This window comes from Zootoca vivipara, chromosome 15 (genome assembly GCF_965207765.1).
Source record: "Zootoca vivipara chromosome 15, rZooViv2.hap1.1, whole genome shotgun sequence".
Taxonomy (NCBI): Eukaryota; Metazoa; Chordata; class Lepidosauria; order Squamata; family Lacertidae; genus Zootoca; species Zootoca vivipara.
In genome coordinates this window covers 21,589,873-21,724,821 of record NC_142598.1, presented here as the reverse complement: position 1 = coordinate 21,724,821, position 134,949 = coordinate 21,589,873, and the positions used below count along the sequence as shown (strand labels likewise).

Below are 134,949 nucleotides of genomic sequence, written 5' to 3'. Positions count from 1 at the left end.
TTGATTCCTCATCTCAGAGCAGTCCCCATTCAACAGGCCACATGCCTCATGGAGGAAAACGAAGGCCCAGATTTTCAAAATGCTGATTATTTACTGTATTTATTGCTGAAAGAATATCAGCCTCCCTTTTGCCATTTGGATGTGTTGTTTTAGGCTCAAGCAACTGTGGTTGTGCTTCTGTGCCTTTGGGCATGTTTGAGAGTTGCATTGCGGTGCCTCAGTTGTTGATTTTAAGTGTTTACTTGATTGTGTCGTATTATTTTGTTAAGCTGCCCTGTGGCTGGTCACTTACAGAACACAGAGTGATTCATAACTGAAATAAATGAATATATCTTGCTGGAAATTGTGGCAGATTGCTATATTTCAACCCCATTTCCCACTAGCTGCTTAAATAGGACATGTTATTAGGGAAAATTGTGTGTGTGTTTAGTAATGCTGTAGCAATAGTCCTAGGAATATTAACGGTAGTTGCGGGGGGAGCAATCAAATAGTTAAAAGACATTTTCTTCCCCAAACAGTTTTTGATTTGAGGTTCTATTGAAATGAGGCTGCATTTTAATGTTGTATTTAATCTTGTTTTAAAGCTGTATTTTAATCAATTGTTTTATATCCGGTGTTAGCTGCCCTGAGCCCGGTCTTGGCTGGGGAGGGCGGGGTATAAATATAATTTATTATTATTATTATTATTATTATTATTATTATTAATAAAACCCAGGGCACATTTTGTTCACTGCAGAGCTGGATGGTGTAGGCTTAAATTACAGGAGTTTTCATCTGAACATTAGGAGAAATTCTTTGATAATAGGAGCAGTTCTGGCAATTGAAACAGTTATCGTATTTATGCGAATCTAACGCTCCATCAAATCAAATGTGGACCTCAAATTTCAAAACCTTGAAACAAAAAAGTATTTGCTATGTCAGCACTGTTTTTCAAGCTTGTAATCAAATCTAATGTACACCCTAAATTTGGCTAAGAAAGTTCCGCATTACATTCGAGTAAGTACAATACTTAGAGGAGTGGTGGTAGGTGTAATAAACGGGACCTGATATAGTTGTACCTTGGTTTTTAAAACAGCTTAGTTTTTGAATGTTTTGGCTCCTGAATGCCGCAAACCCAGAAGTGTCTGTTCCAGTTTGCAAACTATTTTTGGAAGTCTAATGTCCTACGGGGCTTCCACGGCTTCCGATTGCAATCAGAAGCCGTGCTGTGGTTTCCGAACGTTTTGGAAGTCGAACAGTCCTCCGGAACAGATTCCGTTCGACTTCCAAGGTACGGCTGTAGTTGCAAAGGAAGTGCAGTTACAATTAACATCACTAGGTGGCGCTGATGATACTAGAGTTACATAAGACTAGACTGAGGTACAAAAAACCAAGTACAGTACAGTATTCTTTTTTATTCAGCAGTCTGAGTGTGTGTCTTCTCCTTCATATGTAGTGCCCAGGGCACTGGCTCCTGGGGGCCCTGGCACTGTGTCCCTCTGGGCTAGTCCCCCTCAATGTTCAGAGGCCCCTGCTCACAGAAGATCTCCAAGCTGAGGTTGGAGGGCCAACTGTTGAGGATGTTGTAGCTCCAAGGCGGGGATCCCAAACTGTGGTCCGTGGATCACCAATGGTCTGCATGTTTCATTCGGGTGGCCCATGTCATGTCAGCATTAAATTGTATTTTTAATTGCATTTCTATTGCTGCTTTTATTTCTTACGTACTACATTTTTAATGTATTACAATATGAATTCAGCAAGCGCCAATTGTAATAAAACAGAATGCAGTCTGTAAGAAGCAATAAAACACAATGATCGTACAGCATCCAGCACACTATATTGAAATTGCCCCAATGGCAGGGAAACCATTGAGTGCTCCACCAAAACCTCCAGCAATTTTCAAGTGGTCCATTGGTGGGAAGCCCATTGATGGGAAGCCATTACCGAAAATGCCTGTTCTCATGTTGCCACCCTCCGGACCTCATGTGGTATAAGCAAGTGTCCCTGTTTTCCAGGGACGGTCCCGGATTTACAGAAGCCACCCCGCTCTCTGATTGGATCCTGGAATGTCCCGCTTTCCCTTAGGGCATCCCTATTTTCATCAGAGAAATGTCGGAGGGTATGGAGTCATGTGACCACCAAGCCAAGGGGGTAAGTAACTATATAGCCTTTACAAGACATCTGAAGGCAGCCCTGTATAGGGATGTTTTTAAATGTTTAATGTTCTATTATGTTTTTATATATGTTGAAAGCTGCTCAGAGTGTCTGGGGTAACATTATTACTATTATGATGGTGGAATAGGACGTCCCTATTTTCACTGGAGAAATGTTGGAGGGTATGATATTATTTATAAGAAAATCTTGGTGGAGAGTGTGTCAATACTGCATGTGAGAGTACAGTATTTGTACCTGCAACTTCAGGCTTCTTCAGCAGGGTGCACTCTAAACGAGGAACGTGAATGCAACGAAGAGCAATGTTCTCCGCAAAGGCATAGAAACCAAGTCAAAGGAAGGAGGATTCAGAAGGCAGCAGCGAGGCAAGATTACATGGCAACCCTGTGGCCGATTTGTGCTTTGCTTTGGCTTGCCATAGGCATTTCATGTAAGTAGAGCAGCTCTTCCCATCTGTGTTGACTATTTGCATTTGAGTTAAGCTAGCAATATGTGGCTTTGAGCGTATAACAATTGGGGGGGGGGCATTGTCGAGGCACCCAACTGAGATGGTGTAGTTTAAAAGGTGGTGCAGAAGTCTGTGGTTCATGCTCCTCGGGTCTGGGATGGCAAAATCTGTGGCCCTCCAGCGTTTGAAACATGGGAATTGGAATAAGAGTCAATTTCTACTTTCACCAGGAAATGTCTGTTGCAACAGCTCAAGATATCAGCAGTTTGTGCTGTCAATCTTGATGTTCTTGGACTCCCAGCTTCTATCACCCCGGCTGGCATGGCCAATTGTAAGAAATGATGGGGCTGTAGCCTAGAGGCACAGGTTAGCCATCCCTGCATTAGGTGACCTGCAGCAAATGACTTTGCCTCTCTCAGTCCTCGGGGATAATAGCCCAGACCTCCCTTAGAAAGTGATTCATACAGATTGCTGAGATAATGGTATGTGAACCACTTCAAATACCGTATCGGCAGTACCGTTTGGAAAGTCAACTTCACATGATGTGATTTGCTAGGAAAAGTCTTTCCTCTGCTGCATGCGTCGGTCTAAGCAAGTCAGCCTGGTTAGAGTGTGGTGCTGATCATACCAAGGTTGCAGGTTCAATCCCTGTATGGGACAGCTGCACATTCCTGCATTGCACGGGGTTGGACTAGATGATCCTCAGGGTCCCTCTACAATTCTATGATTCTGTGAAGTGTGGTGATAGCATGCCAACATCACGTAGCCCTTAGTGGCACTCTGTCCGGTTGTGGACACCTCATACTGACTTAGGCCAACCTGCATGGTGGAGGCATTCAAACCGCACTCCCTGCCCCCAGGATTGCAGAACCAGGTTGGCAACTGCAGAAGATAAAGGAATGTGCACATCTGTTTTAAGACAAATCACCAATACAGATCACTTTTATTGAATCCCTCGTGGGAGGAAGAACTCAGCAAACCTCCCTATGCCTTGTGTGCGAAACGAAGGTGATTGATAACATTGATTGAATCAATCAGCATTGCTCACTTTGTTTCTCTGTGAATTGGGGAAATTTCAAAACAAAGTGGAGAGAGAGACAGATGGCAGTTTCTAAAAAGGAGGAAATGCGAGATTGTGATGTTTGTGCTCATTACTTTTGCTTCTGCTATGTATATCTGGTCGAAGCAAATTTCTGAAGCAGTGTACAAATTGGCAAAAACCTCTTTTGCCTGAAAACCGTAAAAACTCCAAGGTCCATCGAGGCCAGCACCCTAACTGGAATTTGCCTAATGAGTCGCATTTAATGGGAGCCCTCTGCAAGGATTTCCACCTGTGCAATGGGGCTTTGCACCCCTGCGTCCCCTGGAATTGACTGGGGGTGGGGGTGTCACAAGAAACTCCAGAACAGCATGTGGTTGGAACATAGCTGCCAAGTCTCCCGTATTCCCCGGGAAACCCCCGTTTTTCCAGCTGTTCCCAGCTGAAAAAATGGATTTTTTGTTTCCCCCCGGTTTATTCTGGCGTGGCGGCCATTTTGGAACTGGGCGGAGCATGCTCAGAAGCGACTTTTGATGCTGTTCTGCCCAGTTCCAAAATGGCTGCAGTGCGACTTCTGGCGCAGCGGCCATTTTGGAACTGGGCAGAGCAGCATCAAAAGTCGCTTCTGAGCATGCCCCGCCCAGTTCCAAAATGGCGGCAGCGCTACTTCCGGTCTGCTACTTCCGGTCCGGTCCCTTATTTCTCCGACAGGAACTTGGCAGGTATGGGTTGGAAGGGGGAAAGTGCCATTGCCCCCCCCCCATTTCCAGCAGGGACCAACAAGATCCTACAGGAAAATCCCAATGATGGCACACAAACAACGAACCTCCCTGGTTGAGGAGTAGATATGCTAACCCTGAACATGGAGGGTCCATTTTATTATCATGGTTATTATAGCAATGTTATAACTGGGGCTGGGGTGGAGGGGAAGGTGGGCACACACCCAGCCAACATTGACTATCATGCCACCTGATCTATTGCCTCTCTCTAGCCCTTGGGACATTATAGGGCATTGGGTAGGTTGTTTGTCATTCTGGGGAAAGCAGTCCTTTGTTCTTTCATACAAAGTCAAGGTGTCATGGAAAGGGGGCAGTCCTCTAAAGCAGGTTTGGGCAGACTTCAGACCTAGATGTTTTCTTACAAGAATCTCATAGTTCACCAACAGGACCCAAGCAAAAGAAACCTGCTTCCTGAATTAAGGAATACCAGAACTAGTCCTTCTACAACACAAAGATCAACTCCTAGTTACCCTCTCCCCAGCTTTGTTAATTTCAGCAGCGTAATGTAGGTGCCTGGGTGCTGCTGTTATTGATAAACCTACCCGTATATTCCGACGTATAAGACAACTGGACGTATAAGACGACCCCCAACTTTTCCAGTTAAAATATAGAGTTTGGGATATACTCGCCATATAAGAAATACGACCCTGCGTATAAGACGACCCCCGACTTAGAAAAGATTTTCCTGGGTTAAAAAGTATCATAGAATCATAGAGTTGGAAGAGACCATGAGGGCCATCCAGTCCAACCCCCTGCCAAGCAGGAAACACCATCAAAGCATTCTTGACATATGCCTGTCAAGCCTCCGCTTAAAGACCTCCAAAGAAGGAGACTCCACCACACTCCTTGGTAGCAAATTCTGTCAGGAAGTTCTTCCTAATGTTTAGGTGGAATCTTCTTTCTTGTAGCTTGAATCCATTGCTCCGTGTCCGCTTCTCTGGAACAGCAGAAAACAACCTTTCTCCCTCCTCTATATGACATCCTTTTATATATTTGAACATGACTATCATATCACCCCTTAACCTTCTCTTCTCCAGGCTAAACATACCCAGCTCCCTCAGCCGTTCCTCATGAGGCATCGTTTTCAGGCCTTTGACCATTTTGGTTGCCTTCTTCTGGATAAGTAGTCTTATATGCAGGAATATACAGTATGTAGACTCTGAAAACCTTGTGTCATCTACCGAAAATCACCCAGCGATCCAGCAGTAGAACCCAATCTGCCTTTGCCCATCCTACATCAAGCATCAAGCAATACCTCTCTGTATATCACACCATAGATTTATTTAGTGGGAGATATTCCAGACGGGCTTTCCTGTTTGCTGATGAGCTAAAAGCCCACAATCGTAATTGACTTTGAAGATACTGGCTGCTTGTATGAGAAAACCTAGTTATAATGAATGGTAATAATTATGGCAACCGTCCATTCCCCCCCCCACTAAATTCAAGGGCAAAGTTCCAGTTGATTTTCCTGCTGGTAGACTGCATTCTCTTGAGCAGAGGGCTAAAGTTTTATAATGTGCTCTGCTATAAACATTATAGTTCCGTACGCTTTTTAATTATTTGAGGGACATAAAGCATGAACTATGAATGCAGAATGGCAAGCAATTAATTGTTAAACAAAACCGGAATGGAGGATCTGTGAGCAATTAATCGTGAACAATATATTGCCATGTGAAAATGTTAATTAGTTTTTCAAACACTGGAGGAGGGTGGTGCTTTAAGTTATGTGTGGTGGTGGTGGGACGTGTAGGAATGTGTTTTCTTGGGCATGCCTCTTGCTGATGAAATGTCACTGGAAATGAAAAATCAAAGCTAGCAAGGGTTCCTTATGTGAAACATCCTACGGATATTCTCAACTACAACTCCCATCGCCCTTGACCATTTGCCATGCCGTCAGGAGCGGATGGGAGCTTCAACAATATCTGGAGAACACCACATTGGCTACCCATAACATAGACACGCAGCAATAATAAAATATTCTTAACTGTACTAAGAGTTTCCCTGCTTTCTTTGGTGGATCGTAGGTGTTTCTTCTCCAACCATTGTTCAGACACCAGAGTCGGTGATACAGCGGCCAAACAGCAAGGTATCTCTTAATTGCAACGTAAATGGGGCACCCAACCCCAATATCTACTGGTACAGGCAAATTCTCGAAGGGCGGATTCAGCTGCTTGCCTATTCTGTTGCCGTGGGATCCTCATATGCCGAGGGCCCAGACCATATCGAAGGATCAAGACTTGAAGACACCAAGTTCTTCCTGAGCATCAAAAACCTCATGGCCAATGACACTGGGATATATTATTGTGCCTGGAGCCGACACACTGTGCAAAGTGAATATAACACCTCTACAAAAACCCTCCTCCTTGCTTGTGGCTCCGTCTGCTCCCACACCGCAGGGAAGTGGAGAAAAGGTGTCTCCTTTGGGGCCTCAAGTTCCTTCCTGTTGAAATCACAAGGAACAGGGCCCACATTACATGCTTCCTGAAAACCGCGGCTCAGCTGAACAATGCACAACGTGACGAATTCGTGGGGTGCCTGAACACACACCCCTTCTAATTTCTGGATGCCAGAGACTGGGTTTAGCATGGTGTAATACAGACCAAACCAGTCTTCCCGTGAGTCGTCAAGCAATAAGAGACAGGGTGATGATCCATGAAGGAAGCCATCAACAAAGGACTGACTCTGCGACAGATGCAGAGGAGTGAAGCAGCACTCGGGTGAACAACACGTGAAAACAGCTGCTGCAGATATAATAATAATAATAATAATAATAATAATAATAATTTATTTATATCCTGCCCATCTGGCTGGGTTTCCCCAGGCACTCTGGGTGGCTTCCAACAAAGATTAAAAATACATTAAAACATGCATTATGTGTACAGTGGTACCTCGGGTTACAAACGCTTCAGGTTACAAATGCTTCAGGTTACAGACTCCGCTAAACCCAGAAATAGTACCTCGGGTTAAGAACTTTGCTTCAGGACGAGAACAGAAATTGTGCTCTGGCGGCTCTGCAGCAGTGGGAGGCCCCGTTAGCTAAAGTGGTGCTTCAGGTTAATAACAGTTTCAGGTTAAGAACGGACCTCCGGAACAAATTAAGTTCTTAACCAGAGGTACCACTGTATATATGTTATGCGTTCAAAACAATATATCCGTCAAAACCCACTAGATGGCACCCTGTCCCTTTACACTATTGACAAAGGGCTGCTGGAAGTTATTTTTGTGGCCATAAACCCACCTGGAATGTCACCCCCCAAGCAGAGATGGAAAGTGATCCCTTGCAGCAACAATTTGGGATTTCTAAACAGAACACTTATGTGAGTAGCAGCTTGTATCAGCTAAGACTTTACCTGTCAGTTTAGGGAGAAGTTATAAGCTAGCTAGCTCAGCTTCAGCCTCCCACCTTTATTATCTTTCCTGCATTGGAAAAGTATTGATATCCCTCACAGGGTTGTGGTAAGGAACACCAGGGTGGAGGCTGGGAGTGGCAACCGCATCTGCATCTTCTAAAGGATCTACATTGGCTCCCAGTACGTTTCTGAGCACAATTCAAAGGGTTGGTGCTGACCTTTAAAGCCCTAAACAGCTTTGGTCATGCATACCTAAAGAAGCGTCTCCACCCCCATCATTCAGGTTACAGGGAACCAGGCAGAGGGCCTTGTCTTAAGAGCTGTGGACTCGTAATCTGGGGAACTGGGTTCGCGTCTCCGCTCCTCCACATGCGCTTCTCTGAAGTCTCTCAGCCCCACTCACCTCACAGAGTGTTTGTTGTGGAGGAGGAAGGGATAGGAGATTGTGAGCCGCTTTGAGACTCCTTCGGGTAGTGATAAAGCAGGATATCAAATCCAAACTACTACTCTTCTTCTTCTTCTTCTTCTTCTTCTTCTTCTTCTTCTTCTTCTTCTTCTTCTTCTTCTTCTTCTTCTTCTTCTTCTTCTTCTTCTTCTTCTTCTTCTTCTTCTTCTTCTTCTTCTTCTTCTCAGTAGTTGTGCCTGCTGTGGAACACCCTCCCACCTGATGTCAAGGAAATAAACAACTATCTGGCTTTTAGAAGACATCTGAAGGAAACCCAGTACAAGGAAGATTTCAATGTTTGATGTTTTAATTTGTTGGAAGCTGCACAAAGTGGCTGGGGTAACCCAGTCAGGTGGGCAGCGTGTTATTATTTTTAATTGAACACCTTTTCTCCTACCTCCTTTATTTATTTATTTATTTTAAAAACACACACTGCTTTTCACGTGTAAATAGATCCCAAAGAGGTTCACAATATACACATAACCTTTAAAAATAATAAATGGCAACAGCTACAACATCCAGATAGCCATATGGTTTCAACAACTGCAGCAGCAGGAACCCAAACAGAACTCAAATATGTGTCATTGGGAAATGCCAAGCTAAAAATAATGATGTTTGGGCATCAAACATTGCTGCACACAGGGAGCTCAGTTCACAGCCACAACATACATTTAAAGCACATTTCACAAAGGCTCTCCTTTGTATTAATCGCAACCATGTGTTCCCTGCCAGAGGCATCCATGTGCCCCCTTTCCTTCCTTGACATCAGTTGTGCCTGTTGTTGTGTCACTGCAGTGGCAATACCAAAAAGAAAAAAGAAATTGGGTGGGGGCACAAGAAGGGGCAAGGCACATGGAGTGGGGGGTAAACTTTGTCCCACAAATTAGATTACAATGAAATGAAAAAGCAGACCCTCCAAGTGTCCCTATTTTCCAGGGACAGTCCCAGATTTAAAGAAGCCAACCCGATTTCTGATTTGATCCTGGAATTTCCCGCTTTTCCTTAAAGGTAAAGGGACACCTGACCATTAGGTCCAGTCGTAACCGACTCTGGGGTTGCGGCGCTCATATCGCATTATTGGCCGAGGGAGCCGCCATACAGCTTCCAGGTCATGTGGCCAGCATGACAAAGCCACTTCTGGCAAACCAGAGCGGCGCACGGAAATGCCATTTGCCTTCCTGCTGTAGCGATACCTATTTATCTGCTTGCACTTTGACATGCTTTCGAACTGCTAGGTTGGCAGGAGCAGGGACCGAGCAACGGGAGCTCACCCCGTTGTGGGGATTCGAACCGCCAACCTTCTGATCGGCAAGCCCTAGGCTCTGTGGTTTAGCACAGTGCCACCTGCGTCCCTATTCACCCATGTCCCTATTTTCATTGGAGAACTGTTGAAGGGTCCAACCCCTGACCCAGATGGGGTATAAATAAAAATTATTATTATTATTATTATTATTATTAGTATTATTATTATTATTAATGAGGGAGGGTATGAGATCAACAAGGTAAGAGTGATATCCAGGAAAACTATGCTGCAGAGCACACCAGGCCATGTGTTGTTGATCTTCAGACACTCACCCTGGAAGAACAAAACTTTGAAAGGGAAACTTCCACTTTTACAATGCTCACATACACACCATACATTTAAATCATGTGGCTCCTACTGCCCCAGCAATCCTGGGAATTGTAGTTTATTAAGGGTGCTGGGGAATTATAGCTACGTTGGGTGTAGACTACAGTTCCCAATAGTCTTTGGGGGAAAGCCATGTGTTTTAAATATATGGTGTGGATATTTGGAGAAGTTGACATGAGATCACCCTTTGCCCATAAGAAACCAAATGTACTTCCACTGTTATACTGTGTTCATTTGTACTCTGTATTCAGTAGCCTTTGCTTCTAAGGTCCAGACAAATCACTAGGTTCTAAGGCACTGTCAAAAGAAGGCTCCCCAGGGCAACAGCTCAGCTGTCTCTCTCTCTTCTCTGTCACAATAAAAAACTGAATTAAAAAGGAAATGGTGTGAAGACATGCTGAGGACACATTATTCTCACAGTAAGAGTCATCTAGGCTACTCAGTAGCCTTCAGAAAGGAAAGGAAAGAGAGGACTCGATGTTGCTGAATCCAGCGTGCTCATTTGTTATAGAGGCACGTTTGTGTCAGCAGGGGAGAGGTATCAAAACACGTCAGGAGTCGTGCACAACAAATACCCACTAAACTTTCCATTTGAAATGTGGCACACACTGACCACAACCGGTGCACCTGCAACAGCTTTGGGCTAAGAGAGGAGATGGATTGTGTGATAGCGCCAGGCCCTGTGGGTGGGACAACATGTGCTATTTCTAACCATGGCAGGAAAAGTGCCCGATCACCTAAGCCCCACGCTGCAACGAAACCTGCCTTGTGGTAACCACTGCTTGAGAGAAACTGCCGCACAAGCAAATGTCAAGCCACATCCTGTTGTGTGCATGAATGCCTTGCTTGCTTATTTTCTTAAAGGAGACGTTTGCTAAGCAAATGACCCAATTTCTACAGGCCCGTCTAAAACAGTGTTTCCCAACCTTGGGTCTCCAGCTGTCTTTGGACTACAATTCCCATCATCCCTGACTAGCTAGTCTTGCTAGCTAGGGATGATGGTAGTTGTAGTCCAAAAAGAGCTGAAGATCCAACATTGGGAAACAGTGGTCACTCTAAAACATTCTTGTTGCATAGCAAATGCTCATGATGCACCCCAGTCTGGTGCACCTAGGTGACTTTAAAAGCACGTTGGGCACAAGCGACATGCACCTTGGAGAAGAGAGAACTTTGGCGGGTGCAGCTTGTCATTCGGGGGCAAGGATTTTCCACCTTTAATAGTTAGCAAAACGTTGCATTCACCCAACACTCTTGGTTTCATGATGTCATAATGCCTTTAGTCAAAAGCATTAAATCTATATTTAACTAAAACAACCCTTGTCCTCCCTGCTAGCAAGAAGTCACAAGAAAACCCATAGCCTCTCTTTAGAGAAAGACATTCACAACATGACCTTCGTTTGGATCTGAACTATTTTGACGCAACAGTTTACGAAATGAAACACAGGAGTCTAGGCAGAAAGGATTCAGTGACTTTACTAAAAAGATTATCATGTTGGCTGCTGCTCGATCTCTGCACAGGAGTGATTCATAAGGCTGTACTGCTCATCTCTCTCTCCTTGGAAATCAATAGTACCGTAGTTTAAGGTTGGAAGTCTAAAGCATATGTATTTCCATGTAAATACCGGTACATTGGAGTGAAAGCCAAGGAACTCTGGGGAAAATGTGCTGTGGCCTTACTAAAATAAAGCAGTGTTTCTCAACCTTTTTTGGGCCACGGCACACTTGTTCCGTGAAAAAAATCACGAGGCACACCACCATTAAAAAAGTTAAAAAATTTAACTCTGTGACGCCCTATATTATAAATATGACTGTAAGAAACACTTGCCAAATATTGCTTTCCGGCGGGTCAGTGTTGTTCATTGGCAGCCGCCAGGCTCGTTTGCACTGAGCTTTGGGAAAGAGGAGGAGAAATATTGCTTTCCGGCGGGTCAGTGCTGGCTATTGGTGGCCGCCAGGCACATGACAATGCAAATCGCCCTTCTCGTCGCCGCACGTCGCGGCACACCAGCCAGCGTCTCGCGGCACACTAGTGTGCCGCGGAACAGCGATTGAGAAACGCTGAAATAAAGCATTCATTTTTTAAAAAAAATGTTTTTATTGAAAAGTTTCGACATAAAATACAATAAGAATCAAGCTAGCCTACAGAACAAGAATATTTAAAAGCCAAAAGATAAAAAGCATGAGGGAAAAAGAAAAAAAAAAATATCTATAAGGCCATTTTCCATATTTATATCATGTCTATATTGTCATTTGGCCTTAGAAAGCACTGCTAATAACAAGGCCAGTGGAAGTGATGATATTCCAGCTGAACTATTTAAAATTTTAAAAGATGATGCTATTAAGGTGCTACACCCAATATGCCAGCAAGTTTGGAAAACTCAGCAATGGCCAGAGGATTGGAGAAGATCAGTCTACATCCCAATTCCAAAGAAGGGCAGTGCCAAAGAATGCTCCAACTACCGCACAATTGCCCTCATTTCACACGCTAGCAAGGTTATGCTTAAAATTCTACAAGGCAGGCTTAGGCAGTATGTGGACCGAGAACTCCCAGAAGTGCAAGCTGGATTTCGAAAGGGCAGAGGAACCAGAGACCAAATAGCAAACATGCGCTGGATTATGGAGAAAGCTAGAGAGTTCCAGAAAAACGTCTACTTCTGCTTCATTGACTATGCAAAAGCCTTTGACTGTGTCGACCACAGCAAACTATGGCAAGTTCTTAAAGAAATGGGAGTGCCTGATCACCTCATCTGTCTCCTGAGAAATCTCTATGTGGGACAAGAAGCTACAGTTAGAACTGGATATGGAACAACGGATTGGTTCAAAATTGGGAAAGGAGTACGACAAGGTTGTATATTGTCTCCCTGCTTATTTAACTTATATGCAGAATTCATCATGCGAAAGGCTGGACTAGATGAATCCCAAGCAGGAATTAAGATTGCCGGAAGAAATATCAACAACCTCAGATATGCAGATGACACAACCTTGATGGCAGAAAGTGAGGAGGAATTAAAGAACCTTTTAATGAGGGTGAAAGAGGAGAGCGCAAAATATGGTCTGAAGCTCAACATCAAAAAAACCAAGATCATGGCCACTGGTCCCATCACCTCCTGGCAAATAGAAGGGGAAGAAATGGAGGCAGTGAGAGATTTTACTTTCTTGGGCTCCTTGATCACTGCAGATGGTGACAGCAGTCACGAAATTAAAAGACGCCTGCTTCTTGGGAGAAAAGCAATGACAAACCTAGACAGCATCTTAAAAAGCAGAGACATCACCTTGCCGACAAAGGTCCGTATAGTTAAAGCTATGGTTTTCCCAGTAGTGATGTATGGAAGTGAGAGCTGGACCATAAAGAAGGCTGATCGCCGAAGAATTGATGCTTTTGAATTATGGTGCTGGAGGAGACTCTTGAGAGTCCCATGGACTGCTAGAAGATCAAACCTATCCATTCTTAAGGAAATCAGCCCTGAGTGCTCCCTGGAAGGACAGATCGTGAAGCTGAGGCTCCAATACTTTGGCCACCTCATGAGAAGAGAAGAATCCTTGGAAAAGACCCTGATGTTGGGAAAGATTGAGGGCACTAGGAGAAGGGGACGACAGAGGACAAGATGGTTGGACAGTGTTCTCGAAGCTACGAACATGAGTTTGACCAAACTACGGGAGGCAGTGGAAGACAGGAGTGCCTGGCGTGCTATGGTCCATGGGGTCACGAAGAGTCGGACACGACTAAACGACTAAACAACAACAACATTGTCATTTATCCCTATGCAGAGAGAACAAAATAAAAAAATCCTTCTAGTAGCACCTTAGAGACCAACTAAGTTTGTCATAGGTACGAGCTTTCGTGTGCATGCACACTTCTTCAGATACACTGAAACAGAAGCCACCAGACCCTTATGTATAGGAGTTTACCACTCCTATCAGCCAATCACCCATTCCCACCACCCTTCTGAGTAATACCCCTCCCCAGCTTTTGACTATACATAAGGGTCTGGTGACTTCCGTTTCAGTGTATCTGAAGAAGTGTGCATGCACACGAAAGCTCATACCTATGTCAAACTTAGTTGGTCTCTAAGGTGCTACTGGAAGGATTTTTTAAATTTTGTTTTGACTACGTCAGACCAACACGGCTACCTACCTGCAACCTATGCAGAGAGGTAGACCTTCCCATCTTCTACATGGGAGGCTGCTTTTTCTCCCAGCCTCTCACCCTGGGAGATCTTTTCTACCCTACAGGGACACACACACCCTTCCAACTGTCCCCTGCCTATGTGTGTCCTCCTCAGTCCAAGGAAAGGACTTCTTCCCCCCACCCCCCAAAAAGCTTTTTATAAATGTTTCCAATACAAAACAATAAAGCATTTAAGGGAACCAAAGAGAGATTATTTACTGACTGACCCTACGCAACTGTTTTTGTTTTAAGAAAATGCTACTTTGGACTTCCGAGGTTGAGCGTATCCATCTTCCCTTCTCTCTTCATGGAGTTCACTCAGCTTAGGGTAGATGATGAATAGAATAGATGACCCCGGGCAAAATGTTCCTATGGTGCCAACTGTCATGGAACAGGAAAAAAGAACAGAGCAGATTGTTACTTCTGGGCTAAATGCACCAGAATAATGAAAGATCGGTGTGTGTGTGTGTGTGTGTGTGTGTGTGTGTGTGTGTGTGTGTATTTTCACAGTGTGGTTTTCCGCAGGGAAAAGCAGCAGAACAAGAAGAAGAAGTATGGATTAGCCTGTGGTGTTCAAAGGCTAAACAGAGTGAATTCCGTGCTGGGTCACAGCAGAAGAATCCGTATGTCACATTTTCAAAAGAAATTGGTGGGCCCAGGGCGGAAAGAATCAATGTGGTACTTTACCTTTTTCCTTAGTTTTAATCCCATCACAAAGGCTCCGTACAAGGTGCTCTTGAAAACGAGAAGAATATACACCAGTTTCCCGAGATTGGCTTCCGTGAGATACGACTCTAAAAATCAAGGGTGGGGAAAGAAATGTGAATGGTCACAAGGTCACCTACTGCCTCAGACGGTGGAGGTAGAACATGGCCATTATCACTACAATTCCCATCAACCTTGACTACTAGTCCTGCTAGCTGTGGATGGTGGGAATTGTAGTCCAAAAACAGCTGGAGGCCCAAGTTTGGGAAACCCTGGTCAAAAGTCATCCAAGCTGGTAGCCATCACCACATCTTGTGGCAGCAAATTCCACAGTTTAACTCCTCCCCACACAATATATATAAAGGTAAAAATAAAGGGACCCCTGACCGTTAGGTCCAGTCGTGACCGACTCTGGGGTTGCGGCGCTCATCTCGCGTTATTGGCCGAGGGAACCGGCGTACAGCTTCCAGGTCATGTGGCCAGCATGACAAAGCCACTTCTGGCGAAACAGAGCAGCACACGGAAACACCATTTACCTTCCCACTGTAGCGGTACCTATTTATCTACTTGCACTTTGACATGCTTTCAAACTGCTAGGTTGGCAGGAGCTGGGACAGAGCAACGGGAGCTCACCCCATCGCAGGGATTCGAACCGCCGACCTTCTGATCGGCAAGCCCTAGGCTCTGTGGTTTAACCCACAGCGCCACCCGCGTCCCTATTATATAGATTTGTACGAATAGTACCTAATAAACCACACACCCCCTAAGAAATATTCCATACTACAATGGATTTTTATACATGATTTTCCCTAATTGAGGCATTTTTGGGTGCCCTTTCCCATAAGGTATGCTTCCTTTGTGTGTGCCTTTTTTGGATGGAGAACATCAACATAAAATTCAGAAAAGTGTGACAGCTGCATTTCTGTTTGCGTGCTGGTTCAGGAAAATCTTCCTTGAGTTTGAGATGATCTTGGGCACTTAAAGGAATCTGGGAAGTACCCATTCTAGGGCTGTTCAGTCTAGAGCTACCTGACTCACAACCATATGTTTCGCTTGTTTATGGAAGCAATCAAATATAAGGGGGCAGAAATTTAGATAAAGTTCAGATAAAGCTTGGCCAGCTTCAAGGAAAGTCATTCATAGGAGTGGGAACCAATGGATAACTGCTCATGTCTGTGCACCAGCTTATATTCAGACAGCACAAATTCCAGGGTTACATATTAAAACAGCACACAAGGCTCTGCATGAAGTAAGCAACCAACCCGGAGAACAATTATTGGCTATTCCTATTCGTGGAGCTTTGGACTGGAGGAACGGAGGTTATTAGATGAACAGATCTGTCAATGGGCAAAGAAACATGGATCAAAATGCAAACATCTCCCTATCCACAGTTGCTGCGCTAATATTGTACCCCATCCAGGATCAGGGTCAAAACCGAGGGTTCCGACTGGGGTCGAAGCCTTCTGAAAAGGACTTGGGAGCAGGTGCTTTCTTGCAGCTTCTAGGGCCATTTTGGAAACAGCAGGGGAGGTCTACGGAGGTCAGCTTGGAACATCCCCAAGCCTTGCTACACCTGTCTTCCCTGTTTATTCCTGAAGAATGGGGCTATTATTATTCTCTTGCGGTGCTGGAGGCCATGCAACGAGAGCTACAAGCAATCAACAGTTGCCCCTAGGACTTTGCTTCATCTGCTCTGAGACTTATGCTGGGGGTTGGGGTAGCAATATTGCGTTCCCTTCACCATATTGGAAGCCCAGGAAGATGACACACCTGTATGGGTGCCCTGGAGGCTATCAGTAGGTGAGATGAGGTTTATCATGGACTGGTTGCGCCAAAATGTTTTGGAGCAGAATCAAGAGGTCCCCCTGCTGCCCAGTCACACTGAACTCAGAAGTAATCAAACCTACACAGGTATCCTCCTGTCTTCATGTACAGATCGTCATCCTCCCTATACAGGAAGTTGTATACACTGAAGTCAACGGGACTTAATTCTGACCATGTTTATTGCAAGGGCTGTTAGGTAGGAGACCAGATATCAGTTGGCAGAAGGACTGGTAGGGCATCTGATACATAGCTCCCAAGGTTCAAACCTTGGCATCTCTAGGTAGGGCTGCGAGAAACCTTTGCAGAAATCCTGTACAGTTGCTGCCAGCCAGTGCTGACAAACTGAGCTAGATGAGTCAATGGCCTGGCTCGGTATAAGGGAGGTATCTTGTGTTTTTATTTCCAACGAAATTCAAGCACTGAAACCACAAGGTAATTTTGGCTTACCTCTTGCAGCCTTGCTGCCGCCACCACAATCTGAAAGCGGAAGGGGGAGAAGACACATTAGCTATCCTTAAAGCTGGAAAAACTGAGACAGGGAAAGTGACAGGTGGGTTGGTGGGGTGGGGTAACATTTCCAAAGCAAGGTTTAAAAACTCAATTGTGCATGTACTTCTCCTGAATGTCCCCAGAGGTTGTGTGTAAAAAAAGAAGGGAGGGGAAAATAATGAGCAATATATTAATAGCAAAATGATCTTTGCCAAAAAGAAGAAGAAGCAGGAATAGACTGTTCCTTGCATATTGGCATCAGAAGATTTGGCTAGGTGCGAAAAGCGCCACAATTTCTCGTGCGCATTTAGGGAAACTACATGCTATTTGGAAATCTATAGACAAGCTTCCATTGAGGATCAGTTTGTAGAATAAGACAAATGCAATGAAAGGCGTTCACCAACAGAAGTTTGACTATGATAGAACACATTACAGTGGAACCTCGGTTTATGAACACCCTGGTTTACGAATTTTCGGTTTACGAACGCCGCGGACCCATCTGGAACGGATTAATTCACTTTCCATTACTTTCAATGGGAAAGTTCACTTCAGTTTATGAACGCTTCAGTTTATGAACAGACTTCCGGAACCAATTACACCCATGCTTCGGGTTAAGTACGCTTCAGGTTGAGTATTCCGCGGACCCGTCTGGAACGGATTAATTCACTTTCCATTACTTTCAATGGGAAAGTTCGCTTCAGTTTAAGTACTCTGTGGACCACCTGGAACAGATTAATCCACTTTCCATTAGTTTCAATGGGAAAGTTTGCTTCAGTTTATGAACGCTTCAGTTTATGAACAGACTTCCGGAACCAATTGTGTTCATAAACCGAGGTACCACTGTACTAGGAAAATGTATTAGAGATGAGGAATGGTTTGTAGTCAATTGGATCTGGGAGCGTTTTGCCCATGTAAATAAAACTTTTTAAAAAAATGTGTATAGTGCTGTGTATAGCACTGTATAGTGCTGTGTATAGGACTGTGTATAGTGCAAAACTATGGGAAACATAGAGAACGTGGTGGCTTATGGTAGATTTCACCTTCCTGAGAATCTGAGCTCCCTAGTCTTTAGGGCAGTCTTTGCTAACCTGCTTTTCACTTACCTGCACCATTTATGTCATCCTCATAGTCTGTGGATCCTTCTGTACCGTGGAAACTGACTCTGCACACAAACTTATTATCTGAATTCTGCCACTCTTCCTTGGTGATTCTTAAACGACTGGTCATTGAATAGCGCTCCATGCTGTTGTCATATACTGGGTCTTCTGTCTTTACCCCAGCTGTTCTCGTCTTGTTATTCACGGTCCAGCTCAGGGCGACATGATCTGGGTAGAAATCGGTGACTAAACACACAATAGTGGCTTTCTCCTTTTCGTCAACCTCCTGCTTGGGTGGGGCAAATACGGTCACTTGAGGGGGGCTGACATCTTGGTCAGGTCCTGGAAGAGAAAGGAACAAACACATGATATAGAGAGATGATATACCTCCTTGACCTTGGGTTGGCTAGGCTATTTTGCCACTTGATGACATCACTTTCAACTTGCATGCATGAATGGGCTGTTGTGGATTTCACTTCCCCCTTGATGTCGCCTGAAACTAGGGATGTGCAAATCGGTCCCCCAGTTCTCCCATTTTTCCAATCTTATGTTAACTTTTCCACATTTCGGCATCCGCTTGCGATTTATTTTAAAGCAAGCGTCAAAAATTCCAACTCTAAATAGACACATGTGTGCGCATTTTTGCCTGCTACACAAATCTTTTCCTTAATAGAATGCATGGTTGTATGTTGTTTTTTATGCACACTTTGGCTGGAGAGCTGCATTGCAAAATTCGGAGAAGGGCAAATTTCGAAAGGTGTCTGTGTTTCAGTTCTCATATTGTTTCAGAAAGGGCAAAGTAGGTAGAATTGCCTTCAAAGGCAAGCTGCATAGAATTTGTCGCCCAACTCTATGAAACGCAGCACTTTTTAATGGTGTGAGTTCACAAAGTCAGCTGCTAATCATGTGTGTTGAGGAATCAAGTAATGAGAGGATCAAGAGGTAGGGACTGGGGGTGAAATTCAATGAAGTTTGCATTTAAAGGCGAACCTACCAAATTCACACTTTCTGAAACATGATGTGAATTAAAACACACATCAGCCTTCAAAACCCACACTTCTCTGAATTCTGCAATGCAGTTCTTCAGCCTGGTGATCTGTGCAAAAATACTAACGTAAAGTGTGCATGGAAATGCATATATTATATCATATTCACCAGAGTTTGGGTTTACTGCAGCTTCCTGTCGAGTGCCCGTTCGTGGCTAACCATAATGTGTGAAATGGCTCTTACAATCTTCCTGCATACAAGACTTGTGTATAAATCCCGAGCCAGGGCTTATATTGAATTCTGCGCCCACCTGCTGTACAAGGAGGCCACAAATATTGATTCTTAATTCTTGTTGGGAGATCAGTGCCTGCTTTGAACATGTAGAGCATACATTATGGATAGAGATTGGCCCTATTCTTCGAAAGGGGGAATTATGGCCACACAAACTTTGTTCCATCTAGAGCAGGCATCCCCAAACTGCGGCCCTCCAGATGTTTTGGCCTACAACTCCCATGATCTCTAGCTAACAGGACCAGTGGTCGGGGAAGATGGGAACTGTAGTCCAAAACATCTGGAGGGCCGAAGTTTGGGGATGCCTGCTCTAAATGATGAGTGAGCGTTAATGCTTTGTTTTCCGTTTCAGGTTGGATGGCTTAAATCTTTCAAACAAAACGACTAGATCCTACCATTATGGTTATGGCTGCAATAATGCTACCCACACCAATGCCAAGATTGAGCAGACCATCCAAGTTAAAAAGCAACAATGCAATGCAATGCTATGTGGAGCGGACAACTCCTTTGCACCAATTCTCTTCACAAGCTTGTGTGTGTGTGTGTGTGTGTGTGTGTGTGTGTGTGTGTGCGTGTGCGCGCGCCCATGTGGACCTAGTCATAACCCTGCCCATTTTAAAGACCAATTTTGCTAATATTAAAAAGCTTCATATATTATTGAAGGGAGGAGAACAGAGCTCCTATTTGTGTGAGGGAAAATATTTCACAGAATGGTTTCAGAGTTTCCAAAATTCCCAGTTTTGCCATTTTTGAGCCATAAAAATAATTGTATGCGGGGGGCGGGGGTGGAGATAAGAAATACTTGACTTTAGTCCACATTTACTCCATTTTTCTTGCTCCTGAGAACATTGTGAAACAAGAATTTCCTCCTCCCTCCCCCCTGCTCATAATTGCCTCTGTTGAAACAGAACCTGCGAACGTTTGAAACAAGCTTTTAAAACCCAGCAAATTGCATAAGATGCAAAAGTTAGATGAGCACGCACATCACAAACGCCAGCCCCTCTTTCAAACTACTTACTGGTGCTCTGAAAATAAGCAGGTGCTCTAATCAGTCTCCAGCTAGATTCATGTGCCTATGCATGGCTACTAAGAAATTCACCTTCTTTCAGTAGGACTTGAAATGGGACACAGAATATTAGTATAAAGTCCAAACCTTATACCCCTGTCCTCTACACATGCAAACAGGCAAATGTTCCACCAGAACCACCAACTTACAGCCAAGACCATACCTAAGACAGTGAGTCTGGTTCCACGTCCAAAATGAAGTTGATTTGCAGAGCACACAGGTACAAGGCACTACGAAAATCATTTGTCTTCTTCTCTAGGCAGCAAGCCTGTGCTTTTTTCCCCTGGGGGGACGCAGACCCCTAAACATTTTGTGAATCTTTGTACTTTTGTCCATTTACTGTATTTTCCCCCAATTTGAACTATAAAATTGAGTCAAAATGAGAGTACCCCTAAACTTTTTTTAAAGGAAAAAAAGCACTGCACCAAACTATCTTTTAGATATATCTTTGCCATGCAAGTTCACACTCAAAACTGCATTTCTACAGCAGACTATTTGGGTTCTACTTAAATATGTTTTGGATAGCTGGAGAACTGGAAAAAGGGGGAGACAAGTGGAGACGCCAGGACCCCACCTGACCTCTTAAGTGGGGAGGGGGCACCTATTGGTCCCCTGAATTGTCAACTCTGGAGGAGTGGGTATTAAGTGAGATGGTGGTTAAAGGCAAACCTACCAAACGTTCTGAAAGAAGATGTGAACCAAAGCACAACCATCCTTTGAATTTTGAGCTTCCCCGAATTTCGAAATGCATTTCTCTCTTTTTAATTAAGCATCAAACTATATCTAATACACATTTCCTCTATTCCGTTTATTGTCATTCTCAATCTGCTGCCCATCATTCAAATTCTGCCAGCCAGCCACTTCATTTTACTATAGTTCTTTCTCAAATGTTCCATAGATGGGTTACCAGTCTTCAGTTTTAAAAAGTGGGTGACATTGGTCCCCCTCTCTTGCTTCCCAGTTCTCTAGCTGAGTAATATATACAAAAAGGCTAGGATAACATGTGCATAAAATGCACATATTAGTGAAAGCTAATCTACAAACATGCATTATAGTGGGCAAACTTGCTTTGCGAAAATATATATATTAATATTACAATTCTGGTGAATTTTCATGAGGGTTTTTTAAAAAAGAAAGAAACTGATATGGGAACCTGAACTTAAGTGTAAAAATGGCAAATGGAGAGAAACAAAAATGGATATATTCTCCTATCCCTAGTTGTGGTTGTGAGAATTGCCACACCAGCAGTCCTTTTTAGGGCTGATCTGTATGTACCACCACCCCTTCCAGGTGTCAAAAGGATTTTCAGTGAAAACAAGTAGTTCTGGAGGAGGTAAAGTTTCAGGGTCAACAAATTCTGTAGTCCTTTGACCTACCTCTTAGGTAGCCAACGTAGGGTTGCCAGACTCAATAGAAGACAGGACTTCTGTGCCTTTAATTGCCCTGCTCTCTTTTGAGTCTGGAAACCTTAAAGAGAAACCAGCAGACCCTTTGTTTAATTTCCAAGCAGAAGTCCTGTCCTCTTTTGAGTCTGGCAACCCTATGAACGTGTGTCTGGGGTATACCACTTTTAGACTTTTAGACTGGGGGTGAGGGGCTCTCATCACTAAAGCCTGCTCTAGTGAAGGTGGAAACACATTTGTCAGACAGAAATTGGGGCTACAAGAACTCTAAAACCTGAAACACGAAAAGTTTCAAGTCAAAGAAATTCAGTCGCGTGAGCCCCCACCTGCAATATGAAATAGGGCAACCCTATATACTTCTAGGGTTGCCAGACTCAATAGAGGGCAGGACTTCTGTGCCTTTAATTGCCCTGCTCTCTTTTGAGTCTGGAAACCTTAATTTCCAAGCAAAGGGTCTGCTGGTTTCTCTTTAAGGTTTCCAGACTCAAAAGAGAGCAGGGCAATTAAAGGCACAGAAGTCCTGTCCTCTATTGAGTCTGGCAATCCTATTTCTCAGGTTCAAATCCATGCAATCCCTGGTTCAAATCCCACATCAGCCATGAACTCATGGGTGCTCTTAAACTATAAGCTATAATAATTTTGATTCTGTTGTTATTCTCACATGGGATCTTTTTCCTGAATGGGTTTGTATAGTACTTTGAACTGTAGCCACCATGCATTTTGCTATTTTCGTTCCCCTGTGCTCCCCGCCTGCTGCCTCCCTGGTTCCTTTTAAGAGTAGATATTCTGCCACTCAACCTGGAGATCTTAGAGATGCCAGCGTTTTACTTTCGCACACAATCTGGCCAGAGCTGAGTGGCCCCTTTAAGATTCAGCCGAAGAGTTAAGCCTGTCCTTCCTACTGAAATCAATGGGACCAGTTAAAGGAACTGGGTGCTAATTATATAGTTTTACATGCCTTGCAACCTCCGGCAAGTTTCTTGCCTACCGTTCCAGCCACCGAGCGAACCCAAAATGACAGCCAACCCCAACATTCATTTAAAGGCTCCCACTCATCCTCAAAAGCATTAGTGTTTCTGACTACAATCCCTCAGCAACTCCCCCCAAAAGTGTGCTTTAAATCTCACCTATTTAAATATTACGATGCAAAACAAAAAACAAAAACCTTTGCCCAAATCATTTATGGCTTTCCAAGTCCCTGCATTCTGTAGATTAGTTCAGCTGAGGTTTGCATCAATTGCACAGGGACATTTTTAATTTATTTGCTTCTGCTTTCTCTCGTTCTGCCAACCCTGTGGCAAGACTTCCTTGCACCCACCGTTCATGTGTTTCTTACCTAGTACAGTGAGCCGCGTTCCTTGTCCGAAATGCAGCTTTTCAGCAGAACACGGCATCACGTTCCTGTAGGCAAACCTTTACTAAAGAGCTAAAGGCACCTGGCCTCCCAACATCACGCAGGTGAGGACAGGGAGAGGTTTGTGTGTTTGTCATGCCTGTTCCCACTCCTGAGCTGCCTCCCCTGTTTCCCACATCTTAAGGCTCCAGCTTTGCCTGCTGGAATTTGTTTTACAGAGTCTGGTGAAGCCAGACGTGCTAATAAACTGAGGTTGGAACTAGTTCGGTGGAGTTTCCCAAAGTGCTTGGAATTGACCACCTGGGACAGAGGGGCTTTGCAGAGGGTGAAAAAAGACCTAGACGTCAAAAGGTGATCAAAAGGAGCCTAGGTTGTGGGAAAGAATGTGGAGTTTCACTTCTAAAACAATTCTTTCTTTACTTTGTTTCACTTACACTTATGGGAATTCGGTTTGGGGACAATGGAAACTTTATACGCTCCTCAAGGGCTCAATAAACAGAGATTTGGGAAATCCCGGAGGAAGCACAAGACACACACACACCTTTCCATTTTCTCTGGTAGTGTTAAGATGATGAGAACCAACAAATGATAGGCAGTGTTCTCTAGTGGTTAGAATGCCCATCTTGGAATCAGCCATGAAACTCATTTGGGGGGGCCTTGGCTCAGACGCTCTCTCGCTCTCTCCCTCTAGTCTACCTCACAAGGCTGTTGTGGGGAGAAAATGGAGGAGGGCAAGCAATGAGAGAGGACTAGAGATGCTGCCTCGAGTGCCTTGCAGAAAGAGAGGAGGGGTGGAAATAAAATAATCAGACGATGCCATTGCCCAGAATTGTCACTCCTGTAAAATTTACCATACGAAACGTTAAATGTGAGCAGATATCTGAAGTGCTTTTGCAGCCCTTAAAATGAGCCACTATTTTAATTCCACTCCCCACATTGCAAACTCCTTCTGCTTACCTAAAACAGTCAGCCGAGTTCCTTGGCCGAAGATCAGCGGGTAATTGTAGCACAGTGTGAAACCGTTATCACCAAAGAGGGAATATCTCTCCTCAAAGACCACCACCTGCGCAGGCTACCGCTTTGCCCTTAACTTTTTAATTTGGCTGCCTGCTGTTGGGAAAAGCCTCTGTTCTAACAAACATCTGCAAGTCACAGGTTCCCCAAACTTGCTCCACAGCTTCCCAGATACTCCTGGAACATAGGAAGTTGCCTTGCCCTAGATTAGACTATGTATCATCCAGACAGACTAGTATTGTCTAGGCTTTCCCAACCTTCTGCCCTCCAGATGTTTGGGACTACAGCTCCCATCATGCCTACTGGACATGCTGGCCAGGGTGAATAGCTGCTAGAGTGTAGAACATCTGGATGGCACCAGGTTGAGAGACAGCTGTCCTGGTATATACACTAGCATGGCCAAATGTAACCCACGAACCAGGTGATCGCAGGTATGGGCAGCCACAGCTCCCTTCTTTCCAGTGCTTGTATTTCTAAATACCATGATCATGCTATTTACTCCTAATGTATTATATCAATGATTGCCTTGTTTATGTAGATGAGGAGGGCTTCTGCAAAATGTGCAGATTCTGATCATATTCATCCTCTGTGGTTTGGAGTAGATGGCAGAGCATGAGGCTCTTAATTTCAGGGTCATGGGTTCGAGCCCCACATTGGGCAAAAAGATTCCTGCATTGCAGGGGGTGGACTAGATGACCCTCATGGGTCCTTCCTACTCTATGTTTCTATGACACATCAGCCCAGCTAACACATTTCTATTTCCTGCTTCTGTCTCTGTCTTCTCTCCCCCTGGACTTTAAGAGATTTGCCTTTTACTCTCTCCTTCTTTGTCAGCTTCTCAAATTGAATGTGCAATGGATCGCCTGTGGCTACCTTTGAGCCCTCAGTACATTTTTGGGCAAACCAATTCCTAATTTTTTGTTTGTTTGTTTGTTTAACAAAGCTCTCTTCTCTGTCTGGGACAGCTATGGAGTCAGTGTTTGGAGCCAAATTGCTTGTTAGAAGGAGGCGGCTTCCAACCCGTCAGCCAATTTGTGCCGTGCAATAATATATCTAGTTTTGTTAAGATAGCAACGTGGAACTCGAAGGAACGTTAGATTGACCCCTTTTCAGTACAGAAGTTCGTGAGAAGGTTCATTTCCTTACCTAAAACAGTCAGCTTGGTCCCTGCTCCAAAGTGCAACGGATCAGTGTTTGCACAGCCAACTAGCTCATGAAATAACCCCACTTTGATTGCCCACAAGGTAATCCTCTGTCTGCTACAGTTGGAAAGCTGCTCTGTCAGAGTTCCTCCTCTCTGCCACTACTTCATAACTTACCCAGTGCTGATAAGACATGAAAAGAAATGAGGCTTTCTGTTGGAAGGCAGAGACATTTGTTTCCTCCTGACCTGTCACAGAAATTAATTGCAGAGCACACTTTATCTAAGGCATCTGTTTCTTGTCAACATCTCCCCCTCTGCCCTTTAATTCCTTGGAGGCTCCGGGACAACGATAGATGAGCTGATGGAGTCACCTGCATGCTCTCTGAGCATGAAATCTGCTACTGCATTAGGATTGTGATTATTTGCATGTGTGTGAATGGGACTTTAAGGACCTAACACCCCCAGACAGAATTTTCATACCGTTTCATTCCATCCCATAGAATGCTCCCACGGCTTCGCACGCAATACCTCTCGGTGAAGTTATCTCACAAATTCAGGGCCAAGGTTGATGAGATATCAGCAGAGATCCATGAAATGGGTCACCACTGATTCCTTCTAGGGCGGCCACATGTCTATTTTGAGGGCTGTTTGAGGACAGTCTTGTGTCTGAAGGTATCTTATATCTGAGGGCTGTCCAATGATGCAAACTTATTTATAAATTTGCATCTATACATATAAAATTCCAAGCAAGTTTGCATCCTCTTTTCGTCATCCCTTCGGGCAATGGATCTGACCACCCAAAGTCTCTATAAAGCAGGGAGAGGTGGGTGTAGATATGGTATAAAGCTGCTGTTGGACTACAACTCCCATCATCCCTAGCTAGCAGGACCTGTGGTCAGGGATGATGGGAATTGTAGTCCAAAACAGCTGGAAAATTTAGGAACCCCGGATATAAAGCATGGTTTGGCAGTCAGGAATGAAAACTTCCATCCAGAGCTTTCCCCCACACTTTCATTTTGTCTCTGAAATCACTTCTCTCCAGGAACATCTCTCCCAGTGGAGCTTCATGAATGGAAATAATTTCTTTCGGGGGGAGGGTGACCAGCTGGAGAGAAGCAGTTTCATGGAGAGAGCATGGACAAAGGAAGGATTCAAGCCCCCCCTTTCTTTAAACCTCCCCCAGCTTTATAGAAAAATCAGCACAACTTGGGGTGGGGAACATTTAGCCCTCCAAATGTTGCCAGACTACAAATCCCATCATTTCTGACCACTGTCCAAGCTCGCTGGTGCCAATGGGAACTGTAGTTCAACAATTTCCCTCGCTTTATCACATCCAACCTTCAGTAATCAGGTGCTAAGACACCAATGACGCACAGATGTGGAGAGTTATTCCTTGCAGAGAATGAAAAGACCTCCCTTGGATGGAGGTCTATTTAGCCAGTCTGTTCCTGCACTGAAATGGTTCGTTGGAGACTTGCCACAGACATTTTGCTTCAAACAGCCTTGGAATGTAAGAGTTCCTCCTCAGGCAAAACACCTGTGGAGTTTTGAAGGGAGCCAAATAGGTGTGAATAAGATTAGCTGAAACTCTTTCTCTCCTTCCAACCTAAGTAGTCCCCAAACTTCTCCTGGAGCAAAATTGCCAGTGAATTTGGAGATTGCTCCTAAGGCAAAAACATCTAGTGCTTCTCAGGGGAATCCAAAATAAGTCTTGATTACTAACAAATTTTCTTGGTAGGTGTGCTGATTCACAACATCCCCATTTCATTTTAGGGAACAGTTTAAAAAGGACCCACAACCCAGACCCCCATTGCTTTTACAAACCTCTGTCACAATTAGCCAATTCCAATACAAAAATGAAACAATTCACCATAGACTTTCTTACCAAGTACTGTGAGTCGAGTGCCCTTCCCAAAGTAAGCTTCAGAGTACACAGTGACAAAATCATCACCTAAAAATAATGGCGTTTTCTAACATAGATGCTGCCTCTCTCTCCTTTTTCTGACCTGCCTGGCTCAACAAATGCCAGCCAAAAAATGAACGAGGGGTGGGAAGGCCCATCCTAAGCTCTTCAGGCACAACTGTGCTTCCTGACCATGACCCTTGCAGAATGAAATTGCAACCTCTCTGTTCACGTATGTCCAGGATTTTCATTGCTTGATTCAGATTAAGATGCCTCTTCCTTCCTACTCCCATTTTTAGGTTCAATCCTGAGAATATCAATATCTCACTTGGTAGATCATGAGACTCTTAATCTCAGGGTCATAGGTTCAAGCCCTACCTTGGGTAAAAAAAATTCCTGCATTGCAGGGGGTTGGACTAGATGACCCACAGGGTCCCTTCCAACTCTACAATTCTATAACTCTGCTTATTTTCTGCATTTGGGAGAGGGGCACACTTTTAGCTTCTTACTAATTGGGATACAGTTGTAGTCTTGGGACAGAGCTCATTAGGATGTTTTCCAAAACAAACATAACTCTTCTCTTGAGCAGGGGATTTTAATTGGGCTTGCACACAGAAAACCTTTCCTGGAGACAGTTTTCCTTACTAGTTTTAACTAACGAACAGAATAAAAAACTCACCTAGAACCGTCAGCCTGGTTCCTTGGCCAAAGTTCAGTGGGGTGTTTGACACAGTGTTAAACAGAGTAACAAGAATAAATTCCCCAGAGAAGTTATCTCTGGTTAAGACAGGGTGATTTAAGAGCTCACAAGTGACTTATCTCATACGGCAAAGATAAAAACAAAACCATGTCAACGGTGTTTTCAGAAAATGATGGGACTTCTTATCTTTAGGTGGGTAAAAAACTCCAGAATACTTCTCTCTACCCTGCCCTGTCTCCAGACCCATTTCATCTCATAGAATTTCACCTTGACCTCCCTCTGTTTCTCCAAGATAACTATGGAAGAAGTGGGAAAGATATCTAGCAAGCTTACCCATGGATCAACCAAGTCCCAGAGGGGCATCTGCATCTTAGGTTTTACTGTAGCAAAAACCAGTCTCGTGGTGGCACTTTAAAGACTAATAGATTTATGGTGTCTCATGTGCCTTCATGGATCAGAGCCTGCCTCCGGCAGATGCACAAAAAGTTATCTTCAGTTGGGAGATTTAAGATGTGTGGCCAAGAAGCAAAGGTCAGCTGTAGGGAAAGGTGCCAGACAATACTTTTTCTGTGGCATGTCCCTTTGGCTCCACTCTGCAAACTTTCTTGGTTCCCCTATATATACACCTGCATTTAATTGCACTGCAGTCTGTACCAAGAAAGTCACAGGACTCTTGGTTGCTTGTAAACACCTGTTTGTTCTATTTATATTTTAAGCCAAGGCAGTCCACAACACCTATTTTATGTATAATGTTGTTTGCCCAATAGTGGTCTAGGAAGAGGGGGTGTCTTCAGACCAAAAGGGTCTAAACTACACACAAACACACACTTCCAAATAATTGTGCCTTAGTGAGGTTGCTAAGCAATATTCCCTATCCCTGGCAGAACTGCAGTTCCCAGGAATGAGGGAATGATTATTACATATTTCAAGTTATGGTTGAAGAAGTACTTACCTAAAACAGTGAGTCGAGTCCCTTTCCCAAAATACAGGATATCGTTGGAACACTGTGTTACCAGGCTTGGTAATGCCCATACCTTGCCTCATAAAGTGTTTTGAGAGCAGGGTCTCCAGAATGATACTCCCTCAGGGACAGATTCCTAAAACGAGAAAGAGGGTCACTGTGAGAGAAGACATGATTTAATAAGAGTGAATTCAAACAACTTCTCGTCACAACAACTCGACCACTTAAAAACCTACCTTAAAAACTTGCGGGGGCATTAATTGTGCAGAGAGGTGATTATCGAAATCCACCCTGAACGAGCAACTTAATGGAAGTACAGTAGTGAGGATTTTATCCTTTTTTTTGAGCAGATTATAGACTTAGTCAGCCCCATCTTTCACGAGAAATCCAATAAACAGAAGGTCTCTGTGGGTTCTCCTACCCCAGGGTTCTTCAACTGATGGAGCATGATTCAGAACTGGAATTCATGCCAGCAACAGCAACTGGGTCACTCCAGTGGTACCAAACGCCACCTTCTTTTTGTAATTGTTTTTAAGGGGAAAGAGGCATAGCGAATGAGAATGATGTTTGGAGAGAAGGGAAAAGGACTGCGGGAAAGAGTAAGGCACCTAACATCTTTTGGGCCACTTGTGGGTTAGGAAAGTGGGACAAAAATTCTAGAAATAATAATAATAAAATGAACGAATGAATAAAATATGTGGCCAAATATTAAAAGCGGTTCTTCGATTGGAAATAATGGTGGCTCCCAAGTCTGAAAAGGCTGTAAAGTTCTGCATTGTTATATCTGCTGTGAAACCCTGGCTAGAGCCCATTTGTTAAGCAAGGGAGGGTTTTTGTAAAGGCCTCTCGGAGAAATGAATCATCGTGAGCCCCCTGTCCCCACAATGATTTACTCTCATACAGTAATGGCTCCTCCCTGAGTTCCACCACAGACACCAACAGCCAAATGAAGGTTTCAGCCAAGTCAGGGAACAGTGGTAGAGCTGGTGGGAACCGTCAAAGGCATGTAACCAGACGCAGAGTTTCCTTAGGGGGAAGCCACAGTGACCCGTGTTTCCTCTTCTTCTCCTTATTGCTATGCCAGCTGCCATATATAGTTTATATGGTCTTCAGGGGCGTGTGATGAGTGATGAACTAGAGGTAGAGTTTATCTGCCTGCCTTCCTGTTCAGAAAAAAATGAGCTTTTAATTCTAAAGAAAAATTTTACCAGAGAAAGGCTAAAGGATACACTTATGATGTGTAGTGCCGTGGGTCAGAATGCAACTGAGGACTCTCCAGCTCAAATTTTACCTCATGGGCAAAATGGAAATAATAATCCTAGCCAACCCAACAGACAGGTACCCAATCCTTCCAATAAGGATTCCTGAGGGAGCTCTTTAAAGAAGCCAAACACCCAAATTGTTATTAAATGCTCAGCGACGCATGTATACCTGGGTGGAAAATATTTCTTCTATGTGAGATGATTAAAAAATGCAACAATTCTCTCTTAAACCACTTTTATTTAAGGTGGCATCTTATTTCCTATTAGCCAATCCAATCTGATTCTCCGCTTCATGGGGGAGGAGCTAAAATCTTGCACAAGCTCCCTCCTGATTTGTTTTGCTCACATGACTATACCACTTGCGTGAATATATATAATAGCACATGAGTGAACGTCATACAGAGCTACATTTCCTGCTGTCAATGAGTAGAAGTTTGAGGAAGGTAATCTTTTTCTGAGGAGGGGGCATGATCCAATATTTTCTATTCATAGTGTGAGTTCTCCAAAGAGTAAAGGCAGTTGTTATATTCTTAGAGCACTAAGGTTGAGTAAGTTTTGACTAAGTGCCCCAATTACATTCCTTTATAGCATTCCCTTCATAGCAGGGAAGCCTGCTATGAAGGCTGTTGATTGGCTAGTATTTGTGATGTCATCTAGCTGTGTTTGACCAGTCTACGGAAACATTTTATAATTGTTCTGGAAATGATTTCATTTTTAATAAGATGAGAGAGAAACACACATGTCTCACAAAAATATTAAAGGATGATAGGAAAGGACTGATTTGTGAACCAGTGAGCTCACCCTTTTCTTTTTCTTAGCATTTTTAAAGTTTACAATATTTCAATGATAAAGTTTCCAGATAATAACTTTACAATAAACTGAAAACAACATATGGCTGCACATTGTCATTGTTTTGAAATAAGTCAAGAAGAACACTCATTTCTCCATGAATTTACTGGGTAGATTTATTGCATTCTCTCATACGGTAGTAGGCTAATCTGATCATTATCACCACAGACTAAATCTTTTCAATCCATACATAAATAGTAAGAGGTGAGCTTTCCCCCTGGTTTTTTGCAATTACTGTTTATTGCTGCAGTGATCAAATTAGTTACAACCTTAATATTATTATTACTTACGACATATTTTAAGAAGCAAAGGGGGAAGGAAAGCCCCCACAAAATTTGCAAATGAAAGCAAATTCCTAACATTTACGAAATGAAGTTGATATAGAATCCGGATTCTATATCTTTATAGATATAGATATCTACCTTCTTTAGGGCAGTGAGCGCAGTTCCCCTGGACAGGGCACCGGACCAAGGAGGTGCAAAATCCATAATTGAGAAGATCCATAATTGAGAAGATCCATTTTGGAGCACCAAATTTTGACCTTGCACAGAGCACCATAGGGATGCGGGTGACGCTGTGGTCTAAACCACAGTCTAGGGCTTGCCGATCGGAAGGTCAGCGGTTCGAATCCCAGCGAGCTCCCATTGTTCGGTCTCTGCTCCTGCCAACCTAGCAGTTCGAAAGCACATCAAAGTGCAAGTAGATAAATAGGTAGCACTCCGGCCGGAAGGTAAACGGCGTTTCCATGCACTGCTCTGGTTCGCCAGAAGCGGCTTAGTCATGCTGGACACATGACCCAGAAAAACTGTATGCGGACAAACGCCGGCTCCCTCGGCCAGTAAAGCGAGATGAGCGCCGCAACCCCAGAGTTGTCCGCCACTGGACTTAACCGTCAGGGGTCGCTTTACCTTTTTACAAAGCACCATATTACGAAAGGTTACCAAAATCTGCTCCTGGAGGCAACTGGCTGAGCCGAATATTCCTGAGGGCCAAACAGAGAGGCCTGAAGGGATACATTCAATCCTGAGTTCTCACCCCCACCCTGTAGGACTGTTTTTGTGGGGAGCAGCTGAAGGTTTGCAGCATTGTGCTGCTCCAGAGGAACAGAAGTACCTGGCAGTATCCTCAGGTCTCAGCTCGCTTATTTGCAGGGAGCAGTGCTTTTTATCCTCGCTTCCCATCCTGAATCGCCCGCCTTTAAACCTGTCTTCCAAAGTGGGCTCCGGAGTCCCTCTAACCAGGATGCCAATGAATTCCAGCTCCCCTCCTGCTGCTGGCTGCCGATACCAGTACATCCAGCTGTGGTCTATGTCAATCTGGTGGCAATTCATTTTGGCCGTGTCTCCAAGCTGCTTTGCTTCCCACCGGGGAGTCTGGGAGAGAAACCAGCGCTGTTCTCCATTGCAAAGAACTGTCAGGAGGCAAGGAAAGGATGCAATCAGAAAGGCTGTAGGTTGTATCCGGTGTCCTGGTGATCAGGAACACGAGCTACTCAACAGCCAAGAAAACAGAACTTATCCGTAAAAAATGGCCATCCATGACTTGGCCTCTCTCTTTCAACCTCTGTTTTCTAAGAAGGGAGAAATGAGAGACAAAGATGGTTTGAAAGAGGGGTCGCTGCCTGGGGTCTTCCCACTCATCCCACTCTTCTAGTCAGGCTTTTGTGGATTTTAGTCGTTTAAAATGCCTGCCAAACTTATTTGATCAGAAGTGACAGTGGGGCAGAAAGAAATTATCTGTCTACCATGGGGCAAATGCCTCTCCCACCACTTTCACATTTTAAAAGCAGTCTTTCACCAGCCTAATTCTTTTCTTTCTTTCTTTCTTTCTTTCTTTCTTTCTTTCTTTCTTTCTTTCTTTCTTTCTTTCTTTCTTTCTTTCTTTCTCTCTCTCTCTCTCTCCCCCGCCCGCTTCTCCCTCTTACAAAGAGCCACGAAGAGCCACGAAAGGATCAGGAGCAGGTGAGACATCATTTGATCTGCACACAGAACTGAGCTCGAATGATGAAAGAGGTGAACTCTTGGCAAAGACCGTGAAGGAACTTATGTCAGTTGATTCGCACTTCCTATGCCCACCCTTTTCAAAGTGGCCGACGATAGCTCGAGATACGTCAAGTCCTTCTTAGTTTATTAATTATCTCTTTGGACTCCGCTGCTTGAGAGTAAGCCTTGCGCTGTGCAGCCATAGGCAGGTGTTCATGGCTGGCACTGGAAATCTCTCACACACACAACCAAAACACACACACACACACACACACACACACACACACACACAACCCAGGGGCCATTTCATGTGTGCCAAGTAGGGTCAGTGGAACGCCACAGCCCAACCGCTGACCTAACATGTGGCCTGGCTTGCCCTTGTGCTGGATTTCTGTCCTCTGTAAGTGACACTCCAAAAATTAGAAGCATTCAGTGTGCAAACACCCCATTTCCCATGAATCAGGCCATCTTGGTTCACTCCCAGCAATCATTCTTAAGAGCCCAAGTAGATGGATGAAATGTTAAAGGGGAAGTACCACAACAAAGCCTATGTCCTGTTGTGGGGTTTTGTATGTAGAATCTTAGCTGCCAAGTATCCTGTTTTTCGCGGGAAACCCCCGGATTTTAATCCGTTTCCCACTGTTCTCCCGAATGGAGAAAAATCCCGGAAATCCCCTGGATTTCCTACCTGCCAGGGAGCCTCCATTTTGGGTGCCGCTCTTCCCATGTGTGGGCGCTGGAAATCGGGCAGAGCGGCACCGGAAGTCGCTTCTACGCATGCCCGGCGGCCATCTTGGTGGTGGCCACATGGTGGCAGCCATCACCAAGATGGCCGCCGGGCATGCGTAGAAGCGACTTCCGGTGCCGCTCTGCCCGATTTCCAGCACCCACACATGGGAAGAGCAGCCCCAGAAGTTATTTCTACGTAACTTCCACGTAACTTCTGGTGCCGCGCCACTGCTGATCCCGCATTTTTCAGCGGGAGACTTGGCAGGTATCTGTAGAATCTGTGGGTTGGATTCAGACTTATAGCACAATCCTATTGCGCCCCCTCCCTCCGAGCAAATGATGGCTTGTGATGTTAGGATGGCACCAGTGGCAGAGCTAGCTGCTTGGGCACCTGGAGCGATGCACATGCTGTGTACCCAGGGGGTGGGGCGAGCTGCACAGTGGGGGATCGGGGCAACGATCGGCACCTATTGATTGATGGACTGAATTTATTTGCAAACATTTTTCAACACATTATTAGAGCCATGCTCCCATCTGCATCGTTTCTACCAGTCTGGCTTATTTCAAGAGGGTTTATTTCTCTTGAATAGTCAAAGGCTTCTGTGCATACTGCCACCTGCTGTCATGCTGAGCCATGCAATTCATATGAACATTGATTTGTTTTATTCATTTCATAACATTTATATTGTTGTAATTGATTGGGGGAGGGGTGGGAAGCCTCAAAGCGATTTGCAAAACATTGTCATCCTTATTTAAAGCTCAGGAGGAATTTTAAAACATTACTCTTCATAGATCCTGACAACCTTGATATCCCAGGTCAGATCAGGGCCACTCCAAGGTGCAGGGTCGGGCCCTGGATCGGGGCCCCACGCGCAGCCCTGGTATTTTCGACATTTTAAGAAATGTTTCTGTTCTTTAAAAGGAAAGTCAAAACAAAAGTGGAGAGAGGAGCACAATAAATGTTTAAATGAACAAATCCGTGTGCTGGTTTAGAAATACAGTGGTACCTCTACTTACGGATTTAATGCGTTCCGAACGCACATTTGTAAGTCGAAAAAAGGTGTAAGTCGAATCCCATAGGAATGCATTGGGAGAAAAAATTCGTAAGTTGAAGCAACCCTATCTAAAAATTCGTAAGTAGAAAAAAATCCTATCTAAACCGCATCCAAGATGGCGGACGGAGCTCCGTTCGTAAGTAGAAACATTCGTAAGTAGAGTTATTCATAAGTAGAGGTACCGCTGCAAAATTGGCAGGCAGCCCACCTAAAGCCTGGGCAAGGACTGAATCTGTGATTGTTTCATGGGCCAACCTAGCAGATCTGTAAACTCCACTTTGAACCCAGAGGGAAGCCTAGTTTTAGGGCTGCCATATTTCAAAAAGTAAAATTCCTGACACCCACGAACTGTCAGGCCTTTTTCTTTTTTTTAAGGAAGACCCCATTTTTATTATTTTTACTTTTTTGCCATACACCCGGGTTTTCCCTGAGGTTTTGCCAACTCGGCAAAATTACCCCCTGGCGCCATTTTTACACCAGGACATGTCAGGGTTTTTCCTGACGTATGGCAAGCCTATCTAGTTTACTTCTCTAAAGTGGGAGGAGGTTACACAGCCACTCCTGATTTGCATGGACATTTTTTGTATTTACCCATGAAAGCTTTAGTGTTTCTCATGGGGGGAAATCCCTAAAGCTTCCAGCAGAGGGAAGCCTCCAGCTGTAATCGGTTTGAAGCAGGGGACAAGAGTTATTGCAGGATATTCTTTCACATAGATCTGATACCTTAACTAAATCCACATACAACAGGGAATGAGAACCAACAAATTGTCTGATTCTGCACATGGTATCCATCAAAGGCTGATGCAGAATTTCTGTCTTCCCAAGATGGAAGACGGACAAGCAGGCTTCAGACTGAAGGATCTTGGTCTAAGGTTCCTCCACTGTATACCCTCCAGCATTTCTCTGATGAAAATAGGGACATCTTCTTAAAAATTATTATTATTACAGTGGTACCCTGGTTCTCGAACATCTCCGTTGACGAACATTTCGGAACCCGAACGCCAAAAACCCGGAAATAAATGCTTCCGTTTTTGAACGCACCTCAGAAGTCAAATGGCTTCCACTGCATGTTTTTCAATTTTCTCAATTGAATTTGCAGGCAGCCCTTTGCGCCTCGGTTTTCGAATGTTTCGGAAGTCGAAACGCATTATGTTTGAGAACCGAGGTACCACTGTATTATTATTACTATGTTTTATTATTTATACCCCACTCATCTGGCTTGTTTGCCCCAGCCACTCTGGGAAGCTTCCAACATTTGTAAAAACATAATGTTTAATGAACATTAAAAAAACCTTGCCTATACAGGGCTGTTCTCAGATGGCTTGGGAATGGCATAACTCCATACCCACCAACATTTATCTGATGAAAACAGGGGGAAAGCAGGACATTCCGGGATCAAATCAGAAACCGGGACAGCTTCTGTAAATATGGGATTATCCCTGGAAAATAGGGACACCTGGTGAGTTTGCCACTGCTGAGAAAAAAAAGGAAGCACTACGGAATTTAAATTTGATATTTGCATTGCAGCATGGTGATGTTATTGTGCATAAGTCACTGGAAATTCATATTCTTTTCCTGTTGGATATTTGTTTGTTTATTTTGTTAGTTGTTTTATCTTGTCCAGGGCGACTCAAAGCAACCTGCAACCAGCCAACCAACCAACCAAAAAACAATAACCCATTAAAACAAAAAGGGAAGATAAAAACTTATTTTTTTTATCCACTTCTAAAAGGCCAGGATTCCCCTGGAAAACTAAATGTGTGCACAGTGTGACCCTAATGCTGTTTCTAACATATTAACATTTTTAACGTGCTTTTCTTTTCCTTCTATTTTTTTAAAAGGCAGTTCTTTTGTAATTGAATGTTCGTTGTAAGCCGTCCTGGTAGGAATCACCATAAATAAACAAATGCCCTTTATGAATATGTTAGAAAGACGTGGAAATACGAAAGCGAAAAGTCCCATGATAAAACTCTGTCGCACAGATATGCCCCTTGATTGGAGTGTGCTGAAAAGAAAACAACCACGAACCAGGATAGGTTTAGTAATCTGTATTCATTTATTTCCTTGGGATTCTTTTTTTAATATTATTATTAAGACGAATTACATGAGAAGCAAAGGGTGCTAGTATGTTGCAACTAGAGGAGGAATTGCTGTCTTAGTTAGCAGCAATGGTTTCCTGGATCCAGTCAATATAGTTGCAGACCTTGGTGTAGACTCCGGGGTAGCCAGAGAGAGCACAGCCCATTCCCCATGAAACGATGCCCTGGAGCTCGCCATTGCACACCACGGGGCCACCGGAATCCCCCTGCGAGACAAAAGAGGTTGCAAGTAAAATGTGTTGTGCATGCAGCCAAAGTCATGTTGCTTTTCCTTGTACGACAGCAAAAATATCCATTAAAGTCTTGTTTTCCCTTAAATTCTGGAAATCTCTTTTCTCCATGTCTCTACTCCAGTTGTGGGGCTTCTGCTGCCAGCCCACAAGAACAGAAGGGTAGCACCAACCAGAGTTCTCCCGTTCTCACAGTAAAATGGTCACACTAAGCAAGTGCCCAGAAAACATGGCAATGTTGAAATATGTGCTCCACAGAAAGCGATGAGCCAAATTGTCAGTTTTGGTTCCTGATTTTTCCAGACTTAAGTTTACTTCTCCACATCTCCACCTAAGATTTTGTGTGTGTTTTTTTAAAAGTCCTCGGGATAATTTATCAGCATTTTTGCATGAATTTCTCTGAATATGCACATTTTTATATGCAATGCTGGCTAATATACAGATTTTTGCAAAGCAATTTCCTGTAATACACTACATTTTTTGAAACGTTATTTTCACCAATATATGCATTTTTAGATACACTTTACCCTAGCGCGTATGTATTTTTTGTATATGTGACTTGCTTAAAGAACCGTGTGAATTTAGGGGAGAGCTGTGCTTTGGTTTGTGTATTGTTTTAAAAAGTGTAGATTATGTAGGTTTGCCTTCACAGGGGAACTGAACTGAATTTCTACCCCTTCCAGTCCTTATGCTGCAGCATAGTTGCTTTACAGTGTGAATTCAGCCTCTGAGGAAGCAAGCCGTGATTCTTGCTTTGAGATGCTGATTTCGCCTTTAGACACAGTGTGCAACCTGATCCTTAGCTAATATCCCCACCACCACCACAGAAAATGGTAAATGGTGTGGAAGCAGCATTCACACAAAGTGTATTATGCAAACTTGGGTGTAGCCTAACCCCCCTCATCAGGTAAAACAGTAGAAATGCTTAACTAACTGACCAATGACATCGGTTCTGCCCTCCCCTAACAAAAGGCCTGTTGTCCCTCCCCCTCCAAACAAAAATCCTGGCTATATCCAGGCATGCAAAGTTCAAGCTTTGCTTCCACTCAGGACCGACATCTTACAGTATACCGGTAACTATTTGTGGCCACTGCCAAAGAAAGCTGAGCGGTCATTTTTGTGTGGTTAATTATTTTCAAGGGTTCAGAGCTCCTCATTTAATAATGCAACTAAAGGTGAATCGTCTCACCTGGCAGGAATCTTTGCCGCCCTCCAAGTACCCGACACAGATCATGTTGTCAGTGATTTGCCCTGGATAAGCATCTCGGCACTCGGCATCAGTGAGGATGGGAGCATTCAAGCACTGGAGAAGGTCAGGGTAGTTGACTGGAAAGGAAAACGAAAAGGGGTGTAACTAAGACAATAATCCAGGAATGTTGGGGACATAAATGCTGTCTATCTTTGTGGGCCTCTAGCCTTATGTAAAAAGGCATGAGGGCTTCACTGATCAGCTCACAAGATATCAAAATTGCTGAGGTGCTTACATTTCATTTCATTTACAGTGGTCCCTCGACTTACGAATTATTCGACATCCGTAGGTTTCGACTTACGAACGGGACAAATGGCCGCACGCTTACGAATTTTTCTACATCTGAATGGAAACCGTTGGCAGCTTTAAATATGCTTTTTTTTTACTTACAAATTTTTACATGCGGTTTGTTCGACTTTCGAAAACCCCTAGAGCCGACCCTGGTTATTTCTGAATCGAGCTACTAATCACAGCTAAAGGCCTTCTAAGTGTATTTGAATGAACACACTTGGAAGTTTCTAAATCAGGCATCCCCAAACTGCGGCCCTCCAGATGTTTTGGCCTACAACTCCCATGATCCCTAGCTAAGAGGACCAGTGGTCAGGGAAGATGGGAATTGTAGTCCACAACATCTGGAGGGCCGAAGTTTGGGGATGCCTGGTCTAAATGATCAGGTGCCTTGCTTGACCAGGATTCCTGATTTCATTGCTTCTGAGCTTACGAAGTCAAATATGCTTAGAAACCCCCTTCAGACATTCCCATTCCATATGGGAAGGTTGAAGGTGGAGCACACAGGGGGGGGGGGATGCTGGGGCGGAAGTAGACCTGGTGTGTGCACATCTGCTATGTCTGAGGTGAAATGAACAGCACCGCCTAATGCTCCCTAGCCCACCAGAGTGCCAGCATATGGACGTTCTCCTTTCATATGCTTGCAGGACTTAGGTTGGAGTCAAAGTACATTTTAAACTGGCCCATGCGTTGAGACTGGGGGTACCCTTCTAGGGGTCCCATCTATGGGTGTGGCCCCCTTTGCGGTGACATACTGCAGGGTCTTTTCTGTGATGGCACCTTGGTTGCGAAACTCTCTTCCATTGGAGCCGCAATTGTCCCTCTGTCTCTGACATCTTTCCTATCTGCCCCATCAGACCTTTGGGGATCAATGAGAAAGTGGGCTGTTTTGTTCGCTGTGAAATTAGGAACTGCTGAGATGGGAACCTCGGTAGAAAGGTAGTAAGTAAAGTAAGTAAGTAAGTAAATAAATGCCAATGGGTTGACTAAATCATGTTCATACTCACCTCCGCTGCTAAGAGTGTTGCCCCACCCTGAGATCAAGCATTCAGTTCCGGCAGCTGCGCATGCACTAGGCAAGGTGATGGGGGTGATGCGTGAGGAAATAACGGCTTTGGAGCTCAGCTTGATGAGCATGATGTCGTTATCCAGGAGCCAAGAGTTGTACTTTGGATGGCGAATGACTTTTTCGGAGTTGATGAACTGCTCGCCTCCTTCCACCTGCATAATGTCGTGTTCTCCAAGCCTCACTTCTATGCGGCTGCAAAATCAAGAGTTGACAGGGTGCTGAGCGCACCGTGCGGTGTCTGACCTGTCAGGGGCTGGACTGAGGAGGAATGGTGGGGGCCGCTCCCCCCTCCCCCGTTCTCCTGAGCCTTCCCAAGAACAGGAGAACAGTATAGATTTAGAACAGTGGTTTGCAGAAGGGCATAGTTCAGAGGCTGCAGAGGGGGAAAGCTGGGAAATATTGGGAGAAGAACAGCAGGAAGAAGCAGAATTGGGGGAGAGACAGCTGACAGATTCAGTGTCTATGGAAAACATTCCTGACCCCCCTCCCCACAGGACTAGGCGGGCATTGTGAGTATTAGAACAGAAAGCTCAGAGGCAGAAAGCTCAGATCAGGCATCCCCAAACTTCAGCCCTCCAGATGTTTTGGACTACAATTCCCATCTTCCCCGACCACTGGTCCTGTTAGCTAGGGATCATGGGAGTTGTAGGCCCAATCATCTGGAGGGCCGCAGTTTGGGGATGCCTGGCTCAGATCAACCACCATAGGGATGACGTAGGATAGGAGAGAAGGAGGGGGTTGGACTTTACTCGGAGCAACACCATTATTTAATAGAAACTGCATTCCTTTGTCTCTCTATGTGAATACTGAATGAATAAATTCTAATAATAATAATAGTAATATATTTATATCATTCCATTAATTGTTGTTGTTGTTGCTATACTGTATATTTATTTATACCCCACACCTTTTTACCTGACATAAAAATATGCATTGCCTAAAAACACAGAAAAACATATAATAAAAAACCAATTAAACATACATCGATAGAGATCTATTAAAACCATACAAATTATTACAATAAAAAACAGCAAGGTACCAGCCCATTCATTAAAATGACTATAAGCCTTTCTGCTGTCCCCGGAAGTTTGGAAAAAATAAAATAAAATAAAATTGCACATTAGATTCAAGATTTCATGTAAACCAGTTAGAAGGTTTACTACAATAAAATGACTGAGCTCTGGCACTTCTTTTTCCTGAAAAATAGCACTGAAGTGGTAAATAAATTATGTAAATAAATAATGGAAACAATTCCAGTGGACTTCTAAGTACACAACACAATTTAGCGAAAGGTGTGAGATTTAAGCCAGAGAAACTTCTTCTTTGTGGCTGGATTCTCGTGCTCAGATCTCAGAGCCCTCTTTAAGTGCAGAGAGGAATGCTTGTTTGTTTGTTTGTTTGTTTGTTAAATTTATATCCTGCCCGTTCCCCAAAGGGACCCAGGGAGGCACTGGGTACCGTAACACAATGTTTGACAGATTACAAGAAGTCTCTGGATTGGATGGGTCTAGTATAAATATTAGAAATCATGCCTTTTGCCTTTCCTGGATCAATAGAAGACTTTCTTCATTCTACACCTCAGGATCTAGTTCAGCACATTGTCCTGGGAGACCCACCTGGAATGTGCTTTCAAAATCTATATTCAGATGCAGCTACCAATGGCTCCATCGTGGCAATAGGCTGTGGTGTTGCTTGGTTACATAAAAACGAGAGGGATCTACTCTGAACAATCTGGAACCCTTGAACCCCATACTGGTTCTTACGATTCCTAAACTCCAGCTCCACCGAAATGTTGCGATCTTGTGGGTTTGCAGTACAAACATGGCAATGGAGAAAGGAAACTCACGATTTGTAGCAATGAGCAGCTGAGACAACCCATTGGTCATTGATGAGGGAACCCCCGCAGAAGTGGTACCCAGAATTCAGGGATACTTGGTAGGGGACAGAGTTCCTCTCACAAGTGTATCCTCCCACAATCTTGTCGTCATCATCAAAGGGGCGAGCAGCTGACAAAAACAGGGGAAATCAGAATGAGCAAGGACTGCAAAGTAATTTGGATTCTTCAGAAAGCAAAACAAAACCCGAATTAGGCACAGTTTCTTATTGATAACATGACCTGGTTTTGAAGTTAAGGTTAAGAAGGGAGAGGCAGTTGCTCGATCCCTTGAGTTTCGTGTGGTCACATCTCAGGAATATCTGTATATTTTTGGTTCTTAGGGATGTGCAAATCAGTTTTACATATGTTCACCTATAGGACTGCTCTGTCCTGTTTCCATACAAATCTGTATTTAAAAGACACTGCATGAACATATAAACATATATCTTTTATAAATGCACATTTTTTAATCTCTTCTCAGTTTCTGTATTTTCTGTATACTGTACCTCGACCTAGTATACCTGAAGGAGCATCTCCACCCCCATCGTTCAACCCAGACACTGAGGTCCAGCACCGAGGGCCTTCTGGCGGTTCCCTCACTGAGAGAAGGGAGGTTACAGGGAACCAGGCAGAGGGCCTTCTCGGTAGTGGCACCCACCCTGTGGAACGCCCTCCCATCAGATGTCAAGGAAATAAACAACTATCTGACTTTTAGAAGACATCTGAAGGCAGCCCTGTTTAGGGAAGTTTTTAATGTTTGAAGTTTTATTCTGTTTTTATGTTCTGTTGAAAGCCACTCAGGGTGGCTGGGGAAACCCAGCCAGATGGGAGGGAGTAGAAATAATAAATTATTATTATTATTATTATTATTAGTAGTAGTAGTAGTAGTAGTAGTATTTTCTCTCAAAAGACATGTCAAATGTTTCTGTATGATTTTTGAATTGAGAACCGGAAAGTGCAGAAACCGATGAATCACTGTGTTACAGTCCACATATTAGATCAGATAATTTTACATTAGAATTCTCAAAGAATGAATTCCTCAAGCATCTACAGCAACAGCCTGACCTAGCATAGACCTAAAACTTCAGAACTCTATTATTTTGTAACCTCCTCATTACTCTGTAATAAATTAATTTACTAAAATCACCTTTTACATCTGTCTCAAGGTGATTTGCAGACATACCATAAAAAGAGCTAAAAAAAATTATTTTCAAAACAGTACCCAAAACCCACTGGAAACAGGGGTTCATTTAGTATTCTTTTAAAACCTGGCATTTTGAAAGACTCACCTGCTGCTCCCAGGAAGGCAATGACCAAGAGGAGTTTCATGATGTCTTCTCAGTGGATTCGTCAATTGCAACAGGACTTTCTGAAGGCATCTCTCCATATTTATACCTTGCCTAGGACCTTATCTCCTCAGCCCAAGGTCCCGCCAGCTTTCCACTTCCCATGGTCTTGCATCAGCTTGCTTAAAATAGACCTTGCAAGCGCCCAAGGTGATACAATGACCACAGGTGCCTTATATCTGAAGTGAAACATTTCTAGGAATTGAGGTGTTGTGGTGTGTGTAGTTCTGCCAATGTGCACAGCTGTGTCTGTCTTGGGCCCCCTTTCCGCCATCTTGGATGCTTATGAAACATCACAAACCCTGTAATCCTGTTCTGTATGGGCTACAGCCAGCCCAGGGGAGTGCAGCATTCTAAAGCCTGTCAGAAGTTCAGGGCATGGAATTATATGGCAGACAAGTGGCAGGCCCATGCTGAGCTTGGGCCAGACTGGACAGGAAATATACAGTGTTGAGGAAACCACCAAACACATTGTTCAGACCTTCTTTAGCTTTACAGAGAATTTCAGAACCTAATAACCACACTATCCTGGCTAGGAAGTGTTGTGAATACTTTGTAGCTACAGATCCCACACACAGACCCTCCAAATTTCCCCATTTTTCAGGGACAGTCCCAGATTTAAAGAAGCCATCCTGGATTCTTATTTGCTCATGGAATGTCCTGCATTTCCTCAGGACGTATGTTCATCAGAGAAATGTTGGAGGGAATGGAGTTATGCGACCCCCCAAGCCAAGGAGATAAGTAACTATACAACCCTTAGAAGACACCTGAAGGCAGTTTTTTAATTGTTTCATGTTTTATTATGTGTTTATATATGTTGAAAGCAGCCCAGAGTGGCTGGGGCAACCCAGTCAGATAGGTAGGGTATTATGATTATTATTATGGAATAGGACATCCTTATTTTCATCAGAGAAATGTTGGAGGACATGAGCTTTTTGTGTGCGCACCATGCCCAGTAGTAGGACAGCAGGAACATGCATGCCCCAGAATGCCCCAGCTGTCCTCAAATAAAAGGTCACCTCTTGCCTCCTAAAGGCAGAGACATCTCCAATTGCATCAGCTAGTAAAATCTGAAATCCTAAAGAAAGATACTACATTCTTTTTGTATGCCACAACAGCTGCTAGAATATTACTCGCCAAGAGCTGGAAGACATCAGAGATACCTACGATAGATGAATGGCAAATGAAGATATTGAACTTTATGGAACTCGCCGAAATGACTGGGAGATTACGTGACCAGAAGGAAGAGAGGGTGGAAGAAGATTGAGAAAAAATTTAAATATACTTGAAAAAATATTGCAAGATTTAGAAATGTGTTTCCTTTGTGAAGGTTATATAGGCTATATGCGTTAAAATAAGATACGAAGTAGTGTTAGCAAATGTAGAATTTAAGTGATTGGTTAATAGAGTAAGGAATAATTAAATTAAATTTTGGTTCTTAGATGATGGAGAATAAACTGCTAAAGATGTATTGCAATGAAATTCAGAAAGAAGGTAATGAGGGGAGTCATTTGAAGATATGAATGAAAATAAGGCTTATATAAAAAATATTTTTATGTATTTTTGTTTTTTTAGTTTTGTTTTTTATTAGTTTGTTTTATTTTGTCCCTTAGTTGTTTGTTAGAAATGTTATATGTTTGCTGTTGTTTCTTATAAAATGAATAATTTTTTTTAAAAAAAATATATCTTCTGAACGTGAATATGGGCATCCACATCCAGCTGGGTGTAGTTGTGGTTATTTCATGAGTTTAGATTCTCCTGCCCAGCATATGACAAAACGTTGAGAGCCAGTGGGTGTAGTGGTTAAGAGTGGTAGACTAGTAATCTGGGGAACCGGGTTCGCTTCCCTGCTCCTCCACATGCAAATGCTGGGTTACCTTGGGCTAGTCACACTTCTCTGAAGTCTCTCAGCCTCACTCACCTCACAGAGTGTTTGTTGTGGGGGAGGAAGGGAAAGGAGAATGTTAGCCGCTTTGAGACCCCTTCGGGTAGTGATAAAGTGGGATATCAAATCCAAACTCCTCCTCTTCTTCTTCTTCTTCTTCTTCTTCTTCTTCTTCTTCTTCTTCTTCTTCTTCTTCTTCTTCTTCTTCTTCTTCTTCTTCTTCTTCTTCTTCTTCTTCTTCTTGCACAGAGCATTATTTCCCCTACCCTGGGTTACAAAAGACCTCCCCCTGACCCTGAGAAGTCAGAAAGATTCCAGAGATCAATTCTGCACTCCCTCATTAGCCTATCTATACAATTCTGTCAGACCCAGGTTTTTCCTTCCCGGGGGGGGGGGGACTTTCTTGCTGGTTGGTGCCCAAGTTCTGGCACAGAGAACCATGGAGAATTGTTGCTAGTGTAACACTTGCAAGGGGAAGTGATACAGAAGGTTGCAGTTTTTCTTCTTCCCCTGCTCTTTTGCATTTCACAGTAGCCTTGAATAGAGACAGCGCCATCTTAAGCGCCCCTGTCGCCATGGTGCGCCGGATCTCTCTGGTGCCCTTCCGCCCCGTTTCCCAGCGCGGTGGGCGGGTGGGCGTGGCGCTCCTGCGCGGCGGGCGGGCGGGCAGGTACAGAACAATCTCTCCGGCGCCCTCCCACCCCGTTTCCCAGCGCGGTGGGCAGGTGGGTGCTGCGCACAGCTGCGCAGCGGACCGGTGGACCGGCCGGCCAGCGGGCGGGCGCAGCTCGCGGCGCCCTCCTGGCGGGCCGGCGCCATGGTGCCCTGCGCCACCAGGGGTCTACGATGAGCCGGCCCTGAATAGAGAAATTTAACTTGTGAGGAAAAGCTTCGCCTATTAATGGCACTGGGTGTTTCTCCTCTCCACCATGTTCATACCTTTTTTTTTTCAGGGTTCATACCAGTTAATGCTACTTATCTCGGTTGAGATCCAGACTGTAGAGAGACAGATTCATGGAGGATAAGGCTATGCTATAACTGTGCCCCTGAAGGACCAGGCACACAGCTTGAGGGTCATTTTGGAGGGCCATTTGGCAACACAGGATAACTGTCCTTTCCCCCTGCCCTGAGGTGTGAAAAGATTGGGGGGTTGGAAGGTTGCCTGGGTAACTGGGTGTGAGGTTACAGGTGGGTAGCGGTGTTGGTCTGCCGTAGTCGAAACAAAATATATTTTTTTTGTCCAGTAGCATCTTAGAGACCAACTAAGTTTGTCATTGGTATGAGCTTTCATGTGCATGCACACTTCTTCAGATACCTTCAGATACCTGGGTGTGAGGTGACAGGGAAAGAGTATATTTAACAAGGTGTGATGGGAGGAAGAGGGGGGGGGAGAGAGAGATGCATCTTGGGTAGGCTGGAAGAGATGCCCTGGATTCCATCTAAAATCAGGTGTAAATATGTGAATAAATCACATTTCCTAAAGCTAGGACAGCCTCTGCCATGTCTTCAATTCCCCAAAGGACCACAGACCCTGGATTAGTGCCTGGTACCCCATGGGCTCTTGCTACCGCTCAGCATAGAAATGGGGAGGCACCTAACTTTTGTAACAATCTATTTAAACAGGAGGATTCTCGGTTTTATCCAGTAGGGCAATTCTTCATTCTTCATTCATTAGACTTGTACAGTGGTACCTCGGTTTAAGTACACAATTGGTTCCGGAGGTCTGTACTTAACCTGAAGCGTACTTAACCCGAAGAATGAGTGTATTTGGTTCGGGAAGTCCGTACTTAACCTGAAGCATACTTAACCTGAAGCGAACTTTCCCATTGAAAGTAATGGAAAGTGGATTAATCCGTTCCAGACGGGTCCGCGGTGTACTCAACCTGAAGCGTACTTAACCCAAAGAATGATTGTTCGGGAAGTCCGTACTTAACCTGAAGTGTACTTAAAATGAAGCAAACTTTTCCATTGAAAGTAATGAAAAGTGCATTAATCCATTCCAGATGGGTCCGCAGAGTACTTAACTGAAAGTACTCAAACCGAGGTATGACTGTATTTGTTTCGGTACCTACATGCATTTTTGTTCTTTGGTTCTTGCTTTTGACTTTAGGGGTGGGGGGTGGGAAAGTTACTGTCACCATGGGGGCAGTGATAGCAAAACTGATTTCCATAGTTAACAATTGTAGGGGCACTATTTCCCCTCTGGAATGTCGTACAATTCATTATGGATAAATAAAACGGCAGCCTCTAAGAGCATCAGCCCCCAAAGCCAGGTAAGCTTCACTGCCAACAAATGGGTACAAATGGGACAAGAAATCTACACAACCATTCATTACCCAATGCATTTATTTTGAAACTGAACCCCATTTGGTTCAATTCTCAATTCATTCCAAAATGAACTTACTTCCTTAATGGGTGTTATAATCAGTGCTTTATTTTGGGGGGTACGCAGGGGTGCACATACTTTTTGTAAATCTAATGGGAGAAGAAGTTAAAAAAAAGTTTAAAAAATTAGTTTCTTCTCTAGCATGGTGAATCACCCCTGATGGCAGTGTTATTTCTTGTCACGGTGTTTCCTGAGTCTCAGAGGGAAGAAAGCGTTTAAAGTGTGAAGTAGGAATTGGAATCTAGCACAGTGATTGGTCAGTTTCGTCGTTACCACCTCCGATGACGGCTTCCTTTCCTTTCCCAGTGTTTCCTGAGTCTCAGATGGAAGCGAGTGTTTAATGTGTGAAGCAGTGTGGAATGTGGATGTGTGGTGTTTTAATGATGAAAGTTTGGCCTCATTGAGGGGCAGTATAACTTCAGTACTCGGTACTGAGTAATGCATGTTCTTTGTACTTTTGTCCATTTGCTGTATTTATTTCCCCCGATTTAAACTATAAAATGGTGATTTTCTTGAGTCAAAATGAGAGTAGCCATAAACATTTTTTTTGCCAGGAAAAAAAGTACTGGTTATAATAGTCAGGAATACTGTGTGACAGGAATGTTTAAGTATAAAAGATGTCCAGTATAAAAACTTCAAAGTATAGAGGGGGGAATTAGTTCACTTTTGGAACTCTATTGACTCATGAAAGAAAGAGATGGCTGCATCATGTGATCTGACTTTATTTGTCTGTTAGCACAACGGTGCTGAATTAAACAGAAGAAAAGGCAAATATCCAAAGACAGGGATGGATCTTTCAGTTGGCCGCAATTGTTTCTTGGATCCAGTCCACATAGTTACAGACCTTGGTGTATACGCCAGGAAAACCTTTCAGAGCACACCCTATACCCCAAGACACAATTCCTTGGAGCTCCCCGTTGCATACCATGGGTCCACCAGAATCCCCCTGTAAATAAAAGATTTCGGTAGTTAAGGAATGTCTGTTTTTAGTCGGGTACCAATTTATCCATCTGAAGCCTGATTATGACATTCTAAAGGAGAAAACACACTCACACCCACACACCCCAATCCTCTGAAGGCCTTACTTAGCACTGGAGATGGTACGAACCCCTAAGCTCTACTCCACAACAAGCCAATGTTTCCCAGTTTGGATTCAACCTGCCTCCTAGAATGGTTTTCTATTTTTAATGTATGGAATCTTGTCTTCTATTTGTGTGCAGCTGGTTTTCCCTGTCTAAGTGAAGAACCTTGCATTTATCCCTATTGAAATTCATTTTATTAGTTTGGTTCGCGTTCTCCAATCTGTTAAGGTCATTCCGAATCCTGATTCTGTCATCTTGCGGCATTGGCTACCCCTCCCCCAGTTTGGTGTCACCTGCAAATGTGACCCACATGGTTCTTCTAATTCAGGCATCTCTAACTCCTAAGAGACTGTGATCTACTCCCAGTATAAAACAAAACAAAACTGGCAGTGATCTACCCATTGTGATTGGAGGGAGGAGGAGCGTGCGTGGGGTGGGTGGGTGGATTGCACAGAGTTGTTGAGCTTTTCGGGGGAGGATTGTTTTTTAGCTCCCCCCCCCTAACTTTTTGTACACGATAAGGATCCCACAATTTTGTTAGAGATATCAAAGTGCCTACGTGCAAAAAGGCAGCTCTCCACTTCAGACAATTAACTCTGGGCAGAAAGCCAATACCTGCTCTCTCTCAGGAGCCTTAGCAACTACTCTCTGATTGGATAAGAAGCTCCTAAAAGATAAGGATTGTGTGATGTTAAGACAGAGGAAAAGCAAAAGACTGCGGTTTTTGTAACAGGTGGTTGTGTGTGTGTGTGTGTGTGTGTGTGTGTGTGTGAGAGAGAGAGAGAGAGAGAGAGAGAGAGAGAGAGAGAGAGAGAGAGAGAGAGACAGAGACAGAGAGACAGAGAGGAAAGGATTTTGTTTTATTTCTTTTGTGTTCTGAAGTTTGTACATAGTAACTCTGGATACTGATTGTCCAATAAATACTGCATATAGTTATTCTGCGTCCAGACGTCTAGTCATTACACTACCGCCAGAAGCTTCCGGAAAACCTGCGCAAACTCTGCTGTGTTCAGGTTGATGTTTTGTCTGACACTTTAAAACACTAAGAGATTTAGCAGGATCAGCTGGGTATCTACTGGTAGATCACGACATCCCTCTTCTAATTAAAGGCACAAGTGTAGCAGCAGAAGCAGCACGGTGACTGGGCAAAACAGGAAAGTCACAAAAAGGCATCTCACATCACAGGAATCTTTGCCGCCTTCCAGGTATCCTGCGCACATCATGTTTGGGGTGATTTGCCCCACCAGGGCATCCTTGCACTCGGCATCACTTAGAACGGGAGCATCCAGGCACTGGAGAAGCTCTGGCAAGTTGACTGCCCCAAAATTGGGGGGGGGAGGGAGGAATTAAGGAATGTTGTTATAACCCAAGAAATTGAGAAGCAAAAACTACCAAACCACAGCATGACCTGTGATATTGCATAGCGTTCCTGGGGCCATACCACTACAGTTTGCAAAGTTCAGGAATTACATGTTTGAGGGTTTTCTTTTTTAAAAAAAGAACAACCACCAAAAACGTGCCCCCCTTCTACTTTGTAGTTTGCTATTTTCCTCATCCCTCCCTGCCCCTTTTTCCTTTTGTGTTGTGTTGGTAAAATGGCAAACTTGCAAGCAGGGACTGTCCTGTTTTAATTGATGGTACATAAGCCACCTTGGGGACGCGGGTGGTGCTGTGGTCTAAACCAGTGAGCCTAGGGCTTGCCGATTGGAAGGTCGGCAGTTCGAATCCCCGCGACGGGGTGAGTGCCTGTTGCTCGGTCCCAGCTCCTGCCAACCTAGCAGTTCGAAAGCACGTCAAAGTGCAAGTAGATAAATAGGTACCGCTACAGCGGGAAGGCAAACGGCGTTTTCGTGCGCTGCTCTGGTTTCTCCAGAAGCGGCTTAGTCATGCTGGCCACATGACCCGGGAAAACTGCAGACAAACATCGGCTCCCTTGGCCAGTAAAGTGAGATGAGCACTGCAACCCCAGAGTCGTTCGCGACTAGACTTAACTGCCGGGGGTCCTTTACCTTTACCTTTAAGCCACCTTGGAAGCCTTTTTTTGTCTGAACGGTGGGGGTACCAATGCTCTAAATAACAATACCATAAGAAATGAGTTTCAGCTTAATCTTCCTAACGTGCCATATTTCAATATTCGGGCAGGTTTGTTTTGCACGGGGAAGCATCCAAACATGCCATTTCTCCATTGGAAGAATGAAATGGTACATGGGCTGTTGAACAGCCAGGGAGGAAAAGGTTAAGCAGCCCCTGCATGTGCTGCTATAAATTATTATTATCAGTATTATTATTATTTTTATTATTGCTACAAAAAGTGCTGAGAGGCTGCTGGATGTAGTCGGCAATGTCTAGTTTGGCCCTGAATTCCTGCAGAAAGAATGCATGAAACACCCCTTGACTCACATCCATCACTGAGGGTGTTGCCCCATCCTGATATCAGGCACTCGGTCCCAGCAGCCACACATTTCGAAGGCAAGGAAATGGCTCGGACGCGGGAGTTGAGGGTGGCAGGGGTAGCCAGCTTGATGAGCATAATGTCGTTGTCTGTGGTAACCGGGTCATACTTGGGATGGGGGATTTGTTTCTCAGCATCGATGAGCTCCTCTGACCCGTCCAGGACATTTATGTTGTATTCCCCAAGCCTCACCTGGATGCGGAAACTGAAATATTCGCAACACATTGCGGTGGTTAAGGGTAGGTTATAGCGTGGAATTCTCAGCCAAAGCCCAAAACTTTTAATCTAAACGAAGCTCTAGAATGTGATGTGGTTGATTCACGTATACCATGTACAAAGTGCCAGAAAAACCACAGACAAAATGGAAATAAGCAGAAGTGCCAGTAAAAGAAGAATGGATTAAGAAACTCATGGAATATGCAGAAAAGGCAAAGCTTATCAGAAGAATGAGAAATCAAGATAACAAACTTTTTATAAAATAATGGAAATGGTTTGTTGAATATTTACAGATAAATTGTATACAGATAAGAACATTGGCAGGCTTATTGTAATAACCTGCAGTTTCACAAGAGTATATATTTACAGTGGATAATTAAATGAGCAAGTGAAATGAATTTGGATATTTTAAAAAATTAAGGAACTGCAGAAAAAGAGGGAAGGAAGTCAAATTTCAAAACGTTAAATTGATTTGTAAAACTAATGAAATGTATAAACTTGAAAAGTATAAATAAAAACTTAAAAAGGAAAGAAAAAGGAAATCCACAGACAATCTTCCAGGTCATATTTAAGGCCAGGCAGTGATTGAAAAAGGAAGCTCAGGATTGTCGACAACTGTTTAGCAAACGGCAAGGGATATGTGTAGCAAAGCTTTGGAAAGACGCAAAAGTTCCCATGAGGAAATGCTGGTTGCCCAAACTGTGTGAACTCAACTTTAGGTTAATTCTTTGGTTATTATTATTTTCAAATGAATGGATAATAGTAGGTATACATTCATAACTCAGTGGATGTCTTTTATGTCATTTAGGGAAGTTTTTAATATTTGATGTTTTATTCTGTTTTTAATCTGTTGGCAGCCGCCCAGAGTATCTGGGGAGGCCCAGCCGGATGGGCGGGGTATAAATAATAAATTATTATTAATACTATTATTATTTCATGATTATGGGGGCGCTGACTTGAAAGCTGCAAGCACATTCTCCCCCCCCCCCTCACAGAAGCCATCACCACAAACATTTGAGCCAAGGTTATTGTGCGGTTATGTGGATAATTACTTTCTTTTATCTGTCCTGAGTATCTGCAGCAGGGAGATGCCAGGGTACCAAGTCTCCCTGGTGACGTCCTAGTCCCATCCAAACTTTGTTAGCTCTGAAAGAAGGTGTCGGGGAGAGGGAAATAGAGCCTAAGCAACACTGATGAAGGATTTGAATGTTCTTTACTCACGACTGGAAGCAGTGAGCAGCTGATACGACCCATTGACTGCTGATGAGAGAGCCCCCACAGAAGTGATATCCAGCATTCAGCGACACCTGGTAGGGAACCGAGAGCTCCTGGCAGGTGTAGCCTCCCACAATCTTGTCGTCGTCATTGTCAAAGGGGACAGCAGCTGTGACAGCCAAGGACAGTGTCAAGTAAGCAAAATGACGATCACCCTGCTATGTTCGCCAGAAATGCATCATCTTACTGAACAGAATTGTCTTGAATCCTGAAAATGCTTTTCTTTTTCTTTTCTTTTTGTTGCCAATTCGCTGCACACAAAGAACGGCACCACATTTCTTATGGATAGGCCAAAGATTGGATTGCGCAAATGCTTTAAATCAGGCGTAGTATTTTTGTGTGGTGCCCTCCAGGTATTTTATTTCATTTCACGTTTAATTTGTGTACTGCCTTTCTAGATTACTATAAACAAGGCGTTTTACAAGCTGAAGAAACAACAAAATAGACAACAAAGATTGCACACCTAAGAGCAATCTGATCCAGTACAGTGGTACCTTGGTACTCAAACAGCTTGGCTCCCAAAAAAACCGGCTCCCAAACACCGCAAACCTGGAAGTGAGTGTTCCAGTTTGCGTACGTTTTTTGGAAGCCGAACATCCGATGCAGCTTCCATGGCTTACAGTTGAGTGCAGGAAGCGCCTGCAGCCAATTGGAAGCCGCGCCTTGGCTTTCAAACAGTTTCAGGAGTCAAACAGACTCCCGGAACAGATTAAATTTGAGGATCAAGGTAACACTGTACAAAAGTGTCACAATTACTTTAAAATAAACAACCTACATCAAATAAAGCAATATACAATAATCCATTAAAATATAATAGTCAACTGTAAAATTGAATACCAGCAAATAATAACTAAACATTTTACACTTACAGTATCAATTACAATCAAGAATTACTAAACTATAACCATAGTCACAATGCATAAAAATACCAGAAAGCATACGAAACTATGTAAAAAGATCAAACTGAGAAACAAGGACACACATAAAAAATTTTTAAAAAAATATCTCCGAACTCTCTTCCAAGCTGCTTCTGCTGTTTTCAAATCATGGTCTGGGAAAGGCTCCTAGGGCTGGAGGGTTGGGCAAAGCAGGTGGGAAAAGCCACTGCCTGATTGCCAGCAGAAAGTCTCTCTCTCCATACTGATGGACTACAGCTCTCGTAATTCCTGACTGTGGGTGATACTGACTGGGGCTGATGGGAGTTGGAGTCCAACAACATTTTGAGGGCCCTGCATTGCCTAAACTTTTATGCGGCACCATCACTCCTGAAGCGACTGCGCCGGGCTAAAATCCATCTTGCTCTCTGCTTTCAGCTGCGGAACAGAGGCTGCAACAAAGCTTTGACCCACAGGCAAACTATTTATCGTTACCGTGCGGCTCTTCAGTGTACCGAGTACTGAAGTTATTGCCACAGTTTTCTTCGAAACACAACCCTGCTGGTGGTAGGTTTGGCTAAGAAAATGCCTTGCCAAATCATGCAGTAAACTGGGGAACTCAGCGAGGTGGAGGTCTTTGCAAAACAGTGGTGATATGGTGGCTCTAGCTGCCTGTTGTAAATAGCTTTGCTATGAACAGTGCTGGCCCACGACATTTTGGCAGTTGAGGTGAACCACAAAATGGCTCCTTACCATGCCCCCCGGCTAGGGAAGAAGGGGTGAGTGAAGATCTACATCAGGAACAAGGGGTGGGGCCAAAAAATCTACATTGGGAAACAAGGTAGAAGGAGACCTATCGCCAAAAGTCCTCTGTAGAGGTGGCATTGGGTATGGGGCTGCTGAGGAGGCAGCAGATGTAGCCTTCAAGGAGCAGGTCACACCCTGGAGACTAGATCTGCTGCCCCGTGGATGCTGCTGCCTGAGGCAATTGCCTCACCTTGCCTCATGGTAGGTCTGGCCCTGACCATGAAGACCTGTAAAGGGTAAAGGGACCCCTGACCATTAGGTCCAGTCGTGACCGACTCTGGAGTTGCGGCGCTCATCTCGCTTTATTGGCCGAGGGAGCCGGCGTATAGCTTCCAGGTCATGTGGCCAACATGACAAAGCCGCTTCTGGCGAACCAGAGCAGCACACGGAAATGCCGTTTACCTTCCCGCTGTACCTTCCTATTTATCTACTTGCACTTTGACGTGCTTTTGAACCGCTAGGTTGGTAGGAACAGGGACCGAGCAACGGGAGCTCACCCCGTCGTGGGGATTCGAACCACCAATCTTCTGATCGGCAAGCCCTAGGCTCTGTGGTTTAACCCACAGTGCCACCCACGTCCCCTATGAAGACTTGTATCTTAGTGCAAATAAATAAATAAGCAAACAAACAAACACAGGAACAGTCTAAAGCTGAGCCTTTTTTTCAGCCAGAATTCACCACAACTCAGTTTCATTGCCTCTCAGATGCACGTCATTGCCATTCTGAGAAAACAAAGGAGACGTTTATGGAGAGTTCCGGCACCTCTTTTGCTAAAAAAGAATGCACTGGGCTTAGGGCACTACGGACAGCTTGCTCCATATTTTCATATGCTAGCCCTACCACTGCTGTTATCCCAGCAGGATGACAAATATAACTTCTGGATGGCGTTTGCTGTCTCCAGTGGAGCCTATGATAGAAAATCCGTTTTGTTTTGTTTTAGTTGTCCTGAGTTCCAAGGAGAGAAAGATGAAACAGCATCAAAGGACCCACCCGCTACTCCCAAACAGGTAAAGATCAAGAGGAACTTCATGGTGTCTCTGCCAACGATCACTCTCTACCTGCTCAGAGAGGAAAAAAATTGCTGGAGGAGGTTTCATGTCCTAAATAGCTGCTGGCAGGCTTTGTCTGGCTGAACGCCCACCTCCCGAGGTCATCATGGCAGCTTTTCACTTCCCAGGATCTTGGAATAATTTGAGCATTTTATCGTATGGAAAAGTGATAAAGACATGCTATTTCCAATAATAGAAAATGCAAATGTTGCAGCCTGAGGCTGCCAGGTCAGCCAGCAAACCTGCCTGGCCCTGAACACAGTTTTATCGTGTTTATAATGTCCCGAATCCCAACTCCTTAGAGGATTCTGGAGCACATGCCCTGCCTGGGAGTTTCCCATTGCCAGAAGCCCCGCAGAGGAACTGGAATCTCACATTGGTCCTGTTGTGACGTGGAGTTCGTGATTTCAGCTTTCTTGACATAATATGCTGGAGACAATTCTCTAGTAACACTTCTTTATTAAAGCAAACAGGACTGAGCTCTGAGGAGGGGAAAGCTACATTTATAGGGACAGGGGACTAGCTAGAAAGGGATACACAGTCATACCTCGGTTTAAGTACGCCTCGGTTTGAGTACTTTCAGTTTAAGTACTCCGCGGACCTGTCTGGAACGGATTAATCCACTTTCCATTACTTTAAATGGGAAAGTTCGCTTCAGGTTAAGTACGCTTCAGTTTTAGTACTCCACGGACTATCTGGAATGGATTAATCCACTTTCCATTACTTTCAATGGGAAAGTTCGCTTCAGGTTAAGTACAGACTTCCGGAACCAATTGTGTTTGTAAACCGAGGTACCACTGCATTTTGGAAGGAACAATATCAGGCAATCGCAGTGCTGCCTTTTGGAGGAAACCAATAAGACAGAGGATCCAAAAACAGCAGCTTAAATGAACCAATAGTAGCTGTACCTTCTGGAACCAAAAGGCAATTACTTTACCCTAATGCAAATACAGACAATACCGTGTTTCTCATATTATAAGACATGTCTTATATTAATTTTTTCCTGAAAAAACACAGCATGGCTTATTTTCAAGGGATGTCTTATTTTTTAATTAAGTACCGGTACCGGTATCTGTACAGACCACAGACCTGCTCCCACCGGGTCTTCGCGCGCGGCAGGCAGAGGCTGCAGCCGGGTCCTGGGGCTGCGCGCGCGGCAGGCAAAGGCTGCAGCCGGGTCCTGGGGCTGCACGCGCGGAAGGCAGAAGCTGCAGCCGGGTCCTGGGGCTGCGCGCGCGGCAGGCAGAGGCTGCAGCCGGGTCCTGGGGCTGCGCGCGCGGCAGGCAGAGGCTGCAGCTGGGTCCTGGGGCTGCGCGCGCGGCAGGCAGAGGCTGCAGCCGGGTCCTGGGGCTGCGTGCGCGGCAGGCAGAGGCTGCAGCCGGGTCCCGGGTGTCCGCGCGCAAAGGCTGCAGCCGGGTCCTGGGGCTGCGCGCTGAGGCTACAGCCAGGTCCCGGGGGTTAATGCGGCAGCAGCAACCCTTCTTTGCCACAGACCTTCTTCCACCACCCGGTACGGCTTATTTTCGAGGTATGCCTTATATTTTTCCACCTCAGGAAAATCCTGCCATGCCTTATTTTGTAGGGATGCCTTAAAATATGAGAAACATGGTAGTAATACAGATATAAAATCCTTTGACTCAATACACAACAGGTCCATACATGGTAAATTGAATCGTACCACTGAAGCACAGTTGCCCACACAGGCAGAGTGATGAGGACACACAGAGGATTTTGTAGGAAGGAGAAGTAACTTTGAACTGCTGTGTTTCTGCTGACGCACAGAAATACACAGCTGAATCTTCTGGCTTTGCAGGGGAAATATTCAGGATCAAGCAATCTGTGTTGGGCATATCAGCTGTGAACCGGTCAGAAACATTGCCTGCAGGCTGTTGCTGGGCATAATAGTAGTGAAAGAGGAGCTGCAGACCTGGCTCAGCACCCTGGCGGTACCAGAGCATGATGTTGTGCTGATACTTTTGTTCGCACACAATCCGTGCAGTTTTGTTTTCCTGCAGCACCAAGCTCCATGGCTGGGTGATCTCAGCATTTGAGAATCCTGAAAGAGAAAGAGGAAAGCAGAAATTTAAACCCGGGTCTAGGATTAGAATACTAAAAGCTAGCTATAAAGCAGAGAAGGGGATTCTGGTGATGGACTTACTGAATTTTAAGCAGCACATAGCCACACACCAGTTGATCCACATCTCTGAGCTCTTTGCAAGTGTCGAATGTGGCTTTTATGTGACTGTAATATATCGGCTTCCTTCCCTGGCACCAGCAGTCTGGTTCTGTCTATATGAACACAACAAAGCTCTCTTAGAAACAGGAGTTCAGTAGTCCTCCCTGTGCAACCCAAACTGGGGTTGTTAACATGTTTTGTATGGAATGAGACCCTTAAATTTGTGCAGAGGTATCAAGATATTCCTCTCTCTCACACCCTCACCCAGTGATGACTAAAGGTAAAGGTAAAGGGACCCCTGACCATTAGGTCCAGTCGTGACCGACTCTGGGGTTGCGCGCTCATCTCGCATTATTGGCCGAGGGAGCCGGCGTACAGCTTCCAGGTCATGTGGCCAGCATGACAAAGCTGCTTCTGGCAAACCAGAGCAGCACATGGAAACGCCGTTTACCTTCCCGCTGTAGCGGTTCCTATTTATCTACTTGCATTTTGACATGCTTTCGAACTGCTAGGTTGGCAGGAGCTGGGACCAAGCAACGGGAGCTCACCCCGTCACATCACCCCGTGATGACTAGCAGAGATGTTTAATCGCAGGCTTCGGTCTAGGAATTTGGGTTGTCTCTGAGCAGCTGAAGGAAGCTCCACCTACAAGATAGTCTCACCCCATCTCAAAAAGGATGCTGTAGTCCAGGAAAGGGGAAACAAAAACAATTCCCTTTCCTTTTCGGCTAGCCTGTGAGGGTTATTTGCATTTTATGTAGTTGTTATAAGATATGTAAGAATTATGTGGATGCCAAGAAACATCAGCACACTTAGGGAAGGAAGTCAAGTTCTGAAATGTTCAAATGATTGTAAAATTATTGAAATGTAAAAAATTGAAAATCATAAATAATAATAATTTTTTTAAAAAATGCTGTGGGCCATAAGCCCATACCCTCCAACATTTCTCCGATGAAAATAGGGGCATCCTAAGGGAAAGTGGGCCATTCTGGGATCAAATCAGAAACAGGACGGCTACTGTAAATCTCGGGCTGTCCCTGGAAAATAGGCACACTTGGAAGGTCCATAAGCCCATTGCGGCAGATAGTGCTGCTGTTTCTCATTGTCTTCTGAAACAGGTCTCTCTCTCTCTCTCTCTCTCTCTCTCTCTCTCTCTCTCTCTCTCTCTCTGTGTGTGTGTGTGTGTGTGTGTGTGTGTGTGTGAGAGAGAGAGAGAGAGAGAGAGAGAGAGAGAGAGAGAGAGAGAGAGAGAGAGAGACCTGTTTCAGAAGACAATGAGAGAAGACAGGAAGGGGAGTATTGGCAGAGCTGCAATGTTTATGTGCAGCTGTAAGGCAGAGAGCTCTCGCTGTGCCTTTACTGGCTGCACAGAAATACACGGCTGAATCAGCAGTTTGTTCCGGAGTGATGGACAGGGAAGCATGTGTCACATTTGTCGATTCTATACTGTATTTCTCCATAGCTGGCTCCATAGACACAGATCCATGCACAGAATAGCCAAGGAGATGCAGCTGCTTGTCTGCAAGGTTGCTCTCCTGCCGATACCAAAGGATAGTCGTGTAGGTGTTGTCATTGTGGGAACACTCAATGCTTGTCTTGACCCCCTTCCAGGCAAATTTGAACCATTCTTTCTGTGTCACGGTGACTCCATTGCAGAAACCTGTGGAAGACCTGAGAAGTGAACAAGGACCTCAAACAGGAGAGCTTGCTCAGCTTTACATGTCACAGTTTGGCTCCTAACTTTGCTTTTCTGTTTCCAAAAGGAAGAAACTGCCCTTTCCCTCAACTAAATCCCACCTCATATTTGCATTGAGAGCTCACATTCAGCAGAGAACGGCCTGTGGAATTTCAGAAGCAGGAGGGGATGAGGTGGCAGTGAACGGCCCATCGGCTTACCGCAGTTCTTTCCCATCGATTCCTTTATCCCCTTCTTTCCAGTCCTCATACATAGAACCATAGAATTGTAGAGTTGAAAGGGACCCTGAGGGTCATCTAGTCCAACCCCCTGCAATACAGGAATCTTTGGCTGAACGTGGGGCTCGAACCTGCAACCCTGAGATTAAGAGTCTCATGCTCTACAGGCTGTGCTATCCCCATAATCTCCTCCTCCCCACTAGCATGCCACCCACCCACCCTTGTGGTGCACTTTATGTTCCCCAAAGGAATGAAGCACAGCCATTCTTTGGGCAGAAGAAAATTAAGGGATTCATACAGATCAGCCCAATTGCTAAGATCTTCAGTGGAGGTTAAGGCCTAGCGGTGTGGAGACCTGCAGAAATCCATCTTGCTGCAACACAGAAAAGGGCTTTTCCTCTGATGGTGCCTGCTTTATGTAATTATCTGCCTTCAGAGATATGACAAGAACCAACTCTTAAGTAAATACATTTAGTGCCTTTTCTCCCTAAAAGAACAAATGCTTAGGGGTACTTTCATTTTCCTACTCATATTGAAATACTGCCCCTCAATGAGAAGAAGAAGAAGAAGAAGAAGAAGAAGAAGAAGAAGAAGAAGAAGAAGAAGAAGAAGAAGAAGAAGAAGAAGAAGAAGAGGAAGAGTAGTAGTAGTAGTAGTAGTAGTTTGGATTTGATATCCTGCTTTATCACTACCCGAAGGAGTCTCAAAGCGGCTAACATTCTCCTTTCCCTTCCTCCCCCACAACAAACACTCTGTAAGGTGAGAGGGGCTGAGAGACTTCAGAGAAGTGTGACTAGCCCAAGGTCACCCAGCAGCTGCATGTGGAGGAGCGGAGACTCAAACCCGGTTCACCAGATTACGAGTCTACCGCTCCTAACCACCACACCACACTGGCTCTCAATGAGGCCAAACTTAGATTCACAAAATGTTTAGGGGTATGCGTACTCCTGCGTCCCCCCCCCCAGAAAAAAGCACTGAATACATTATACATATTCAAATATATTATGAATGAAAGCAAGAGAAAGAGAGAATTATGGGACACCTCTTCTGCTGAGGACCCCTTTAGATTTGCTGTGCTTCTGCCCCTCGTTTCCCTATCCTGGCCCTCCTCCTTTCTCATTTCTCTGCCTGTTTCTCTTCTCACTTGCAAATTCCATATTGCTTGCAGGGTGCCTGCCATTTTTATCTCATTGCCAACTCTCTTGGAACATCTCCCCTAAAGCGCCCCAGCCTGTGCAGCTGGGTCCTTCCTTCCTTCCTTTGACAGTTGTGGAAGCCCTTGGCCAGACTTATCCTGCCTGAGAGAGAGATCCCCCTACCTGCCAACAGCTGCAAGCCAATACCCAGTGCTTTCCACCACATGGTCTCTGCTGCAAGAGAAGCGTGGAACAAGGCAGATGCTGCCTCTGAGCCTCGAGGAAGAGTTAAAGAGGAGGTTCTCGTGAGTGCACCTCACTGGTGGCAGGAATTGATTCTGAGACCTTCCTGCCAAGGAGGTGGAGCGGCTGGGGACCTGCTGAAAAGGAGGAGCTCATCTCTCTGAAGATAGCATAATCTTAAACTGATAGGTCAATTCAGCAGTAAAAACAACAACCAAGCAGCTAGTCAAATCTGAATGAATTAGCAGCCAGGGATGTCAGAGGAATCCACTGAATGCAGTTTATCAAGATAATTTCCTCCTGTCCCTCCCTTTGAGGTGCTTGCTGTGAAAGTTGCAGCGAACATGCTATTACAGCATGTATACATATTATGTATAATAGCTATGTAAATTGCTTTGCAAATTCGTGGATGTATACAGGTCCTACTTCGCTTTTCTTGTTTTCAAAGTGTTGTTTGTTGCCTAAACTAGCCTATTTTCACATTGTTAGATTTGCAGACATATATGGCTTTCAGACCCTCCAAGTGTCCCTGTTTTCCAGGAACAGTCCCGGATATACAGAAGCTATCCCGGTTTCTGATTTGATCTCGGAATGTCCCAGTTTTCCTTAGGACGTCCCTATTTTCATTGGAGAAATGTTGGAGAGTATGGAGTTATGCAACCCCCCGAGCCAAGGATATAAGTAATTATACAAGCTTTAGAAGACATCTGAAGGCAGCCTTGTATAGGGAAGATTTGTTTGATGTTTAATGTTTTATTATGTTTTTATATATGTTGGAAGCAGCCCAGAGTGGCTGGGGCAACTCAGTCAGATGGGCAGCATATGAGGATGATGATATAGGAAGCCCCTATTTTCATGAGAGAAATGTTGGAGGATGTGGGCTTTGTGATGGAACATGAAGCACTTCATTCACTGCGATTGAAATATCCTTTGCAGTTTTTGCTGCAAAAGACTACAGGGCTACTCTTCTGGAAAGGAGTTAACTATGAGGGGGAACCTGCGAGCAAGGTAGCTGTTGCACATGCCCCTCCGTGGCTAAGTGTGCTACATAAAAAATAAGTTTAAAATTTCATAATTTCTGCATCGGCAGATGGTGAAATGAAACACAACAGACCTATGCAAAAAAAATAAAAATGTAGCTAACTGGAAAAGGCCAGATAAAAGTGTAAATGAATATCAAAATGGATTTTTTGAAAGAATAACATGTCTCGTTAGCCATATTGCAACTATCAACATTCCACCCTTTGTATACTCCAGGGGAGCTTTATTCTTCCTTTCTCCTAGGTAAATGTCAGCATTTCTATACTACAGGCACCTCCAACAGGTAGATCATGATCTACTGGTAGATCACTGTACGTCTGTGGTAGATCACTGGTAGATCACTGGCTCTCCTCAAAGAAGCCCTACAACTTGCCTAAGCTAGCCTAACTCCCCTGAAAAAGCTCAACAGCTTTGACCAGAACCCCCCCAAAACAGGGCTTTCCTTCCTAAAGCTTTGTCCTGAACCCCAAAAAAGGGGGTAGATCACTGCCTGTTTTTAACTCTGTGAGTAGATTGCAGTCTCTTGGGAGTTGGCCACCCCTGCTATACTACATCAATATGTTTGCACACCTATGTGTAGGAAGGGTGGGCAAATCTTGTTCATTTCAGTTTCTCATTTATCCAGTCTTTAATTTGCTACATCTGCTTGTGATTTCTTAAAGTCCTCAAGAGAATTCGTTTAGTGCAGGCATCCCCAAACTGCAGCCCTCCAGATGTTTTGGCCTACAACTCCCATGATCCCTAGCTAACAGGACCAGTGGTCGGGGAAGATGGGAATTGTAGTCCAAAACATCTGGAGGGCCGGAGTTTGGGGATGCCTGGTTTAGTGTATAGTTCCCCTAATAATTTTATTCCAGTTTTGCCCAATATACACATTTTTGCAAGCAATTTTCCTATATATGTAATAAACAAACTGAATTTCTTCCCCATTCCTATGTATAACTTTAAAAAATGGTTTTTAATACATTGAAGATTGCTTGGTGTAAAAAAAAAAGTGGTTATCTCACATGTTTTGGGTCAGAAACAGTGCTGAACAGCTATCATTTCCCTTGCCTGTGATGGAGTGTGTTATGTCAGGAGGCAAACAAGCAATTTCAAACCGAAGATTAATGGAATAGTGAGTGTGCTGGGGCAGGACACACACAAAACTGAAATCTGAAACCCAAATTCCACAGTGTAAAGTGTTTTGTTTTAATTTGGCATCATCTAGATTTATAGACTGGGCATTAGAAAAATACTACCTTCTCTATTAATCCATTTATCTCTCCAGGTTTACCATAGGTGTACAATAATTCAATGGAATGGTTGGTGAGTTTCCTAAAAACCATTACTTACTAGATGGAGGTTTTTAATCTTGTCCGAGATGTACAGTATATTGATCACAAATTGTTCAAATATATTAAAGGATGCCATATAGAGGAGGGAGAAAGGTTGTTCTCTGCTGCTCCAGAGAAGCGGACACGGAGCAATGGATTCAAGCTACAAGAAATAAGATTCCACCTAAACATTAGGAAGAACTTCCTGACAGTAAGAGCTGTTCGACAGTGGAATTTGCTGCCAAGGAGTGTGGTGGAGTCTCCTTCTTTGGAGGTCTTTAAGCAGAGGCTTGACGGCCATCTGTCAGGAATGCTTTGATGGTGTTTCCTGCTTGGCAGGGGGTTGGACTGGATGGCCCTTGTGGTCTCTTCCAACTCTATGATTCTATGATTTTAACTATTATACCTTGTCTTTATTGCAGGTCAGCTCACTGTATCTATTTAGATCAGTCAAGTGTTTTACTTCTGGTGACAGTGCTGGGTTTTTAGGTACATTTACTGACCACTGAGGAAGACCCCTTGTGGGATGAAGCATGTCTGGTGTTCAGCATTAGTTTTATCATTGTTGGTCCCGTGAGCTCAATGTTTCAGCATCAGGTTATTATATTGTTGCATGTCCATAACAAATGTCCTCTTGGAAATCTCATCCGTTCTTTAAGTCTGGTTATATTATGGGGGAGTTTGAAGTTATAGAATTTTTAACAGCCACCCATAAATATTATTTTGCTTGCAATCTAATTTGTGGCTCTGCTGGGGCAGGAAACAGAGATGGGGCAAAGGTGGGGGTCCTGAGCTCCCACGCAGCAGCTGATTCTCCTCTCCCCATTACACCTCTAAGCCATGCTCAGTTCTAACAGATTGAGATTGAATCCTGACAAGACAGAAGTACTGTTAGTGGGGGACAGGAGGTGGGCAGGTGTGGAGGACTCCCTGGTCCCAAACGGGGTAACTGTGCCCCTGAAAGACCAGGTGCGCAGCCTGGGAGTCATTTTGGATTCACAGCTGTCCATGGAGACACAGGTTAATTCTGTGTCCAGGGCAGCTGTCTATCAGCGCCATCTGGTACGCAGGCTGAGACCCTACCTGCCTGCAGACTGTCTCGCCAGAGTGGTGCATGCTCTAGTTATCTCTCGCTTGGACTACTGCAATGCACTCTATGTGGGGCTGCCTTTGAAGGTGACCCGAAAACTACAACTAATCCAGAATGCGGCAGCTAGACTGGTGACTGGGAGCGGCCGCCGACACCACATAACACCGGTCTTGAAAGACCTGCATTGGCTCCCAGTACGTTTCCGAGCACAGTTCAAAGTGTTGGTGCTGACCTTTAAAGCCCTAAACGACCTCGGTCCAGTATACCTGAAGGAGCGTCTCTACCCCCATTGTTCTGCCCGGACACTGAGGTCCAGCGCCGAGGGCCTTCTGGCGGTTCCCTCACTGCGAGAAGCAAAGCTACAGGGAACCAGGCAGAGGACCTTCTCGGTAGTGGCACCCGCCTTGTGGAACACCCTCCTATCAGAGGTCAGAGAGATAAATAACTACCTGACATTTAGAAAATACCTAAAGGCAGCCCTGTTTAGGGAAGTTTTTAAACTGTGATATTTGATGTATTTTCATGTTTGTTGGAAGCCACCCAGAGTGGCAGGGGAAGCCCAGCCAGATGGGTGGGGTATAAATAAATTATTATTATTATTATTATTATTATTATTATTATTAATTTCAGAGCCCAGCTGGTCAAACATCAATTAAAACAATTGTCTGCTTTTGCAGCTGAGTGCTGGCCATTGTGGGGTTAAGAACCCTCTGCCACTAAGTCTTGGGTAATCTTCCCTCTACCCTCCATGCACATCAATGAAGTGAGGTTTTGGTAGGAAGAAGAGGTGGCTTTGAAATGCTGTGTCTTTGCTAGTTGCACAGAAATACACAGCTGAATCCTTTGGTCTGGCTGGGGAAATGTTAAGGTGGCATTGCTTTGTTTCGCGCTGCTCAGCTTGGAAACGCTCAGAAATGTTGCCTTTTTGTTGTAGTTGAGTTAAATAGAAATTAAAGAGAAGCTGCAGACCCTGTCCTGAGTCTTGCCGGAACCAAAGCATGCTGTTGTGGTCGGTAGTTTGTTCGCACTCCAGCGTGGCATTTCTGCCTTCCTGAAGCACCAGACTCCACTGTTGCCTGATCTCTGCATTGGACCATCCTGGGGGAGAGAGGGAGAGGGAAGCTTGTAAAGGAGCCCTTTAAAACAATGTCTTAAATAAGAACCTTTAGGGTGAGTGAAGTGAAGGTCTTACCTACTTCCAAGAGGCAAGTGGCCACACACCAGATGATCCACATCTCTTCCGTCCTGAGCTGCGGGCAAACGTTTGTGGGCAAACGTTTTAGAACAGCCGCAGCGTCTGCTTCCTTCTCTTGACTCCAGTTTATGTCATCGCAAAGGCAGAGACAGCAATGATTGCCCAGAGCTACAGTGCAATTCAGTTTATGTCTATTTGAAAGTCCCATTGAGTGAGTTCACTGGGGCTCACTCTCACAACATCTCCAACGCCTCGAAAGATTCAATCAATGGTGTCTCTGAAAATTTTTAACACATCACCTGGGAAGACAGGTGAACTAATGTCAGTATACTGGAAGAAGTGTCAAAGCAATCATCAACTTCATAGGGCTGGTCAGGTTGTGTGGATGTCTGATCAGGGCCGCCTCAAGCCGGTCGGTCGCCCTCCTGCCGGCCTGGCGCCCCGCGCCACCGAGACTACCCCTAGAGCCGGGCCTGTGCGCGCACACACACTGATCCTGGGAACTGTAGTTTATGCCCCACAGAGGTACACTTCTCCAGCACCCTCCACAAACTACAGTTCCCAGAATACTTGGAGGGGTAGGGAGGTGCTTTGAATCTATGGTATGCATACAGTCTATATCAGATCACCCCATACTATGGAATAATCAGCTCAACTTTAGTTGATTCCATTTTATATTGCAGAGCTGAGAGTTCAGGTAAAGGGTAAAGGGACCCCTGACCATTAGGTCCAGTCATGACCGACTCTGGGGTTGTGGCGCTCATCTTGCATTATTGGCCGAGGGAGCCGGCGTACAGCTTCTGGGTCATGTGGCCACCATGACAAAGCCGCTTCTGGCAAACCAGAGCAGCACACGGAAACGCCGTTTACCTTCCCGCTTGGAGCAGTACCTATTTATCTACTTGCACTTTGACATGCTTTCGAACTGCTAGGTTGGCAGGAGCTGGGACCGAGCAACGGGAGCTCACCCCATCGCAGGGATTCGAACCGCCGACCTTCTGATCAGCAAGCCCTAGGCTCTGTGGTTTAACCCACAGCGCCACCTGTGTCCCAACATCTATAATGTTGTATATATGTGATTCTAAAGCTTGGGTTCAATTTTATATCTGCTTACAGTGACTTCAAAAATGGTCAAAAAACGGATACATAAATTTTTTAAAATCATTTTGTGCGTGAGGTTTTTTTTTATCAAATCTCTTTGAAAGTAAGATTTTATCTAATCTTTAATTAAAGCTCATCAAATTATGATAGAGTACAGGGAAATGAGGTTGTAAAAAAGTCATCACCCCAGTGGGGACCCTTTGAGGAGGAGGTAGAGGATCAGGTGCAAGGTGTGTTTATCTGTCTTGTGCTTTCGGACTTATACAGGCAAATGCTGCACACATACCCCCCCACACACACTCACTTCCTGTTGGTTTTTGTGTGCGGACAAAAGCAATTATTATTATTATTATTATTATTATTATTATTATCATTACCCCGCCCATCCAGCTGGGTTTCTGCAGGCAGGGCAGAGGTTAAGCACTTCCTCTCTCATCCACTGATTTGTCTATTCAAATACTGCCCAAATTCCCAGCATGAGTGTTATGAGAAAAACACACAGGATCGTGTCTGTCTTGTTCCACCCTCAGACACTCATACATATGCAATGTTTTTGTAGGTGGGAAGCATTACTTTGAACCACTGTGTCAACACTGGTTGCACAGAAGTAGACGGACGAATCCTCTTGTTTCACAGAGGAAATCTTCAGCTGAAGGCGCTGAGTCTGAGGCTGCTCGGCTGCGAACCGTTCAGAAAGACTGCTGCTGTTCTCCAGAAGCTCTCGATACTGGAAAAAATAGAGAAACTGCAGCCCTCGATTTGCATCCTGCCGGTACCAGAACAAATAGTTGTGCGACTCCGTTTGATTGCATTCCAGCTGCGCAGTGTCGCCTTCTCTCAGCACTAAACCCGGTGTTTGGTCGATGCGAGCATTTGAGCTTCCTGGAAGAGAGAAAGCGAAGTGTTATAACATTGGGGGTGAGGGTTTAAACCAGTGTTTTCCAAACTCGGGTCTCCAGCTGTTTTTGGACTACAGCAGCCCTAGCTAGCAGGTCAGGGATGATGGGAACTGTAGTCCAAAAAACAGCCGAAGACCCAAGTTTGGGAAAGCCTGGTTTAAACCAACGTCACAGGTGAGCATAATATAAAAAGGGTTCAATGAAAGCTTTACCTATTTCCAAAAGCCAAAGGCTTAGAAGGCACCAGCCAATCCACATTTCTTCTCTAATGCAGCCACTAGACTTTTGGCAAGTTTTATGTGGCTGTGATACTCTACGCTTCCTTCTGTGGTTCCGTCACACTGACTCCACTCCTGACATCACAAAGTCAAGGTAAGCAGATACTGCTGGTTTTGCTGTTCTAGTTCAGGGGCACAAAATCTGTGCGCTGCGAGCGAGGTGTTGCTGGACTTCCATCAATAGCCCTACTGCCTGGGGCTGATAGGAGTTGAAGTACAACAGCAAAAGTCCCCTTCCCTGCTGCAACTGATGCACTAAACCAACATACCCTTTAATCTGGCGCATCAATGTGCTCCAATTTTAATTGGCGGGACTGAAAGTTTAGGGCATGCTTTGTGTCTTGAGGATATTCGCAGCACAATCCTGTGTATGCCCTGGAAGTAGCTCACACTGCTGGGTTTGATAACAGCATTTTTGTATTTGTTGTCCAATGTTCCTGCTTTTTAAAAAATTATGCTTTCCGTGATTAAATTCTTTAATGTTACATTTATTTATTTTTGCCCAGGAATATTCTATAACGGGGGTGGCCAACTCCCAAGAGACTCTGATCTACTCACAGTTAAAAACTGGGAGTGATCTACCCCCTTTTGGGGGATTCAGGTCAAAGCTGTTGAGTTTTTTTTAAGGAAGAGAAGCCCTGTTTTTTGGGGTTTAGGTCAAACTTGTTGAGCGTCTTTTAGGAGGGAGGGAGGCCCATTTTTGTTTAGGGCTTCAGGTCATAGTTCAGCTTTTTTTAGGGAGGAGGAAAATTTTGGGTGAGGTTTTTTTAGGGGTGCCAGTGATCTAGCAGTGATCTACCACAGACATCCAGTGATCTACTGGTAGATCACAATCTACCTGTTGGACGTGCCTGTTCTATAACATGACAAGCCACAAATGTTTATATCACTTGTTATATTCTGGCAGGGGTGCAACTCTGTGAAAGAGAGAGTTGATTAGGCAATCTCAGAGGTGCTGGAACTCACCGTGAACACCTCCCTTGTTCCCTTATAATGGCAAAGGCGTGCTGGAACTGAGTTCCGGAGAGTTCCGGCTGGAAAAAAAAGCCCTGGGCAATCTGATGGTATCAAAGTATCTCCACCTACATATCTCTAAATATGTGACAAAAACTGAATGCCAGTGTGAATCTTAGTTATTTGCTGTTTTTTCCCCTTAAATGTCACCTCACAGCTGGATCAGAATAAGGCTCCCATGGTTGTGTTCTGAAAACTATGGCAGCCTTCTCAGAATGCCTCCAGAGCATGTGTGGAGGGCCCTTTCCTTGTGAAAGGAACTAGTTTGTGGTTTCTTTTTAAATGAAGCTGTAAGGCACCCTTTGCCAAACAATTGCACTGGCTGGGGCTGGTGGGAGTTCTAGTCTAAAACATTTTTTTCCAGTTGGCAAAAACTGATTAAAAGGAATAGTTGCCTCAAAGCGTCATCCTATAAAATATATTTTACGTACTTATTTAATTTCTAGACCACCCTTCATCCAAAGATCACAGGGCAGCTTGCAACATAAAAACACACAAAAAAAACACCATACCGTAATAATAAATGAAAACAATAACCACCACACCCAATTTAAAAGGCCATAGATCAGCACAGCCAGACACCTTCATCTTCCCCAGACGCAACAAAACATGTCTCTCCCCATCGGTCTCTAAGGCAGGCACTGTAACTCTCCAACGGTTTGACTTCACCCCCAAAGGCACACTCTACCATTGTCACCCGAGACAAACAGATGCCAGCCAGCCAGCCAGCCAACCAACCAACCAACCAACCAGAGATTCTTTAATTAGCCAAGGGCCTGGGGTATTTATCATTTTATTTAAAACTAGCTGGCCCTGCCACGCGTTGCTGTGGCTCAGTCTGTTAAATGGAGACTCAGAGTCCCCCTTCAGACTCCCCTCACCTTCAGAGTCCCCCTGTTTTACACGTGTTCTGTTTATGCAGGCGCATCCCTGTCTCTCCCTACCCTATCCCAACCCATGATATATCATGCCCCATCTCCCCCCCCCCCGGTTCATTCTTGTGACTGGTCCCACAGTGTCCTGACCTATCCCGTTCCCTCCTCCTCCCGACCCCCACCCAGGCAAGTCAGTACCTCCATTCGGCCTAGTCTGTAAAGGCTTCGGCCTAGTATGTAAATGGGAGCCGAGGTGCTGTTGAGAGAGAAGGTTTTATAGGTGCAGTACCAGTGTAGCTGCCACTAGAGGGTGCTGGTTTGCAACCTGGTTCTTTTCCCAGAATGCATTTTCATCTGAGCGGTGTGTTTTGAAACACAGAGTTTTGGGTTTTTTACCAGGCACAGGTGTGACATCTGTCTATGAAAACGGTACGGGGTTACTCTCATATTCACATGCGGCATTGTGTCAAAATTTGAACGCAATCGGTCAAACATTTCTCAGATGAAAACAGGGACATCCTATTCTGTAATAATAATAATAATAATAATAATACCCTGCCCATCCGACTCGGTTGCCCCAGCCACTCTGGGCTGCTTCCATCATATATAAAAGCATGAAACATTTTTTAAAAAAACTTTTCCCTATACAGGACTTCTTTCAGATATCTTCTAAAGGTTATACAGTATAGTTATTTATCTCCTTGGCTCGGGGGTCGCATAACTCCAAACCCTCTAACAATTCAGGTAGGGACGTCCTACGGAAAAGCTGCATATTCCAGGATCAAATCAGAAACCAAGATGGCTTCTGTAAATTCAGGACTGTCCCTGCAAAATAGGGACACTTGGAGGGTCTGTTTTCCGGGTGGAACTTGGCAAACGTGTGGTTGCAGTCCTACATTTGCAGAGATGATGTAATGGAGGTGTGGGGACTAGGGTGATGACTTTTTCAATTTTTTCCTCAAAAATTATGTCCTGTAGCACAAATGGACGAACGTTTGCCTATTAATGACTAAAATGAGGTATATTCCATTGAAATATTAAAAAAAGGTTACGCACAAACCATTTTAAAAAATTTTGTATGCCGTTTTACCATTTCATTAAATTGTATTAACAATTCTATATATATTCCGTATCAAATTTGGACACAACACCACATTCCACAACGGGGAGTGTTCTTAGCAAGATAGGGTATACAAATGTCACACCTGCGCAAGGTAAAAGCCCCTTTTTGGGACCTCAAAACTCAGCCAGCAGACCCTGCCGGGCATGCTGGGAAAAGAACCTACAGAAGAGGTAGCAAAACATCGTCCTCTAGCGGCGACTATACTGTTACTGCAGCTTTAAAAAGCTTCCTTGTGTGTTTGATGACCCTATATAATGTTGTATATATGTGACTCTAAAGGTTGGGTTCAATTTTATATCTGCTTACAGTGACTTCAAAAATGGTCAATAAACTGATACATAAAATTTTTTAAATCATTTTGTGCGTGAGGTTTTTTTATCAAATCTCTTTGATAGTAAGATTTTATCTAATCTTTAATTAAAGCTCATCAAATTATGATACAGTACAGGGAAATGAGGTTGTAAAAAAGTCATCACCCCAGTGGGGACCCTTTGAGGAGGAGGTAAAGGATCAGGTGCAAGGGGTGTTTATCTGTCCTGTGCTTTCGGACTTATACAGGCAAATGCTGCACACATACCCCCCCCCACACACACACTCACTTCCTGTTCATTTTTGTATGTGGACAAAAGCAATTTATTATTATTATTATTATTATTATTATTATTATTATTATTACCCCGCCCATCCAGCTGGGTTTCTGCAGACAGGGCAGAAGTTAAGCAGTTCCTCTCTCATCCACTGATTTGTCTATTCAAATACTGCCCAAATTCCCAGCATGAGTGTTATGAGAAAAACACACAGGATCGTGTCTGTCTTGTTCCACCCTCAGACACTCATACATATGCAATGTTTTTGTAGGTGGAAAGCATTACTTTGAACCGCTGTGTCAACACTGGTTGCACAGAAGTAGACGGCCGAATCGTCTTGTTTCACAGAGGAAATCTTCAGCTTAAGGCGCTGAGTCTCAGGCTGCTCGGCTGCGAACCGTTGAGGAAGACTGCTGCTGTTCTCCAGAAGCTCTCGATACTGGAAAAAATAGAGAAACTGCAGCCCTCGATTTGCATCCTGCCGGTACCAGAACAAATAGTTGTGCGACTCCGTTTGATTGCATTCCAGCTGCGCAGTGTCGCCTTCTCTCAGCACTAAACCCTGTGTTTGGTCGATGCGAGCATTTGAGCTTCCTGGAAGAGAGAAAGCGAAGTGTTATAACATTGGGGGTGAGGGTTTAAACCAGTGTTTTCCAAACTTGGGTCTCCAGCTGTTTTTGGACTACAGCATCCCTAGCTAGCAGGACCGGTGGTCAGGGATGATGGGAACTGTAGTCCAAAAACAGCTGGAGACCCAAGTTTGGAAAACACTGGTTTAAACCCTCACCCCACTGGAAAACACTGGTTTAAACCAACGTCGCAGGTGAGCATAATATAAAAAGGGTTCAATGAAAGCTTTACCTATTTCCAAAAGCCAAACGCTCAGAAGGCACCAGCCAATCCACATTTCTTCTCTAATGCAGCCACTAGACTTTTGGCAAGTTTTACTCTCCGCTTCCTTCTGTGGTTCCGTCACACTGACTCCACTCCTGACATCACAAAGTCAAGGTAAGCAGATACTGCTGGTTTTGCTGTTCTAGTTCAGGGGCACAAAATCTGTGTGCTGCGAGCGAGGTGTTGCTCAAGGTGCTGTTGAGAGAGAAGGTTTTATAGGTGCAGTACCGGTGTAGCCGCCACTAAAGGGCGCTGGTTTGCAACCTGGTTCTTTTCCCAGAATGCATTTTTGTTGAAACGTGGATACTAACGGACATGGTCAATTTACATTTTTATATATATAGATAGAAGGAGAGAAATGCATCACCAGCAACTCAAGTGTTCAGCAGTTTTCAATGGACCCTGTGATGTATTTCTTAAATGATAAGGCAGGGATAGGGAACTGGTGTCCCTCCATCCGACTACAGTACCCAGCCAATATGGTCATTATTCAGAGATGACGGCAACTGTAACAACATCGAGGCGACCCTGGCACAGGGTCTGCAGTGATGAACCAAGTTCTTCTCCTTTCAGTCAGAGTGAAACGGTGGCAGCCCACATTACACCGGGTGGAATTCCCCAGTCAGAGCAAAACTCCTTTCGAACAGCAGCCCACCACCTCTAAGGTCTCGTTCTCAAAGACAACAGGTGTCACGTTGCTAAACACAGCCAGGGCAGGGAGTTATTGCACACTGCAGGAAGAGCTCCCGACTACTGTGTATCTGCTGCTAGCACAGAAATACACGCCTGTATCGCTTGCTTCGACCGAGGAGATGTTCAAGCAAAATACTTTATTGTCCAACCGACGAGCCGTCAATCTGTCCGACTTGATTTCGTTGGTCTCCGGAGCATGTTCAATGGAGTAATAGAGAAGCTGAAGGCCCTTCCCCTGGGGCTGTTGCTTGTACCAATACATGTTATCGTGTCCATAAGTTTGGCTGCATTCCAGCTGGGCTGTTCCGCCCTTCTTCACCATCAAGCTTGGCACCTGCTGGATCTCTTTGCCTGAAAGCCCTGGGGGGAAGAAAAAGATGCACTCAAAGAAATTGCTCAAATAATCGTGTTCATTTTTCTATTTTCTATGCATATTTGCGCTACAAATGCACAGATGATTTGTATGCCACATTAACTGCCCTAGAACTCCCCACTCCCCCACCCCAGCATCTGGGGGGCTGATGACCCCCTGTGACTGCTAGCTCCTCCATCCATCACAGAACTGGGGGTGGGCAGTATGAAACTGGTTTGCCTGTTGTCAGAGATGCCGCCTATTAAATCTGTGCAACTGTTTCAGAAACGGAGCAGAGTGTTGGCTTATTAGATTAACATTCACAGAGCTGATGAAAGCAATCCTTTATAGAGAACTCAGCAGTAGTCAAGAAAATAGCCAAACATTGCCCTTCAGCTTCTGGGGTGGCCACTTCTTGCCAGGACACCAGAAAGCTGGTTAAATCTCCTAGTGGAGCAGTACACCTCTGACTTTCCCCTCCCCAGCCCTCTTCTGCCCTGTCATCTGTGGCGCCACCCCTACCAGGTAGGCCACTCACCTGTTGGCACGGCAGGTGAGAGAGGGTCAGCAAAGGACATGAGATAAAATAAGTGGCAGAAATAGTTGTCGGTATTACTATTGTTATTATGTTAATAATATTATAATATATTATTTATATACGGCCCTTCATCCATGGGTCACAGGGTGGTTTATAACATAGAAACCCATAATAACAACAGAAATCAACAACAACAACAACAACACCAACAACACACAGCATTAAAGACCTCCTGCTAGTGTCTGGAACAGTCTTCCTCAACCTGGTGCCCTCCAGTTGTTTCAGACTACAAATACCATCACAAAATTGTAGGGCAGGAATCTTTGGCCCAACATGGGGCTTGAACCCACAATCCTGAGATTAAGAGTCTCTTGCTCTGCTGGCTGAGTGCCATCAGCCATGCTAGCCGGGGTTGATGGGAGTTGTAATCCAGCAATAATGCATGGATGCCACCAGGTTGACGAAGCAAGTCCACAGCAAGAGGTTTGTGCCCCAGAAGCTTCAATTCTCCAACTTGTCCTCCTTGTTCTTTCCTCCTCGGTTTGTATCAACCTGGGGGAAATTGTAAGAACATTTTAGTTCCAACAGAATATTCTAGGGTTTCCTGACTGATCGTTTTTCTCCCAGCTACAAACGCACCTGCAGCCAAGAGAGAAACAGCCACACACCACACGACCTGGACCTTCATCTCGGAGCATTTGCTGTTTCTAAGCCATCTCCTTGCAGAAATATGGCGTAGGCTCAACTCAACCACTCCCCCTTGAGGATGGAAGACTCCCTTGCACGGCCAAGTTCGAAACGTGAAGCACATATTTAAATGTGCAGTACAGTATTTGATGCATTTCATGAAATTTATAACACTGCTGGATTGTGAAGGTTTTGACCTTTAAAGCCCTTCACGACCTAGGACCCTCGTACCTACGGGACCGCCTCTCCCAGTATGCCCTGCGGTGGACCTTAAGGTCCATAAATAGCAACACCTTAGAGATCCCAGGCCCTAAGGAAGTCAGATTAGCCTCAACCAGAGCCAGGGCCTTTTCAGCGTTGGCTCCGGCCTGGTGGAACGCTCTGTCTCATGAGACCAGGGCCCTGCGGGATTTGATTTCTTTCCACAGGGCCTGTAAGACAGAGTTGTTCCACCTGGCCTTTGGCCTGGAATCAACTTGATCCCTTCCCCCTTTTCCTTTTTCTGATGAGGCTGCATTTTAATTTTAATGTTGTATTTAATCTCGTTTTTAAGCTGTATTTTAATTAATTGTTTTATATTCAGTGTTAGCCGCCCTGAGCCCAGTCTTGGCTGTGGAGGGCAGGGTATAAATAAAACTTATTATTATTGTTGTTATTTTAAAAAAGGAAAACAACAACAACACTCAAAGCGGTTTACAAAAATGCATTGCACCTTAATACTTTAGGGTCCTAAACTAAAGAATGGCAACTTCAACAGACAGAATATGCGCAGCTTGCAGACTTAACATATAGAATAAGAGAACATACGTTTAGAGAAGATTGGAAAACGTTTATTGAATACTTGGGGGGGGGGTTGTGTACACTTGAGAACGCTGGCAGCATCAAGATAAAGTCAACAGTGTAAATAAGTTTTGATGGATGCAATAATGGAATACCGAATGGTTTCGTTTTTGTAAAATTTGCAGGGATTTATGATATGCAAAATGAACTATGGAAATAGAAGAAGGGAAGTCATTGATATTTTAAGTATATTTAAATGAGTATTTTAAATTGTAAAACAGGAAAATGTAATAAAAATTATATATACTGTATAGTACTTGAAGGCTCTAATTTACTGAGAACCAGTGTTTTATTCCCAGGGGTACTCAAGGGCACGCAGTACCGGCACTTACTGTAACACTTAAAAAGTGTGGCGCTTACTGTAACAATTTCATGGTGAGTCCTGGCACCTATTTTTCGGGGGGGGGAGCACCATAGCTGCCAAGTTCTCCCTTTTTTTAAGGGAAATTCCCTTATGCTGAATAGGCTTCCTCGTGAGAAAAGGGAAAACTTGGCAGCTATGGAGAGCACTGGAAGGCACATTTAGGGGACTAGCCCTGTCCCCCTAGTCCACTAACTGCTTGCCACTGAGCAGAACATACAACTACCAGTATCTGACTTTTAGAAGACATCTGAAGGCAGGCCAGATTAGGGAAGTTTTGAATGTTTGGTAATGCTTAGAAGAATGGTAATGAATAAAATACACCTGTTTCCCATTGCAGTTCTCCTTTCACTTAAAGGGAAATTCAGTGGGCGGCTGTACCCAGTATCCCTGGCCCCAATTCTCCATATTTCTGGTTGCACACGGTGAGGGAGCTGTAAAAATGCTCCCCTTTGTTGTCTTCCATCTTTCTTCCCCAAAGCCTCACCAAAGTGCTGTCTGTCATCATCCATGTTGCTCATCTTGCTTAGAAAAAAAGAGAAAGATGTCGTGGGGAGAGAGAATGACCGCTCCACACATCAATGGGCGACTTTTGCGTGGATGCACGCAGCCCCCTGGTCCCAGAGGCGACTCCCTGGTAGTTTGGGGCTGGCATCGCCTCCCCAGGTAGGATGCCAGGAGTCTCCGCCTACCCAAGCCCAGCGTCCAATCCTGCCTGGGGAGGTGTTGCCATGGGGTGGCCAGGTAAGGGGACGGACTGCCCAGCTCACACAAGAGAATTTGAATTTTACCTCCAAGCACCAGTTGGTTCCAGAGCTTCTCCCACCCTCCACACCCTTCATTCATGTTCTTTTGCAGGTTAACCTTTTCTCTACAGGTTCACAGGCGCTGCTACATCAAGGCCGCTGTTGAAGGGTCGGAAAGGAATTTTCCTGCATTGGCAGGTTTCGCCTTTCCCGTAGCAATATGCCACATCTTTGGCGGTGTCAGGGCCGGCTCTAAGGCAAGGCTGGGTGGCACAGGGCGCAGGGCCATCAGGCTGGCGCCGCACGGCTGCGCCCACTCCAGCAGCGCTGCGCCCGCCAGACAGCTGCGGTGGGAAACGGGGCGGGAGGGGCGCCGAAGCAATCTTCGTACCACGGCGCCCGGGCGCCCGATATGCTTAAGACGGCCCTGGGCAGTGTCAGGCCTTGGGCGGAATTCTTTGGTGATTTTCCTAGAGGGAGGGGCGTGAGGCGGAGACCTCACCCCCTTTGCGGCAACAAGAGTGGGGTATTGGAGGAAGCCTTGACCATGCCAATAGGCATAATCACTTCCCCCTTCCAGTGGCGGCAAACAGGGGGCGGGCTCTCTCTGCTTGAACATATGTTCTCCAGAGCCAGCCCCATACATGTAGATAACCCCGAAGCCTCCCAGAACCCCGGCTGGGGGCTGGGAAGGATAACGCCCAATGCCTGAGCCAAGGTCTCCCTACATCTGAATCTTAATAAAGTTGTGGCCAATTTGAATCCCCTAGCACGTTGTTATGCGTCTTTATTCCGCTCAGCGGGTCGCCGGGGGGGGGGGGTTGGGGGACGTCGCCTGTCCACGCAAGACATATTTCTGCCCCTAGGAAAATGTAAATGACGAGGGTGGGAAGAAAACAGAAAAAACTGGGAAAAACAAGAGGAGTGAATGTGAGCAAATGACATTGGCAAGAACTTGGCCTGATGTCTAAAAACTGGAGGGCTGGGTCAACCAGGGGCTTCATAGCAGAAGCATAGCGGGATTCGAAGAAATACAGTTTGCAATCTGGAGCAAAATTCCAGAGTGATGTTCTGAACATATGCCTCTTTATTTAGAGCACAACTTCAAACATATTTCTGAGGGAAATTTCCTAAGGCCAATATAAAATTAAGATCAAATCTCAATCCCACACTATTACATATCAGAGATACCTGGTGGGGAGGAATTTAAAACATCTGGACTCTCAGATAGGAGTTAAGATTAAGGAAGGTTACCATCTATATTTTGTGAATGTATGACTACATACATCCAAAGTTTCTCTGATAAAAATAGGGACATCCTATTTAATTAATAATAATAATACCCCACCCATCTGACTGCATTGCCCCAGTCACTCTGGGTGGCTTTCAACATATATAAAAACATAATAAAACATTAAACATTTAAAAAAACTTCCTTATACAGGGCTGCTTTCAGATGACTTCTAAAGCATCCTTGGCTTGGGGGTTTGCATAACTCCATACTCTCCAACATTTCTCCAATGAAGATAGGGACATCTTAAGGAAAAGTGGGACATTCTGGGATCAAATCAGAAACCGGGATGGCTTCTGTAAATCCAGGACTATCCCTGGAAAAGAGGGACACTGGGAGGGTCTGTGATTAATGTATGCTTGGTTCTCTTTTTCCTCACCACCTGTTGTTGATGCAAACCCAAGTATGGATTTTCTAGATTTTCCATTGTGTACTTTTCCATTGGATAAAGTCCTTGGGGTGGAGATAACCCCAGGATATAAATATAACAATGCTTCCTCTTGGCTTTCCCACTGGGAAGAAAACACCATGAAATTTGTTTTGTTCGTAGCCTTCTTGGGAGTGGCTGGTAAGTGTGGTTTCTCATGGTTCCTGTCTGGGTAACAAGGGGAAATGGCTCCACTTTGAACACTCCTGGCACTGTTTACCTCTTTGCCAAGTAGGGGTCACACCCAAAGGGAAGCTGTGCCTCTGCGATGTCTGTCACTGCCACCCAGTCCTGACCAGCTTCAGCCAAATGCAAATGGAGACAAACACATGAGGCCCATTATTTTAAAGACAGATTCTTGAAGGAGGAGTGGAATGGCAAAGTGGCCAGCCTTCCAATCAGAGACATTGGTGGCTCTTTGCTTAGTCCGCAAGTACGTAAGAAACAGGACATGACCAGGCTAGGAAAACATCTGGGAGATGTGGAAATTGTGAGTTCTTTTCTTGCTTTCCCTCTCACCAGATGTTTCCTAGTACACTGAGCAACTAGACAACTCTTTGCCGACATGGAGATTACGAACAACAAGAACCTTGCCTTGCTAAATGGAAGGAAAGAATTGTGGCTTGCCACGGTTTTTAAATTAATGGCAGACAAGATGGGCAGACGTGGGACGTAGGTGGCGCTGTGGGTTAAACCACTGAGCCTAGGGCTTGCCGATCAGAAGGTCGAATCCCCACGACGGGGTGAGCTCCCGTTGTTCGGTCCCAGCTCCTACCAACCTAGCAGTTTGAAAGCACGTCAAAGTGCAAGTAGATAAATAGGTACCGCTACAGAGGGAAGGCAAACGGCATTTCCGTGTGCTGCTCTGGTTCGCCAGAAGCGGCTTTGTCATGCTGGCCACATAACCTGGAAGCTGTACGCCAGCTCCCTCGGCCAATAACGCGAGATGAGCGCCGCAACCCCAGAGTCAGTCACAACTGGACCTAATGGTCAGGGTTCCCTTTACCTTTTAAGATGGACAGTGGGTTGAATTTCTGCTATGCTTGATCATTTGCACACTAGAGCTATGGAACGTAGACCTCATGAAGTCTGATCTGTAGACAGGTGTGTCTCCCAGGACCCCAAATACAGAATCTGATGTTCTTCATTCTTTCCCCAGCTGCCTTCCCCATCAATGATGATGATGATAAAATCGTGGGAGGCTACACCTGCCAGTCACATTCTGTCCCCTACCAAGTTTCCCTGAATTCCGGATACCACTTCTGTGGTGGGTCGCTCATCAACAACCAGTGGGTTGTTTCAGCTGCTCACTGCTATAAGTCGTAAGTTTAAAAAACCAACCAACCTGTCGTGCTGCTCCTTGCAGCAGTATTGCTCTGATTTCTTATTTATTTATTTTGGTATTCCTTTCGTGAGCAGTAGTAGACACTGCCCCCTGCCGTTGACACTGGAAATAATAATAACCACTGGAACATTCAGCCTGTTATGAGGGTGCATGGGATGTTGGAGGAGGGGTAATACCTCTGATAGGAGACACATTGTGCTTCTTCTGGGGTAGTTAGTCTACCTTTGGTCCCCCACCCTGCACTCAGCTCTCACCTGTGGTCCCTAGAAGCCAACAGCATGTGGCAGCAGCCACACCCTGGGAACGGCATCAGCTGGCCAGCTAAAACAGGTGAGGGTAGCCACTGGGTTTCAAACCCTCGGTGAGTTAGGGAGCTCCCTGCATATGAAGACAGGCTCTGGCGGATTGAGCAGACGAGACCAACAGTGGGTCCAATGGTCAAGAAGGCTGTTTCTGCACGTGCTGTGGAGGGAAGTGAGGAGCAGGTAGGGCTCATCAACCTGAGAAGGTAGCCCATCTAGGAGAAGGAAACACCTGGTCCTAAACCTCTGCTGCCTTCTGGGATGGTTTCAGGAGAAGAAAGGGCTGAGGAATAAACCTACAGAAATCCAAAGTGGAATCCCAGATGGTGCCTTGTACGTTTCCTTCTGGCAACTCCTAGGGACCAAGGTGTAGTTGGCCCCCCAATAAAATGTTTGACAGCCCCCCCCCAAGCTTATGGGCATTGCCATTCAAATGATGTACAAGCACCTCCTCTTGTGATCAGTTATGCAAGGAGGGGCTTACCTGCCCCTCCCCAATATTTTATTCAAGTTGGTACCCCGTCTGCTGCCAAGCTGGGGCCAAATATATTCTCCTGCTTTCCTTTGGACCACATCAGAGAGGCCAAGAGGTGGGTCTTGTCATCTGGGCACCCCAGGACCTCCATATACACTGCCCAGGATTGATTGCAGTCTGGGGAGGTCACTTCAGTCCTGCTAACACAGTGGTTTCACCCCCAGAGGCACACACTGCCTTGTCTCTCGAGACGGACAGATGCCAACAACTCAGCCTGCACTAAAGCAGAAACCACGTAGCTCAGTAGAAGAGCATCTGTTTTGTGTGTAGAAGTTTCCAGGTTCAATCCTTGGCATTCCCAGGTAGGGTTGGGGAAAAAGAGTTCCTGCCTCAAACTTGGAGCACCATTGCTAGTCAGTGTAGACCAGGGTTTCCCCAAACTTGGGATTCCAGCTGCTTTTGGACTACAATTCCCATCATCCCTGACCACTGGTCCTGCTAGCTAGGGATGGTGGGAGCTGTAGTCCAAAAACAGCTGGAGACCCAAGTTTGGAAAAGCCTGGTGTAGACAATTCTGAGCTAGATGGGCCAGATGGCCTGAGTATTTTGGGACTAGAAGCTAACTTGCAACCAACCCCACATTTGTCAGGATTCAAGTCGCTTTGGAGAATGGTGCGCTCCCAAGAAAAGCAGCCATGTCAGTGGTTCTGGGGTTGTGTGGGTTGTTGAAACAGGGATGTGGATGATCAAGGCGCTCTTCTTTGTCTCAAACCAGACGTATCCAGGTGAGACTTGGGGAACACAGTTTGACCTTAAACGATGGCAGCGAGCAGTACATTAATTCGGCCAAAGTCATCCGCCACCCAAGCTACAACGCCAACACATTGGACAATGACATCATGCTCATCAAGCTGTCCAGCCAGGCAGCCCTCAACACTCGGATCAGATCGGTCAGCCTGCCCACCAGCTGCGTGACCACCGGGACACAGTGCCTAATTTCCGGCTGGGGCAACACCCGCAGCAGTGGCAGTGAGTCCTTTGTGTTCTTTTGTGATGCTGGTGCAGGGGGAAGAATGCGGAGTACAAACACGGGGTGGGGGTGGGGAGAGAGCAACATGTTAGCCACCCAGCCATGTTCTTCAATCTCCTTCTGTTGCCTTAAAAAAAATCCAGTTGCTTTTAATGTGCCCCTTAAAGTTAAGACTAAGATTGCCATTCTAACTTGCTCTCTAAAAGCAATAACCAGATTGCATGGGCATAACCAGGATTTATGTTGGGGGAGGCAGGCTTCATGTTAGGGATGGAAGAACCTCAGTTAGTTAAGTATTTTTGTTGATTAACTTTCATGGGTGGGCAGCTGCCCCCCTGCTCTTCGTTGACTATGCCCATGCAGTGTTGGTCCAAGACCTTTTGCAGAATGAGACGGACAGATTGCTCACCCCAATAGTGGAGCATGCCTTCATGATGCCCGGGGTGGGCGGGTGTGTGTGCCCGGGGTGGGGCATGGCAGCCCATCCCTCAATGTCGATGCGATGGCAGGGTGAGGACACAACAGCCATGCTCCCTTTGATCCCAGCCTTGCGTGCGTGCCTGTTGTGTCCTCCCCATGCTACCCTGCCAACGCCCCCAGGAAAAGTGTGCCCAGGGCCATCGCTCCGGCAGTCGCCCCCCCCCCCAACTCCACACCCCTGGCTCCCCGTGCTCTGCACTCCATTCTATGTGCATAAGCCAGGCTGACTGGCAGCTGAATCTTATTTCAACACTGACCATGTCCTCTTATCACCAGGGCAGTCTCCTTTAACAGGATGTGGACCAGGAGAATCCCTCCTCATTGCTTCACTTCCCCAAATCACCCCCAGCCCCGTGCCCCAAATACGATCTATAATCTATAGTTACAGGGAAAAGAAAATTATGAAAGGAAGTTTTCCCCGTTTTCAAAATCATTTTATTTGTAGGCCGCCTTTCCAAAGTCGAAACGATGCTCAAGGCCGCTTGCAACATATGAAAAATTAAAGGGCGAAAGTAGTCGTAAACAATATCAAAAAGTCTTCTTCTTCTTTGGTGATCACTTGTAGTCGAGTAAGATTGTCTTCCATAAACACAGTTTTAACAGTGACTGTGGAGGCCAATCGTGGATCCACATCCTTCCACAGTGGGAACATAGGTTTCCAGGCGGGAGTTGGTCACAGTGAGGGTTTGCCAAATGTGCCTTCCTCTTAGCACATTTCTCCCTTTTGTCCTGAGTTTGAGTGTCTTCAAAGCCCATGACACCTTTGGTAAAGGCTGTTCCCCAATTGGAGTGCTTGTAGGCCAGTGTTTCCCAATTGTCATGGTTTAGATTTGCCTTGAGAGAGACTTTAAACCTCTTTTGTTGACCACCAGCATTACACTTTCCAATTTTTAGGTTCAGAACAGAGTAGTTGCTTTACAAGAAAGAACATTCCACCTAAACTTTAGGAAGAACTTCCTGACAGGAAGAGCTGTTCGGCAGTGGAATTTGCTGCCAAGGGGTGTGGAGGAGTCTCCTTCTTTGGAGGTCTTTAAGCTCAGAGGCTTGACAGCCGTCTGTCAGGAATGCTTTGATGCTGTTTCCTGCTTGGCAGGGGTTGGACTGGATGGACCTTGTGGTCTCTTCCAACTCTATGATTCTATGATTCTAAGATGATAATCAGGCATCAGCACAACATGACCAGTCCAACGAAGCTGATGTTGAAGAATCATTGCTTCGACACAAGTGGTCTTTGCTTCTTCCAATGCAATACTTTCCACGTAAATCATAACAATGAATGCAACATTCCTATTTTCTTTTCTCCTATGCTTCCTGAAGCCAGCTATCCTGACCTCCTGCAGTGCCTGAATGCGCCTGTGCTTTCCTCTAGTCAGTGCACGAAAGCTTATCCAGGGCAAATCACGCAAAACATGATGTGTGTGGGATTTCTGGAGGGTGGCAAAGACTCCTGCCAGGTAAATCTTCTCTCTTTCCATAGGCACTTCATTGTAGTGGCATAGGGGTCTCTTGGCAGATGATACAGATGCTCGGTTGGAAGGGCAACCCAGCCAGATGGGTGTGGTATATATAAAAAATTATTCTTATTCTTATTATTATGTCCGCTGAGCAAGGTCTAATGGGATAATGGCAAGGGAGGGAGGATTTCCTTGGGATCGGGCGGTTCAGAGGGACAGAAGGAATTTACCTGTTAGACAGAGTAACCCCCACAGTTTCTAGCTGCCTATTGCTAATGTGGAGGTTTAGGGATGGGGGAGAAACCCAATTCAGTTTGCATTTAAATGAGTACCTACCACAGCCGTCCATCAAAATTTGCACTTCTCCAAATTTGCATTGTATTTCTGCAGCCAAGTATACGAGGGCAAAGTGTGCATTTTTTAAAATTTGTATATTAGTGAAAGTTAAAAAGCACTATATTTAGAGAAATTGCTTTGCAAAAATGTGTAATGTATATTAGGCAAAATGTGTATGGGAGGGGATATTGGTGTTCTTTTCAGGCCCCACAAACCCTTTTATCAGATTTTTTTTTCCCCAGAAGGTTTCGCAACTTTCTACCAGGATGGTGAGAATTTTATTACAGTCAGCCCAAAAAAGATTTTATACATACAATGTGTTAATAGTGCAAATCACCTGATGACTGATGGGTCCCTCCTCATTTGCCCCAGAGAACTGGGAGGAAGGAAGAGTCTTTTATACTTGCATTACTAGTACTTGAAGATAGTTTAGAAGATAAGATTTGCTTTAGCATTCATCCCTCCTCTTGTTCAGCCAGGATTAATCCTTGAGTTATTGGTCTGTTTGCAAAAGACAACTCGATAGTTGAGCAGACTAGGTTTAAGTCTACTTTCTGCTCTTCATTATAACTCTAGAGAGACCCTATAGCAGGCATCCCCAAACTGCGGCCCTCCAGATGTTTTGGCCTACAACTCCCATGATCCCTAGCTAACAGGACCAGTGGTCGGGGAAGATGGGAATTGTAGTCCAAAACATCTGGAGGGCCGAAGTTTGGGGATGCCTGCCCTATAGGTTCAGTATAAGTTTGGGGGGGGGGCTGCTGTTTATTAGGCAATTCTGGTGCTTTGAAATCCTGTAAAATGTGAATAGAACATTGCCTTATGGTGAATTGCTTGTCAGCGCAAGCATTCACTCTCTACCCCTGTTCTGGGGGTTTTCCCAACTCTTCCCCAACTCCATTTGGGGTGGGTGCAGGGAGGAGAGGATGGGAAAGCCCCATTGCACAAGCAGAAGCTCTTGTGCAGGGCTTCCATTGACAGGACAAACCTCGCTAGGTTTTGAGTTGCTTTAACTGCCGTAGCTCCCCTGCCTCCCCATAATCCTTGGAAGTATTATTTTGGGGAGGTGCTGAGCAGTTTCCCTCAGAAATCCCACCCCAACTCTACAGTTAACAGGCTTCGGTGGTGCTGTCCAAGAGACTGATGGTGCCTGTGTGGCAGGAATTAGACAAAAAGAAGAATGATCTCAATGACTGTTAGTCTATACTTTGGCAGAGGCACATTCTACAAACTGTTGCAAGGCATGGGCGTACCCAGGATCAAAACTAGGGGGGGGGCAAGGGGAGGGGCCAAGGCACGGAAGGGGAGGGGCCACAAAGTGGGCGGGAACGGCGAACTCGCGCTCCGCCGGGCTGTACCCCTCCCTAGAAGCAGGGCTGGTGGGCGGAGGCGGAGCCCAGCCCAGCGGAGCGCGAGTTCAGCGTTCCCGCCCGCCGCGCCGCGCTCTCTGGTTCCCCGCCGCGCTTGGCCTTGCCAGAGGGCGCGACGGGGAGCTGGAGGGAGGGCGCAGCGCGGCGGGCGGGAACGGCGAACTCGCGCTCCCCCGGGCTGTGCCCCTCCCTAGAAGCAGGGCTGGTGGGCGGAGGCGGAGCCCAGCCCAGCGGAGCGCGAGTTCGGCGTTCCCGCCCACCGCGCCGCGCTCCCTGGTTCCCCGCCGCGCTTGGCCTTGCCTGAGGGCGCGCCGGGGAGCTGGAGGGAGGGTGCGGCGTGGCGAACTCGCGCTCCGCCGGGCTGTGCTCCGCCTCTGCCCACCAGCCCTGCTTCTAGAGTAGGGCAGCTGCCCTAACTTGCCCCATGGTGGGTACGCCCTTGTTGCAAGGTATTGGAGTAACACAAGTCATATTCCGTCTCTCACTTGTACCGCTTACTGAATAGACTTTCCTTGTGTTCTTTCATAGGGAGATTCTGGTGGTCCTGTGGTCTGCAACGGGCAGCTCCAGGGAGTTGTCTCCTGGGGCCTTGGATGTGCTCAGAAGGGCTACCCTGGAGTCTACACCAAAGTTTGCAACTACGTCTCATGGATTAGTAGCACTATCAGATCCAACTGATCAAAAGCCAACATACTTTGATTAACTCTCCTCTCTTTGCACTCACTGAGAGGTCATCCCAGTGAATCGAAATGTAAGGGTTCAATACTCAAAAAATAAAACAGGGGTGAAGTTCTTTAATGCAAAGGAAGATCTAGGAATTGTCACTTTGTGCTCTCATTCACCTGAAATAAATACCTTTGCACAAGCTTTCTGCCAGGCCTTATTTATTTAAACTTGCTTCTCCAATGGAAGCCTCCACTGCATCTCAGTCCCTTCTGTGAACATTTGCAGAAAAGACCTTAAGGATTCAACTCCTTTCACATACATATACAGTGGTCCCTCGACTTACGAATTACCCGACATCTGAAGTTTTTGACTTACGAACGGGACAAATGGCCGCACACTTACAAATTTTTCTACATCCGAACGGAAACCGTTGGGGGTTTTAAATGCGGTTTACTCGACTTATGAATTTTTTAAATGTGGTTTCCTCGACTTAAGAATTTTTCCGAATTTTTTTTTCCTATGGGAATTCGCTTTTCAACTTGCGAAATTTTCGACCTACGAATGTGCATTCGGAACGGATTAAGTTCGTAAGTCGAGGGACCACTGTACTGTATTGCAATGAATGCTTTACATGGTTTTCACACAGTTCCTGTGTGTGTGTGTGTGTGTGTGTGAGAGAGAGAGAGAGAGAGAGAGAGACTGATCCAGGAGAACTTCCCAGTCAGTTATGTCTCGTGTTAATTAGTAGAACATAACATAAGATAAGATAATATAAGATAATCTTTATTGTCATTGTCCCCTTGCGGGAACAACGAAATTTATCGGTTATCACATCCACTCAGATAAAGCATTCCACATAATCCAAAATTACTACAAAACCCTAATTAAAACAGTGCAATACAGTACACTATAACAAGTAAAATAAGATGACTTCAAAGTTCAGACTTTTCATTCACGGCCAAAATTGCTCTAGAGAAGAAACTGTTCTTGAGATGGCTCATTCTTGCCTGCATTGTTCTATATCTCCGTCCCAATGGCAGGAGCTCAAGGAAACGGTGATCAGGGTGCATTGGATCCACTGATATGTCTAGTGCTTTTCTATGGCACCTGCTGTACTTTTTTTTAAATATATAAGTAATTTTTATTAATTTTACAATAACACACACATAAATCAAAAAAAGAATATAAAAACCATAATAGACAATAAAAAAGAAAAACGAGACAAAGAAGAAGAAGAAAAATAACCCATTACAATACAAACAACACCATACAATAAAAACACCCAATTTGAATATATATATCATCACTTCTTTTTTTAAAAAAAGGGACTTCCTCGGATTCCCCCTACCTGCAGCTCATTGCTTATCATTTTTGGCAAATTCTACGTCTTATTTTCCCTAACCTATTTGCATCTTCAATATCTTATGTTTATATTCATATTATATCTTACTACACCTTAACCATAATATTCTTCAACTTAATTTTCAAGCCTGCAGTTCCATGAATACTTATAATTCTCTTCCTAATTCCTAATTCAATTCAATTCTACAACACTTTTTAAAATATACTCTAAAATTCTTCCATTCCTCTTCCACCGACTCTTCTGCCTGGTCATGTAGTCTCCCGGTCAGCTCAGCAAGTTCCATAAAGTCCATCATTTTCTTTTGCCATTCTTCCACTGTTGGCATCTCTTGTGTTTTCCAGTTCTTAGCTATCAGGATTCTAGCCGCAGTTGTGGCATACAAGAAAAAATTAACATCTTTCCTAGGTATTTCTTTTCCAACTATACCCAGTAGAAAGGATTCTGGTTTCTTAATAAAGGTGTTTTTCAACACCGTTTTTAACTCATTACAAATCTTCTCCCAGAAATCCTTAACTAAAGGGCAAGTCCACCACATAGCATAAAATGTTCCTTCCACGTTCTTACATTTCCAACATTTATTATCCTGGTTATGGTAGATCTGTTCTAAGGTGGAGAGTGAGCAGCCAATAATGCTCTCTGCTGTTTTAATAATTCTACACAGCCCTGCTCTATCCTGAGAAGTACAGCTTCCGTACCACAAACATAAACCATACGTGAGCACGCTCTGTATGGCACAGTGATAGAAGGCAAGCAGCAGCTTTTGTGGAAGATGGTTTTTTCTTAGAATTCTCAAAAATTCTCAAACTTTCCTTAGAATTCTCAAAAATCTCAAAAACATGGGTGGCACTTGCGTTTTTCCTCCTCAGATGCCGAAATATCTTGGGTCATATCTGTGCAGCAACGATTATCATGTACATTCCTCAGTGAAGGGGTTTGTGTCTGGTTTCCTGTGCAACCGCCTCGCTGTGTGATCTTGCTTAGCACAGAAGTAGGTGCCCCTGTCTCTCGGCTTTGCTTCCTTCAGGATCAGATTCAAGCTGTAATCTTCCATTCCAGGGCTCTCAAAGAGGTCTTTAAATTCCGTCTCAATAGGAAAACGGTCTCCAGCACCTTCTCTCGAATAAATCACTAGCTGGAGCCGTGCATCTTTCCTCCTTTCTTGTTTATACCAGTACATGTAGCTAAAGCGGGTTTTCGGTTGGGAGCATTTCAAGATGACTCGCTCATTTCCCCTGACAATCATATCTGCAGACTGGTCTACAGCACTGCCTTATAAGAAAAAGAAAAGGAATGCAAGTAAAAGAAATTAAGAGTTGAATCAGATGGCTTACAATTAAAGGGAGACATTGTGTTGTAAGAATTTTAAGGTTATATATATATAATAAAAGGTAAAGGGGCCCCTGACCATCAGGTCCAGTCGTGTCCGACTCTGGGGTTGCAGCGCTCATCTCGCTCTATAGGCTGAGGGAGCTGGCGTTTGTCTGCAGACAGCTTCAGGGTCATGTGGCCAGCATGACAAAGCTGCTTCTGGTGAACCAGAGCAGCGCACGGAAACGCCGTTTACCTTCCCGCTGTAGCGGTTCCTATTTATCTACTTGCACTTTGATGTGCTTTCGAACTGCTAGGTAGGCAGGAGCTGGGACCGAGCAACGGGAGCTCACCCAGTTGCAGGGATTCGAACCGCCGACCTTCTGATCAGCAAGCCCTAGACTCTGTGGTTTATCCCACAGCGCCACCTGGGTCCCTTACATATAATAATTGTATATATAATAATCCTATATAATAATGTCCAAGTTGTCCCTGCGTCCAGTTGTCCCGTGTGTCCCTGGGTCACTGCGCATCTGCCCCAGGGATACAGGGATTGGACGGAGGGACAACGGCCAACCGCCGCTCCGCCAACCGCTGCTTTCTCTCCGTTCGTTCCTCTCCCCTCACCACCAACAGAAAGGGCTGTCGGCGGCGGAGGGAGAGGAAGGAAGGAGGAGAAAGGGCTGCTTTCTCCTCCTTTGTTCCTGTCCCTCTGCCGCCGACAGCAAGGACAGGTCCGCGGCGAGGCGGCGGGGGGGGGGTGAGAAGCGCTCCTCCCCCCCGCCGCCTTGGCACGCAGCGCCGGCATGGGATGGAGTTTCGGAGAATATCTCCCGCCCCCCCCCCTCGCCGCGCACCTCCCGCATGAGACGGGGCTTTGGAGACCTCCGAAGCTCCGTCCCATGCCGGCGCTGCACGAGAGCAGCGTTCTAGCGCCCGTTTCTAAACGGGCTGAATTCCACTAGTTGTTCATAAACATGTACAGAATGTACAGGCACATGTCTGAAGCAGCACAGGAAGACAGGCCTGACTGACACCATTTTGACTCTCTCTGACCAGGTGTTCCTCTGCAAGGAAGAAGGGGGGTGGGAGAATTAAAGTGATAATCCCTGGCATCCTGATACCTGAGTGCCAGACAAAAGGGTATGATTAACTTGGCTGGGAAACAGGGAAATGTAAATCTCTCTCTCTCTTTTTTTTTTTTTACTTGATGCAACTTCAGAAAGAGTGTATGTCAACCTGATTAACCCCAGATAATAAAGATTAGCCAATACCAGCATCTTGCCAAATAATAGTTTGACCGTACCATTAAAAACTATTGATATAAGCAAAAGATAATAGTGAATTTTGGGGTTAAGAATGAATCCTAGGTTAGAACAGTTTAAAGACCACTGAGTTAAGAGATGGCGGTAATAATAAGTTGCTTACCTGAGGGGAACAGGAAAGTGAGCAGCAAATGGAAGCCCATTGGCGCAAAGGAGCCTCTCGGCAGACATTTGCCCAACCAAAGCAACTCCAGGCACAACAACATCCTTGGTGCTCTTCAAGCAGCTAATGCGGTGAAGCACAGATGGGAGAACAGGATGTGGTGTGGGGGAAGGAGTGGAAATAAAAGAGAAACCACTTAAAAGCGGGGAGGGACTAGAAGCAGAGTCAGCTGGGGAGGGAGCTGTTAAATGACAATATGGGGATAATAATACGCATTAAATGACAATCTGGTTTCGCTGAAATTTCTTTCAGTAGTGCACAAATCTCAAAAAGAGAAACAAAAGAAGTTCCTGCTGGATGAGGCCATTAGCCCATAAATACTTACATCCTGTTTTTACAGCAGTCAAGTGACTGAGCACATGAGCACAGCATCCCCATTCATGCCATAAAGAAACGTGTGGCAGAGGGACTCGGGAGCAGTGGCGGTTTTACCTGCCTCTTGTCTTGCCAGCTAGGGATGATGGGAGTTGTAGTCCAAAAACAGCTAGAGAGCCAAGTTTGGGAAACCCTAGGTTAGAAGTTGCAAAGTATGCTTTCCTGCAAGTTTCCTTGTGCACTGGTAGAAACAATGGGTGTTCACCAGTATGCAGATGATACCCAGCTCTACTTCTCCTTCAAACTGGAACCAGTGAAGGTCCTGTGTGAATGTCTGGAGGCGGCTGGAGGATGGATGGCGGCTAACAGATTGAGGTTGAATCAGGACAAGACAGAAGTACTGTTTTGGGGGGGCAGGTGTGGGGGACTCCCTGGTCCTGAATGGGATAACTGTGCCCCTGAAGGACCAGGTGCACAGCTTAGGAGTCATTTTGGACTCACAGCTGGAGGCGCAGGTCAATTCTGTGTCCAGGGCAGCTTTCTACCAGCTCCATCTGGTACGCAGGCTGAGACCCTATCTGCCCGTGGACTGTCTCGCCAGAGTGGTGCATGCTCTAGTTATCTCCTGCTTGGACTACTGCAATGCACTCTACATGGGGCTACCTTTGAAGGTGACCCGGAAACTGCATTTAATCCAGAATGCGGCAGCTAGACTGGTGACCAGGAGTGGCCACCGGGACCAAACAACACCGGTCCTAAAAGATCTTCACTGGCTCCCAGTGCATTTCTGAGCACAATTCAAAGTGTTAGTGCTGACCTTTAAAGTCTTAAATGGCCTCAGCCCAGTATACCTGAAGGAGCGTCTCCACCCCCATCGTTCAGCCCGGACACTGAGGTCCAGCGCCGAAGGCCTTCTGACGGTTCCCTCACTGCAAGAAGTGAAGCTACAGGGAACCAGGCAGAGGACCTTCTCAGTAGTGGCACGCTCCCTTCAGATGTCACGGAAATAAACAACTATACAACTTTTAGAAGACATCTGAAGGCAGCCCTGTATTGGGAAGTTTTTAATGTTTGATTCTTTATTATGTTTTATATATTCTGTAAGCCGACCAGAGTGGCTGGGGAAACCCAGCCAGGTCAGCAGGGTATAAATAATAAAATTCTTATTCTTATTCTTCCCATACAAATAATAATAATAATAATGGTTTAATGAAACCCCTCCTTGGTAGACGCCATGTAGTCTGTCTTCTTGCACCACACCCCTTCATCAATGAGGTCTTGCACAAACCATCTTTTCTACAGCAGGGGAAAAAATATTTTCTTAATACTCTGCCTGTAGGCTATACTAAACATATTAAACAGTGTGAAGAATAGGTCAGAGGTGCCTTTAAATGCTGGTGAAATGTTATGTTACTAGAAGAAAATTGAATTTAAATAATAAGAAAGGGGGAATGAACTCTCCCTGTCACCCCTTTTTTCCCCTTTCAGTTGGTTTGGTCTGTTGCTTTTCCTCTCCTGCTCTGTTTGGAGGGAGCCCAGATTGAGTCGGGCTTGGTTGGGAGTTGCGTGTAGGTAACGAGGAGTTGCAAACTGGCCGAGAATTTCCACGTGTCGGCTAGATCCCCGTTTGCTTTGATATGCAAAAGCATGATTTGGGTCTTGTAATTGTACTGGGGGGCTCAGCTTGTCACTTGTTCTTCCTCAATAACTGAGAGACTGCTAGTTGTGCCAGTTGTAAAGTAGGTTTTTTAGATAAATTTTGCCAGTGTTTTTGATGTTTAATTTGAACCTGAAATGTTTGTGTCGGGACACTTAAAAAAAACGCCTTCTCTTCATCAATGCCATTTGGAATTTGGTGGAGTAATGCTTGGTATATAAAATACAAACTGTTTTTTAAAGGTTTTACTTAGAAGGAAGTAAATTGAGGATGGAAAGGTTAATGGGCATATATGTCGTCATTTCTCTTAGAAATGTGGCAGGTGGCTTGGCCTACCAGAAATGTGCTTTGCCTCTTGTTGCCTTTTTAAAAAGTATTTTTATTTGGGTACAAAAAGGTACAGAACATCAAAATAACTGCACATAAATAGTAGAGGGGAGGTTAAATACTAGCAGTGTGGTGGCGGGGGGGGGGGCATTCTTTGCTGCAGCTCCGAAGTTATGGAATTTCCTCCCTGCAGTGGGTCAATGTAACCAGAAGGTTGGTGGTTTGAGCCGCCTCCCGGGGGTGGCAGTGTGCAGGATTCCTGCATTGCGGGGGGTTGCACTAGATGACCCTTGAGGTCCCTTCCAGCTGCACGATTCTGTGTCTGCACTTTGACTAGGCTTTTGGCCAATGTTGAAGGCCCACTTTTTTACTCTGATGCTTATCACCTGTGTATTGTGTCTTCAGGACCCTCCCTAGTCCTGTGGCTAATCTGTTTTAGCTGTGTTTAATTAGGAATTTCAAATGGTTTTAGCATGCCCCGGAACCTGCTGTTGGAGGGAGGGTAATGAATTTAATAATAAAAACAATATTGTTCGTCTTTGTAGCCTTAGTTTCCGTCGCTGCCATGGCTCTGTAGTAAGTCAATATATTCAAAACTTCTGGAATGGGCTGGAAAGCAAAAATGCTTTAAAAAGAAACTCAGATAAATGCTTTTGTATTGTCATGTGGTTCAGAGACCTTAGTGCTGTCTTTATCATTGCTGGGGTTTTTTTTGAAGGGGGGTGCCTAATGAATAGTAGAATGTTAAGTGGGGAGCAAAATAGTATAATTGGTTAGATGTGAATACAAGGCACAAAAAGTTAGTAGAGAGACGTATTAAAATAAAAGTAGTAGTGATAATAATAGAGTGTGATTATTAGAGCACAGAATCATTTTGAAGGATTGATGTCAGTGGAGAGAAAGCTAATTGAGAAGAGAGCCTGACCCAAATTTTTAATACTGCTTTAGTGAGTAAGAAGAGTTTTGTTTTGTTTTGTTTTGAGATTTCCTTGTAGAGATGTTCCAATTCTATTTGCTTCTCAGAGGTGTACATTCTGTTCATTAGAGCTAATTTGGATGTATGGTAGTACCAAATTGGAAAGTCCCACTCACCCACCAAAAAGCATAAAGGCTACATCATCTGCTGATAAGTTTAACATGTGTTGTATCATGTATTATGACACCCTCCACAAGTGGTTTATCTCTTAATTTTGTATATATGGTGGGTGTTTTTCATTACTATTTTGCCATATTTGTTTTTCCTTTTCCCCTTTTCCTTATTAAATTTGCAAATTAAAAATAAAGTTTTAATTTTTGTAGCTAAGGTCTCTATCGCCAAAAGTTCCAAAAAGTAGGGGCAAGAAAAGGCCCCTCTGCTTTGTGTCTGTACCCCAACTATTATTTCTGATTATAACCTTACTGCCTTTCTGTAAATTATGTAGAAGTTGAACAAATTTAAAACTGAACCTATTTGTTTTAAGAGAAGAAAGAAAGAAAATCTGGTTGTGGGATGCATTGTGAAATCCAGTGATGCTATTTAAGCTTATTTGCCAGTTCTTTTTCTGAAATAAAAAATTAAAGTGTTTAAATTGCCTCCCTTTTACAAAGCCCACCTGATTTTTGTCAACCAGGTGGGGCATTAATTGTGCTAATCTGTCTGCATGAAAATATTTTGGAATCTTAATGCAGTTGAATGGTATGAGTAACCACAGGATCTTTGCCAGGTTTTGGTACCATTACTAACCTTGATTCTTTCCAAGTTTCTGGGATTTATCCCCCTCCTTCTTTTTAATTCAGATATGATGTCAAGTTTTGTTAAAAATCCCATAAACCACCCAAGCCAGGTGTTTTGGATTTTTTTAAAAAAGGCACTTTCCATGTATTTTTTTAAAAAAATCTCTGCCTAATGTGTGTTAACTGACAGGTCTTTTAAAAATATTTAAAGAAAACAGAAGAGTGTAGAGCAGGCACCCCCAAACTGCGGCCCTCCAGATGTTTTGGCCTACAACTCCCATGATCCCTAGCTAACAGGACCAGTGGTCGGGGAAGGTGGGGATTGTAGTCCAAAACATCTGGAGGGCCGAAGTTTAGGGATGCCTGGTGTAGAGGATGCATACATAACAGAATCAAGCGTGGGAGAGAGAGTGAGTGATTAAGACTAGAGTGAGCATACGCTGATATTCTTGCCTTGCAGGGGGTTGGACTAGATGTCCCTGGGGGTCTCTTCCGACTCTACATAAAGCCCTATCTCTTCCTCTATGAAAAAAAATTCACTGCATGGCATTACTCATGTCCTTAAGGAAGACTGCCTTTTGTTTCATTTTAAAGCACTCTAGTCAAGCTAGACATGAACCCTCTCCGGCCCAGTAAAACTCTTGCCGGCCCACAGTCTGTTGGGGGGCCGTAAGGGGTTGCGGAGAGCCTAGCCAGTGTGGCGCCAATGATTAAAGTGTTTGACTAGGGCTGGGGAGAGCAGGGTTCAAATCCCCACTCGGCCGTAAACCTCCCTGGGCCACCTTGGGCCTAACCTACTTCACCAGGGCCAGATTTTGGTTTGATGAGGCCCTAAGCTACTGGAGGTAATGGGGCCCTTTATATGTCCAGCTGTCCTTTGTCAACAACAAATTGTCGCTGTTTTTTTGTGTTGAATATATGTTATATGGTAATTTATGGACCAGTCCATGCAGAATGTAGGCACCCTATATATAGAAATGAGAAAACCAGTGATATTTTAGGGAGCAGGCTAGCAGGCCTTACATCATAGGAGCCTACACAACACAAAACACTGTTGCTGTACAGTATGTAGGTTTTATTTTATTTGTTTTTTATCTTATTTTGGAAATGTGCATCCAGGTTTTCTTCCTTTGATTTTTTTTGGGGGCCCCCCAAGAGAGTGGGGGCCCTAAGCTATTGCTTGTTTAGCTCGTACGTAAATCTGTTTAGCTCGTACGTAAACCGCACCCCACCTTGAGACCGTTGGAAGATAAAAAGTGGTATATGCAGGTGAAACTCGGAAAATTAGAATATCATCGAAAAGTGCACTTATTTCAGGAATGCAACTTAAAAGGTGAAACTAATATATGAGAGAGGTGCATGACATGTAAAGCAAGATACGCCAAGCCTTTATTTGTTTTAATTGTAATTATTTGTCGTTAGGCGGGTCAATTATAAATGGAATGTCATTAATGAAATGTAATAGCGATGTTTGTTTTTGTATTCTTGTGACTGTTTTATTACTGTGGAATTTCCAAAAGAAAGCAGTTGTAATAATTAAAAGAAAAAGAAAAAAAATAATAAGTTGCATTACTGAAATTAAATGCACTTTTCGACGATATTCTGATTTTCCGAGTTTCACCTGTAGATGTAAATAATTAAGGAAATAATAAATAAATGTGTCCGCGGCCCCCCCCCCCACACTTCCGGGGCGCCAATGACCATTGAGTGTTTGTGGTGCCGCAGGAGCCGTTAGGACGATGGTGGATGTAGGGGGGGGGGAGAGAGACCAAGGAAGCAAGCCACCTGTGTTACGTGTGGGGCCCTGCGTGTGGCGCACCCTGGCGCGAGGGGCGTTCTCCCTTGGGTGGTTGTTGTGGGGTTGCAAAAAGCTCTTTGAGAGCTTGAGCAGCCATGCCCCTCTTTGCAGCCTGCGCGCTTGGCCTCTGTTGGAATTGGTTGGTTTGGCCCAAAGGATGCTGCGTTCCGTTGGGCCAAGGTGGCGTCATTCCGTGGCTCCGGAAGGGAGGCCTACAGGCCCGACGCTTCGCTGTCTGTGGAAGGATAGTGTGTTTAGACCTCTGTTGCTGATTTAAATCCTTTCTGAGGAAGGTCTGGTCAAGTTAGCGGCGTTTGGGCTGCTTTCCCCCTCCTTATTGTGTCACTAGGAGCGGGCAGGTGCCCCTAAGCTAGGCTCCTTTGAGGCCCACAAGCCCCAGCAGTCCTGAATCTCTGGCAATAACTCCTCCTTTTGTTTCCAGGTTGGGGCAAGATGGCGAGCGACTGGCCCCAGGCGTCCCGAGTGCCCAGCTTTGCCCAAATGCTGAAGAAGAACCTGCCCGCCCAGCCGCCACCGCAACCTTCTCTGCAGGCCTCAGCTCCCTTGTTTCCGCAGGCAGAGAACGCCAAAGCCATGTTTTTACCGGCAGAAACGTCTAACATTTCCAGCTTGGCTTCCAAGGTGACGAACATCACAGGTAATCATACGGTGTTTGGTTTTTGATTTTCTAAACTGTTCTTTTTCAGCTGGCGGTCTTGGAAGGCTTTTTCCTGTTATGTTGGGAATATCTGAAGGATTTTGCCTCTGTCTGGAGGAAAAGGCAGTTTCTGGCAGTTTTCTTGAATGACTTGTAACCCAGTGTCTCCCCGCCCTCTCTTTGTGGCCAAAATATCTGGAGGTGGTGTGCCCTGGGGCCTCTCCATGCTGTCTGAGGCTGATCGGAGTTAGGTCACATCCGCACGACATGATTTAGAGCCCTTTTATTCTGTTTTAACTGCCGTGGCTTTGCTCAAGGAATCTTACAAACTGTAGTTTTGCACTCACAGAGCTAGTTTCCAGCACCCTTAACAACTACCATTTCCACACTTCGGGTTAGCCATGATTATTAAAGTGGCATTTAAGTGTTTCAAAAATCAGGCTACTTCCCATGTCTGATGTGATCGCAGCCAAATTAGCATTTTTACTCTTAACCTGATCTGCGCTCTTCCAAAATTCTGCTGCTGCTATTTATTTTTGTTCTCCAAAATCGTTTTTTGCTTTTAACAGCAAGATTTCTTCACCGGTCTGGCCAAAACAAAAAATACTCATTGGCCATCTGAATGTTGTGTGACTTTATACCTCTTAAGACCGCCTACCTGTGAAATCAGAATTTTTGGAGACTCAAAAGAAATGTGTGGAGAGAACATTGCTTTTGCTTATCTTAAAGCTACTTGTTCAGAGATCTTCCAGTTAATATATCAATGTTTCTTCATGCTTTATTGGTTTTAATGTATGTTTTTGCTTTAAAAGTCAAAGTCCCTTGAGACAAGGAATCTAGATGCATTCCTATGGGGTTGTTTTCACAGTTCTTTAACAGCCCCACATTTGTGTCTTTCTAAATGTTTTTCTTTAAAGTGCCTGAAGACCCTTAATTATATGTGGAAATATACCAAGAATTCCCCAGTATCCATAATAGGCTTTATGTCAAGCAGTCTACAGTTCAATCCCACTGAACCTGATTGACTCTCATTACCTTGTTCATTGGGAGAAATGTCATAGTTTATGAAGTTTTTATATATGACATTTCTCCCAATGAACAAGGTAATGAGAGTCAACCCTGAAAATAAAATAAAAATAGCTTTTAAAAAGTTGAAAAATGTCACAATGCTTTTGATATGGTGAAGAATAGGAGTTCCCAGACTAAGGCCCGGGGGCCGGATGTGGCCCAATCGCTTTCTAAATCCGGCCCGCGGACGGTCTGGGAATCGGCATGTTTTTACATGAGTAGAATGTGTCCTTTTATTTAAAATGCATCTCTGGGTTATTTGTGGGGCATAGGCATTCATATATATTTTTCAAAATATAGTCCGGCCCCCCACAAGGTGTGAGGGACAGTGGACCGGCCCCCATGCTGAAAAAGTTTGCTGACCCCTGGTGAAGAAGCACTTTCTGAATAGCCAAAAATGAACTGACAAAAGCTGCCAAGCAAATCTTTTGACTTATGCTAACTTTGCTCTTCAAGTTTTAAGATATTATCATATTATTAACTAATACATTTCAGGTCAAGTTCCTGAAAGCCTATATTCCAAAGCAGGACCCATTGTTCCAATCACTTCACTTCCTCCCAAGAAAATTCCGAAGGAATTTGTCACAAAATATAAACGAGGGGATATAAACCCAGTATCTGCTTTGCATCAGTTTGCACAAATGCAGCGCGTACAGCTTGAATTAAAGGAAACAGTAGCAACAGGTAAATATTTCTGTGTTTTTTAAAAAATAAAATCACTTTGTTGGGATTCCACTCTACTGTATTCTAGTACTGGGACATGACAGGTGCTGTTTAATAGGTGGCATTCAAAGCTGCCATATAATATTAGTTTGGTCCCTCTGTAATTTCAGTCGCTGCACAACTTGATTAAAATCGACCCACGACATACCCTGTTTCTCCAAAAATAAGACACCGTCTTATATTTATTTTTCCTCAAAAAAAAACCACGGTGGCTTATTTTCAGGGGATGTCTTATTTTTTTAAATTAAGTATGGTACAGTTTAACCTACAAGGTTAAACTGCCTATCACTATGGCTTATTTTGGGGGTATGGCGTATTTTCGGAGAAACACGGTACTATTCCTTGGTTGCCATTTTGATATTTTGCAGACCCATTGCTTCATAAAATGTTGGAGAGGTCACTTGCCTTTGCTTGGTTGCAACTTAGTATCCTCATTCCCTGCTCTAAAAATGCAAAGCATAAGTCATAATGCTGGGAATGGGTGAAATTAATAACTCCATCTCAAACATTTATCTAGAAGACGTTTCTGTTCATTTGACAGCCCCAAATAACTGATTAGGAACCCAATTTAAATTGGGAATGAAAACAATATTCAAATTTCTGTCATACTTGAAGTTTGGTGTCGCAATGATATGATAGCTGTGACTTGGTTTGGCTGAAGAACGAAGATTAGGAAAGAACAGCGCTGTCTGCATATCCCCGGAATGGTTGGTTTTCTACCAATATTGAGCTATTAGATAGAATGGAATTCAAATTTGGTGAAATGCAATATGCATAAATTGTAATAAAATAAAACTTTTACAATTGCATTGATCTAAAAAAAGATTTCATGTGGCACTTTTTAAGGTAATCTCTTGGGATCATACTTTGCATTTTGTGCTGTGGTTGATGGCATTCAGTATAAGACTGGATTGGGGCAAAACAAGAAGGAATCAAAATCTAATGCCGCAAAACTTGCTCTTGATGAATTACTGCAGTTAGATGAGACAGAACCAAAACCTCTGGAAAATCCAGGTACTTTTGCTACCATGATGTATGTCTTTTCACTGTCAGGTTCAGGGGTGGGGGTGGGGGACAATGTTATCTGTTACCAATCTTTTATTCTGTATTGCCCTAGCACTGGGGATGCTGAAAAGAGTGGTACAGGTGAAACTCAGAAAATTAGAATATCGTCAAAAAGTGCATTTATTTCAGTAATGCAACTTAAAAGGTGAAACCAATATATGAGATAGATGCATGACATGCAAAGCAAGATATGTCAAGCCTTTATTTGTTGTAATTGTAATTATTTGTCATTAGGTGGGCCAATTGTAAATGGAATGTAATTAATGAAATGTAATAGCGATGTTTATTTTTGTATTATTGTAACTATTTGTTTTATTACTGTGGAATTTCCAAAAGAAAGCATTTGTAAGAATTAAAAGAAAAAGAAAAAATAATAAGTTGCATTAATGAAATAAATAAACTTTTCGACGATATTCTAATTTTCTGAGTTTCACCTGTAGATAGTATCTTCTTGCCCTCTTTTCAAGTGGCACTGCCATGTTTTTGAATCTTCATAGTGTCTATGATGTGTGTCGGAATATTCCAAAGTCTTGGCCCCACGTGATCTAGTTGTATTGCAGACAGTTGATGTGTGGAGTACTTTGACTATTCCAGGCACTAGTTGTGTTGGTTTGTAGCATATATTGGTTAAAGGAGCATATATTTCTCTTAAGTAACATGTTAGGTTGTTATCTTTCATTTTTTTCCAATTTGGTATCTTTGCAGGTCCTCCCAGGAATCTTTCAGAAACTACAACCGTAACTGAACCTCAAAGAACAGCTGAACCTGGCTACATTTCAAAGCTTCCTTATGGTAGGCATTTTCTGTTTTTCTAGCAAATGTATGGTTGTGCATGTTCATTTTTTAATCACTAAATAAACTGCCGTTTCCATAGCACAGTGTACACGTGGGCCACTAACCCAGCGCCTGGGGTGCCAAGCAAGACCTTCATTGGTGCCTTAACATCTGCAGGTGTTTGGTGATCACTGTATAAGTTCTAGAATTGTTAGGCTTATTAAAAATGGAACTTTGTTGTGGCATCTCAAGTTAGCTATCACTCCTGGTTTTTGCTTTGTTTTTGGTCAACTACTTGTGTACTACTTGCATATTCTTAAGAAAGCAGATCATTACTTGAAGTACTCTCTGTGGACTCCCAAGAGAAGGATTTAGCATTCCACACTTCCTCCTTATACCAAGGAGAATAAGCACACTATTTTTCCCCTTTAGTGATGATAACCAGTATTTCTAAACAGTTGATTTTGATTCTTTGCTTTTTCTTTATAACTTTACTAGAAGGGCGGCATCTTGCGTATGAAAAAGTTTCTCAAGCTGTCAGGGAAACATTCAATAGCTTGACTGCTAAATATCCAGAGTACCAGAGTTGTAGCAGTTCGCTGGCTGCTTTCATAATTGAAAGAGGTAAGCATAAACGTTGTTGTTGAAATTGCAGTGGCAACTTCTGGTCCCCATAAAGCTGCCCTATCCCCCCCCCCGCAATGATGTGGCTTGGCTCAAACCATGCTCACTCGTTCATCACTGAGAGTTAGGCATGGGACTGGTGAGGCTGTAGCATCAAATTCAAAAGGAAATATTGAGAGATGCTGTCGCTTAGGAATTTGGCACATACAGTGGTACCTTGGTTTAAGAACAGCTTAGTTTGTGAACAGCTTGGATTAAGAACGCTGCAAACCCAGAAGTAGGTGTTTGGTTTGTGAACTTTGCTTTGGAAGCAAAACATTTTTTGCTTCCTGTTGAGTGTGTTCCATTTGTAAATTGAGTCCCCCGCTGCTGTGGGAAAGCACGCCTTGGTTTAAGAACACTTTGGTTTAAGAATGGACTTCCAGAACGGATTAAGTTAGTAAACCAAGGTACCACTGTATTACCTGGCTTGCACCTTACGTATGATGTTAGGTGAAGGATAGGCCTGACCTACGGGGAGCTGACAGCTTGTGGCTCTAGTCCTTTCTTCAAATTCAGTTCTGCACTCCTGCTCTAGGGAGTATCTAAAAATATCATTGAATAAAAACAAAGCTGAATTCCAAAATGGGCAACTAAATTTCTCAAATGTTTGTTTGTTTGTTTGCTTTTAGTTAGACAGCATGAGGTGGTAGCTATCGGAACAGGTGAATTCAACTATAGTCAATGTGGTCATCCAGATGGGAGAATATTGCATGACTCTCATGCTGTTGTTACTGCAAGACGCTCTCTTCTTAGGTAAAAAATAAATAACGCTGCTGCTTTTTCTCAAATTAAAACTGTGGCCACGTACACTTGTACCGTACCTTGGAGGGCTAAACTGGTCAGGGACCCATACGAGGGGTCTACCAGACTTAAATTGTCATGCCAAGAATGCCCTGGGCCTCCCAGCCAACTGGGGACTCCCGCCCTGGGCCTCAGACCAGCTCTCCCCGGGCCTGCTAATTCTTGGGAATATGTAATTTGACTCTAAATGTAATTTGACATGAAATGATTTGTGTTCACCCTGGTTTCTCTAACACAGATTTTAAATGCATCCTGTGTTGTATCTGAAATACTTATGCTTCTTTCAAGGTATTTTTATAGACAGCTTTTGCTCTACTACAGTAAAAATGCTGCCATGATGGATAAGTCCATATTTTGCATTGAGCCATCTTCAAACTTGCTTGCGCTAAAACCAAACGTAAGCCTATTTCTCTACATGAATCAGTTACCAAAAGGATCTGCTCAGATTAAGTCCAGGCTGTAAGTATTAGACATTCCAACTTCATAAAGTTTAATTCATGCAGATGCATTTTTCTCATTAAGATGGTTTTACATTGTATTTGCCATACAAGAAAGTAATATTGATTAGTCTGATTTGTAACACATCACAGAGGTTTGCAGTTATGATAATTGGAAGGCCTACTGTAAGGGGGAGGGCTTACAGAGAACAGCCCCCCCTCATCTGAAGCAGCTCGTTTCCCAGCAGTCATGAGAGCGAAGGGTCTGATGGAGGGAGTGCAGGAATTGTGTCAGGGTTGTTGTGACTACTCTTGAGTATCGACCTTCCACATGCTTGTCTTTCAGAAGCTTTTATTAGTGCACATTATTTACAGTGTAACGAACTGCTGGTTTCATGTCTACTTGCTCGAGTCAGATTCCTGCACTGCCCCCCTCCACGTTCTAGACCAACATAAAAGCCTCGGAACTGAGAAGCGCCTCCCTTTCCTCCTCCTCAATTCCGGCGTCGGGAGGAAGGGTCTCCGGTCTGACTGATTCCTGTCCTCTCTTTCCCCCTCCCTCTCTCCCTGCCTATGGAGTAGGGGCTCTTGGATCTTGCCAGAGCCCTGGCACTCCCTTTCCGTTTCCTGACTCCCTCCATCAGACCCTTCGCTCTCATGACTGCTGGAAGACTAGCTGCTTCGGATGGGGGGGGGGAACTGTTCTCTGTAAGCCCTCCCCCTTAAACCAACCTACTGAAAAGAAAAAGGGAGAGTAACGTAGAAGTGATGCAAAATCAAATTTAAGCGTAGCCTAGTTCATACAGATAGCTGATAATTTTGTTTTCACTGCTTCAAACATCTATCTTTTCATTTCCCCCCAGCACTGAGTTAGTGTAAATTTGCAGTGCTTTGTTCACAACTGAGGGGATAGAACTTGGAAAGGAGCTCCCTGCCTTCCCAAACTGGCTCTGTTCATATTGAAGGATGAAAACTAGCTTTTGCAGAATCCAAGCCTTAAAAAATTTCCCTTGTTGGCATAGCTTCCTACCGTAGTGGTTGAGAAGGGGTCCTCTTGAAAGAAATAATTGATAATTGTGATTGAGACAACAGTTATGAATGGGAAGCCTGTCCTGCTATGTGTATTTCCATGTGTTAGCATGCTATTGCTTGCTAGGGTGGTAGGGAAAGGTCAGTTGGAAGGAAATCACATACTGCTGATAGCTCCCTATTAGCCAAAGATACCACAGTTCTTTGAGCTGTTGCCCTAGCACAAGAGGAGACTTGGCAGCTACCTTTAGTCCCTGAGAGGTGCTAGAACTTGAGTTCCGGCAAGTTCTAGCTGGAAAAAAAGCCCTGGTAGCAAGGCATCCACTTAGAGGCTGACTTCTATTTTGCTATGACTGGGGAAACGGCTATATCTTAATTATTGTGCTATATACTTAATTATAGACGCCTCAGTCCCAATTCTGCATCTGCATTTGAAGCTGATGAGGAACTGTGCCTTCATGTCGCCGTTGAAGGCAAGGTTTATCTCACGGTCTACTGTCCTGCTGAAATTTCTAGAATAAGCAGCATGTCTGCTAGTGACAAACTGACAAGATGGGAAGTACTGGGTGTTCAGGGAGCCTTGCTAAGTCACTTCATTCAGCCCGTTTATGTTAACAGGATCATTGTTGGTAAGTGAGTGACTTCTACTTGTTGAATACTGTTAAAATGCCTCATAACAGATCACATACCTTCACGCTTGTCTGTTGGGTTGTTAAGTGGCCCCCAAAACAGAACAGCTTCTGAAACATGCAGTGACATGAATTTTAGCTTTAAGTTTGATAAATGTCTTGTTTTTTTTTCTATTGAAAGAATTTAACCAGCTTACAAAATTCAGTACTAAAATATAAAATGACACTTTAAAAGCCTTTTACAACCTAGTGCCCTCCAGATGTCATGGGTTACAGTTCCCATCAGCCCATAGCACTGACGGGAACTGTAGTTCGAGATATCAAAACATAGTTTTGAAAAATTATGATTTACAGGTTGAAAGCTGAGTCTATCCAATCTCTGGGCCAATGGACATGAAATCAGTTCATTTGTATGCTACACTCGCATGGTGTTTGTACTTTTATTCTGTACCTTTTGCATGAAAAGATCACCTCTCTGTCATGTCTGATTGTGAACACACCCAGCATGCACCTTGTGTGTTTAGACTTGAGTCTCTCCTTTCAGTCAGTATTAAATATTAAAACATTGGCTGTTTCCTAGTATCTGTGCTACATGTCTGAAAACTAATGTTCTATGGGAATGGGGCTTAAAGCTGAGAGTAAATGGTAACTCTACATCTCCATAGAGCAAAGGTTCAGAGTCTAGAAGCATGCCTTGATCTCTTAATATTTGGTGTGGTTCTTAATCTTTTTTTAGGGGATGGGAACTGCCATGATACACGAGGATTGGAAATAGCTATCAAACAACGAGTAGATGATGCGCTCACTTCAAAACTGCCCATGTTCTACATGGTGAACAGACCTCGCATTAGCTTGGTATCTGCTGCTTGCGCTGTACAGGTAGACTTGGAACACAGATCTCTTAGTTTGAATTGGTCCCAAGGAGACTTGTCGTTGGAGGTCGTAGATGGGCTAAATGGGAAGATCACAGAAAGGTAAATGTTTATAACAAAAAGTACATTAAATTGAAAGAAGCACCTTAGCTTAATTGTCCTCTGTTCAAAACAAGTGGGAAGTTATTCTCATGTGCTCGGTTCCAGCTCCTGTCAACCTAGCAATTCGAAAGCACACCAAAAAGCGCAAGTAGATAAATAGGTACCACTCCGGCGGGAAGGTAAACGGCATTTCCATGCACTTATCTGGTTTCGGTGTTCCGTTGCACCAGAAGCGGCTTAGTCATGCTGGCCACATGACCTGGAAGCTGTACGCCGGCTCCCTCGGCCAATAGAGCAAGATGAGCGCCGCAACCCCAGAGTCATCCGCGACTAGACTTAACTGTCAGGGGTCCTTTACCTTTACATTTAATCTTGGTTATGCATTCTATAAAATAACTTTGAAACAGAGGCTTCTAGTTTTCCACATAACCCTAAAACCTGTTAAGGATTTTCAGTAACTCTGCTCTCTATAACTAGTTGAATTCAGACAAATAACCACTAGTGTGCTCTTTATCGTCACTTTTTTCATACCTAGTTCACCCTTCAAAAGTGGCATTTCAATGGCAAGTCGTCTTTGCAAGGCTGCGATGTTAAGTCGTTTCAATTTAGTGGTTAAAGAATCAAAGAGAGATGATTTACTTAAAGCGGGCACGTACCATGATGCAAAGGTAAGACTTGATGAAAGGAAACTTGCTGTTAAGTGCAGATCTCGTGAATTCTATTTTGTTCATTCACTGAGTTTGGTTTTAATGCTAGCAAGGGGAAACAGTATCCTAGATCTTGCTATTTGAATGGCTGTTAATCTAAAGGTCATAGTTCAGTAGTATTCATTAATTTGGAAGGTAATTCAGTAGTATACATGGTTCTATTGTATTTTAAAACAAGAGCACATCGGTAATTTGTTTACCATGATACAAGGATAAAATTTCGTAATCTATCCATCGGCTTTAACCAATGTGTTAAATTGGCTTTAATATTGTATTTAAAAGATAGGAATAGCATGATAAAGTAGCTGATAGATCCTTGTGCCCTCTTCTGCTTCGAACTGTAGAAAGGGCTAGGGGTTAAAGGCAGTTTGCATAGGTTAGTGGGGTAGGAGAAGTGTATACTCCTGACAGGAGGCTTAGTTGGGTCAGAATTGAGTGTAAACATCTAGAGTTAGTGCTAAATACAGTAATTCTGCTAAACGGGCCACCACAGCTGCTAAAAGGCCATGAAGGTTGGGGGTTCAAATCCCCGCAACGGGGTGAGCTCCCATTGCTCGTTCCCTGCTCCTGCCAACCTAGCAGTTTGAAAGCATGTCAAAGTGCAAGTAAATAAATAGGCACCGCTCCAGTGGGAAGGTAAATGGCATTTCCATGTGCTGCTCTGGTTTGCCAGAAGCGGCTTAGTCATGCTGGCCACATGACCCGGAAGCTGCACATCGAATCCCTCGGCCAGTAAAGTGAGATGAGCGCCGCAACCCCAGCGTTGTCTGTCCCTTTACCTGTTTACCCATGTACTATATCAGGGGTGGCCAACTCCCAAGAGACTGCGATCTACTTTCAAATTTATAATCTGGAAGTGATCTACCCCCGTTCAGGGGGTTCAGGTCAAAGTTGTTGAACTTTTTGGGGGAGGGGAAATGCCCTGTTTTTTAGGGGTTCAGGCCAAAGTTGTTGAGATTTTTTGGGAAGGGGAAATGCCATCTTTTAAAGGGGCTCTGGAAATTTTGTCCACTTCTTTTGAGGGAGGGGGAGGGACAGAAGCACCAACTAACCTGATCGCTGGCCATATAACAGCCTCTGTTTCTAAACTCCGGATTCCCTTCTAAAACAATAGGAGAGGGGCCAGCGCAGGGGGGGGCGGGGCCGGAAGGGAGCCAGCGATCGACAAAAACCTCACATGGGTCAACCAGTAGATCACGATACATGTGTTGGACATCACTGTGCTAAATTAAACCGAAGGGGTGCATTGGTTGCCAGATGTGAAATATATTGGCATTATTTTCAGCTCTCCTACCCAGCTACATTATGCGAGAGTGCTTTTTAAATATGTTTGTGGCGGGGGGATTGGTTTTCATTTCTTGTATTGTATTTTGTGTTTTTATGTTGTGTACCATCCTGTGATTTTCGAATGATATTTAAATAATAATAATAATTTTATTAGAGATGAATAGGCCATCTGGGGCATGTGAATTTCAACAAGCTTGCCGAATGCAAACTTTCAAAACACATTGTGAGGATTTCTTTATACTAACCTGACTGTTAAATTATTAATTGAACTTTTAAAATTTAGATTATGGCAGAGTCCTACCAAGGAGCGAAATATTTGCTGAAAACCTACCTGGAGCAGCATGGTTTTGGGTCTTGGATTGTGAAGTCTCCACGTATTGAACAATTCAGTATGTAAAGATTAATATATCGGCTCCGGAGCTCTTGAAGCAGACTAGTTCTTTGAATATCTTAACTTTTTCATTGGTTAGTAGTTGTAGATCAGTACAGTGTCAACTGAAAAAATTGTACATAAGCAAAATAACTTAGCTAAGTTGTTAACATATGCGGGCCATTTTTGTTACTTGCCAGTATAAAGATATCTGGCATTATAGTTTGGTGTTTTATGTGTGTTATGCATTTGCAGTAATTTATTTTTAATTGATTTCTCATACTTTGGCTATGAAGCTTTAAAATAAGTGAGGTCGAACAATGTAAAAGTGGAGAATTGTGTGCTAGCAATTATTATTTTGCTGGGTTCAGTACCTGCTTGTAACGGCAGTGCAAGTTACCATGTCACTGCCTTGCTTTAAAGATTGGTTGCTTCTCTTCTGCCTTTAAAAGCAACAATTTTCCTTATTAATCATCATTAAACTTTGTGGGCTGTGTCTTTTTTCAGTTGTGGGCACTCAAGTTTAAGCCTGTAGGAAACTACAGCAGTAGAAAACCCCACAAGCACAGTGTCAAACCAAATATGTGATCTACTCATGGTACATTATGGAAAACAGGCCTGCAAGTTTTTCAAGCCCAGTATTTTGTGCATAATTGTGTTTGCATTTGGAAACAACTTGGAAATTATATCAGGTGTCTTAAATATTTAATTTGCAATTGGACTTCAGAGATGCAATTGGACTTCAGAGATGATGTTGATGACTTAATGACTTAATGTCCTTTCCCCTCTAAAACCCTTAAGACTGAAAGGGTCTTAATCACATACCGTGGTTTGCCATTAAAATTAATCTACCCAGCTTCATAAAAAGTTGTGTGTGATCCATCGATTTCCAAAAACTAGCAAGCTCACAAATGTTCTACTGATTTTGTGGTCCAAGTGGTAAAAAAAACATGCAAACCCAGCAGCCAAAATGATATATTTAATGCCATTTCTTTGAAGTTGGTGTCCCCCTTCAGGAGTTGGTTTATATATGGGCAGGTATCTTGAAAAAATTCATTTATTGTGGTTAAGCTGCTTCAAGAGTCCTCATAATCTTAAGTTTTTGGAATCAAAGTGAAGGAAGTTAAATGTATAATGGCTAATTCCCAGAAACATGCTTGGAACTGAGTGGCTTCGCATGCAGCTGTAATGTATTTATGACTTACTGCATGGAGAGTCTTTGCTGGGCACAAAGCGGAGATGGATCTGTACAGTTGCATGGGCAACAGGGCAAACAGCTTGTAGACCATGTGAAGCCACTGCCACCCAAGTATTTTCACAGCACCTTCATTGTGATACTTTTGTGAATGAAGCAGGCCTGAGCATCTGAAGATCAGCCTGGCCTACACTGTAACTTTTTTATTTTATTTTTGACTCGCTATGTTCTGATTCACATTTAGAGGCTTTGAATAGTAAGATGAGATTTCTAATTTTTTTAATAGTAATTATCCGGGGTAGCCTGCATGGTGCTTTCCAGTTGGCTTACAATTCCCATCATCCCTGATCACTGGCCATGCTGGCTCGTCATGCTGGGAGTTTTAGTCCAACATCATCTATGGGGCATCACTTTGGCTGCTCTTAAATTAGTGTGTGTTACTGAGCAATAACTTTTAGCCCAATGAATAAATAAATATGTGTGTGTTTTTGTTAAATTGTGGGTTTCCCCCCTAATAAAACTTGGTTTTTTTGCTGAGAATTGTTGTTTGACTTGAGTGGCTTGAAGTAATAATAATGCGTTCCTTTTCACTGGAAAGCTTGATCCCCACCGCCGCCCCTCGTTCTTAAAGCTTATTGCAACAAATCTATGGAGAGTTATTCTTTATTGGTAACTAAACATTTTCACTGTGTTAACACTTCCTCAATATCCAGAGTGTGCTGGGTTCTTCACAGGACACAAGTGACAATAGACCTTGCCCAAACCCTCCCCCTTCATGAAGCAAACAAGGGGCAGGGTGAATCGAAGGAAAGAAAAATAAATTACGCTACAGAGCTCCAGGAATTATATTGAGGTTATACTTAGGGATAAATGTAGCAGGTCATTTGGGGGAAAGGCACATTTTCTTCATGTAAACCAGCTAGTGAGAATAATACCTTAATAGTGTGCAATTACTCTTAATCCATTGCTGGAAAACATGGAGACAAATATGAACAGTGGGCATGAGAGAAAACAATACAGAAGTAAATCATGATTCAAACATAGTGTGGGATGGTCTGTCTACTGCCCCAGTTTTCATGTTTATTTTCCTTCGGGCATTTATATACTGAATCATTAGCATGTTTAAGCAGTGATATAAGGACTCAAGTTGTCCTCAAAATATTATGAACGTTTTAAATTAATACAATACCTAAACTTGGCCTGGTAATATTGGCAGCCACTGCAAGTTTTTTAAGCACTGGAGTTAAGACAGACTCCCTATTGACAAATCTAGCTCCAACAGAGGAGGTTCCAGACAAGCCTACGTACGTTGCAATAATCAAGTCTTGAAATTACCAAAACACAACCCGTCACATCCAGGCTATCCTTCACTGTCCAGATATTACTGTCGTCTATGTACCTGCCCTCACTGCCACTAATGTATTTATATATTTCATTTCATTTCTATACCACTTTATATTTTTTACAGAATATTAAAACATCAAGAAAACTATCTGAAGAAAGCAAAATATAGAGTATACTGCCAAAGCAACTTAATTACGGTAACAGAAAACTACAATATTAAAGATTTCAAGATAAAACATTACAAAGGTGGTCAAGTATAGAATACATATTTAAGACAAACAAAGTTAACAAAACAAAAACACTCAAACATTTCGAAAAAATAGTTAAGTGAAGTCAAATATAAAATGCACATTTAAAACGGCATAATTAACAAGAGTTTATACTCTTATAAAGAGTAAAGGACACGGCTGTTTGGCAGGCACCAAAAGATGGGGCAAAAGAATCCCAATAGTTAGGGTTTGTTAGGCATAGCGATGTCCCTCTAGGGTCTCCCCAGGAAGCACTTTGGTAGAGCTGGGTGAATGTGGGCCCCGCCCCTAGGCCAGGTGGAAAGGGCCTTGCAGGGAGCGGCCTTCACGACTCACAGCCGGGCGATGTCCCTCTGGTTTCACTACATCACTAGTACTTTTTAAAAGAGAGTCTAATTTCACATCTTCGTTTGTGTAGAAAACAACACACACACACACATGCAGCCTAATTAAATTATGTGGAAAATGGACAAGGTCTCAATGACAGAGCGACTGGTACCACAGGCACACATTAGCAGAAGAAGCAGGGCAAAGACAGGGTGGTCAGTGTCCTCCTTTGGAGAAGACTTGTGTCCATTTGAAGGGCTACCAAAAGGTTAGGATAAGAACAGGTGGAAGAATAAGGACAGGTGGCAGTTCTCTGTATGATGTCCTCTATTTGAATGGCTGCCCATTCAAAATCTGGTTTTAAAGTAAAGGAGGGAAGCAGGGGCCCTGGAACTGCCCATCAGAAGTGAGCATCTTGGCAGAAGACTGAGCGCATGCACACAGGCCCTGGTCCTCGCCACTACAGTGAGATGTGATGTATTCCTCTATAAAAATTACAGGGTGATATCCAACATTAGTCATGCATTAAAATCATGCATCCAGCTAGTTCATACAGTACTCGGATTCACCGAAACCAATGGGTCTACTTTGTATGACTCAGTAGGGTAGTAATCATTTTTAAATGTGCATCTATATACAGCATTTGCAATTCAGCCTCCTCTTTTCCTTTCTTTTTAAGCCATGTGTCAGTGGCCATTATAAGCAAAGAGGCCAAATTCTGTAATTCGGAGAATCTAGGGAAGCAATTGCAGTAAGTGCTATTCTTCAGTCTGTGTCAGAGACTGGCTGGATGATGAAGAGTGGTGGGAGGCACCAGTTGGGGAACCCCCAAAGGAGACCCCAGAGGAGGGAGGCTCAGAGCCTGGGGATTGGGAAAGGGACAGTAAGGGGAGGTCAGAGGGAGAAGATTGGGAGGAGGAGCTGGATGCTGAAGGGGCAACAGTGAGCAGGAAGAACCTGTGGAAGGAAGCAGTTCAGACTCCAAGGCTGAAGCAGAGGAAGGGCGTCAAGAGACAGCTGAGGAATCCAGGGAGTCTCCCTCTCCTGCTGCGACAAGCTCCCCTCCAGCCTTGTCTCCAAGAACGCACAGAATAATGAGGAGAGTGGAACAGAGGACAAAGATGCTCAGATGCTGTTTGAGACTGCATGGGAGAGGAGGAGCCTTAGAAGGCAGGGACCGTCAGTCCTGACAGGGGCAAGAACTAATGGGAAGTGTCGCTGAGTTGTATGTTCATTTCCTTGAATAAAAAGTTGAGCACTTACAACTGGCCTTGCTTCTTCATGCTTACCTACATCTGACTCCAGCCCTGGCAGCCTGGCCCTTTGTTTTCTCCCTGATAATGGGAAGTGCAGCTTGGCCCTAACTCTGCTTAGAAGGAAGTGGCCAGTGTGCTTTGGGGGGCACAGCTATAACACAGTGGTGACGTTACAGGTAGGTAGCCATGTTGGTCTGACGCAGTCGAAACAAAATGAAAAAAAAATCCTTCCAGTAGCATCTTAAAGGTAAAGGTCCAGTCGTGACCGACTCGGGGGTTGCGGCGCTCATCTCGCATTATTGGCCGAGGGAGCCGGCGTACAGCTTCCAGGTCATGTGGCCAGCATGACAAAGCCGCTTCTGGCAGACCAGAGCAGCACACAGAAATGCCATTTACCTTCTTGCTGTAGCGGTTCCTATTTATCTACTTGCACTTTGACGTGCTTCCGAACTGCTAGGTTGACAGGAGCTGGGACCGAGCAACGGGAGCTCACTCCGTCGCAGGGGTTCAAACTGCCGACCTTCTGATCGGCAAGTCCTAGGCTCTGTGGTTTAACCCACAGCGCCACCAGTTCATACCAATGACAAACGTAGTTGGTCTCTAAGGTGCTACTGGAAGGAATTTTTTATTATTATTATTATTATTATTATTATTATTATTATTATTATTATTTTCCGACAGTGGTGGAGTGTGTGTGTTGTATGGAGGAGGTCACAGATTAGGTCCCTGGCATTTCCAGATATGGCTGCTGGAGGAAATCCTTAGAGACACAAAGCCAGAGATACAAAGCCAGATGGGAGCATGGGCCTAATCCAGTTATAAGGCAGCTTCCTTTATTCCTGTGCTTAGGATTGCAGCCATGAAGCTCAATTCCATGGATGAATTTGGTGGGGCTTCCTCCCAAGGTTGTATACACAAGTTGGCAGCTTTAGGCTTGCAGTCTAGGAGTAGTCACAATGGCATCATTCATAGAATCATAGAATTGCAGAGTTGGAAGGAACCCCGAGGGTCATCTAGTCCAACCCCCTGTGATGCAGGAATCTCAACTAAAATACTTCCATGACAAGTAGCCATCCAACCTCTGCTTCAAAACCTCCAAGGAAGGAGAGTCCACCACCCTTTGAGAGAGTCCACTGCCTAACAGCTCTTACTGTCAGAAAGTTCTTCCTTACACTTAGTTGGAAAGGCCTCTATGGGCATATACGTGCATTGTTGGCAACCAATGCCACACAGCATGGCATGACCCTGGTGATTTGAGAACAACAAAAACAGGACATAAAAATATGCTTGCTCCTGGCTTATTTTCACTAACTACAGTCATTCTAGAAATCTCTTTGAGTGTGGTTGTTACGAGAAACACTGGTTAGTTTACACATTTGTTGCACATGCAAACCAGAAAATTACACATAACATGGAGCAAAATAACACTGTATTCCGATTCTTGGCAGTCTCTCAGAGTGCACTAATATAAACACTGAATCAGATGGACCCCTAATGAAACATTTCTCCCTGTGAGAAATCATCTGTCATTTCACTGACATTTTTCTGCCAGGTATGAAAAGAACTACTGAATAGTCATGCAAACATGACTATCGTCTCAAGCAAAAACCTTTCATTGGAGTCACGTTATATGCAGTTAGGATATCAAGCGAGACAAGTCAAGTGTGGTCTTATTTGGAATACTACCAGTCAGCCCCCGTTTTCAAATGGCCCAGTGGCTGCTAAAACGTTAAAGGAAAATACCAGTTTGTTGTTGTTTAGTCATTTAGTCGTGTCCGACTCTTCGTGACCCCATGGACCATAGCACGCCAGGCACTCCTGTCTTCCACTGCCTCCCGCAGTTTGGTCAAACTCATGTTTGTAGCTTTGAGAACACTGTCCAACCATCTCGTCCTCTGTCGTCCCCTTCTCCTAGTGCCCTCCATCTTTCCCAACATCAAGGTCTTTTCCAAGGATTCTTCTCTTCTCATGAGGTGGCCAAAGTATTGGAGCCTCAGCTTCACGATCTGTCCTTCCAGTGAGCACTCAGGGCTAATTTCCTTAGGAATGGATAGGTTTGATCTTCTTGCAGTCCATGGGACTCTCAAGAGTCTCCTCCAGCACCATAATTCAAAAGCATCAATTCTTCGGCGATCAGCCTTCTTTATGGTCCAGCTTTCACTTCCATACATCACTACTGGGAAAACCATAGCTTTAACTATACGGACCTTTGTAGGCAAGGTGATGTCTCTGCTTTTTAAGATGCTGTCTAGGTTTGTCATTGCTTTTCTCCCAAGAAGCAGGCGTCTATTAATTTCGTGACTGCTGTCACCATCTGCAGTGATCAAGGAGCCCAAGAAAGTAAACTCTCTCACTGCCTCCATTTCCTCCCCTTCTATTTGCCAGGAGGTAATGGGACCCCTTCATGGATCACTGCCTTGTCGTGGCGAAGGGGCTTAAATAACTTAGAGAAGTTATGTTTTGACCAAATGTGATCCACCTGGAGAAGGAATTGGCAAGCCACTCCAGTATCCCTGCCAAGAAAACGCTATGGACAAAGACAACAGGCATATAAAAATACCAGTTTACCACCTTATAAATCAGCCTTCTCTCTCTCAGTAGCAATGTTTTCCTTTCCCAGTGCAAGAAAGAAGTGCACCAAACAAGACAAATTCCTTTAAAAAGAATGCATTTGATTAGGAGACTTTATCAATGGGAAATGGATTAATGATGTCATGCATTACAGAACTGTGGTAACAGCAGGATAAAACCATATCCAAAGTAATTTCACCATAGCTGTCAAGTTTTCCCTTTTCTCGCAAGGAAGCCTATTGAGCATAAGGGAATTTCCCTTTAAAAAAGGGAGAACTTTTCATTATCTGGAAAATGACTTTACACATTTCACCCAGTTTGGCAAGTTACAATAATTATGCAATAATAATAATAATAATAATAATAATAATAATAATTTATTATTTATACCCCGCCCATCTGGCTGGGTTTCCCCAGCCACTCTGGGCGGCTTCCAACCGAATATTAAAAAGAGTACAGCAACAAACATTAAAAACTTCCCTAAACAGGGCCGCCTTCAGTTGTCTCCTAAAAGTAAAATAGTTACTTATTGCCTTGACATCTGCTTGGAGGGCGTTCCACAGGGCGGGTGCCACTACCGAGAAGGCCCTCTGTCTGGTTCCTTGCAACTTGGCTTCTTGCAACGAGGGAACCGCCAGAAGGCCCTTGGTACTGGATCTCAGTGTCCGGGCTGAATGGTGGGGGTGGAGACGCTCCTTCAGGTATACAGGACCGAGGCCGTTTAGGGCCTTAAAGGTCAGTACCAACACTTTTAACTGTGCAGGGAAACGTACTGGGAGCCAGTGTAGATCTCTCAGGACCAGTGTTATGTGGTCCCGGTGGCCACTCCCAGTCACTAGTGTAGCTGCCGCATTCTGGATTAATTGCAGTTTCTGGGTCACCTTCAAAGGTAGCCCCACGTAGAGCGCATTGCAATAGTCTAAGCGGGAGATAACCAGAGCATGCACCACTCTGGCGAGACAGTCTGTGGGCAGGTAGGGTCTCAGCCTGCGTACCAGATGGAACTGGTAGACAGCCGCCCTGGACACAGAATTAACCTGTGCCTCCATGGACAGCTGTGAGTCCAAAATGACTCCCATGCTGTGCACCAGGTCCTTCAGGGGGACAGTTACCCTATTCAGGACCAGGGAGTCCTCCACACCTGCCCACCTCCTGTCCCCCCCAAACAGTACTTCTGTCTTGTCAGGATTCAACCTCAATCCGCTAGCCGCCATCCATCCTCCAACCGCCTCCAGGCACTCACACAGGACCTTCACCGCCTTCACTGGTTCTGATTTAAAAGAAAGGTAGAGCTGGGTATCATCCGCATACTGATGAACACCCAGCCCAAACCCCCTGATGATCTCTCCCAGTGGCTTCATATAGATATTAAAAAGCATGGTTGAGAGAACGGAACCCTGAGGCACCCCACAAGTGAGTGCCCAGGGGTCTGAACACTCATCCCCCAACACCATTTTCTGAACACGGCCCAGGAGGAAGGAGCGGAGCAATCATGTCATGGCAGTTAAAGTTAAGACAGAGATAGAACAGAAAAGAGCACTTTAAACTGCACAAGGCATTCTTAAGCATCAAACACTGAGGTTTTTAATCCTCAAAGTGAAACAAAATTTCTTCTGTAATTAGTGGAGCTGTACAGTACATCTGTTTCAGGGGACGCGGGTGGTGCTGTGGGTTAAACCACAGAGCCTAGGGCTTGCCGATCAGAAGGTCGGCGGTTCGAATCGCCGCGATGGGATGAGCTCCCATTGCTTGGTCCCTGCTCCTGCCAGCCTAGCAGTTCAAAAGCACGTCAAAGTGCAAGTAGATAAATAGGTACCGCTCCAAGTGGGAAGGTAAATGGTGTTTCTGTGCGCTGCTCTGGTTCGCCAGAAGCGGCTTTGTCATGCTGGCCACATGACCTAGAAGCTGTATGCCGGCTCCCTCGGCCAATAACGCGAGATGAGCACCGCAACCCCAGAGCCGGTCACGACTGGACCTAATGGTCAGGGGTCCCTTTACCTTTACATCTATTTCAGTCACTCCAAACTCTTCCCCTCCACCAACCAGGTATTATATTTCAACAAAGCAATTTTCAAGGGAAAGATGGCTAGTATGCCACAAACGGGAGCAATGATTTAAGATTACCCCCCACTTTCTTTCTTAAACCACCTTTTTTTAAAAAAAACAAGCACCCAGTCTTCATTCATTCTATCTTAGAATGTTGTGTACACACAGCATAAGTATCAGGAGTGAGAAGCAACTGCTGTCCTTTCCAACTGTACCCAAGATTGCAGCCCGTTTACTTTGCTCCACAGACTTCAATGGGGGCCACTGAGATCCAAGCCAGCCCCTCTTCCCATAGTCTTTCCCTTATTTTCCTGTGCAGGTCATGTTCCTGTAGTTTGTAATCCATGAGATTTGGGTGGATTACAAATTCAGTTCCCTTGTATTTCCAGAATGTTTTAATTTGGAATGAAAACACTCGTTTTCCCATCAAAGGCCTGAAGTGACCCCGTCAAAAATAAAGACATTTGCACCCACTGTATTAATGCTGCAAGGGACTATTTTATGTGCTCTTATGACCTACAGGTGGCGGAAGGAGCGAGCCGCATTCCAGTGAGTGAGCCTGTCCCTGGCTATAGTACTGGTTTTAGCCCTCTCACTGGTCAGAGCGGAAGGAGTTAAGGGGCAGAGGGATTAGGAGAGGGAGGCTGGGGAAAATGAAACAGGTCCTTTTCAAACCTAAGGCAACTTTTCAAACCTAAGGCAACTAAAACTATCTTAGGTTAGATTGCTTTTCAAAACTATTGGGAATTTTTTATAGAGTAAATGAAGGGATTTCACTCTTCTGAAATTCATCATTTACAAGTTTGAAAAGGGACACAGGTAATTTTCACCTGTGATCTCTGCTGTGGTCGATTTCAAATACTGTGCACGTATATCTTAATCAGGTATCTGTCCCTAAAAATTGTTAGGAGAGGCATTCAATTTTAAATTAAAAGGAAACTGAAGGAAAATAGAAGATCAAAGAAGACCTAATCCTAATAACACAGGGACAGTAAATTGTAGACAGATGGTGGACTTTTAGAAAGTCCCCCAAAAAAGAGTTTAGCCAAGGAAAATTTAAACTGAAAACTCAGAAAAATACCAAGATGGAGATTTTAAAGAGAATCGAGAAAAGTAAAAATACTTTACTGGGAAGCCAAGAGAAAATGAAGATGAATGAAGGAATGTGAACTAATTAGTCTTTGAATGAAAAGAATGAGGACATGGCTATGAAGTCTGCTTAAAGAAGAGGAAAAATGAGTATGGAAAATAGAAGGCATTTCTTTTAAAAGGCAACTAGAGAAGTCATTTCATGAATGGAAAGTTTGGGGTTTTTGTTCCTGAAGCTAGAAATTTGAATGTGGAGGTGGGGAAAGCAAAGAAGAAAAGGAGAGGACCAAACTATTCCTACTGTGGTAGTAATAATTCCAAAATCATGGTATATGGTTTCATTGACAAATGTGCTAAGGGGGTGGATTATGCTGAATCCCTCAATGCTCCATGTGCATCCCTCCCGAAGCTGCCGCTTGGTGGAAGAGGATGACCATCCCAGATAGAAGGAGTGTACCATTCTTTGGTCAAGGGTATACGATAGCTGCGCTCCCCTGCCAGAACCTCCAAACCTTTTGCTAAGCATCTTCTAAGAACCCCATTTAATAATTACTTCAGGGCCTTACTTGGATGTGTCTGGAGTCTTGGAAGCTTGACTACCCTACGTTCTCCTACAAATGGACCTAGCTGTGGGGCGCAGCTATTGTATACCCTTGACCGAAGAACAGTACACTCCTTCTATCTGGGATGGTCGTCCTCTTACACCGAGAGTGCAGCTTCGGGAGGGATGCACATGGAGCGGTGAGGGATACAGCATAATCCACCCCCTTAGCACAAATCAACCCTGGCGATCAATTGGGTGACAGATGTCGCAGCCAGATCGCCCTCACATCCTCTTCGCCTGTCACTTCTCACTTTGAAGTGGCCATTGCAGCTGAAGGAAGGTAGCTATCAAGTACTCTTGAATTTTCAGAGGCAATGACAGGCTCAAATACCTCACAAGGAAACCCTAAACGCTACATCACAATGATAGCAGCAATAGAGTTGTATACATTATGCCTGAAGGACATCTAGGTGAGTATATCTTGCTTGGCTGGGAATAAAATTTATATTGTCTTCCTTCTGAAACTATTTCTGCAAAGACTCTTTCAGGTCACAGGAGAGGGACGATCACACCGCCATGACCTCACTGGAGAAAAGGTAGGTTATTGATGTAATAATAAATAAAATATACAGGTTCCTAAGGAGCTTGCACTTAGCAACATTGGTAATTCAGTCGTTCTTTTCAGATGAGCTGGGAACTGAAGACGCCAGGTGGCTGCCATTCCTATTTCCAAGGGAACTTCTACTGTTGAGATGCCACTGCAGAGAAGGCCCTTTCCTGTGTCAGTCCACAATGAGGTACACTTGCGGGTGGGACAACACTCTTTCTTTGGTTCCAGATCTTCTGTTTGACAGACATCGCAGAGTTCACTGTGTCTGAGGCAGAGCTGTTTTGTTAACTCCCAAGATGCAATGTGAGTAAGAGCCCTTGATACATCAAGTAGAAACCTGCAGTTATTATTGAGAGAAACATGTATTTTGATTTCAAAATTTTAGGAAAATTGCTGGTTTTTCCGCTCTGTTTGTGTGAGAGAGAAAAAGGGTGCTGAAGACCCCAGTCTCTTCCAGGTGCATCTCATCAACACACTCTCTTTATAGTTCTTCCTGAAGAGCCCACAACACTCAGATGAAACCCACCTCTTCCTGCAGAGTCAAAGAAGTCATGGTGGACGTATTTTACAAACAAATAAAAAACTCAGAAAAATACCAAGATGGAGATTTTAAAGAGAATCAAGAAAATTCAAAATACTTTACTGGAAAAGCCAAGAGAAAATGAAGATAAATGAAGGAAGGGGAGAATCAAATTTTATTTACTTTTCAAACTGATGAGTCTTTGGATGAAAAGAAGGAGCACATGAAAGGGTACATGGATAAGAAGTCTGCTTAAAGAAGAGGGAAAATGAGTAGGGAAAATAGAAGGCTTTTCTTTTAAAAGGCAACTAGAGAAGTCATTTCATGAACAGAAAGCTTGGGTTTTTTGTTGCTGAAGCTAGAAATGTGCATGTGGGTGGAGGGGGAAGCAAAGAAGACAAGGAGAGGCCAAAACTGTTCCTTCTAATTTCATGTTGGCTCAGGTTGCCTTGTAAGGAGAGAAAGACAGGGAAGATTTAAAACTTGCTGAAAAGGCAAATAAAGCATTTGGAGGATGAACCTGCTGATGGTCACTGGAGAGTGACTGCTCAGGGACATGGCAAGTCCAGGATCATGTGGAAAAGTGCTTTCTCCGAAGGAGTTCCTGAGAGTGGCTAGAGTGCTGGATTAGGACCTGGGAGACTTGAGTTCAAATCCTCACTCTGCCATGAAGCGCTCTCTTCTCAGCCTAACCTACCTCACAGGGTTGTTGTGAGGATCAAATGAGGAAGCAGACTAGAACATCAACTCCACTACGCCTTTCCAGCAGAATCTGCAAGATTACGAAAAGAAATGGGAAATGGAGCTCAAAAGGTAACTATGGAACAACAGGCCAGGCAAAATAGTCCCTGATGCGTAACGTGGCTCTCTGGTGGTAATAACTAAGGTTTTTGGATTTTATTTTATTTTTGCTAAGCATCTTCTAGGAACAGCTATTTGGCACATAGCTCAGACAACACAAAGTGTTGACTTTATACAAACAAAAATGTAGATACTCCATCACTGAAGGTGATACCAGTTTACCAAAATACCCGTTTTAAAACCAGGTCCAGCAGTCAGCTTCCTTTGCCAGTAACTTCCCACCTGGAAACTAGTGCTGCAGTTGAACAGCTAATTAGCACATAGCTCAGACAATCTGTTTCCCCCCCACTATTCAGTGATCTTTTTCAGTGCAATGCTTCTGTACTGGTCTCTCCTTTTTAATCTCTTCACCCGTTTCATGAAAAAATGGCAGTAAAAATGCCACTCTGTGACGCAACCACATCTAGGTGAGTATCCCTTGCTTGACTAGGGAGGAAATATCTAGTCAAAATGGTACTCTGTGATTCCTCATTCGTTTTAAAGTTGTGGCAAGATGATTTGCAACCTGTTACAATAAAGAATTCTTCTGTATCTTCCCATCTTAAAATGGAGCCTTCAACTCTGGAATATGTCTCCAATGTTTAAAGACTGTCTCAAGGCAAATCTTTAAAAATGTAGTATAAACACCAACAACTGGGAAACACTGGCCTGCGAGCGCTCCAGTTGCAGAACAGCCTTTACCAAAGGTGTCATTGGCTTTGAAGACACTCGATCTCAGGACACAAGGGAGACACGTGCTAAGAGGAAGGCATGCTTGGCAAATCCACACCGTGATCAACTTCTGCCTGGAAACCAATGTCCCCACTGTGGAAGGACGTGTGGATCCAGAATTGGACCCATTGTTACAACCATGTTTATGGAAGACAATCTTACTCGGATACGAGTGATCGCCAAAGAAGAAGGATGTCCCCAATGTGTCTTGCAAGTGGAGGATTCCATTGGAGGTAGAACGAATGCTTGTAGGTTATAGAGCAGTACTGAAAGGACTGGCCTTTACAGCAGCAACGACAAGATGACATAATAAATGGGAAACAGACATCAAAAGGTAACTATGCAACAATGCAGGCAAAACTACCACCGATATGTAATGTGCCTGTGGTAGTAATAATTCTAAAATAATGGCCTATGATTTCATTGACAAATGTGCTAAGGGGGTGGATTATGCTGAATCCCTCACCGCTCCATGTGCGTCCCTCCCGAAGCTGCACCTTCGGTGGAAGAGGACGACCATCCCAGATAGAAGGGATGTACCATTCTTTGGTCAAGGGTATACGATAGGTGTGCTCCCCTGGTGGAACCTCCAAACTTTTTGCTAAGCATTTTCCAAGAACACTATTTAATACATACTTCAGTGCCTTACTTGGATGTGTCTGGAGTCTTGGAAGCTTGACTACCCTACGTTCTCCTACAAATGGACCCTTGCGCTTGTTTGGAGGTCCTACCTGTGGGGCGCAGCTATCGTATACCCTTGACTGAAGAACGGTACACTCCTATCTGGGATGGTCGTCCTCTTCCACTGAGCATGCAGCTTCGGGAGGGATGCACATGGAGCGGTGAGGGATACAGCATAATCCACCCCCTTAGCGCAAATCAACCCTGGCAATCAATTGGGTGACAGATGTCACAGCCAGATCGCCCTCACATCCTCTTCGCCTGTCACTTCTCACTTTGAAGTAACCATTGCAGCTGAAGGAAGGTAGCTATCAAGTACCCTTGAATTTTCAGAGGCAATGACAGGCTCAAATACCTCACAAGGAAACCCTAAACGCTACATCACAATGATAGCAGCAATATAGTTGTATACATTATGCCTGAAGGGCATCTAGGTGAGTATCTCTTGCTTGGCTGGGAAGAAAATTCATACTGTGTTCCTTCTGCAACTCTTTATGCAAAGACTGTTTCAGGTCACAGGAGAGGGATGATCACACCGCCATGAGCTCACTGGAGAAAAGGTAGGTTATTGATGTAATAATACATAAAATATGTATGTTCCTAAGGAGCTTGCACTTAGCAACATTGGTCATTCAGTCATTCTTTTCAGATGAGCTGGGAACTGAAGATTCCAGGTGGCTGCCATTCCTATTTCCAAGGGAACTTCTACTGTCGAGATGCCACTGCAGAGAAGGCCCTTTCCTGTGTGTCAGTCCACAATGAGGTACACTTGCGGGTGGGACAACACTCTTTCTTTGGTTCCAGATCTTCTGTTTTACAGACATCGCAGAGTTCACTGTGTCTGAGGCAGAGCTGTTTTGTTAACTCCCAAGATGCAACGTGAGTAGGAGTTCTTGATACATCAAGTAGAAACCTGCAGTTATTATTGAGAGAAACATGTATTTTGATTTCAAAACTTTAGGAAAATTGCTGGTTTTTCCGCTCTGTTTCTGTAGGAGAGAGAAAGGGTGCTGAAGACCCCAGTCTCTTCCAGGTGCATCTCATTGACACACTCTCTTTACAGTTCTGCCTGAAGAGCCCACAACACTCAGATGAAGCCACCTCTTCCTGCAGAGTCAAAGAAGTCATGGTGGACGTATTTTACAAACAAATAAAAAACTCAGAAAATACCAAGATGGAGATTTTAAAGAGAATCAAGAAAATTAAGAATACTGGGAAAGCCAAGAGAAAATGAAGATAAATGAAGGAAGGGGAGAATCAAATTTTATTTACCTTTCAAACTGATGAGTCTTTGGATAAAAAGAAGGAGCACATGAAAGGGTACATGGATAAGAAGTCTGCTTAAAGAAGAGGAAAAATGAGTAGGCAAAACAGAAGGCTTTTCTTTTTAAAAGGCAACTATAGAAGTCCTTTCATGAACAGAAAGTTTGGGTTTTTTATTGCTGAAGCTAGAAATGTGCATGTGGGTGGAGGGGGAAGCAAAGAAGACAAGGAGAAGCCAAAACTGTTCCTTCTAATTTCATGTTGGCTCAGGTGGCCTTGGAAGGAGAGAAAGACAGGGAAGATTTAAAACTTGCTGAAAAGGCAAATAAAGCATTTGGAGGATGAACCTGCTGATGGTGACTGGAGAGTGACTGCTCAGGGACATGGCAAGTCCAGGATCATGTGGAAAAGTGCTTTCTCCGAAGGAGTTCCTGAGAGTGGCTAGAGTACTGGATTAGGACCTGGGAGACTCGAGTTCAAATCCTCACTCTGCCATGAAGTGCTCTATCTCTCAGCCTAACCTACCTCACAGGTTGTTGTGAGGATCAAATGAGGAAGCAGACTAGAACATCAACTCCACTAAGCCTTTCCAGCAGAACCTGCAAGATTACGAAAAGAAATGGGAAATGGAGCTCAAAAGGTAACTATGGAACAACAGGCCAGGCAAAATAGTCCCTGATGCGTAACGTGGCTCTCTGGTGGTAATTACCAAGGTTTTTGGATTTCATTTTATTTTTGCTAAGCGTCTTCTAGGAACAGCTATTTAGCACATAGCTCAGACAACTCAAAGCGTTGACTTTATACAAACAAAAATTTGGATCCGCCATCACTGAAAGTGATACCAGTTTACCAAAATACCAATTTTAAAACCAGGTCCAGCAGTCAGCTTCCTTTGCCAGTAACTTCCCACCTGGAAACGAGTGCTGCAGTTGAAGGAAGGTAAGTATAAAATACTTTGGACTTTTCAGAGGTGGCGACAGGTGCAAATGTATTCTGACTGAAGGGCTTCTAGGTGAGTATCTCGTGCTTGGCTGGAGAGAAAATCTGTTTCCCACCTGCAATCCTTGTGCTGAGGCACCTTAAGGTCACAGTGAGAGGGATCATCACAGAGGCTTAAACTCATTGGAGGAAACGTACATTATAAATGGAATAACACATATAAACCAAGGCTCCCAAGGAGCTTTTATGGAGCGATTTTGGCCATTTTATCTTTTTTTCCCCAGAAGACCTATGCAAGTCCAAAGTAGTTGCCACCTGAGCTTCCAGCAGGAAGAACCTTCTGCAGTCAGGACACAGTACAGATCCTTTCCTGTGTCACTTCCCAATGAGGTCTATCTGCTGGTGGGAGAACCCTTACTTATTCTTTTGCTCCAGCTCTTCCTTTTTACACCCCTCCAAGAGCTCCGTGTATCTAAAGCAGCTGATGCAATGTGAGCTCAGTTCTTGATACATCAAGGAGAACCGTGAAGTAGATGTTTGAGGGGCACCTGCATTTTGACCGTCCTGCATTAGGTAACCTGCTGTTTTTTTCCCACTACTCAGTGACCTTTTTCAGTGCAATGCTTTTGTACTGGTCTCTCCTTTTTAATCTCTTCACTCGCTTCATGAAAAAATGACAAGTCAAAATGGCACTCTGTGACGGAACCACATCTAGGTGAGTATCTCTTGCTTGACTAGGGAGGAAATATCTGGTTAAAATGGTACTCTCTGATTCCTCATTTGCTGTAAGGTTGCAGCAGGATGATTTGCAACCTGTTACAATAAAGGATTCTTCTGTATCTTCCCATCTTAAAATGGAGCCTTCAACTCTGGAATATGTCTCCAATGTGTCTTGCAAGTGGAGGATTCCAGTGGAGGTAGACCAAATGCTTGTAGGTTATAGAGTGGTACTGAAAGGACTGGCCTTTCCAGCAGCAACGACAAGATGACATAATAAATGGGAAACGGACGTCAAAAGGTAACTATGCAACAGGGCAGGCAAAACTATTACCGATACGTGATGTGGCTGTGGTAGTAATAATTCTAAAATCATGGCCTATGATTTCATTGACAAATGCGCTAAAGGGGTGGATTATGCTGAATCCCTCACCGCTCCATGTGCACCCCCCCCCCCCCCGAAGCTGCACGCTCGGAAGAGGACGACGATCCCAGATAGAAGGAGTGTACCATTCTTCAGTCAAGGGTATACGATAGCTGTGCTCCCCTGGTGGAACCCCTAAACTTTTTGCTAAGCATCTTCCAAGAACACTATTTAATACATAATTCAGTGCCTTACTTGGATGTGTCTGGAGTCTTGGAAGCTTGACTACCCTACGTTCTCCTACAAATGGACCTAGCTGTGGGGCGCAGCTATTGTATACCCTTGACTGAAGAATGGTACACTCCTTCTATCTGGGATGGTCGTCCTCTTCCACTGAGTGTGCAGCTTCGGGAGGGATGCACATGGAGCGGTGAGGGATACAGCATAATCCACCCCCCTTAGCGCAAATCAACCCTGGCGATCAATTGGATGACAGATGTCGCAGCCAGATCACTCTCAAATCCTCTTCGCCTGTCACTTCTCACTTCTCTCCAAACAGCTCTTCTAAACATCTTAAGGTTTTCTTTTCCCTGAGAGAACATTCACAGAGTGTTCTCTCGGGTTTTGCTTTTCCCCTTGTTGCATTGCTCAAAAAAAAAGCAAAAGACACTGGTGGTCGGCGCTCCTGGTTCCCAGGAACGGGGTTCAAATCCCTGCGGTGTCCATGCTTACTTCCAATGCAACTCTTTCTATCCCTCTCTATCACTCTGTCTCTCTATCCCTCTCTATCGCTCTGTCTCTCTATCCCCCTCTATCTATGTCTCTCTATCCATCTCTATCCCACACTGCCCAAATAACAATTGGCTCCCTTTTTTAAAAAAAACCAAAGTACAGTATTAGCATGGGAGGGTGGTGACTTCAGTGACTGAGCTTGATTCTTAACTCCACCATTGCACCAAAGGACCATTTCAAGCACCACCTTCAAGGTTTCCAGGACAGGGTTCAAGTCCCTGCAGTGACCTTGCTAATTTCCAATGCAAACTTCTAATACAACCATCTATTTTCCCCTATATCCCTCACTTCCCCAAGTATTAGCATGGGAGGGTTTTTGGGTGGGGATTTCAGGGAATAAGCTTGGTTGGCATCTAAGGACCAATTCAAGCAACCTTTGCACTGTGCCTTATGCTTTAATGATGCTTCCCAATGCATCACCAGCGTGTGTCTAGATAGGCTGGATCATGTGGGTGCTTCCTATCCTAGCATCCCAGGGAGGTAGGGAGGTATTTAATTTCTATACCGCTTTATATTTTTAAGAAAAATCTGAAAGCAGTTTACAGAATATTAAATATCAATAAAACAATCTGAAGAAAGTCAAATATAGAGTATACTGTTAAAACAACATAATTAACAGAAAACTATAATATTATCTTAAAGATTTCAAAATAAAACATTACAAAGGAGGTCAACTACAGAATACATATTTAACACAAACAAGGTTAACAACAACAAAAAACCCAAAAAACATTTCAAAAAAAAACCATTGCTAAGTGAAGTCAAATATAAAATGCACAATTAAAACAGCATAATTAGCAAGAGAATAAAATATTATAAGCATGACACGGCTGTTTGGCAGGCACCAAAAGATGGGGCAAAAGAATCCAATAGTTAGGTTTCTTGTCAGGCATAGCTATGTCCCTCTGGTCTCCCCAGGAAGCACTTTGGTAGAGCTGGGTGAGTGTGGGCCCCGCCCCTTGGCCAGGTGGAAATGGCCTTGCAGGGAGTGGCCTTCACGACTCACAGCTGGGCGATGTCCCTCTGGTTTCACTACATCACTAGTACTTTTTAAAAGAGAGTCTAATTTCACATCTTCACTTGTTTAGGGGGAAAAATGCAGCCTATTTAAATTATGTGGAAAATGGACGAGGTCTCAATGACAGAGCGACTGGTACCACAGGCACACATTAGCAGAAGAAGCAGGGCAAAGACAGGGTGGTCAGTGTCCTCCTTTGGAGAAGACTTGTGTCCATTTGAAGGGCTACCAAAAGGTTAGGATAAGGACAGGTGGAAGAATAAGGACAGGTGGCAGTTCTCTGTATGATGTCCTCTATTTGAATGGCTGTGCATTCAAATTCTGGTTTAAAAGTAAAGGAGGGAAGCAGGGGCCCTGGAACTGCCCATCAGAAGTGAGCATCTTGGCAGAAGACTGAGCACATGCACACAGGCCGTGGTCTTCCCCATTACAGTGAGATATATTGTATTCATCTAAAAATTATAGGGTGATATCTAACATTAAAGGTAAAGGAACCACCTGACCATTAGCATTAAAATCATGCATCCAGCTAATTCATACTCAGACTCACTGAAACCAATGGGTCTACTTTGTATGACTCAGTAAGGTTGTAATCATTTTTAAATGTGCATCTATATACAGCATTTGCAAATTAATCTCTTTCTCTTTTTTTAAAGCCATGTGTCAGTGGCCAGTACAGTATAAGCAAAGATGCCAATTTCTGCAACTCGGAGAATCTAAGGCAGCAACAAATGCTGAAGGGGCAACGAAGTTTAGAGATCAGGAAGAACCTGTGGAAGGAAGCAGTTCAGACTCCAAGGCTGAAGCAGAGGAAGGGCATCAAGAGACAGCTGAGGAATCCTGGGAGTCTCCCTCTCCTGCTGCAACAAGCTCCCCTCCAACCTTGTCTCCAAGAATGCACAGAATAATGAGGAGAGTGGAACAGAGGACAAAGATGCTCAGATGATGTTTGAGACTGCATGGGAGAGGAGGAGCCTTAGAAGGCAGGGACCATCAATCCAGACAACTGCTCCACAGGGGCAAGACCTACTGGGAAGTGCCGCTGAGTTGTATGTTCATTTCCTTGAATAAAAAGTTGACTGAGCACTTACCTACATCTGACTCCAGCCCTGGCAGCCTGGCCCTTTGTTTTCTCCCTGATCATGGGAAGTGCAGTTTGGCCCCAACTCTGCTTAGAAGGAAGTCCCAGTGATCTGGCCAGTGTGCTTTGGGGGCACAGCTATAACACGCTGGTGGAGTGTGTGTGTGTTGTATGGAGGAGGTCACAGATTAGGTCCCTGGCATTTCCAGACAAGGCTGCTGAGGAAAATTTTTAGAGAGACACAGTCAGTCATTGATACAAAGCCAGATGAGAGCACTGGCCTAATTCAGTTATAAGGCAGCTTCCTTTGTTCCTATGCTTAGGGTTGCAGCCATGAAGCTCAATTCCATGGATGAATTTGGTGGGGCTTCCTCCCAAGGTTGTATACACAAGTTGGCAGCTTTAGGCTTGCAGTCTAGGAGTAGTCACAATGGCATCATTCATAGAATCATATAATTGCAGAGTTGGAAGGAACCCCGAGGGTCATCTAGTCCAACCCCCTGTGATGCAGGAATCTCAACTAAAATACTTCCATGACAGGTAGCCATCCAACCTCTGATTCAAAACCTCCAAGGAAGGAGAGTCCACCACCCTTTGAGAGAGTCCACTGCCTAACAGCTCTTACTGTCAGAAAGTTCTTCCTACACTTAGTCGGAAAGGGCCCATGGGCATATACGTGCATTGTTGGCAACCGATACCACACAGCATGGCATTACCCTGGTCCCCTACTCTAAGTAAGTTGATTTCAGGACAAAAAACAGGACATAAAAACTCTCCTGGACACGAGAACCACCCATCTACAGTGTGCCTCATTTTGGGAGAGTTCAAGCTCAGTTTATTGGCCTTCATCCAGTCCACAAGTGCACAGAAAACAGTCCAAACCATGCATTGCGTGTCCTGGAGAAGTTGAGCACTGTGTCATCAGTGTGCTGAATATTCTTTGCCTGCAAACTCCTAACAACCGCATCCGTGGTGTCATAGATATCAAATAGCACAGGGGACAAGACTGTACCCTGTGGCACATCTTGGAGCTAAAACTGTCTCACAGTGGTACTCTCTAGGCGTAGCCCTGAGGGTAGGAGTGGAAGCACTGTAAAATAGTGCCCCCATAGCCACCCCACAGAACCAGTCTAAGAGGCTACTGCGGTCAATGGTATCAAAAGCCATGGGGGGAGCAGAAGCACATGGTCAAAGGCCTGGAAACGATGCCTTATGAGGAACAGCTTAGGGAGCTGGGTATGTTTAGCCTGGAGAAGAGAAGGTTAAGGGGTGATATGATAGCCATGTTCAAATATATGAAAGGATGTCATATGGAAGAGGGAGAAAGATTGTTTTCTGCTGCTCCAGAGAAGCGGACACGGAGCAATGGATTCAAACTACAAGAAAGAAGATTCCACCTAAACATTAGGAAGAACTTCCTGACAGTAAGAGCTGTTCAGCAGTGGAATTTGCTACCAAGGAGTGTGGTGGAGTCTCCTCCTTTGGAGGTCTTTAAGCAGAGGCTTGACAGACATATGTCAAGAATGCTTTGATGGTGTTTTTTGCTTGGCAGGGGGTTGGACTGGATGGCCCTTGTGGTCTCTTCCAACTCTAGGATTCTATGATTCCCCTGTCCTCTCTATACAGGTAATCTAGCAGGGTGACCAAGACTGAATTGGTTCCTAAACCAGACCAGAATCTGGATTGAAATGGAGCCAGATAGGCCGTATCTTCCAGGAAGTTTGGTAACTGTTCTGCCATCCCTCTGCCCCCAACCTCCTTAAGGAGGAAATATTTGTGACCAAGCTCTGTGTGTGTGTGTGTGTGTGTGTGTGTGTGTGTGTGTGTGTGTGTGTGTTATTTACTTATTTCTTGCCATATTTATATCCCACTTTTCCTCTAAGAACTTCAGGCATTTGAACCAGGGTGGATAAAAATCAATTTTTTAAAAAAATAAAAAACCAGCACTTTTAAAATTATCTAGCACCAAGAATGCTGTATGTGACTCTTAAACGGTTCCTGCCCCGCCTCCGGCGACCTTTTTTAATGGGACTTTCACTTGGAGAACCTGAATTCTGTCCCATATTAATAACTAAAAGAAGTTGGATTTTTCTCCTCATGTACCGAAGTATTTTCGGTCTGTCCATGGGTGTAGGTGGGAAGGGGGGGGGCACTTGCCTTCCTCCCAAATTAAGTGAATAAATAAAAATACTTCACAAATAGTAGAAATTGAAGATTTTGGCAGATTTTTCTGAGCACTTGGGGTCAAAAGAGAGTAATTTAAAACAACTGTTGTAGATATGTTTCATTCTGAATCTACCAGGCAGAGCCAAACATAGGGTGATGGCAGGTGGGTGGTCCTCCCCCCCCAACATAAATCCCATCTACACCCATGGATCTGTCCCTGTGTAACAGCCATTATGACATTCATGTATATTCCCTGATGAAGGGGTTTGTGTGTGGTTTCCTGTGCAGTTGGCTCACTGTGTGATCTTGCTTGGCGCAGAAGTAGGTGCCTGTGTCGTTCGGCTTTGCGTCTTTCAAGGTCAGATTGAAGGCATACCCATTCATTCCACTGCTCTCGAAGCGGCCTTCAAATTCCTTCTGAATGGCATCGCTTCCTCTGGAACCTTCCACCGAAAAAGCCACCAGCTGGAGTTGCGAATCCTTCTTCCTTTCTTGCTTATACCAGTACATGTAGGTAAAAGTGGTTTTCTGTTGGAAACAACTCAGCAGAACCTCCTTGTTTCCCCTGACAATCGTATCTGAAGTCTGCTGAACGGCGCTACCTGTAAGAGTGAAAACAAAATGAAGATACAAGTAAAAGAGATGAGAATTGAATCGGATGACTTGCAATCGAAGGGAGATGTTGCAACTTTGAAAACAGTATTTCTAGACCTCCTTGACCCCAGACAATAATAAAAAGCAGCATACATGAGCAAATAATATTTTGACAGTACCGTTTTCAGCTCTGGTAAAAACTCTTGACAGACACCTCAAATAAAAGTGGGTCCTATCTTTCCAATTGGAGTTAAAAATAAATCCCAGTTCAGAAACACTGGAAGGTCACCAATTTATGTGAGGGCAGTCATAATAGATCACTTACCTGATGAGAACAGCAATGTGAGAAGAAGATGGGAGCTTACTGGAGGAAAGGAGCATTTCAGCAGACATTTGCCCCACCGAGCCAGTTCCAGGCGCCGCAACATCCTTGTTGCTCTTCAAGTAGCGACTGCAATAAAACTCAGATGGGAGATCAGGAAATGTTGTGGGCAAGGGAGTGGAAATGAGAGAGAAACCACTTTTTTGGGGTGGGGGTGGGAGGTGGCTAGAAGCAGAGTCAGCTGGGGAGGGTGCTGTTCAGAGGAGGTGACAAGACGCACTCAATGGCAATCTTTAGTTTCGCTAAAAGAAATCCCTTGGACAAATCTCAATACAAGAAAAATAAGGAGAGCCTTCTAGTATAGGCCAGCATCCCGTTCTCACAGTGATGAACTTGTGGGAGGCCCCCCAAGTAGGACATGAGTGCTACAGCACCATCCCACCATAAGGAAAACAAGACAGATGATTGGGGGGGGAGAGAATGACCATTAATTGGCAACAGATTGTCTATTGTCTTGCCATGTTGTTATTATTTCACCACCACAGAGAGGCACAGTTTGGATTGGGCCCAGGCATCAGTAAATCTGGGGTGACTGTGAGGGTAACAGCAACCCTATGACTAGGTCTGTCCTTTGTTTCTTCGGCATTTGCCTCTCACTGTGTAATCTTCCTTGGTACAGAACTAGGAGCCCGTGTCTCTCAGCTAGGTCAGGGACAACTCAAAATGTTCATTTCTGGGCTCCTGAAGCAGCCTTAAACTTCCTTCTCAGTGGTAGACTCTCCTGCTGGGCAAAAAACAAGCAGATTAAGCTGGGTGTCCATCTCCCTTTCTTGCTTTTACCAGTCCATCTAAAGATAATTGGTTTTGACCTTCCCTGACCACCATGAAGCATGAAACTTGGAATGGAGACGTCTTGGGACTTTTGAACACCTCTGAGAAGACATTTTATTGACCAAGCCAACAGAAGACACAATAGCATCTTTGATGTCAACCAGGAAATTAGCACAATAAAACATACAGTACGTGGGCAAGAGAAAATGAAGGACCACCACATACAATGAGAATACTGGAATAGGTGGGCCTTTTGGCCTTGTCTAACAAGCAGTTCTTAGGTTCTTGGCCTCAACAGAGCAAGAAATGGGGCACAATACAGCTTTTGGGCCATAGTTTTAAAGGGAGGCCATGACACAGAAGAGAGGCTAGGCCCCGCTGTCAAACATAATGAACAACCCTTCTTCTTTTGATGGCTGTGCTTCAAAACATGTATTTTTTTGCATTTTATAGTGTGGTAGTTGCACATGTGTTGCATGCTGAACAGATCCAAGCCTTGGAATCTCCTGTTAAGGGTTCTCATGGAGGCAAGCTGGGAAAAACCCCAAAAGTTCAGTCAGCTACGGCCCAGCAGGTAGACCATGCCTGGGCTAAACAACCAACCTGGTGTTCGAAGTGAGCACATGCCATATATTGGTACACCACTGACCCCTACTGGAAAGGGTCGGGTATCAGCATCGGTATCAGACAAATGAACACATGCCATAGCTATATTACTGCAGACGTAAGTCCAGGAGGAGAGGCCTATGGGAAGGGTTGTAACAGCCCCCACATTGTAAATTTGAAGGGGAAACGGTTACAAAAAGAATGTAATTGGGATCAGGGAAATGATGTGATGTAAAAAGGCAGGGGTGCGATGAAAAGGAGATAAATAGGAGTAAGATGAGATAGAAAACATGTCTATGGCCTTGTGGCAAGCAGCACGTGATGCACTGGGGCGGGAATCTGTGTTGCTGTTCATTTCCGAGCACAGTTCGAAGTCTTGGTGCTGACCTTTAAAGCCCTAAACGGCCTCGGTCCAGTATACCTGAAGGAGTGTCTCCACCCCCATCATTTTGCCCGGACACTGAGCTCCAGCGCCAAACGCCTTCTGGTGGTTCCCTTGCTACAAGAAGAGAAGCTACAGGGAACCAGGCAGAGGGCCTTCTCAGTAGTGGCACCTGCCCTGTGGAACACCCTCCCACCAGATGTCAAAGAGAAAAACAACTACCAGACTTTTAGGAGACATCTGAAGGCAGCCCTGTTTAGGGAAGCTTTTAATGTATAATAGATTATTGTATTTTAATGTCTGTTGGAAGCCGCCCAGAGTGGCTGGGGAAACCCAGCCAGATGGGCGGGGTATAAATAAATTATTATTATTATTATTATTATTATTATTATTATTATTATTAGTAAAGATGATGCTGCAGATATCGCTTGCAAGTTTTGCTCTGAGGGGCACAAAATGCTTTCTCTCATAAGGGCCATTGAAGTGAATGGGAATTGCACAAGAGCGCAGACTGAGGGGAGTAGATAGACTCTTCCTTAGACCTTACAAAGCTAAAAGTATGGACCATTATCAGATGATGTGTCTGTCGCAGTAAAATATCTTCATCCATAAATGTACAAGCTCTTGCACAGCCTCTGTTCATTTAAACAGGCCCTGTGCAGGAGAACTTCCTGGTAGATAGTGTCCCATGTTACATTACGAAAAGCCTCCTCCCTTGCATTTTTGTCCCCGGCCTGCAATATATATTCAGGTGGTCCTGTTTCCTGGGAAGAGAATTATGTTTATCTTCCTCAGCTGTTGTCTCACTGTGTGATCTTGCTTGGCGCAGAAGTAGGTGCCTGAGTCTGCTGGCTGGGCTCCCTCACAGATCAGAGACAGCCGCTTATTCTGTGTTCCAGGGCTCCTGAAACGGTCTTTAAATTCCTTCTCTACATCAGAATTCCCTGTTGAATAGATCACCAGCTGAAGCTGTGCATGCGTCTTCCGTTCTTGCTTGTACCAGTACATGTTAAAATAATTGGAATTTTTTTGGGAACAGTCTAGGGTTACATTGTCCCCCTTCTTGACCACCATGTCTGGAGACTGATCAAGAGCAGAACCTATAAGGGCAAAAATGCAAAATAAAAGAGTTGAAAGATTTAATCGTGAATTAGAAGTATAAAGGGAGAATTGTGTGACATAAGGGTCCCCCAAACACATGGATCCATTTGCGCTCCCAGCAAATTTTTGTGCCTAAGTTGTGATGTTGTTATCACAACATTGTAGAAAGTACAAAAAAAGTGATACGAGTGACTATTCAGAAGAGGCTGGAATTAAGAACTATTAATTAACTCCTTTCCCACTTTGATGCTTTCGATATCTATAAGGCAAATATCTGCAAGCATATCACACACACACACACACACACACACACAGAAACATTGATATCCTCTGTGGATTAGGACAGAATGATACCAACACCACCTTCTTGTTTTAAAAAGAGAGGGAGAAAAAAACAGACAGAGACAAAGAAAAAGAGAGAGCAGCAGAGAGCACAGAGGTCAGAGAAGGATGGACAAGGGCTGGAAACATACAACAGTTTACGCAGAGAATTGACACTGGCAATGTTCCCCCATGTGCATTTATCCTGCATTGTCACTCTTCACCCATTTGAGATAGGTGTGAGATGAAGGGCTCAGTAAGTGGAGCAACTCCCTTTTAAATCTATTGTATTTCTCCAGTCATTACAGCGAGTGGAGGATTAAAACCGGTGTTTCCGCTGGGCATTAGAAACGAGACCCGATCTGGAAAAGTCTGGCTTTATATCATGGTGACTGGACACTTACCTGATGAGAGCAGTAAAGCGACAAGGAGATGGAAGCTCATTGGTGGCAAGGAGTGTCTCTGCAGACTGAGCCAACTGGAGACACAGCAACATCCTTGGCCCCCATCAGCAACCTAATGCAGCAAAACACAGGTGGGAGAACAGAAAGTCATGCGGCAAAGGAAGAGGAAACCACTTGATGACTGTGAATGCCTGAATGCCTGAACCAGCAGAGTATCATAGTAACTTTTTGAACAGATCATAGGGTTTGAAAAGCTCATTTCCCCCCAGTGCTCTCCAACCTCCATACCTTTTCCTCTGAGCGACAGGAGCTCACGGTTGGCAGGACAGCTTTTATTTTACCGATACCATAATGTCTCTGTTCAAATGTAGGTGCAGCCACACTTTGAATACTGTACTGTGAAATGTTCTGGTTGGCACACCTCAACAAGGCAGATGGTTGCACAGCTGGAAAAGGCTCAGATAAATGCCCAACAAAATGATGGATGGGCTGGAGCAACTCCCCGTGGAGGAAAGGTTACATTGGGGGCAGTTTAGTTTAGACCTGTGGTTCCCAGCCTTTTTGATATGCCAACCCACCAGTTCAAATTTACGTGTTATGGTGACCCATTGTTTTATTGTCACGTGAATTTTGGATGTTTTGCTCTTCAGCCATCAATTATGTGCATTTCAGCTGCAAGTTTGCCTATTTTACAACTGTAGCGTGAGACATCCAAGGAAAAGTAATAAGTTGCCGCAAGGTGCTCATATAGGGAATAGTTTTGAGTGACTATTGTAATTTCCCTCTGGTGTGCACTTGACACGCATCAGAGGAGAGCTGTCATAGCCTCCCTGCATGAGCACCTTGTGGCTGATCCCAGGTGTATAGCTCAGTCAGTTAGAGCGTGGTGCTGATAATGCCAAGGTTGCAGGTTCAATCCCCATATGGGATAGCTGCATAGTCCTGCATTGCAGGGGGCTGGACTAGATGATCCTCAGGGTTCCTTCCAACTCTACAATTCTATGATCATTGGTGGATCTTTAACAAGAGAGCAGTTTCCAAGTGTTAAAAAGTAGGACTCGAGCCTTTCTTGTGTTCTGTTGCAAATGTCAACGCAGCATTATTGTCATATGCCAACAAATAGTCGTAAGAGGTAGTCATCGTATCAGTGAAATATTAAAAGCAATAATAGTTTTGGGTTTGTTCATAAAGCCCTGTGAAGAACCAAAGGTGAACTGTCCCGGAAGCTCTGCAAACATCATCTTGGTCGTCAATTAATTGGCAGATGTAGCAATGAGCTCATATATTCACTTGCTTTCATAGAGGCTAATGGGCTTGCTCTGATGCTAACCTTATCTGTGGGCTTGAGGGGCTGGGCTCTGAGCCCAGAAAGAGGAATCTTATCTGGAAGATTTGGGTATTTGCCACCCATGCTCTCATTTGGTCAGGTGGAGCAATGGGAAGTCCTGGCCACAGTGCCAAATGCTGTTTTTTATATAAAGAATGTATGAATGTTTGCTTGAGCGAGGACAAGCCATATACTTGCCGCAGTGTCTGTCCCATGTCTGTAAAGGCTGGGAGACCTGGCAGACTGATCTGCTGTAAGTCTCTACACCTTTCTTTTA

At 44.4% G+C, this 134,949-nt stretch overlaps 6 protein-coding genes and 1 gene segment (V, D, J or C); 3 read left to right on the top strand and 4 right to left on the bottom strand.

Annotated features, from left to right (window-relative positions):
* The first annotated feature begins 2,088 nt into the window (after positions 1-2,088).
* LOC132591267 (uncharacterized) lies at positions 2,089-7,285 on the top strand. The gene is made up of 3 exons (XM_088658944.1): positions 2,089-2,130; positions 2,335-2,581; positions 6,442-7,285. The coding sequence occupies exons 1-3, from the start codon at positions 2,089-2,091 to the stop codon at positions 6,900-6,902; spliced, it is 750 nt and encodes a 249-aa protein (XP_088515070.1). The 3' UTR covers positions 6,903-7,285.
* Positions 7,286-13,810: 6,525 nt separating this feature from the next.
* Positions 13,811-23,426, bottom strand: LOC118097931 (T cell receptor beta chain MC.7.G5-like). The segment is given in 5 exon segments: positions 13,811-14,391; positions 14,698-14,804; positions 16,987-17,016; positions 18,132-18,467; positions 23,209-23,426. Coding segments are annotated over 5 exon segments (543 nt in total).
* A 13,432-nt stretch (positions 23,427-36,858) lies between these two features.
* Positions 36,859-43,067, bottom strand: LOC118097930 (anionic trypsin-like). Its single transcript, XM_035141248.3, has 5 exons — positions 42,926-43,067; positions 41,607-41,766; positions 39,699-39,952; positions 38,344-38,480; positions 36,859-37,130 (listed from the first exon to the last, which is right to left on the bottom strand). Exons 1-5 carry the CDS (start codon positions 42,963-42,965, stop codon positions 36,981-36,983), a joined length of 741 nt encoding a protein of 246 aa, XP_034997139.1. The 5' UTR covers positions 42,966-43,067; the 3' UTR covers positions 36,859-36,980.
* Positions 43,068-47,934: 4,867 nt separating this feature from the next.
* LOC118097928 (cationic trypsin-3-like) lies at positions 47,935-55,042 on the bottom strand. 2 transcript variants are annotated; one of them, XM_060268992.2, is made up of 5 exons: positions 54,951-55,042; positions 52,225-52,387; positions 50,736-50,992; positions 49,514-49,650; positions 47,935-48,199 (listed from the first exon to the last, which is right to left on the bottom strand). In XM_060268992.2, the coding sequence occupies exons 1-5, from the start codon at positions 54,988-54,990 to the stop codon at positions 48,050-48,052; spliced, it is 747 nt and encodes a 248-aa protein (XP_060124975.2). In that variant the 5' UTR covers positions 54,991-55,042; the 3' UTR covers positions 47,935-48,049. The 2 variants fall into 2 exon arrangements, with proteins under 2 accessions (XP_060124975.2, XP_034997137.3); XM_035141246.3 differs by lacking the exon at positions 54,951-55,042 and adding an exon at positions 53,208-53,861.
* An 11,133-nt stretch (positions 55,043-66,175) lies between these two features.
* LOC118097932 (uncharacterized) lies at positions 66,176-72,610 on the bottom strand. Its single transcript, XM_060269093.2, has 3 exons — positions 71,859-72,610; positions 71,283-71,591; positions 66,176-67,103 (listed from the first exon to the last, which is right to left on the bottom strand). Exons 1-3 carry the CDS (start codon positions 71,902-71,904, stop codon positions 66,748-66,750), a joined length of 711 nt encoding a protein of 236 aa, XP_060125076.2. The 5' UTR covers positions 71,905-72,610; the 3' UTR covers positions 66,176-66,747.
* Positions 72,611-77,844: 5,234 nt separating this feature from the next.
* LOC118097929 (cationic trypsin-3-like) lies at positions 77,845-85,485 on the top strand. The gene is made up of 5 exons (XM_035141247.2): positions 77,845-77,967; positions 78,986-79,148; positions 80,724-80,977; positions 82,776-82,912; positions 85,147-85,485. The coding sequence occupies exons 1-5, from the start codon at positions 77,928-77,930 to the stop codon at positions 85,294-85,296; spliced, it is 744 nt and encodes a 247-aa protein (XP_034997138.1). The 5' UTR covers positions 77,845-77,927; the 3' UTR covers positions 85,297-85,485.
* Positions 85,486-95,148: 9,663 nt separating this feature from the next.
* Positions 95,149-108,174, top strand: ADAD1 (adenosine deaminase domain containing 1). The gene is made up of 11 exons (XM_035141243.3): positions 95,149-95,911; positions 97,475-97,663; positions 98,549-98,716; positions 99,473-99,559; positions 100,040-100,165; positions 100,837-100,960; positions 101,297-101,467; positions 102,877-103,103; positions 103,840-104,077; positions 104,613-104,745; positions 106,355-108,174. The coding sequence occupies exons 1-11, from the start codon at positions 95,707-95,709 to the stop codon at positions 106,466-106,468; spliced, it is 1,782 nt and encodes a 593-aa protein (XP_034997134.1). The 5' UTR covers positions 95,149-95,706; the 3' UTR covers positions 106,469-108,174.
* The last annotated feature ends 26,775 nt before the right edge of the window (positions 108,175-134,949 follow it).

Excerpts from the sequence above, each read along its gene's own strand:
- LOC132591267 (XM_088658944.1), top strand. The coding sequence starts at position 2,089 with ATGTCGGAGGGTATGGAGTCATGTGACCACCAAGCCAAGGGG. Across the intron at positions 2,131-2,334 it reads GTGACCACCAAGCCAAGGGG|AAAATCTTGGTGGAGAGTGT; the intron begins GTAAGTAACTAT and ends ATTATTTATAAG. Across the intron at positions 2,582-6,441 it reads GCTTGCCATAGGCATTTCAT|GTGTTTCTTCTCCAACCATT; the intron begins GTAAGTAGAGCA and ends GGTGGATCGTAG.
- LOC118097930 (XM_035141248.3), bottom strand. The coding sequence starts at position 42,965 with ATGAAACTCCTCTTGGTCATTGCCTTCCTGGGAGCAGCAG. Across the intron at positions 41,767-42,925 it reads TGCCTTCCTGGGAGCAGCAG|CTGCTCGCCCCTTTGATGAT; the intron begins GTGAGTCTTTCA and ends TGTTTTTGTCAG. Across the intron at positions 38,481-39,698 it reads CAACACTCTTAGCAGCGGAG|TCAACTACCCTGACCTTCTC; the intron begins GTGAGTATGAAC and ends TTTCCTTTCCAG.
- LOC118097928 (XM_060268992.2), bottom strand. The coding sequence starts at position 54,990 with ATGAAGTTCCTCTTGATCTTTACCTGTTTGGGAGTAGCGG. Across the intron at positions 49,651-50,735 it reads CAACACCCTCAGTGATGGAT|TCAACTTGCCAGAGCTTCTC; the intron begins GTGAGTCAAGGG and ends ATTTTGGGGCAG. Across the intron at positions 48,200-49,513 it reads GCGGCAAAGATTCCTGTGAT|GGGGATTCTGGTGGACCCAT; the intron begins GTGAGATGCCTT and ends TTTTATTTACAG.
- LOC118097932 (XM_060269093.2), bottom strand. The coding sequence starts at position 71,904 with ATGTGGATTGGCTGGTGCCTTCTGAGCGTTTGGCTTTTGGAAATAG. Across the intron at positions 71,592-71,858 it reads CGTTTGGCTTTTGGAAATAG|GAAGCTCAAATGCTCGCATC; the intron begins GTAAAGCTTTCA and ends TCTCTCTTCCAG. Across the intron at positions 67,104-71,282 it reads TGTTGACACAGCGGTTCAAA|GAAGCTCAAATGCTCGCATC; the intron begins GTAATGCTTTCC and ends TCTCTCTTCCAG.
- LOC118097929 (XM_035141247.2), top strand. The coding sequence starts at position 77,928 with ATGAAATTTGTTTTGTTCGTAGCCTTCTTGGGAGTGGCTG. Across the intron at positions 79,149-80,723 it reads GCTGCTCACTGCTATAAGTC|ACGTATCCAGGTGAGACTTG; the intron begins GTAAGTTTAAAA and ends GTCTCAAACCAG. Across the intron at positions 82,913-85,146 it reads GTGGCAAAGACTCCTGCCAG|GGAGATTCTGGTGGTCCTGT; the intron begins GTAAATCTTCTC and ends GTTCTTTCATAG.
- ADAD1 (XM_035141243.3), top strand. The coding sequence starts at position 95,707 with ATGGCGAGCGACTGGCCCCAGGCGTCCCGAGTGCCCAGCTTTGCCCAA. Across the intron at positions 97,664-98,548 it reads AAAGGAAACAGTAGCAACAG|GTAATCTCTTGGGATCATAC; the intron begins GTAAATATTTCT and ends GCACTTTTTAAG. Across the intron at positions 100,961-101,296 it reads GCAAGACGCTCTCTTCTTAG|GTATTTTTATAGACAGCTTT; the intron begins GTAAAAAATAAA and ends GCTTCTTTCAAG.